This window comes from Myotis yumanensis, unplaced genomic scaffold (assembly GCF_028538775.1).
Source record: "Myotis yumanensis isolate MYYU_CA2020_CCGP unplaced genomic scaffold, mMyoYum1.0.hap1 SCAF_10, whole genome shotgun sequence".
NCBI lineage: Eukaryota > Metazoa > Chordata > Mammalia > Chiroptera > Vespertilionidae > Myotis > Myotis yumanensis.
Genome location: NW_027223761.1, coordinates 44747465 through 44884692, shown reverse-complemented (window position 1 = coordinate 44884692; position 137228 = coordinate 44747465). Strand labels below are relative to the sequence as shown.

At 44.4% G+C, this 137228-nt stretch overlaps 4 protein-coding genes, 1 non-coding gene and 1 pseudogene across 7 annotated transcripts; 2 read left to right on the top strand and 4 right to left on the bottom strand.

Annotated features, from left to right (window-relative positions):
* The first annotated feature begins 12613 nt into the window (after positions 1–12613).
* Positions 12614–13579, top strand: OR2AT4 (olfactory receptor family 2 subfamily AT member 4). The gene has a single exon (XM_070426860.1). The coding sequence runs from the start codon at positions 12614–12616 to the stop codon at positions 13577–13579; it is 966 nt and encodes a 321-aa protein (XP_070282961.1).
* A 26365-nt stretch (positions 13580–39944) lies between these two features.
* Positions 39945–56841, bottom strand: NEU3 (neuraminidase 3). 2 transcript variants are annotated; one of them, XM_070425626.1, is made up of 4 exons: positions 56779–56841; positions 56385–56464; positions 53220–53431; positions 39945–45018 (listed from the first exon to the last, which is right to left on the bottom strand). In XM_070425626.1, the coding sequence occupies exons 3-4, from the start codon at positions 53424–53426 to the stop codon at positions 43942–43944; spliced, it is 1284 nt and encodes a 427-aa protein (XP_070281727.1). In that variant the 5' UTR covers positions 53427–53431; positions 56385–56464; positions 56779–56841; the 3' UTR covers positions 39945–43941. The 2 variants fall into 2 exon arrangements, with proteins under 2 accessions (XP_070281727.1, XP_070281728.1); XM_070425627.1 differs by lacking the exon at positions 56779–56841 and having other exon boundaries at positions 56385–56509.
* Positions 52655–52761, bottom strand: LOC139019186 (U6 spliceosomal RNA). The gene has a single exon (XR_011473065.1). It is a non-coding gene; the product is annotated as a U6 spliceosomal RNA (small nuclear RNA).
* A 5131-nt stretch (positions 56842–61972) lies between the features above and the next one.
* On the bottom strand, positions 61973–75235 carry SPCS2 (signal peptidase complex subunit 2). The gene is made up of 5 exons (XM_070425625.1): positions 75111–75235; positions 67168–67251; positions 66470–66629; positions 64913–65048; positions 61973–62729 (listed from the first exon to the last, which is right to left on the bottom strand). Exons 1-5 carry the CDS (start codon positions 75219–75221, stop codon positions 62543–62545), a joined length of 678 nt encoding a protein of 225 aa, XP_070281726.1. The 5' UTR covers positions 75222–75235; the 3' UTR covers positions 61973–62542.
* A 229-nt stretch (positions 75236–75464) lies between these two features.
* XRRA1 (X-ray radiation resistance associated 1) lies at positions 75465–136836 on the top strand. 2 transcript variants are annotated; one of them, XM_070425622.1, is made up of 20 exons: positions 75465–75583; positions 76674–76772; positions 78957–79012; positions 80411–80508; positions 90529–90710; positions 93060–93131; positions 94105–94177; positions 96928–97025; positions 102239–102372; positions 108288–108416; positions 109341–109558; positions 111827–111867; positions 113239–113364; positions 127654–127747; positions 128487–128602; positions 131573–131914; positions 134194–134395; positions 135108–135223; positions 135431–135536; positions 135960–136836. In XM_070425622.1, the coding sequence occupies exons 4-20, from the start codon at positions 80415–80417 to the stop codon at positions 136199–136201; spliced, it is 2385 nt and encodes a 794-aa protein (XP_070281723.1). In that variant the 5' UTR covers positions 75465–75583; positions 76674–76772; positions 78957–79012; positions 80411–80414; the 3' UTR covers positions 136202–136836. The 2 variants fall into 2 exon arrangements, with proteins under 2 accessions (XP_070281723.1, XP_070281724.1); XM_070425623.1 differs by lacking the exon at positions 75465–75583 and adding an exon at positions 75724–75729.
* Positions 76650–77293, bottom strand: LOC139018434 (large ribosomal subunit protein eL32-like; annotated as a pseudogene).
* Positions 136837–137228: the final 392 nt, after the last annotated feature.

Sequence of the window (137228 nt, the reverse complement as noted above, 5' to 3'; positions counted from 1 at the left end):
CTTGCAAGGCAGGCAGCTGGCCTCCACTCTGGTGGGCCCTTCAGAGTTGTTTTCTGTCCTGAGCTCAGAAATGTTCCCGAAATACATGGGTTCCTCCTGGAGACATTTCTGGACCTCCCCATTCTCTGAGGAGGGTGAGACCTGGACTGTGAATGTGATGGACCTTCCACGGTCAGTCCCAGGAGAGAGAGACAGGGCTTGTGCAATTTCAGTGGGAAATGCTAATGACACCTGCTTGTGTCCTTCACTTTTTTCAACCTGCACCACACTAGCACAGAGCGTGCCCTCAGGAGATACTTACTCAACGAACAAACCCATTTTATAGAAGAGGAAACAGAGTCTTCGGAAGCTAAATGCCAGGCTTGGATCTACATCAGTCTGGCACTAAGATCTGAGTATGTATTTACCATACGGCCTCCCGTTAGGTGGAGAACAAGCTCTCCTACAATCTCAGCATCTTCACAAAACCCTCCCACCACTTCTGTCTTAAGTGAGACTTGTCCCTAACCTGGGCCACTAGACCTGTAAACTTGTCTTTACCTCCCCCCAGCCGACCCTTACCCCCATTTTTTACCTTCTTTTCTCCCACCGGACTCATGAGAAGTCTAGATCCTGGGCTCAGAAGCTTCTCTTCTTCTCTGTTAACCATCCCTTCCTCTCCCATTCCTTCCGCTGGTTAATTCCCATCAACAAATGGTGGGAAATCTGCTCAAATATCTCTGATTTAAAAATACAACAAAATCCTCCCTGAACCTTCATTGCCTACAACCGTTCACTTCTCCTCACAGCCAAACATCTTGAAAATGTTATCTACTCTATCTACTCACTCCCTCACCTTCCATACCCACCTTTCCATTGGACCTGTTCACCAGTGACCTCTTCCTTGCTGGATCCCCGGGACACTCATCACTTCCCACCCTTCTGGTCACATCAGCAGCTTTTACTGCCACTGGCCACATGTGCCCCTTGGAGATCCTCTGTGCTGCTGCGCATACGCTCCTGGCTTTGCTTCACGCTCTCCCACCATTTTTTTCTCAGCATCTCTTGCATACCCTTCTTGTCCTGCCCGTCTCATGCTGGTTTCCTCCAAGCATGAGGTTCTGTCCTTCTCACTCTACCCTCCCTCTAAGCTCCACCGAGCATAGGCCTCCCAAGTCTTTGTTTGCAACTCAGCTCTCACCAAAGCTCCAGACATAAACCCACACATATCTGCCAGGTATCCCCACTTGGCTGTCCCACAGCCTCCTCAAATGCAACATGTCCAAAAACAAACTCAATGTCTTCTTCCCATCTACACTGCCCACCACCCGCCACCATCTTCTCTCAGTCAGAATCGCCGCTGTCTCTCCTGTCATCCAATCCAGAACACTGAGCATCATCTTGGACACTTCCATAGGCAGTTATCAAATTCTGACTATTTTGCCTCAAACATTTCTCTAAGCCTTGATAGTTAAGAGGCATAGGCCTACCCTATCTGGTTTGGCTCAGTGGATAGAGCGTCAGCCTACAGACTCAGGGGTCTCAGGTTCGATTCCGGCCAAGGGCATGTGCCTTGGTTGAGGGCGCATCCCTGGTGGGGAGTGTGCAGGAGGCAGCTGATCGATGTTTCTCTCTCATTGGTGTTTCTGACTCTCTGTCCCTCTCCCTTCCTCTCTGTAAAAAATCAATAAAAAATATATTTAAAAAAAAAAGAGGCATAGGCCTTGGAAAGAGATAAGATTCTAACAGCAACTCACTGTTGTCCCAGAGGAGGGACCAAAGCGGGCTTAGTTACTTAACCTCTCTGAGCTTCCTCATCTGCAAAGCAAGAGTAATAAAAACCACTGCTCAGATAGACTGACAGGAAATATGTGACCACCTGGACACAGTCATTAGCATAAGCAAGCACTCAGTAATGGGCAGAGGCTTCTGTTATCGGAATCATGATGACTTCTCCCTGTTCCTCTCCTTGCTATCCAGCTCTCAGCTGGGTTTTCCTATTTCTAGAATCCTCTCCCACTCACATTTTTTCTCATTTGTCTGGTTAGTTGGCTCAGAGCTAGACTGAGAGTTAGCAAATCTGAGACCAGATCCTGCCTGTCCTTGGCTTGCTGTGACACGAGTAATTCCTTTCACATCGGAGCCTCGGTTTTCTCATCTGTCACATGGGGAGACCAATTGCTGCTCAACAGGTGGGAAAGGCTCCATAGACCACAGAGTTCTGTGCCCCAGGGAGGATTATTTATCTTGTTCTAATATCAGCAAAGCCCAGTGGTAGCTGCTAATCAGCCACTTGGGAATCCTCAGAAAAACATTACTCAGGGCCCCAGGAGAAGGGATGTCAATGGGCAGGGCCCCAGCAGGCTAAGGATGGGCAAGGCCTAGGGTTTTAATGGGACCTGGCTCAGTCGCAGTCCGGTCCTCCCCACTGAGGCTGCATTGGCTTGGGGAGAGGAGGGAGCAGCTGGAGTGGCCTGGGTTGCAGGTGAGCTGGGCCACCTTGCAGAGATCTTGGGTATGAAAGCTACTGAGAAAGTACCCAGAACTGGTCAGAGCCCAAGGAGGGACAGGTTCTGGGAAAGCAGGGTTTAGGGGGGCAGTTAAGGTCCCTCATACCACTATGATAGGAGCTCTAAGAGAAGGGAGATGGGCTGAAATATTTCTGCCCTAATGATAGTGTTCTGGCTGGCTGGCTCTGCTGCTATCTTGCTAACTGTTATGTTAGCCAGGTCATGGCCGCTCTCTGGGCCTCCCTCACCCTGTCAGCAACAGCAAGGAAGCGGGACCAAGAGCTCTCCATAAAGTCAAGTATTGTCTGACTGCAGGGATGCTAGAGAGGAAGGCCTGGAACCTCAGGACTGCCATGCTCCCGTCTCCGCCTGTGGAAACACTGAGAAGCAAGGCGCCCCACTGCAACTCCGGTTTTATAGGGGAGGAGTCAGAGCCAACCTCCAGCCCCAACGAACCCCCAGGCAGATGAGGGAAACACGCAGAATGATCTGTGCTGCCAGACTGGGTTGCTTCAGTGCCTCTCCCACGGTGGACCCTCAGGAGCCCTGGGCAGGAGCCAGGAGTCTGGCTTCTAGTGCAGCTCTGCCAACAACTCCCGGTGTAACCTTGAGCAAGTCACTCCCTTCTCCAAGCTCTTTTTATTTGAAAAATAGGGGAACTGGGGATTGGACGACATTGCCTGCATGTTAAGGACAATTCTGGCTCTGACACTCTGTGATTGCCCAGCAAAACCTGAACCACCAGCTTCGTGGGCCCAGTAAGCGGAGGGAACAACCTCTCAGGGAAAGGCAGTTTGTGTCAATTTAGATGCTAAAATAAAAGGAAATAAAAATGCCTTCTGACTAGTCCTCGCTGGGGAAAAGTTCAGTTTAACTCGGGTTAACCCATTCATTCCTTAATTGATTTACTTAAAAATATTTGCTGAGGGTCCATTGTGAGCTGGGTTTCCCGGGACAGCTGGTGTGCAACACTGCTGCTCGGGACGCGGGGCCTGGCGGCCATGACCATTTTCCACACAGAGGTGCCCAGTCCATCTCTTCTTTACGTCATTTGTTGAAAAGGACTTTTTTTTTTCCATAGAGAACCTCCATTTAGTAATCAGTCCATCTGAAATGGACTGATCAGTCCATTTGAAAATGCCCTCAGAACAAAAACAGAAATGTATAGCTGTCTCTGATATCAGCCTAAGAAATGGAGAGAAGAAAAGAAAACCTTTGGTCTAATTTGTGCCCAGGTGGAAAGCAGAGTTTCTGAGCCCTCCAGGTGGCCTGGCTCGGTGGGCAGAGTCCCAGGCCAGAGCCAGGAGGCCTGGTTTCCAGGACCAGCCGGGCACTGACCTGCTGCGCCCCACCCCCACCCTGAGTCTTCATTTGTGAAGAAAGGTTCAGGGCCCGAACAGTCTGCAGGGCCCTTTCCACTGTTATATATTCTGTGGCCTGAGAAGAGTTCTGTTAGAAAGGGGAGAAACTGGAGGTGGTTCTGGAAAACCAAGTAGAACTGCTCCAGGGTACATGGGGGCGGAGAGGCGGTGATCTGAATGTCAGCACAACCTGGCCCTGGATCTCTCCTTCAAGGTAAAGAATGAGTCACACTCCCCTCAGCAGTTCCGTGGGCTGGGAAGTCTCACTTCGGAGGTCTTGGGCTGCCACGGACGCGAGGGAACTTCTTCACTGCCGAGTGCTTGGTCCTCTCTCCTGACACTGGTTCTGGGACGTTTCCGCTCTCTGTGGTGCCCTCTGGGCTGGGGCCACTCCAGGGTGTGGGCACGAAATGGCTAAATAGTAGCACCTGCCGAGCTGCCGCAGTCGGGAGAAGAGAAGACATGGAGTGACGCGGGAGGGACCCTGGAGTCTGTTTTTTCCCAATAGGAGGAGAATCCACCTTCAATTTGGACTTCATTTGGAAAATGTCTCCTTCTGCCAAAGGCGTACACAATGCCGCTACCCTCCCAGGGTGACCAATATCCGGGTTTGCTGGGAACTGAGTGATTTCCTGGAACACAGGGCTTCCAGGGCTAAAACTAGGCAGTTCTGGGCAAATCAGGACGGTTAGTCCCTAAATATGACCAAGAGACAGAACACAGACACAGGTCACAGCACAGGTCACAGGGCACCCAGGTTAGACGGAGGCAGATAGAGAACCCAGCAGCAGCTTAACCCGTTCTGTGTTAAGCAGACAGCATCCTGGTGAACTCCATGGAGGAGGAGGCCCTGCTATCAGCACCACCACGTCATATCACGGAATGGGAACCCTCAAGTGAATGGGAATGTAGAGACAAAGAACGCTGATTCAAGAGACACAGCACCCAGCTCAGAGGAGTGGGATGAGAATGGCCTGGGGCATGGAAGAGGAACTAAATCCAGAGCTGCACAGGGTGGTTCTTGCAGCCATTCCTGAAGAAGTGTCCCACCAGCGCCTGAGAGCTCCCGAGCTGAAAGTCCTTATCAGAGGCCACTGACAATCACCTCGGCTCAGAGGTACGTAAGTAGGGTCAACGGATCCTTAAAGTACAAGGAGTTTTCTTTCACTCCTGGGTTTAGCTTCATCACTCTCAACCAGTCATCCTGGTGTCTTCACAGGGCCTCAAGTTAAAGAGCTCCATTTGGGAACTGCTGTGTAGATATATCTGGACGGACTGGACTTGTGCCAAAGGACAGCAGTCAAGATTCTGGTGCTGAGAGCGGACAAAGTCTGGTAAGTGGTTCATCAACATTACCACACACAGAGTGTTCCTCCACCTGTGGGAGCAGGAACTAGGCTACCACATGGGACATCCTTAAAGGAGACACATGAACTAATAAAGAAGCTAGTTGATTTTTTACATTCTTCTCAAGAATATTTCTCTCAGATAGAATAAATTTGTCCCCCCAAACCTACAATCTGATTGATGTGATTCATTTATGTTACTTAAAAAAAAAAAAAGAAAGAATCAATGGATCCAGGTTTATAAGGTTGCTTAAAGGTCTTTACTTTGGCTCTTATCCAAATATTGAACGTCCTATATAGCATTTCAGTCAAAAAGACCCCGGCCTTCCATATCTCTAGTTACATGGAATTCATTAATTTTGAAGCCACTCTTTTGCTTACTGGGATAGTTCTGATTATAAGAAACGTATCCATATCTGAGCTGCTAATCCTGGCTCTAGTTCTCTGTGAGTTGTTCCTGCCCTCTGACAGCCCCGCAGGGGTTCACCAGACAGGACCAGCTCTTTCAACCATTGCTCACTAGACACTTCGCTATCCTGGGCATCTTAGTTGTGCGATGAAACTCCAGGCACAAAGAAACTGTCAGGATTGAGATCCAGGCTTGGAAAGAAAAAGCATGCATGTTCTAGATAATGTTTCCTTGATTGATCTGACTTCCAGATGTGCTGATGTTCCAGTAGCTAATTTAGATTCCGTGGGATTTTTAAAAATTCTTCTTTTTTAAAAAATCCTCACCCGAAGACATACTTAGAGAGGAGAAGGGGGTTGGGGTGGGAGAAAGAGAGAAACATCAATGTGAGAAAGAAACATCCATTGGCTGCCTTCTGTACATGCCCTGACCGGGGATCTAGCCGCCAACCCAGGTATGTGTCCTGAATGGAACTGACAACCTTTCAGTGCACAAGACAATGCTCGACCAACTGGTCTACTCCATCTGGGCAGGATTTTTAACATATATGATCATGTCATTTATGAATAACGACTTTTATCTATTCCTTTCTGATACTTATACCTTTTATTTCTTTACTTACCTTTTTGCACTGGCTCAGACGTCCAGTACAATGTTGAATAAAAATGGTGAAAGAAGATAGGCTGTCTACCTCCTGATCTGAGAGTAAAAGGCATTCAGTTTTATACCATTAAATATGCTAGCTGTGGATTTTTCATATATGCCCTTTATTAAGGTGGGGATGTTCTTTTCTATTTCCCATTTTTTTCTGAGAGACTTTAATATGAACTCTACTTTGGAATTCTAATAGGATATCTTGGTGAGTATAAAATTCTAAGCTAGGAGGCTTTTTCTGTTAACATTGTAATGATGTTATCCCATAGTCTGTTGGCTTCCAGGGCTTCTATTGAAAAGACAGCTCTCAGTCCTATTGTTGCTACATTAAAAGAAAAGTTTCTTACTTTCTGTGGCTATTTTTTAGTTTTTCCCTTTAACATAGGTTTTTAGAAGTTTGACAATGATGCAACATGGTTCCTTTATGGTTTTTTGTTGGTTTATTTTTTGGCTTAGGATTTGCTGAGCTTCTTAAATCTGTAGGTTGATTTGTTACTAGTTTTGGAGATTTCTCAGACATTATTCTGTACAAATTGTTTCTGCATCATTCTTTTCTCTCCTACTTTAGGGACTTAAAATGCATGTATGTTAGATCTTTTGAACAGGTGCCACAATCATTTGTGCTCTTTTAAATTTCTAATTATTTTTTCCTCTGTGATTCACTTTGGTTATTTTCTATTCATCTGTGTTCCTTTTATTTAACCTTTCTTTTGTGTACCCATCCAAAAAAGTTAAGTTCACATATTACATATTTCAGTTCTGAAACGTTCGTTCATTCTTTTCTATAGATTCCAATTCTCTCTTGAAATTCCTCATTTCTTATATTTTGTCTATCTTTTCCTCTATATGGTGAAGGGGAAGACTATATTCATCACAGTTCATTCAGGGGCCCTGTCTTCTAATGGTGATACCTCAATCATCTGTGTCTTTGCTTCTACTCTTTTATTTCTCCTCATTTGGTCTGATATAACCTTTTTAAACTTGACTCATATTTTTTTATTGGATATTGGACATTGAAGATGAAAAAGTTTTAAAGCTCTAAATGATTTATCTTCCTCCAAGAAGGGTTGTATTCTACTAGCAAACTGATTACCAATGGATCATCCATGTTGTGGCTTGATTGTAGGCTATGTGATGCCTCATCTACTCTCATTTGGTTCTTATATTTAAGGTTTAGCCATTATTGCTAGAGCCTGGCATTTCCAGGGCCGCAACAGAAGTCCTGGGGAACTTACCAAGGTCCATCCACTTAGATAGGCTTTGGGTTCCAACCTCTGGCTCTCCAACGTCATGTGGCTGCTCAAATCTTTCTGCAGCTCTGTAGCCTCCAGCTGCTATAGTTTCCTAGTTTCTCCAGGTCTTTCCCTACCCATGCACCTTAGGAGTTGGTCAAGGACTTGAAGGGAATTTGCATACAGATTGTGATATTCTTTCTCTCTGTAAGTATCCTGCTCTCTAGGATTTTGCCCCTCATGCGTCAGGCACTTTGATTACCCAAATTCCAACTCCATATCTCCTCAGTCAAGGGAGACTTCCCTTTTCTAATTCAGCTCTATTCTCCAATCCTGCATATTGGGAAATGCCCTCAGGTACAAAGCTGGAGTCCTGTGGAACTCACCTCATGAGCCTTCCTTCTTTCAAGGACTGCAATTCTTCAAGACCTGCCCTTGGTTGTTCTCTGAAGCCTTCAAACAATTGTTTTATATCTTGTCCAGCTTTTCTAGTTGTTTTCACCAGGAAGGTTAGTTAAAATAAGCTATTCTGTCATAGCCAAGACTTTAAAGTCCTCTTTGAATTTTTGAGGTAACATGTGCTAGTAATAGGAGAATCACAGCACTCGACCTAGAATTTTAGAGCGAACCCGTACTTTTTTCTGTAGACAACTATTCTCCTTTTGAAAAATAGTTCCTGGTGCAGACTGAATGCCTGACCAGGGAACACTTAATGACTATGGGGCCCTAAGCTGTCCCTTATGTATTGGATATGAATTTGAACAAACAAAATATAAAATTGGATATGTACAGAAATATCCCATCATCAATTGCAAATAGTAAATGTTATATTAGGTCAAGCAGATCTCAAAGGCATAAGTAAATTGCATGAGCAGTTGTCTTAGACTCCCATGGCACACAATCTTGCTACATTGACACCTTTCCGTCAACTCTAACATACATCCTCATGGAAAATGTCCTATAACCAACTCCCTCAAGAAGAAAAAAATTCAGGCCTGATTTACAAACAGTTTTTCAAAATATGCTGAGTCCTCCCCAAAGTGGACTGCTGCTGCATAACGGCCCCATTCAGAAGGGCCTGAACGATCAACAAGAAGGTAAATCCTGTCAGTGAGCAGAATCTTGGGCAGTGCATCTGGATTTTTTCCTGGTAGGTTTAGAAAATGCAACGGAAAGAGGAAGGATCTATACAAATTTATGGGCAATGGCTAATGGTTTGGCTGGAACATGAAGGGATTTGGAAAGAACAAGATGAGAGGATTCATAAAGAGGGAATCTGGAGAAGAGTTAAGGTATTAGATCTCTCAGAAGGGGCACAAATTGTAAAGATACTTGAGTCCCATGTAACTATTTACCAAAGGGTATCCATGGTAGAAAAAGCTTTCCAACATCATCAAGAGTAGGCGAAGTCAGGTAGACAAGATGATTGTCCCATGGAGATCAGTCAGACTCATAATGAGAATGAAGGTTACACCATTGGAGTAAAGTGCTGGGCCGTTGAGGGCCGTTAAAGATGTTCTCCTAATTATCAGCAAAGCCTAGGGACATCCTTGCCCCCTCTTGTTAGGAGATGTGAGGAGTCCATCCCTGAGGAATGGTGGGTGCAGTGCCCCATAGGAGCTCCATCTTAAGGGAAGTACCCCAGGAGGCTTCCTTGAAAGGAGGGGCTGAGGGTTAAATGGGCTATGTCTCAGCCTTCAACAAGGCCTTGCACAGAGACACCACAGGAAACACCAGTATGGACCAGGCTTAACAGGTGAGAAGAGCTAGGGATGGAGTGTCCAGAGAGAAGCAGAGAAAACTGGGGTGGGGAGGCAGGGGCAGGGAGGCCAGAGCCTAGACACCAGGGATCAAGAAGACTTATTGGGTGGGCACAAAAGGCAGGCAACTAGGATCCAGGATGGCTGTGCATACATGGGCTGTGAGATCTTAGACCACATATTCTGGGAGGTCTGGGTAAGAGAGGGTGCTCACAGGTGGGATTCAAATCACCTTGGCCAACAGCTTGCCACAGGAAAGCAAGACTGATGAGAGTAGTAACCATTGGAAACACTAGCAAACTTTGCACTCTTACATGTTCCAGGTTCTGGTGTAAGCTTTGTCCAGAACTCCCTCTGTAAAGACTCACAACAACCCCAGGAGGTCACAATGAGGGAAGGGGGCTGAGAGGGAAATGGCTTGCCCAAGGTCACACAGCTGAAGGCAGGAACTGGGATTGCAGTTCAGTCCTTTCTGACTCACAAACCCACACACTTAAGCACTGAGGTCCACGTGACATAATGAATGTAAAGGTCCCACTGGCAGCAGATGCTCATTAGGGGAGCTTTTCCTCTAAGCTCCTCAGTGAACCAATGAGAACACGAAGGCTCAGGGCCCCCAAGTCACAGCAGTGAGCGGCAGAACTGGCTCAGGAGGCAGGACTCACAGCTGACAGGCGGGGCTCAGTCTCTTACAGCAGGTTCGGCTACAGAAAAACCTCTCACCGGCCATGGCCTTGGACAATTTCCTGTCCTTTTCTGATCCCCAGTTTCTCGTTTGTTGAAGGGGTATAACCACACCCTGGCAGGGCTGGATGAGAAGTGATGATGTACATAAAGTATGTAACGTGCACACTCGGGTGATGGGTTGTTCGGTCCTTCTCTGTCCCCACCAGGACTGTAACCGGCTCACAGACTATCCTGACGCGGAGAACCTGTGGGGGCAAGTTCTGTGCCCTGAGAAACAGCATCTTTAAGGCCCTAAGTACGGGCTGCATCACTCCGGTGCAGTATGTAATTACAAATAAAACAAGAACGGTGCTTTGAAATATCAAATGTGAAATTCAAATGTGAGTAGCATGTGCCACCTCTCCACCAGGGTCTCAGCCCCCCTAGCTCCATCTATGAAGCAGTGGGACAGAGGAGGCGGGAGAGGGGCAGAGCTGGACTAGATGGCCCCTTAGGACTCCTCTGGCTTTGGCCCTCTTTGTTTCTGCCCCTCAGATCCCCTACTCTGCCTCACCTGGACCCGTCAGCATGACTGCCTCTCTGAGAACAGAATTGCCCAGAGCAGGGCAGTTTGTACCCCTTCATGTGTGAGTAAAACCTGGTCATGAACTTGTTGGATGGGGTTTGGTTAACTAAGGGATAACCCTTTCAATTTGGGACAAAACAGCTTCACTCTTTTGCTAGGTCTGGAGGCGGGGGGCCGACTTCTGGATCATTATTTCAAACAAGGATTTGCATTGTCAGGTACCGATTCTCAACTTAGTACTTACCATAGGCAGACTCAGATAAAATTCTGAAATAGAGATTTGTCTCATGTTATCCATGGAAAAAAAACAGAAAGGGAAATAGAAAACCTTGGTCCTAATGTTTTCGCCCCTGTAAACTTGAACTTCTGGATTCTCCAGGGGGGAAAATGGCATAGAAGAAAGAGTCCTGTCCTAAGAATCAGAGACCTGAGTTCTGGTGGTGACTCTGCAACCAATGCAGGTGGCAACTGAGAAAGACCCTGCTCAGTCCCTGGCCTTCCAGAGAAATTGGTTGGCCTTGAAAATAAAAAATAAAAAAAGATTTTTCCAGTTTTTACATTGGTGGTTTTATGCATAAGAGGTGTTGTGAAAAGAGAACGAAATTAGAGGTGACTCCAGGAAAATCACAGGGACACTGCTCACGGAATCACCAGGATCAAAGAGGCAGCCATACCACTGTCAACATGAACTTGCCGGGGGTGGGCGTGGGGTAGTTGCTTAGTCTGAGGGACAAGTCTAAAGGGGAGGAGGGTGGATCATCACTTCCTTTAGCTCAGGTCCCTCAGGTCTGGGGGTTGAAAACACTCCCTTCTGATTCCTCTGGGAAGAGTTCTTTGGCTTTGAGCAGCTACTGCAAACAGATCTTCAGTTCCTATCAACCATACCTCCCAAGCCTTCCCAGGTCACATGACAACTTCTGACCAGGGACTTGGGAAGCCTGCTGGGCAGTGGGCACTCAATGGTTAAACAGGAGCACCTGCTGGGCTGCAGCAGCCAGTAGGGAGGTGAATTCAATGGAGCAACACAGACACTGTCTTGGATTCTCTGTTGCTACCCAACTGCGGGAGAACCCATTATGAGTTCAGACTCTAATCAGAAATGACTCTTCCCACCGAGAGCATGTTCATTGTCATTCCCCTCACTGTAACATGACAAAGGCCCCACACCCAGAGACAAGATACAGAGTACTCAACTTAGATGGAGACAAGCAGAACCATAGCACCAAGCAAACGAGAGAGAAAGGAGCCATTCCCTGGTTAATAACTATGGTGGAAAGACAACATGTTGCTGTAAACCTTGGAGAAATCAGCCCTCCCTAGCAACGTGGTGACAAAGATGTCACCTTTTTTTAAAACTTAAAGTAAATGCCAAAAGATAAAGAAGTGTAGAGGCCTGGTTTAAGAGACCTGATATCCCCAAATGATCAGATGGGATGTGGAAAGAGGACCAGTGGAAGTTCTTCCATAACACTTAACACAATTGCAGTTAAATAATTGTGTGGTTTATTGCTTAATGTTTCTTTCTCTGCCGCTAGAATTTCAGCTCCATGAGGTTGGAGACCTCTGTCTTATTCAATGTGTCTACTACAAAACCATGTGTTATATGTTCCAGCATATAACACATGGTTTTGTATATCATGGGTGCTTTTTCCATACTTGGTTCAAAAAGAAAACAGGGAATTCTGGGATAGGATGAAGAGAGGGCCCATCATGTTTCTTTTAAAGTCACTGTAAATAAATATGATTATATTAACTACACAGTGATCATTATTATTTTTTTAAATATATTTTATTGATTTTTACAGAGAGGAAGGGAGAGGGGTAGAGAGTTAGAAACATCGATGAGAGAGAAACAAAGATCAGCTGCCTCCTTGCATACTTCCTACTGGGGATGTGCCCGCAACCCAATTACATGCCCTTGACCGGAATCGAACCTGGGACTCTTGAGTCTGCAGGGCGATGCTCTATCCACTAAGCCAAACTGGTTAGGGCTCACAGTGATCATTATTTAATTCTCATTCCAGAATCACTGTTTATCCTGGTTTCCAGATAACGTGCCTGGTTCTCACGTTTTCACTACCCACCTTCTGGGCATCCAGCTTAACCCATCATGCAGACCACAGCCTGTAATGGATCAGAGGCTTCCTCGACCATCTTCTACCTAACAGGCATCCCCTCTCTGCCAAAATCTCTCTTCCTTTCTATCTTCTTTGTCTTTCTCCTCCTCTATCTGCTCATTGTTGCAGGTAACACCCTGATCCTAGTGGCTGTGGTGGCAGAGCCCAGCCTCCACAAGCCCATGTACTTTTTCCTGATCAATCTCTCTGCCTTGGACATCCTTTTCACCACAACCACCGTCCCCAAGATGCTGTCCCTGTTTCTGCTCAGGGACCACTTCCTCAGCTTCCCTGCCTGCTTCCTGCAGATGTACCTCTTCCACAGCTTCTCCTGCTCTGAAGCCTTCATCCTGGTGGTCATGGCCTATGACCGCTATGTGGCTATCTGCCGCCCACTGCACTACCCTGTCCTCATGACCCCACAGACCAATGTGGCACTAGCAGCCAGTGCCTGGCTCACGGCCCTCCTCCTGCCCATCCCAGCAGTGGTGCAGACATCCCACGTGGCTTTTAGTTCTGTGGCCCAGGTCTACCACTGCTTCTGTGACCACTTGGCTGTGGTCCAGGCTTCCTGCTCTGACACCATGGGCCAGACCCTCATGGGCTTCTGCATCGCCATGGGGGTGTCCTTCCTGCCCCTTCTGCTGGTGTTTCTCTCCTATGCCCATATTCTGGCCTCCATTCTTCGCATCAGCTCCCGAGGAGGACGTTCAAAAGCCTTCTCTACCTGCAGCTCCCACCTCCTGGTGGTTGGCACATACTACTCCTCTATTGCCATAGCCTATGTGGCCTATAGAGCTAACCTGCCCCTGGACTTCCACATTATGGGCAATGTGGTGTTTGCTATTCTCACACCTGTCCTCAACCCTCTCATCTACACACTGAGGAATAAGGATGTCAAAGCAGCCATTACCAAAATGGCATGTCCCAAGGGCCTAAAGAATGCTGAGAAACCCTGATTCGTAGGTATAACTTGACCTATTCACAAACACCAATAACAATAGAGGGAAAAGTTGTCAATTGAAGCAACCAGATAGTTAGAACAATAATTCTCAAAATATGGTCTTAAGTATTCCTCTGCTGTAATAAAATAATAATTTTCTTTCCTTAATTCACAGACAAAATGGATGGGAGTTTTCTGTTTAATTTTCAAGCTATGAATCCCAACTTCACAAGATTGTGAATACAATTGTGGTCACATTTCCATTCACTCAAAGTATTTTGATTCTCAGAGACTCCAAGTATTTGACCAGCAATAAATTCAGTCTTTTTCCTTGTAGCTCTTCTTCCGGTATTTCTAAACATCCCCAGGATTGTTGACATCTAAGCACGAATCTGTCTTGCCCTTATTGTTAGAACAGCACCTTAGAAACCCCCTTCAGGGATTAAAGTCTGAGTGCTACCATTTCAATCCCTGTTGACTAAAAATTCACGGCCACTACCAATATTTCAACACCAGTCACACAAGATATTTACCTCTAGACCCTCATGAAGCCACTCAAAAGCAGGCCCTTCCTCTAGCTTATGCTTAGGCAAGTGGTGCCCCTTACCAAACCTGTGTGGGCACCAAAGCATTACAGTTCTTTTGGTTCCCAGCCACACCATAGTTTTCCCATCCATGACGATGGGGAGCTTAGTAGAGAAGTTTGCTCTTATCAGTAGGATCCTGGGTCCAGGACCTCTACTCTTTTTCAAAACACTGTCCTTCGAATTCCTCTTTCTGGCTTAGTGGCCAGCCCCGTCTCCTGGTTCCCTTCCCCTATGCCTCATTTCCTCTTGAAGACCTGCTGAATTTAACCTAAGGGCTTGGAGAGAAATTGTTTCTCTCTCTACTCCACTACCACCCAATAAACAACTTCAAAATACCCTCACGTCGCCACTAAAGCCCTGCTTTGTGCAACTCTCTTCTGGTATCTATTTCCATTTCAGTTCAGGGCTTTGGTTTCCTGGATGAGCCTCATGACATCCTTTCATGTTCAGTTCCCGTTCTAGATGGAGCAATGAATTAACCACATGAAGAGTGGATCAGAGCAACAAGGATTCCCAGGCTAATTCCACCCCCACACACTATTGTGGCTCCTCGTCACATTTTCCACGAGTGGATATGAAATAACAATGACAACAATAATAATGTTTTTCACCTGGAGCTTTATCTGCTAATTGGCAAGTCCCTCTGTATTTCCAAATTTAAAAAACAGTTTTAACTTCATGCATCAAAGGATACCACCAAGAGAGTGTGAGAAGACAACACACAGAAAGGGAGAAAATACATGGAATATATTTTCTTGCAAATCACATATCTGATAAAGTATTAATATCCAGAATACATAAAGAACTCCTACAACTCAACAACAACAAAAAACAAACAACCTAACTCCAAAAATGGGCAAAAGACTTGAATAGATACTCCTACAAAACAGATGTACAAATGTCCAATAAGAACATGAGAAGATGCTCAACATCACCAGCCATCAGGTACCATAATGAGATACCCATTTTGAACCCAGTAGGATGGCTATTATAAAAGAAAATAGAAAATAATAAGCATTAGTGAGGATATGGAGAAATTGGAACCTTTGGGAGAAAAATAGTGCAGGCACTATGGAAAACAATACAGAGACTCCTCAAAAAAAAAAAACCCAACAAAATAAATACAGAAATACCAAATGATCCATCAATTCCTCTTCTGGGTATATATTCAAAAGAATTGAAAGCAGGGTCCTAAGAGATATCTGTAAACCTATGTTTATAGTGGCTTTATTCACAATAACAAACTATCCACCAACAGATGAACGAATAAACAAAATGTGGTATATACATACAATAGAATATAGTTCAGGCTTAAAAAATAATAAAATTCTGATACATGCCACAACATGGATAAAACCCGAAGACATTATGCTAAGTGAAATAAGCCAGACACAAAAGGACACATCACATGATTCCGCTTACATGAGGCATGAGGAATAATCAAATCATAAAGACTGAGAGGAAAACAATTGTTACAGGAGCTGGGGGTGGAGAGGGGAAGGGAGAGTCCCTGTTTGATGTCTACGGAGTTTCCATTTGGAATGATGAAACCCTTCTGGAAACAGGCAGTGGTGATGGCTGCACAACACTGTGCATCGATTTAATGTCACTGTAGATTACATTTAAAAATGGTAAATTTTATGTGACGTATATTTTGCCACAATCAAAATATATTTAAAACACTGTTTCACCAGGCCCTAGGTTCCAGGCCCCTGAGTAGCCAGGGGCCTGGCTGCCCCTGGTCAGATGCCCACCCCTGGGTCATAAGCTGTGGCCAACCACATGGTTTAACACGGACACAAACAGTCGTGGAGCAGCTTGCCTTAAAAAGTGGGGTGGGAGGAAAGGCATTTGACACCTGCCGCACTTAGGGGAGTCCTTTCCCCATCTGTACCAGGAGACTGTTGTCACCACCTTCTCTCTCCTCCCTGGTCCCTCCGCCGGTGGGCCCGCCGTCCATTCCGTAAGTGGGCAGAATGGGTTTTCTGACAGACAAATCTGGTTACCTTACCACCCTCCACATAACTGGAAGGCTCTCGCTAATGTGGCCTGAAACGACCTCTTTGACCTCAAATCTCACCATTGCCTCTCTCATGGCAATTCTGAACTTCCTTCAGTTTCTCAAACACACCAAGTCCTCATTCTCACCAATGACTCACTCTTTTCCCCAAAGCCCTCTTCCTCTTTGTCTATGTCAGCTGGAATCTTACTCTGGCTTCTCCTGAAACATCATCTTCTCAGGGGAGCCTGCCCTGGCACCTCACCTTGAAATGCGAGGTGGGTGCCACTCACATGTTCTCCCTCAGCAGTTTATAATCCCCACCCCCACCCCCATGGTGGCACTTTTTTATTTCTGGACCTTAGGAGACGAGAGCTCTGAGCACATTATACCCATTAGCCTGTGCAAGCTCCTTGCTTGTTTTATTCATCTTCCTCTTTCTCTCCATCCCCCCAATTTCCATCCCATTCTCCTTTCCCCACTTAGGCATCCATTCTGATGTGTTGGATGTACATCCATAAATATAAACATACCTTTGTAAAATATGTAATGTGCTATGTATGTACACTTTTAATTTGTATGTGATGTTACACATCTCAGTTTATTTCTTAGATTTGCATTCAGTTCCAAGTTTTAGATCTGCCTGTGTTGCTGTTTATACATCTAGTTTCATTGGTACCAATTGATGTATAATATTCCATAGTATGACTTGACCACATCTTACTTTCTTCTCCTAGTGGGGGACACTGAAACCACCTCCAACTCTTTGCTACTACAATGTCTTCATAAGTGTCCTTGTGTATGTCCTTTCGTGGACCCCTGGAGGATTTTCCCTGGAACATAGGACAAGGAGTCGGGTTAGTCATCGGTTATGCATAAACTTGAGCCAAACATAGTCTCTCCTCATTATTTGCAGATTCTGTATTTGCAAATTTGCTTACTCACTAAACCCAAAACCAATACCCATGGCAGTTTCAGGGTCACTACCGGACATGCCCAGAGCAGCAAAATATCTGAGCCACCCACATACATGCTCCCAGTTGAGGTCTAACAAGGCAACACTCTGCTTTCTTGTTTCAGCTTCCACTGCATACAAGTGTCCTTTTCATAGTCTATTTAGGACCATGGTTTTTTGTTTTTGTTTTGCATTTTTTGTGCTGGAAGGGGGCAGTAATTTTTCTATTTAAAATGGTACCCAAGCATAGTGCTGAGGTGCTGCCTAGTGTTCCTAAGCACAAACAGTATGTGATGTGCCTTATAGAGAGAATACACATGTTAGATAAGCTTCATTCAGGCATGAGTTACAGTGCTATTGGCCGAGTTCAATGTTAATGAATCAAGAATGTATTAACTAAGGTGCTTTTAAATAGAAACACACATGAAACAAGGGTATGTATTTGACCAGCTGATGAAGATGTTGTGACCAGAGGCTCACAAGAAAACAACCCTGTATTTTTCCTAGAAGAATGATTCAGTATTTGCTAATTCAGTGTTCACTGCTACTTTATAGAATGTAACTACCACAAATAATGAGAATTGACTTTACTTTAATATTGTTTCCTAGAATAGTTGTACCATTTACACTCCCAGCAACAATGGACTATGTAGTTCCCATCTTCCCACATACTCACTAACATTTGATATTATCCAACTTTCTAATTTTTTGCCATCCTTATCAGGCTAAAGTGCTACCTCATTCCATTTAATCTGCATCTCTCTAATTACTAATGCATCATCTCTGTAAATACTTGTTAGCAACTAGCATTTACCCTTATGTGAACTGCCTATTGAGAACATTTGCTCATTTTCTTTGGAATTCCTGTATTATTTTATTGCCTTCAGGACTTCTCTATGTTTGTTCCTTGGCAACTTTAAATATTGCAAATATATTTTCAAACTTGTGATCTGTCCTTCATGTAGCAGACATTCTTAATTTTGATATACTCAATTCCATCACATTTTTTACCTTTTGGTATGTGAGTTTTAGCTTTTTCTTACAACTATTTCACCAGGATATTTCCCAACATTTTTTTTTTCATTAGCTTCCTAGTTTTATCTTTCACATGTATACTTGAATCCATGGGGAATTCCTGTTGGTTTAACATGTAAGGTAGCAATTCTGTTTTATTTTTCTTCATGCTGAAAGCTATTTTTTTCCCAATCTATCTTTAAAAATCCATTCTTCCTCATTGTTGTATAGTGCCATCTTTATTAATTTCAAATTCCTATACACCTTGTCTACTTCTGAGCTATTTAGTTCTATTATCTATTTGCCTATGGCTAGACCAGTACCATATTATTTTATTATTATAGCTTTGCAGTATGTCTTTTTACCTACCTGATTCACCATATACATATTTAAATATATTTTAATTGATTTCAGAGAGAAAGGCAGAGGGAGGGAGAGATAGAAACATCAATGATGAGAAAGAATCATTGATCAGCTACCTCCTGCATGCGCCACACTGGGGATTGAGCCTGCAACCTGGGCATGTGTCCTGACCAGGAATCGAACCATGACCTCCTAGTTCATAGATCAGCACTCAACCACTGAGCCATTCCGGCCAGGATATATAAAAAACCTTCTTTTATGTCTTTCCTTTAAATTTCTAGATTTTTTTTCAACAAACATGGTAGTCATTTTTGACATTATAACTTTATTACTACTGTAAAAGGCATTAAAATTTTTGTTCTGGTCATTACGCTAGAAAAAGAACACAGTTTCTAGCTAGTATAAAAGCTTCCCAATCATAGCCCTCATCACAGTGAATTCTAATCCCTTTTTATTACTTGTATGTATGCTTCATTAGACGCCAAGCTACATGGAGATTGGCACTGGGCCTGCCTTTCCTATCTCTGCCTGCCCAGCACCTCTCACAGGCCTGGCACCCAGCAGCAGCTTCACAAATGGCTCAGCCCTTGGCACACGGTGTCATTCAGCAGTAGCTCCCTCCCACTCTCTAAACAATCATCTCATCAGATGCCACGCTGTGGAGATGGATGTCCTCACAGCCGGGGGGGGGGGGGGGTAATTTCCCAAGGACTTGGAGTAAATGAGAGAAAAAGCCACAGCCCAGTTTCCTCGCTGAGATCCATTTAGCTGATCCATGAAGTGCCCTTCTTCTTAACGCCGCGGGGAGAACAGACAGCAGGTTCTTTGAGTGCTGGGGTCCAATCCCAGCAGGTCCAGGGGTCCCCAAAGGTGTGGACGGAGTCGGCGAAGAAGGAATGACACGAAGACAGCCTTCAGTTGATCAGCAGCCTAGTCAGGACCTATAGCCAGGATCTCCAGCCAAAGTTCTGGTCGGAGTTCTGGTTAGGAACTGATGAGGATCTGACGTTTATTGTCTTATTACATCCGTATTTATACCAGCCGATTTTAATCCTGTCAATTTCTATTACAAGGGTTAAGGTGTTTCTTATCTCCATTCCAGGGAGTAAAGACCATGTAGCTTAACTACCCGCCTGGCACTTAATTAAGGGGTTGTATCCCCTCCCTAACCTCAGGGAAAGATCCCCACCTGGGGAAACAACCTTTCTCAGAGAGGTGACCTTGGTTAAAACACATGGCGCTAAAGGGAGCAAACATATTAAAAACAGTATGCTATATATGCCAGGTCCATTGAAACATATGCTGTGTAGATGTTTCTTTCCTGCAGCGACTGTGTCAAGCAGCAAGGATGGACCGGCTTCCAGCATTTGAGAGATGGAGCAAAGTTATCACTTGAATCCCTAGGTCAGCCTCACCAGAAGCCCAACTATGCCCTTGGACTTCCTGCTTAATGGCACAACAGACCCGCGTTTTACTCAAGCTGCTGTGTTGGACGTTTGTCATTATGTTGGACAGCAGGAGACCAGGGTCCCAATTACATTTGTCACAGCCTTGCTATGTGTCCCTCACTAAGTCCTTACCCATCTCTCCTCTCTCTGTAAAATGAGGGGATTGGACCAAGATGTCCTAAGGGCCCTTCTAAGTCAGACCCTCTCAGACGCTAAAAGTTGCTTATAGTTCAGGGGATCTCAATGCTTTAAAAAGGGCTGCCTACAGTGGACATTCTGAATTTACTACTTTCCTCACTGCCTTTTCCTTTGGATAAAATTGGTAACATGCAACAAACATCTATAAAGGAAAGACTATAGCTAGGCATTGGAAACAAAGATGAGCAAGAAAAAGTTCTGCCCTGACCAGTTTGGCTCAGTGGATAGAGTGTCGGCCTGTGGACTGAAGAGTCCCAGGTTTGATTCCGGTCAAGGGCATGTACCTTGGTTGTGGGCACATCCCCAGTGGGGAGTGTGCAGGAGGCAGCTGATTCATGTTTCTCTCTCATGGATGTTTCTAACTCTATCCCTCTCCCTTCCTCTCTGTAAAAAATCAATAAAATATATTTTTTTAAAAAGAAAAAGTTCTTATCCTTGTATAGCGCACATTTAAGTGAGAGCACAGACAAGAAGTAAATAAATAAACAAGATAATTACAGTTTATGTAATGCTATTAATAAAACAAACCATCAGACACATAGGTGGCAGGCCTAGCTAACAGTGTGTCTTCAGGTAAGTCACTTTCCCTTATGGGCCTCATTTCTTTTTCTGGAAGGGGTCAAGGGGAGGGCATGAGCACAGGGTGGTTTTCCTGCTGCACAGCTGTGAGAGTGAGGGAATCACAGTTGTTGGCAGGAACACACACATGCTGTGGTTAAGGAGAGCAGACTCATTCAGGACACAGAGGGAAGGGGGAAAGGGCGGGGAAAGAAGGAGAGAGAACCTATAACAAATGTCACTGAGCACTTGCCGGAGTTTTAGGTCGTTGTTAAGTCTCACAACAAACCAGCCCTGTCAGCAATGCTGTCCCCATTTTACAGAGGAAGACACTGAGGTTCTGAAAGATGATGTGATGTTACAAAGTAGCAGAAAGACCTGGCCGGTTTGGCTCAGTGGGTAGAGTGTCAGCCTTCGGACTGAAGGGTCCTGGGTTAGATTTCGGTCAAGGGCATGTACCTTGGTTGCGGGCACATGGGCACATCTCCAGTGGGGGCTGTGCAGGAGGCAGCTGATCGATGTTTCTCTCTCATCGATGTTTCTAACCCTCTGTCCCTCTCACTTCCTCTCTGTGAATAATCAATAAAATATATTTCAAAAAACGAAGTAGTAGAAAGAGGATTCAAGATCAGGTTTCTCTGAAGCCAAATCTGATGCTGATTCAGATATGACAACTGTGATGAGATGAAAAGAGGTACGATATCGCGACTTTACATTCTGTGGGAAGAGAAGAGATGTGTGAGGGCTGAAAGGTTAGGAAAGTCTTTCTGGAGTAAGTGGGTTGTTAGCTGGGCCTTTGAATGTGAGTGGGTTTGAGGAAAAGAAGAAGAAGTAGAGAGCATGGGGCATTGAACTGAGTCCTGGGTCAAGTTAGGGGCACAGAAAGGTGGTTCAGGAAAGATGAGGCTGGAAAGGTAGGCTGGCCCAGTAAAGAGCCTGGTGTGCCTTCCTGAGGAGTGTGGTCTTGGCTCTTGGGCATTCAGGAACTGTAGGAGGCATGCAAACAGGCAAAGGGAATGGCCCAGGAGAGTAGATTTGGTGTCAAAAGACCTAGAGTGGTCATGATTCTTCCACTCATTAGCTATGTGGCCTTAGACCGTTTACTTCATTTCTCTGAGCCTCAAATCCCTCATCCAAAACATGTCTGACTTAAAAAGTTGTATTCATCATTGTGTTCTCAAGCACCAGCATCCATCATTTAGAACAGCCTGTGGGTCGAGACCCCTTTGGCGGTCGAACGACCCTTTCACAGGGGTGGCCTAAGACCATCCTGCATATCAGATATTTACATTACGATTCATAACAGTAGCAACATTACAGTTATGAAGTAGCAACGAAAATAATTTTATGGTTGGGTCACAACATGAAGAACTGTATTTAAAGGGCCAGAAGGTTGAGAACCACTGATTTAGAAGGTGTTCCATAGATGTTTACTAAATGAAGTAAGATTAAAAACTGCCTCTCCCAAAAACCTAAACACAAGAGCTAAAAGTATAAAACTCTTAGAAGAAAACATTGAAGAAAAGCTTCATGACACTGGATTTGGCAATGATTTTTTTTGATATGACAACAAAAGCAATATATAGATAAACTGGGCTTCATTGAAAAATGAAAATCTTGTCTTCATCATAGGATGCTATCAAGGGAGTAAAAAGGCAACCCACAGAATAGGAAAAAATATCTGATAAGGCATTAATTCCAAAAATATATAAAGAACCCACCACCACCACCAAAACAAAACAACCCAATTTAAAAGTGGACAAATTAATACACAGTTCTCCAAAGAACATACACAAATGACCAAAAAGTACATAAAATGATGCTCAAAACCATTAAAATGCAAATCAAACCACAACAAAATACCACTTCACACCCATTAGGATGGCTAATATCAAAAAACAGAGAACAACAAGTGTTGGTGAGGATGTGGAAAAATGGGGACCCTGTGCATTGCTGGTGGATCAAGAATGCAAAGGACTAGCCCAGGGCTTGGACCCTAGTGAGTGCCCATTACAGGACAATACTATAGGGGAGAGTGATTTCTGTGATGAGGATAATGCACTTCATACAGTTCTTAGATGATGAAACAGTTCTGTGATTATCTTTGCACTTGCACGTTTCCTCTAAGTGGACAGGGTGCCCCCGAGGCCCAATCTCCCCCCAGAGGGACCCAGCCCAGCAGAGTAGAGATGGGTCTGCCTCAAACACATACACACATACCTCCCCACCACCCAAGTTTCCAGATATCCTAATTGGCCTCCAGAGAGGAAATAGATCTCATTGACAGGCCCTAATTAATTCCCAGGGATTTGGGTCCCCACATTCTCCTCTCATTCCACTCCAGCTCCCCAGTTATGTGCTCCAGACAAGAAAGGAAGGTTGCAGACTCCCCAAGGAAAGAGAAGCTTTGGGAGGGTCTCATGTGTGGTCTGTGCCGACTGTCATAACGAGGCCCCAGGAGAACCTGCCTAATCAAGGCAGACCCAGAACTTGGAAAGTGAATGCTCAGTACTCTTCCCTTCCCAGCACCTGTTCCAGCTGCACGCCCACACCCACCGTTGCCCCATGTTATAGACATGTGTATTCTCACCTGGCTTCCCCAAGGGCATCTAACTTGAGCATCTCTGTTCATATAACTCTTTCCACCCCATGGTTCTGGAGCCATGGTCTGTGTCACTGCCATGTCTTGTTCTTAGGGACTCTGATTGCCTCACAGATCCTGTGCAGAAATCTTACAGATGGGGAAACTGAGACCTGAAGATGGTCCTGTCCAAAGTCACACAGTGAGGTAGTAGTCAGACCCAGGTGTCCTGGCTCCCAGCCCCTGACCTTTTCCCCACAGTAGCACAAATAGCAGTAGGACCGTGCATGTCTCACAGAGCCTTGAATTTCAAGCCTGTGAATTTGGACCATTCTCATGAGCAATTGGGAGCCATGGCAGGCTCTTCATATTTGGCAGCGTTTCTTTCTTTCTTCTTCTTCTTCTTTTTTTTTTTTTTTTTTTGCCTTCCTCCAACAGAAGCTGGGTGTCACTACTAGAGATCTTGTTCTCACAAGAACTATTTCTGCTCATCCTTCAAGGCCCAGAGCAAACATTCCTCCATGAAGTGTTAGCCCGATTGCCAGACAGGCCACCTGGTCTTCCCTGGGGCACCCATTGTTTCTGGTTCCAGGTGGAGCTGATAGCACTGTGGGCCCTGGAGCAGAACTGGTCATTTGCATATCATTCATCCTGGCCAGGCCCCAGATCCACAAGTGTGGAGAAGCTGGATCGGAGGCAGAGGAGGCCTCAGTCTTGGTTCTACTCTACTATTGTCTTTACTCCAAAGTGGATGTCTGCACAGTGTCATGGCTGTTATTTAAAAACAGGTCCTGTCATCAAATAAAATCAGGAAACAAGGCATAAAGGTTTACTTCCTGCAGAACTCCTCAGAGCCTTGACTATGTGCATGTCCATTGTGACTCTCTAACAAGGCTCTGGGATGCAACAGTCCCTAAACATTTTTGACTACAGATCTTTTCGACTCCTGCACATCTTATAGGACCAGTGTTCTGTAGAAACACTCTGGAAAATTCTGACCTAGATTACAGTTCACATGTACACAGTCCAACTTGGGAAAATCATTTTAGAGTTTCACTTTATATCATATGCCCACGTAAACCCTAAGTGAGTTAAAGAACGAAATGTCAAAATGAAATGATGAAAACGAAGGGAAATGAAAGCATGGACTGTGGACCCCCCAAGCCTGGCACTCAGTCTCGCCCACGGTGCTCTCATTATTTGCAGAATGAGCACAGGGTTCTGATGTCACGGGCAGACATGCTATGTGGGTAACATTTGATTTTGCATCTTGATTAGGCTTCTTCAGCTGCTGGCCATATTCTTCCTATGAAATTACATCTAGGAAACTAATAACCTCACACTTGGAAAAGCTCCTAATGGTGTCACTTACTGCAGCCATCACACTGGGCCTGCATAAAATAGCCTTTCACGCAAAGCAGTGACTTCAGCCCTGAGACAATGGTTCCCTGGAAGGTGGAGAGGGGCCTGGGAAGAACCTGCCAGCCCTTCCCCACTTGGCCAGTTTGGGGAAAGCCCAGGCCTGGTGTCGGAGCTGGAGAGAGGTCAGGGAAGGGTGTAGGACAGTGGTTCTCAACCTTCCTAATGCCGCGACCCTTTAATACAGTTCCTCATGTTGTGGTGACCCCCAACCATAAAATTATTTTCGTTGCTACTTCATAACTGTAATTTTGCTACTGTTATGAATCGTAATGTAAATATCTGATATGCAGGATGTATTTAGGCGACCCCTGTGAAAAGGTCGTGCGACCCCCCCCAAAGGGTCACGACCCACAGGTTGAGAGCCGCTGGTGTAGGAGAACAGCCTGAGCAAAGGCATGGAAGAGGGATGCGGAGGCCAGCCTGAAAGGTGCAGACAGTGGGGGGGATAGAAAGACAAGACAGGGCCAGGACATGCGGGATCTTAAATACCAGTCTAAGGAGGTTGACAGGACAGTGATTCACTGAGGAAGGGTTTGGCACAGCGAAGGGGGCGGCTTTGACTAGAGTATGGACAGGGGTGGGTGGAGACCCTTTGCTATGAGACCAGCAAAGAGGCTGCTGGTCCGGGAGAAAAGAGGAGTGCCGAGGGAAGGCATGGCCATGATTGGAGGAAAGGGATGGACTAGGGGACACTTGGAGAGACCACAGAACTTAGTCACTGACTGGCTCTTAGGGACCCTGATTGCCTGGGATCCTGTGCAGAAATCTTACAGATGGGGAAACTGAGACCTGGAGATGGCCCTGTCCAAAATCAAGCAGTGAGGTAGTGGTAAGACTGGTCCAGACCCAGGCGTCCTGGCACCCAGCCCCCACAATAGCACAAACAGCAGTAGGACCGTGCGGGTCTCACAGAGCCTTGTATGCCAAGCCTATGAATTTGGACCATTCCCATGAGCAATTGGGAGCCATGGCAGGTTCTTCATATTTGGCAGCATTTATTTTCTTTCTTTTTTTTTTTCCTTCCCCCAACAGAAGCCTCCCAGTGTTGTTGCTAAAATGCACAATCTGGCTGCTTGTAGGCCAACCCAACTCCCTCAGTCTTTCTATAGAGGAAAGAGTCATCCTCTCCTCTTTACGAGGAGAAAGCACAAAGCCCAGAGAAGTAAAGGGATTCACCTAAAGTCACACAGCAAGTTAGTAGCCCAGATTCCCCAACCCCCAATAGAGCTCTCCCATAACCTGGTGTTAAAAAAGCAACACCTGGGAGCCTGAAATTATGGGCTCGGAGAAGGAAGGGTCTGATCGAGGTCATCCCAAGTGGGTGGCAGAAGCAGGACCTGGGTCTGGGTCAGAGGCCTGGGGCCAGTGCAGCCAGCCTAGCCTTCCCTTCTCTGGCCTCCCCTCCACAGCGGCCGTCCTGTGAGGCAGTGTGTCCTGACTCCCTCCTTCACAGTCACTGTGCCCATCTGTCTTGCTGGGTGCCAGTGCTGGGACATCTCCAGGCTGCCTTCAATTATGAGCCAATAAATATGAGATGTGCTCTGCCAGGAGCAGTCCCACCCCCACGCACCCCTGCCAGCCTCTGCACCAAGGAAGATTGGATTTGGGGTCGTTCATTTTTCATCTCTAGTCCATGTCAGACGGGAAGATGCAGGACGTGGGCAGTGGATAATTTTATCCTTCCCCCACCTCCCAGGCACAGCACTGAGATAAGGTGTGTCATGTCCTCAGGTCGGCTGCTGCCCTCATGTGGAGAGGTTCTCCACCCCAAGTCACCAACCCTGGGCTCCTGCTCTCTGCTGTGAGGAAGGAGTCCTGGGCAGGAAGACAAGGGACCTGGGTTCAAGCCTTGGTCCTGCTGCTCACCTACTGTGTGACCACGGGCAAGTGTCTGAAGACATTCTGTGAGGCCTTTCTCTGTGCCAAGCCCTGTGCAGCCAGGTGGGGGCCACAAAAAAGAATCCAACCTGCTCCCTGTCCTCAAGGAGCTGGCCACCAACTCCAAGTAAAGGGACACCCCATGGGGTGGGGGACAGGCATTGGCACAGGGCATGAAGGGTGAGAATTTTCCAGGTAGGGTGTGAGTAAATGGAGGGAAAGAAACATCTAGGCAGAGGCAGAGGGAGTTGAATAAAACATGGCAGAAGGCAGAGCAACCGTGTGTTTGGAGACCTGAGAGTATGGCTGGGGCATAGGGCAGACGGAATCGGGGAGAGAAGAGTTTTAGGCAGGTAAGTGTCATTATCATATTTGCATTAAAAAAAAACCCCATCTCTTCAAATACTCTCTGAAAAGGGGATTTGGGGATAGTGATGGAGAATGAAGGCAGAGGGTCCAGTGAGGAGGCTGATGTAATGGTCTAGAAGAGAGAAGATGATGTCCTAGATTAGAGCAATAACAGTGAATCCAGAAATAATAATAATTATCATCATCATTTTTATGATGAATACCACTATTAATGGTTACTATTGGACAGGCACAGTGCTAGGTATTTACATCGTTGTTTTTAATCCTCACAATAACTCTTCAAAGTGGTTAGCACCCCATTTTGTAGATAAGGAGATTAAGCCCTGGGTGAATTAAGAGAGTCACCAAACGTCATATAGGCAATAAGTGACAGAGGCAGGATTTCAAACCAGGTCTCTCCTACCCTAAAGCCCATTCTCTTCTATTGTGTTCTTCCTAGAAAGTTTCCAGAGAGTGTAAGGGAGTGTGAACTCCATCTGATTTCTGCTATTGGTTGGATGTGGAAAGCAAAGGACAGAGAGGATTCAAGGAAGCCATGAAGGCTTCTGACCAGGGAGGCTAGATGGAAAGAGGGAGCACAGGAGGAGGAGCAGGTTTGGGAGCAGCAGGGGGGTGTGGTCTTGGCCGGTTGAATTAGAAGGTAGTTGAATATCTGCATGTAGGGCCAAGACCTAGCCTGGGGAGAGACTTGGGAATCATTCACAAACAGGTTGTCACAGTTGTGAGAGTGGACTAGGTCATTAGAGGGAGTGTGTACAGTAAGTGGAAGATCGAGGCTGGAACTTCAGAGAATTCCCACCCGTAGAAGATGAGCAACAGGAAGATAGACAGGGAATTAGAGTGATGCTATGTGACGTCAGCCCAGGAGGAATGGAATTGCTTCAGGAAGGTCAAAAAGTAAGTGGTCCCTGGTGCTGCCCAGCAGTCAGTAACATGAAAGCTAAAAACTGGTTTAGGGACCAGCAGGCAGCAGGGCAGTGAGTGCTCCATGCAGCAGTCACTGGGGACCTTGGCAAAGTAGTTTTCAAGGGCACAGTGCAACCAAATGGTTGACAGGGCCTATACCTGCCCTTCCCATGGTCCTGAATCACCTCTCTGACTAGGCTTTGGGTAGCCAAGGGTTGTCTTTTGACCCTGGCACACTAGTGATTCTTATCCAACCTCTCACAGAAATCCAAGCCAGATGAGGATAATAGCAGTGTTAGGAAGAGAAACAAAGATGTGAAGGGAAGGAAACAATAAGATTATAGAAGGAAGAGAGAAAGGCTGAGAAATGCATAACAACTGTTAGGGAGGTGTGGTAGCCAAGAACCCACAAAGAAAAGAGGACTATTTTCAGTGCTATTTTCTAATAATTTTAGTTAACAAGAAAGAAGCCACGATCCACCATGGCTGGATGTTAAATAAGTGAAGAAGAGTAAGAACTGTGTGTACCCAGGGAAACAGATCAGTCCAAGTGTCAGTTCTGTTGCTTTTAAAGACACTTGGGCTGTTGCCTTTACACTTGAATGACACATTGGCTGGGTATAATATTAGAATGCATGTGAGCAGAAAAGCAAAACTTGAGCTAGAAGGAGATGACTTGGCTCCAGTGTCATCACCAATTGAGTTATGCCAAAGTACTCAGTGTTTGTCTTTGCAACTCTTTTCAATCTTGATGAAAATTTTGTCTAGCACTGTAACATGTTTTACACTTTACGTAGCTGATTTCATGCTTAATTGACAGTTCTTTTAGGCTGTTGATGGGCATACAATTTTTTTCCTACAATCTACATATGCTTAAGATGGAGTTTATGTGGAGTGGGAGGAGTGGAAGCCAGTGTGAAGAGGGGTGAGAAAGTGTAGAGAGCATGTAGAAAAACCCAAGAAAAAGATACTGTGCTGTGACAGTGAGAAAAGAGTAGCTGTAGAGTCACATGGGATGGAGGCCATTTTTGAGATGGGAAAGTCATAAAAATGTTGAATGCTAAGGAACTAGTGGAGAGAGAGAGCTTAAAGAGGCAAGGCAGTGATTGGTGGAACCAGTACCTGCAGGAAGTGGGCTCCAGGGCCCTAAACTGGAGTGGGGGCAGCTTTGAGGCCACTATCCTATATAGCATTGTGAGTAAGAGGTTGGGTGTGTAGCAGATGATCTGGCTTGAAACCTGTCTCCATCAGGATGGCGTGGCTTTAGTCAAGTTACTTACGCTCAGGCTGAGGTTAAATATTCCAAGACAGGGATACTGACAATACCGATCCCATATAGTTATTATAAAGATCAAAGGAGTTGATACATGTAAAGTGCTTAGGACAGTACATGGCACATAGTAAGTGCTTGATCAAAGTTAGCTGTTAGTGGTCAACAAAATTAGCTGTTAGCGAACTCATAAAGCTATAGAAAGGGGGAAGTATTAGCATGGCCTATGGAAACTCCACTTAGAAGGTAGGAATGATGACAAAGCTCACACCTTAGCTCTTGAGCCAAGTTTTGGAGATAGAGCTGGGTTCACCCCATTTTACCATGCCAAACCTCAGTTCCTTCATCTGTTCAGAGTCCATCTGCAGGGGATTGTGAGAGCCAGGCACTTATAGGTGTTCAATGAATGGTAGCTACTTGCAATTATCACCTACTTCCTTCCCAATGACATAGACCTTGGGAAGAGGAAGAGCAGAGCTGGGGTTTGGAGCTGTAAGTGCGAGAGAGTTGCTGGGAGGTGGGTGGTGAGTGCTGGACACTGCAGGGGGTCTGCACGGGATGCTCTCCAGGCTGCCAGGAGAGGAAGAGAGGCCAAGAAAAATATCAGAGGTGAGGGGATCCAAGGCTCAAGGCCTTCATGAAGGTGAAGGCAAGAGGAAGAGGCGGGAGAAAGGTCTATGGTGTGGGAGGAGGGTTACTGAGCTTCACTCAGTCAAACTTTTCTGAGCACTTGCAGTACAGCACTTTATGTGCATGAAGTCATCCAACCCCAAATCCACCCCCACCTCCATCCAGGGGACCAGGCTTGTCAGTAAGTCCAAGGGCCTGTCCCTCCCACAGACCTGGGAGGGCCTTCTGACCCCCTGATCAGGTGCAGATTCTACAAAAGATTCTACAGTGTCTGGCAAGGTTGGGCGGGACAAATGAACAGGGCCCATCAGATTCCCTGTCAGCAGATGAATTGGGAATGTGGGGCATCTGGTAGTAAGACATGAGGACTGCAAGGTGGCCCAGCGGGAGGAAGCATGGAGTTGAGCTGTAGCCATAAGGGGTCATGTGTAAACAAAAGCTGTGGGAGTACAGGGCCTCTGAGGAAGGAGAAGCTGAGAGGCAGAGAGGAGAGAAAAGGAACCAGCCCATGCGTCGTGGGAGGTAAGCAGAGAGCAACAGAGACCCACTGACAGAGAGGTGGGGAGAGGAGCCAGCTGCCAAGTGGCCTCGGTTCTTCTCAACGTTTAGGTACAGTTCCAGCCCCCAGAGCTGGCTCCTTCCCTAACCCCCCTTTGTCTAAAATTTAGACTCTAAATGGACTCAAGTGATTTTCTATTCTTTGCAACTAAAGAAATCCCCATTTTAATTTGCAAATAAAGTACTAGTATATCCCATTTTGTAGATGAGAAAACTACAGCTGAGATAGGAAATGAATTGCGAAGTCACACACAGCTAGCTGGCTCCTTGGCAGAGCTAGAATTAGAATCCACGAGACTTCTTTCTCCAGAGCACATGCCTACTCCTCCCTTAGCCCCGAGTAGGCCAGGCTCCTTCTCTTTATCTCCTCCTCCCCTCCCGCTCTTACCCTCAGACCCTGTTACTTCTGAAAGAGGGGGATAACAAACCCCTGTAAACCCAGCCAGAGTCCTGCTGAGAGAGTGATACTTGCCAGCAAGAGGCTTTCCTACCTGGGAGGTTCTCTAGATCTGCCTTCCCCTCAGGGCATCTCCTTGGGATCCCCCAACCCCTAGTCCCTTTTGGGTTACCCATCCCACTGGGGACATTTGCCGTTCATATAGGCCAGTGATGGCGAACCTTTTGAGCTCGGTGTGTCAGCATTTTGAAAAACCCTAACTTAACTCTGGTGCCGTGTCACATATTGAAATTTTTTGATATTTGCAACCATAGTAAAACAAAGACTTATATTTTTGATATTTATTTTATATATTTAAATGCCATTTAACAAAGAAAAATCAACCAAAAAATGAGTTCGCATGTGACCTCTGACACGCGTGTCATAGGTTCGCCATCACTGATATAGGAAGTGCCCACAGTGGCTGGGCATCACATTTTAGGGCTCTGGGGAGGGGGAAAGGGGTTTACAGGACCCAGGCAGGGGGGTCGGGGCCAGATCTGAGCAGTGGGAGTGAAAATTAATTTCCCCAGAGTAGATCCCAAGTCTACACAGGTAGATCCCAACAACCTCCTTCGATCCTCACAACTTCCATTTCATAGCTGGGGAAACTGAGGCTCAGAGATTTCCTCTCTGGACTCAATTCCCAGGCCCCCTCTGCTGCTGTCGCTGCCCATCTTTCCCAGGAACCAGCCGCACTCAGAGGAGAGCTCTCACCCAGCTCCGCTGTGGAAGGGCTTGGCTCTGGGCCAGTCGCCTCCCTCCCTGGGTTTCAGCGCGCGTGGGCCGGGGTCCATTGATTTCTGAGGTCTGCCCGCCTGTTCTCCGGATGGGTGACCGTCTCCACTGCCCACATCATCCAGGCACTCCCCCTCCTCCCCAACCAACTCCGGCAAACAGCCCCAGCTGCAGTGCTCTCATCATCCAATTACCGGAGTAGCTGGCACAATAAATCTTGGTCACACAAATGCAGGCAAATCTGCAGCTATTTTCATGGCCATTACTGTGCATAGGACATTGAGACTCAGGTCATTTGCCTTTTTGATGTGGAGTCTCGCCGGCCCCCTCCTCCAACCCCATCAATCCCCATCTTCCCTGCCTTCGTTCATTTCTCACTGGTAGCTGCCCCACTCCCGTCCTCCGCCCCCCACTCCATCCTCTCCCTAAGCACACACACTCCGCTCGTCCCTTCGTCCCCTCTCCTATCGTAGGCAGTGGGGCCAGGATCAGAAGACGGTGTGACCTCGGCCAAGTCAGCTCATCTCTCTGAGCTTCTATTTCTTCACCTGTAAAATGGAAATAACATTACTCATCTCGTAGGGTTTTACAAACATTAAATAACCCAAGTGTGGTGTACACCTCACTGGTGGTACATAGGATGTTTGTCGGTGTCTCTGCTATTTCTTAAATACCTACATATTTATTTTAATGTATATTAGGAAAAATATAACTAAGATATCAAGCCTGTGATCTCATGAGTACTATTACCTAAGAGACAATGACATTGGGTATATACATAAAATACATTAAAGAAAAATATGAAGAATAAGACATGGATTTAGCTAAAATGGTGGGAGAGGAATGAGACTAAGAAAAGCTTGGAAACCTTGAGATAATAGCTGTGCGATACTTACCTCAATAAATATTTGTTCTGCTCTCCGCCCACTTCCTGTGGAGGGGAACGTGGAGAACTACAGAGGGTGGGGAGCCCTTCTGCCCCCACTGAGGACCAAAGGCTCTAAGACCACAGGCTGTAAAGAGATATCAAGGAACACACACACACACACACACACACACACACACAGGGCATGTGGTGGGGGGGGCGAGGGGGGGGAGGCGGGGGGGAGAAGTCAGCCAGGAGCCTTGTGAGGAGTGCCCTGTTCACGCTGAGAAGTCACTGCCCTGATGGAGGGTGGGGAGTGCTCCCAAGCTCCTCATAGACCCTGGCATGCCAGCCAGGAGCACCGCCCTCACCCAGGCAGAAAGCTTGCTGAGCTGGGAGCCCAGGGCATGCCCTAGGGCTGCCACTGAGCAGCACAGGGCCTGGGCCGACAGGACTCCCACCGGGAGGTGGGGGTGGGGGTGGGGTCCATTCCTGCCAGGAGCGGAGAAAGGAGCATGATGAGGTGCTCCCAGTTTTTCCTGGATGCAGGCAGGCATGTGAGGTCACGGCCGTTCCCATGCTCAACACAAAGAGCACGCAGGAGAACAAACACAAAGGAAAACTCAGCTGCCATCTCTGAGCCAGGCTTTGGCAACGGAGGGGGCAGAGGGGAAAGAATTCTGTGCCAAGAAAACTTTGCCCATCATCCCTCCGCCAGCCTGTGGCCAGCAGGTCCACCCGTCTCAAATGGAACCGGACTGGAGCAGATGGTGCGCTCATGCTCACACACAGAACTCTGTCCTCTGGAAAGCCATGGCCCCTCTCTGGCATCAGTTTCTCCTCGGAGACAACAAAATGAATAAACGATGCCTCGGGCAGCATTGAAAGGCTGACACAGATTGCGGCTCTGTCGCCAACTCCAGGCACTTCTGTTGAAGCTTCCAGGTTGTCTGTGGCAGCAGGGCGTTGGGGGAGATTGCCACCTGGTGGTCAATGTTGGCAGTGCCACGGAGCTACAGGCGAAACTGGTACTGGAAACCCCAAGCCGGACTTCAATTGAATAAACTTGGGCACATCACTGCCCCTCTCCGAGCGTCACATTTCTCCTCTCAAACGTGAGACAAGTATGCCAACCTCGCAGGGCGACAGTGAGCCCTAAACTAGACAATCGCACTGATGTTCCTTGTCTGGGGCAGGCCCTCTGTGTTCCGGCAGGACTCGGAGCCAGGGGCAGCCCGGGAGACAGAGGGCGGGGGAGGCACTCACAGATCCCGCTCCTCGGGGTTCCCTCACTGGCCCCCCAGCATTGTCATTCTCTGTGTGGGGAACTGTTCTTAGCCCATACCCACACAGTCCTGGGGTTCCAGAAGTTCAGAAAATTGAAATTCGGCTCAGACGGTCTCTGGACCTCCTGGTTCCAGCTTCCGTCCACCACTAAGTTGTTGTGTGACCTTCAGCAAGGCACCTGGCCGGTCTAAGCCTCCACTTCCTCTCTGTACAAAGCAGGTAATCACTCCTGTCCTGGAGGAGCAGCGAGGGGGGATTAGGCAACCCTGACAAGACGTGGTGGGGCCCGCAGCCTTCCGTGCCAGGGCCCCCGCCGGGAGAGAGAAGAGGTGCTCGCCATCTCTGTCCCATTGCATCACATAAGCACACCCTGAATCCTCGTGTTATTGTGTCCGCTTTACAGAGAACAAAGGCAGCTCAGAGAGTTTAATAAATTGCCCAAAGTCCCACTCAGCTGGATTTTTTTTTCTTTTTCTTTCTTTTTTTTTCTTTTAGTTAGAAAGGAAGGAAGGAGAGAGGTAAGGGACGGCTAAAAATCAGAGTCAGCATCTAATTAGGACTAAGACCTTTAGCCTCTGCTCCAAGCTGCCTCTTAATGCCCAGTGTAACCCTAGTCTACTATCATTTTTGCTCTATTCAATGAATTTCATTTTCCTATATGTCACCCAAGTGTTACCCTCCCTACTTCTGAGTCTTCAAAGAAAAAATGTTTTACTTATCCCAACCCACAAGCCAGAGGTCCCACGGTCAAGTACAAAGGCCTCTTTGAGAGGGGTCCAGAGCACCCACCTTTAGGTACAAGGCAGGCAACTCCCTGGCCCAGGACAACCTCAAGCATGGCGAGGAGGAGAGCCAGCCCTTGGCCCCAGCTCCCCAGCCAGAGCTTAGCCCCACCCAGACACCCAAACCCCAGCTTTCCCGAGGTTTAATCTGTACTAATGAGAAGAAGATGCACTCTCTAGGCACCTGTATGCGTGGCTGGGGGAGCTCCATGTGGCTGGGTGTGGGGCCCAGTTGTCCCTTGCCAGGCATTTTGTATGTTACATCTGAGAGTAGTCGTCCCTACACACATCACCTACCTGAGCTCTGAGTCCGGAGCCCATCTGTCCCGGCCTGGCAGGATTGGCCTCAGCTCCCCAGCAAGTGTAACTGCATTTGTGGCTGTGGATCCTTGTCAGGCCTTGCTGGGCTCAAGGAGGTCTGAGGAGGATCTACCCACCTCCTGACTCTGGGCTGTGCCCTCCCTCTCGCAACTCTGAAACACTGGGATCCCCACCAGACTGGAAAGTAAATGTGAAGCCCCCCCCCACCCCCCCGTCCGAGAGTCACTTTTCTACAAGAGGGCATCTGCACTTGAGAGGTAGAAGGTGGATGGCACACCAGGCTCTGACCTCACTTCAAGATTCAGCTTCCCCTTTGGAGCTTCTCTCACGGATCCCTGCTGCCACCACCAGGATGGCCTTCGGGAACCTCGCTCTCCACTTCCAAGGCCCCGGTCAAGTGTGGCCACCCAACCACCCCTCAATGCCGACAGCGCTGTGCACACCAGGCTGCAGTGTGCGGGGCAGGCTGTAGGAAAGGCGTTTGAGGAACAACAGGATGTGGTGTGAACCGGGATTACTGAATGGCAAGCCTGGAATCCTCTTACTGGCACCCCCCTGAGTCCAGGGTTCACTTTAACTCGGGCTACCAGGGATCACTCTTTGGGTCACTTGGATGCTATGAAGTCTCAAACTAAAGAAGTGAGGTTGCTGCCCTAACCTGTTTGGCTCAGTGGATAGAGCGTTGGCCTGCAGACTGAAAGGTCCCAAGTTCGATTCCGGTCAAGGGCATGTACCTTGGTTTCGGGCACATCCCTAGTAGGAGGTGTCAGGAGGCAGCTGATCGATGTTTCTCTCTCATTGATGTTTCTAACTCTTGATCCCTCTCCCTTCCTCTCTGTAAAAAATCAATAAAATATATTTAAAAAAAGAAAAAAGAAGTGAGGTTGGGAAAAGCAGGAGTGGCCTATCTGCTTAAGCCACTTTCCCAAGTGATTGAAACTAGAGTGGTCATTGATTAATTCAAAAATACCGGGTGGGGCAAAAGTAGGTTTACAGTTGTTCATATGGAAACATATAATAATTAATAAATAATACAAGAATGAACTGCGTTTCACGTACTCACAACTGCAAACCTACTTTGCCCCACCCTGTATTATTAAGTACCTACTATGCTAGGGGATAAAATAATACCAACAACAAATGGGCCTGGCACCCTCCCCTCAAACTCTAAGGCCATAGTTATGGCCTTAACCCAAACTCCATGGCCTATAACCATCATTTCATTACAATTAAAACAAAACAAAATAACCCTGCCCTGGCTGGGTGGCTTGTGATGGGCTAATATGATTACTACAGGGAAAAATAACAATTATGGCAGTTGCCATTTTTTACTATCTATTATGTGCCAGATATTTTTAAATTTGTATCTAATTTTAATACATTATCTCATATAACCTTCACAACAACCCCATGAGATACTTTTCTTGTCCTAGTTTTTACAGATGAAAAAATTATAGTTAAGATACTTGCCCAAGTTATTTAACCTTCCCAAGGCTCCGTTCCCTTGTCTGTAGATTAGGGGCAATGGCGTCTCACGTCCCTGGCTGTTGTGGGGTTTGTGAACAGTGTGTGGAGGACCATCCGCATTGCACACAGGCAGAGGCAGAGTTGCTGTCTCCAACCTGAGGCTCGATCAGAGACCTGCCCAGGGCCTGCAGCCTCTGACCTTCTCACTTAGCATGAAGCAGCTTCACCTGCTACCAAGTTCTCTGTTTACCTCCCAAGGGAATCTGTGCTCTCGTTTCTGATTCTATTCCTAGTTGATGATAACAAAACCTATGTTTAGGATAACTCTGGGTCTTGGAAGGAAAATGCTCTGAAGGTCGGGGGTACTGGAAAGTAATCTCCAGCTAGATCTGGGCTTCCAAGGAAGAGAAACCGTTTCTCGTGGATGAAATAGAAGGGGAAGATCTTTGGTTTGAGAGGCCACCCAGTGCAGCTGTGAGCCATGTTACTATAGGACGATAGCCAGTCTCTCACCAGCTGCTGAACACCCCCCAAGGTGCAAGGACTTAGGCACTAACTTTGCCTCATCGATCTACAAGGTCTTACCCTCAGTCTGTCTCTTAGCTGCCATAGGACAAAATATAGGTTTGGAATCATATCGGGCTTCATCGCTTACAGGTGTGTGACATTGGGAACATGGCATGTAACCTTGTTGAGTCTCAACTTTCCTCTCTCTAAAATGAGCTGTTGAATTAAGTAACAGTACATATAACTCGCAAGTAGGTACTTCTAAATGTTACTCCCCTTGCCCAGCTGGAGTGGCTCAGTGGATTGAGCATCGTCCCATGGACCAAGAGGTCCCGGGTCCAATTCCTGGTCAGGACACATGCCCGAGTTGCAAGCTTGATCCCGTGTTGGGTGTGCAGGAGGCAGCCGATCGATGTGTGTCTCTCACCGATGTTTCCCTCTCTCTCCCTCTCCATTCCTCTCTGAAATCAGTAAAAATATATTTTAAAAAATAAATAGATAATAAAATGTTACTCCCCTTGCAGTCTTCTTTCCTATACTCTGCTATGTATGCGTGGCTGTATGGTGGGCACAGAGAACAGATGACTCAGACCAAGTCCCTTCATACTTGGGGCTAAAATTCCCTTCCTTTGTACCCAGGCTGGGTCGTTTCTTACAGTAAGGGAGTAAAAGGTATGGGGCAAAGTCAGAAGACTGCGCAAGATCATAAGGCCTGCAGTTTGCTAAGGACATGATGGAAGTGAGGCGAGGTGGCTTTCCAGATGTGGACTGCCCTCCTCAGGGGGCTCTGCCTTCCTGCTCTCCTTTCTACCCATCATCCTTATTTTCAGCATTCAACTGTCAAATGTTGCCAATGCTGATGGATAATGAATGGAGTTGAATGGGAGAAAGGTAATTTATCTGCTATCTACATTACACTGCACTGTTTCCTAAACCCTTTTGAGAACTCACTAGCTCATCAAATCCACACCACTCCCTGTTGAGGGGCAGGGCGAGGATCATGCTCCTGTGATAGCTGAATAATTGGGCTCCCAGAGAGGGCCAGTCACTGGCACAGTCGCCCATCATACCGGTGGCAAGCTCTAGGACAGTGATGACGAACCTTTTGAGCTCGGCGTGTCAGCATTTTGAAAAACCCTAACTTAACTCTGGTGCCGTGTCACATATAGAAATTTTTTGATATTTGCAACCATAGTAAAATAAAGACTTATATTTTTGATATTTATTTTATATATTTAAATGCCATATAACAAAGAAAAATCAACCAAAAAAATGAGTTCGAGTGTGACCTCTGACATGCGTGTCATAGGTTCGCCATCACTGCCCTAGGAAAAGGACCCTGGACTCCTGACTCCTCCTAGTCCAGTCCTTTCTCCATTTGATCCCAATGTCTCTCCTGTTAATGTATCCTTTAGATCAGCGGTTCTCAACCTGTGGGTCACAACCCCTTTGGGGGTCGAATGACCCTTTCACAGGGGTCGCCTAAGACCATCGGAAAACACATATATAATTACATATTGTTTTTGTGATTAATCACTATGCTTTAATTATGTTCAATTTGTAACAATGAAAATACATCCTGCATATCAGATATTTACATTACGATTCATAACAGTAGCAACATTACAGTTATGAAGTAGTAACGAAAATAATTTTATGGTTGGGGGTCACCACAACATGAGGAACTGTATTAAAGGGTTGCGGCATTAGGAAGGTTGAGAACCACTGCTTTAGATAATAGTTGATTAAACTTCAGTAGACTGAATTAAAAGTTAATCTCTCATGGTTGTTGTGCTGCTCCACATCATGACTAACAGATTGTAGTACTAATTAACCAAATCTTCTGTAAAAATGTGTATCTTCTTTCTATATATAGCCAACTCAAACTAGCTTAAGAAATAAACATTAAATAATGGTTGGGGTTTATCGTTTCCCATATGCGGAGGACCCCAGTGGATATCATAAGGGCTGTTTCTGCCTGGCTCCATTCTTTCAGGCTTCTGCTGCACACAGGCATCTCCGCCACCGAGAAGGACAAGGTGGCTGTCTTTGCTTCCAGGTCTCCAACCTCCCAGTTTAATGCGCCCTTGGAGAGAGCTTGTCTGAAATGGCGTTCTCTTTCCTTTGGATCTGCTATTACCAAACCCCTGGGAGAGTAGAGGGGGAAATCTGGTAAAGACATCAAAACTCTAAAGAGTTTAAAAGCTAAAAGTCCTGAAAGGCGTAAGGATAATAAGGAAGAGTTAACTCCATAGCATCAACTTTCAGCTCCATTTTTGATGTAAGCTTGTGTTTTATAAGCATTGGATGTATTTATGTTTTATCTACTATGTAGGGTGTTTGAATTGTTCAAAAGGATCAGCTATACTAAATTTGTAACTGGTATTTATGTTTAAGGCAGTTTAATCAAATGTTATTGTTTAAATACACAAGAGATTGTCAATGTTATACTGAATATGAGTTTAGTAAACGGAGCATTAAAATTTACGTAGCGGTGCATATTCCTCTCAAACGCAGAGGTCCCTCAGACATTAAGCAATCTAACAAAACACACAAAAAAGATCGTTGGATTTTAAAATATGATTCTAGAGTTATTGTAAAACTATTTTTAGAGGCAAATTCGCAGTTCTCTCAACTTCATTCTTTCATCATTATATGACTCTCAGTGGTACCACAAAATATATGTCTATTTGAAACTTTTTCAATAGTCAATTTGTGGGTTTTTTTTAAAGGCAGTTGACCTAGTGTCAGGACTGGAGTAGTTATGCTGAAACAAGCGGAATCAGTGGTGCCTTAAGCACCCCAATGTAACAAAGAGAAAGTCAAGCAAAAAGCTATCACCCCACTTCATTGAGGCAGATATTTGTGGCCTCTCCAACTGCACGTTGAGAGTAATCTCAAGGTATTTTTGAAAAAAAGAAATTAGACGTGGGCTGACAAAGCACTGAGGCTGGTGCCAGAGGGGGATTCTGCGCACCCAGGCGCCTCCACTTAACAGCTAATGTGTCATCAAACCAGTCATGGTCACCTCTGCCCTGCTGCCCTCAGTTGCTAACTGTGTTCAGGTAACAGTACGTAAAAGTGCAAAGGATTATTATGATAATGTTTTCTGAAAGTTAAAGTTCTTATGAAAAGCAAGAAAATGCCTCGAATCCAAAAAAAAAAAAAAGCTGGGTATAAACTAGATATAAGTATTAGAATGATTATGATCTCAGTTTCCTTAACAATAACAAAACCAGAAGTCGCCAGAATTATACTTTTTATTCATCTTCCTTGTTTCAAAGAGTCATGGTGGTTTTCATAGTACAGAGAGCATTTGTGGCTCCTAGTATCACAGAACCAAGACAGGCGTGGAACATGCTGAGCCCCAGCATCTCCCTCTGAGTCCTGGAGGAGTGGTAGCTATAGAAAATCCAATTAGGTGGGGGGAGGGGGTTACCAGTGAAATGAGAACCCCAAATCAAGGCTTCGCTTGGGGCTTGGGCTATGAACCTTGGGATATCCAGGCAGCCAGAGAAAAGCTCATTCCCAGGAAATCCTGTGACCGACGTGGAAGCAGGCCAGCACAGGGGAGACTCATGTAGGCTGAGGGTTCAGCACCTTTAGAGTGCTGTGAACCCAGAGGGATGCGACATGCTCCTCCCTGAGGGAACTCACCCTACCCTTCTCAGTTAGCTTCCAAGGCCAAGAGTCTTTAACTCCTTTATTAATTCAGCATAGCTTCTCTGTTGTCTATTCTGCACCAGGCCCTGTGTTGGGTGCAGAGCACAGAGAGGACTCAGAGTCCTCAACAGGGAAATCAAAATATGGTAGAAAAAGCATTTGTTCTAGCATATGATAGAACAAGGCATTGTGATTCAAAGTAAAGAGGATACAGTGAGGAGTCAGACTTGGCCCTCAAGGAGTTCACAGCCTAGCAGAGGCCTAGAGGGCACAGCAGACAGTAACACAGGGCAGCCTGTGGTAAGGACCGAAGGAGGCTCAGACTGTGCACTGTGGCAGCACAGGAGGACACGACACCTACTGAATAACGCAGTGTGGAAAACTCACGGCCTCCTCAGGGAGCCTGAGCAATTTCATCTGGCCCAAGTGGAAGTACTGAATCCCACTGTCCTGGGGCAGAGGCTGTGCAGCCTCAGGGTGGCCTCTGTGGGTCCCTCGGGCTACCCCACAGGCAGGCTGCAAGGTCTCTTCCCTATGGCTGTAGTTACACGATACCCTGTGGATATCTGCTACCTTGTGGATATCTGCGGGGAGACTGGTGACCAGGAAAAACTGATCCAGGTAACAAGGGCCAAATAACAAAGGCCTGAGGTAAATATTAGGAGCCTAGGAGTGAGGAACCAAGAGTTAGAGAGCATGAGCAGGACCAGCAGATTGAACGAGGGTACATACCAGCAGGAGGAGGCCACTCACTACCGGCGCTTTCCTGCACTTCCCGTGGGGGGGCCACCTTTGCTAGATGGATACTTACTACGGGTTCAAGGACAGGATGGGGCACCTGGGAGCAAAGGACCACAACCTATGCAGTCCTTTCTTCATGTCTCTATATCAGAGACCTTCAGTCTTTCCTCTTTTCTTCACAGCTGCCATCACCTGCCCTCTTTTCATTCTGCCAACCTGAAAGTGGCTGAAGTGGGCTTACTTAGGATACCAGCATCATGGTGTCGGTCCTAGGGCCCTGAAGACCTGGGTAACTGGCACAGAGTTGAGTGCCTATGGTGGTGTTTGTTGATCAAGTAGAGCCAGCTTAAAATTACGGGGCTGGGAGGAATTTTCCTGCCGCCTGTGCAGTCCTTTGTCTATTCCCACTCGTTTCAGGGAACAGCTCCAGCCAGTTATCATTTCTTCTTCACAGCACTACCACCTACACCATCTCTCCAGCTTAGGCCTCATGTCTGTCCTTTCTATCTCCAAGTGCCAGGACTTCGACCTGCTATTCTTTTTCTTTACAGCTGCCATCACCCATCTGTTCCTCTCGCTAATCCTCATTCTGGATTATGCCTGTCCCCAAACCTCTTTTCTTGCTACTCCCAAAATGTGCACATAGGCCCTTTGCCTATTAAGGAAATTCATTGCCTATTAAGGGAATTTCTCTCTAAGGAGAAGTAAACATGAGGCAAAGCGGAAGGAGAAAGGGCAGGGCAATTTAGAGCTGGCTAAGTCTTTAGGAGTACTCATACTGGACATCTGCGGTTCACACTGGCATGTGACTGACGTCCCTCCCTTCTTGGATAGTCCCAAAGAAGTCCTGATACTCTCATTCTCTCCACCCTTTAGCCCTGATGTAGAGCTTAGCCATCTTGCCTATTTCTATCCAGTTATCGAGTGCAGTGCCCTGGAAAGCTTTGCTGAACTAGAACTCAGGAGGGGGATGCCCTTTCAATCCTCCCCCTACACCACCACTCTGTCCACCTCACCCCACCTGCCTCCACGTGCCAACCTGACAATGGGCTTGACAGTGGCCTTCACATAAAGAAGTAGAGATAAGTAGTCATTATTTCATCCTACATGCCAGGCTAATTGTAGCCTTTAATAGGCAATGAGGAGCCACAAATTATTTTCAACCAGGAAATGGCAACAGAAAGCACCTTACATTATGCACACTCAAGAAATAGCTACATAAATGTATAAATGAGTGAATGATCATAGCTGACTACTGAGAAGATAATGATGAAGGTATGACAGGCCACCCTAAGACACTGGCTTAAGCTACATGCCGAAGTAGGTGAAGTTAATCCCTACTTTCCTCCCATAGGACTCCTCCCGCATCTGACGGGTGCATCCTAGGCTATGCTCTACCACCAAGACTTGCTCTCTGGGCCATTCCCTAGCGCCATACATACAGGGTAGGACAAAGTTCTGAGTACATGAAACACAGTTTATTCTTGTATTATTATTTATTAATTATTGTATTATTTTCCATATGAACAACTGTAAATCTACTTTTGTCCCACCCTGCAGTTAGCTGATATACTGATTTAAGAGGGACAAAAAAGAAATCTCTCATGATAGAATTTCCCTCAAAGTAACAGGCTACGGGGGAAACAACCTAAAATAAGAGCGACCAATCTGGTATCATCTGAGAGACCCAGTATTAGCAAAGCTCAGCCCCAAAACTATTAGACCAGGGCCATCTCACTTCGCAAACAGTGATTCCAGGAGGTCCAAGCCGGCCAGACTCAGCGGTTTGGAGGGTCCAAGACCTTCCTAAGGGGGAAGAGTTTCTCCACTGGCAAATAGAGTGGCTGGGCCGGGACAATAGTCTAAGAAAAACAAACTTAGGGGAAACCGAGCAGCCTGGACAAGCCCTGGGGCAGATGACTCCAGGAACAATAAAGATGCAACTAAGATGATGAGCTTCAGTTATGCAACTTAGAGCCCAACATCTACTAACTACCCCACCAACTGCATTTTTAAAAAATTTTTCTCCCTCTTCTAGCCTCATAAACTGTGAGCTCCTTGAGGGCAGAGACTGTGGGAAGTTTTGTCCAATGTTTTAAAGCCGTAAGTCATGTCTTTTTCTCATCAGGAACCATCCTAATAAATGCACTTCAGGTTATCTTTCATAGAAATAATGCCATCAGAAACAATACGGACTACTGGTATTGAGCCTCTCATTCTCTCCCTAGGAAATAATGCTTTCTGGATGCGTAAGGGCAGGTTGCGCAGAGGTGCAAAGCTAAAGAAGGTAGGTGACCTTGTTTCTGTTTTGCCCAACTCCTCCTGAATAGCCTATAGAGCTCGTCTATTACTGAACAAATCACCCAGATCCTCCTTCATGACATGACATCTGCTTGGAACCTCAGTCATTTGAAAAGATGAGTCCTATGACTTCCATTTTGATACCAGAGTACTATGTGCAGCCAGGACTTGCTGATCATGCAGCAAGCAGGCCCTCTGCCTTCCCTGGGGACAGGAAGAAGAGAAATCACAGACCAATCCTCTCATTTTACAGATGGAGACCTGAGGCCCAGAGAGTTCAAGGTCCCAGAGCCAGCATGGCAGACCCAAGATATCATGGTCTCCCAATTCACACAGTTCAGTGCTACTTCGGCTACAGTAGCTATGGCAAATTTTTCATTTTATCTTTGAGAGGTGAAAAGGGTAGGGAGCAGAATATTGCGTTTTGGGATCCCCTGTAGGCTTCCGTAAGCTCTGCTATCCTGGCCTCCATGATCCTGGCTATGGTTGCCTTCTAATAGTTTCCCTTCTATGGAAAGTTGGATCCTAAGCCAATTAGTTTTGAATTGGGTCAGAGTTCCTACCAGGGCTGGTGTAGTCACCTTCCACATGGCTCAGGATCTCTTGGTCTGTGAACAAGCGGAAGGCAATCTGCTCACACTCCCGTCTGATCCCACACTCAAACAAACACGCAAACAAGCCCTCCTCCACAGCAGCCAAATCGGAGTAGCCACAGGGCCCGCAGTGCAAGATCCAGGGGGAGGACCAGCAGGCAGCCTCCAAGGGGGTCCGGTTGAGGTAGATGCCTAGGTTAACCCTCCGTTTCTTACTGGTTGGGTGTGAGTACAAGAGCCATGATTCTGACAGTGCTCCAGCTTCCTGCTCTGGCCTCACAGAACTTCCCAGCAGAGGGCTCTGCTGAACGGTAGGAGCATCTTTGCCATTACAGTCCTGGCATTCATTTGGAATCTCCAGGGGCCGGAAACTCACCACACTGCCTTGGCAGCCGCGCGGGGGCTCACAGAGCTGTTGGCTCAGGGCTGGTCTCTGAAAACATTCACCATGGTCAGTGCTCAGAGCCTCTGCCCGGCATCTGTTTGGTGTCCGGGCACTGCAATACAGCACAGGGTGGCCGGCCCTCCCAGTCACCTCTGCCACTTCGCACTCCACTGTCACCATGGGCTTAATGAGCCTGCCATGGTGCCATGTGGTCCCTAGGTCATCACTGTAGATCATCAGGGAATGAGGCCTGGCTTTACATGGTAGCCGGAAGCAAAAGAACCAGTAAGGGATGTAGTAGGTGTATGCAGGGATGATGAGCCTCCCAGACTGCAGCTGGATGCCATGACCTGGGCCCACAGCAAATGTGGCCCAACGCTTCACTTCTGGGCCAATGACCTCCTCAGTCAGGTCCCTCACGTTGCTCCATGAATAGCCAGAATCCCGACTGCAGATGAAGCAGAGGCGAGCAGCATTCCTGCCTGTCATAATCTGTTGACGCTCGGTGACATGGCCCTGCACACAAATGAAGAACAGGTACACACAGCCAGTGTTTCGCTCCCATACAGGACAGGGGTTCATGGTCCGATGCCCAGGTAACACGGCTTCCATCAGTGGTGTTACTGGTCCCCACTAGACAAGAAGAAGGGAGAGAGAGCAGGAATGAGAGACTAATAAGAAGACATGAAGCTCATTAAAAGCATTGGAACTTTTCAGAGAAAATAAGTAAATGGTATTAAAATCTATAAAATTGTGAAGGCCCAACTATTCACTTAATTCTCATGCTATCCCCTCTGTCTGAAACATTCTTCCTCACTTTGTCTAGATGCTCAAATAAATGGTATCAAAACTCACCTCCTGTCTTATACCAAAGGCTTTTTCTTTGTATATACAAAAGACATATAGCAATTATTATATAACATTACATTTTTATGTGACTCACTCCCTCCCTAAACTATGAATCTTTTTAGAGTAGAAACCAATTAATCTAATGTTGTATCTCCAGAGCTCAGTACATGATAGAAGCTACATAAATACTTTTAAAAAGAAAGAAAGGACTCGCCTCCAAAAAAAAGAAAAAGAAGGAAGAAAAGAAACACAAAGCAAGACAGACAAACATGGAAATTTTAGGCATATAAAAGGAAATTTAAGACAAAGATTTTTTTCCTTCCTCTACTATCCTGGGGAGGCAATTCATAACATTGTCATTAAAAACTCAAGCATGGAGTCAGAGGCACCTGCTTTCATCACATATGCAACCTGGGGCAAGTTATTTAATCTTCCTTTGCTTCAGTTTCTTGATCAGTTAAATGGAGGATGTAATAACATGCTCAGAGAGTTGTTGTTGCAAGGATAAAATGAGATAATGCCTAATCAGACATATCACAAAGAGGTCTAACCATTTTAATATATTTTTAAAACAATATTAGAAATTGATAAGAAAGGTTCAAAAGAGAAATGGGCAAAGAGCAAGATCAGACAACTCAAAGAAAGAGAGAAAAAATGAAAATATGTTCAACCTCACATATAAAGAAGAGCAAATTAAAATTAAGATAGTATTTAAAAAATACTTTTATTGATTTCAGAGAGGGAGAGAGAGAGAGAGAGACATCAATGAGAGAAGAATCATCAACTGGCTGCCTTCCACACAACCCCACCAGGAATTGAGCTGGCAACACAGCATGTGCTTGACCAGGGATTAAACCTCAACCCCCTGGTTCATAGGCTGACACTCAACCACTAAGCCACTCTGGCCGGGTAAGATAGTATTTTTCATCTAATGAACTGGTAACATATAAACTTTAACAACACTTTTCTGTTGGTAAAAAAAAATGTGAAGAAACAGACACTCTCAAGTATGAATTGGAGTGTCACATGGTTTAACATTTATGTAGGATCTATCAAAATTACACATGCATTTAGCCTTTCTAAGCATGCCCAATTTGGGGACATTATCCTAAGATATATCTGCTCATCAAATTAAGTATGTATATTACTCATTGTGGGGGAGATCCAAGATGGTGGTGAAGTAAGTGGAATTAACACTAACCTCCTCTCAGGACCAAACCAGAATTACAAGTAAATTATAGAACAATCAACCTGAATAGCTAAAGTCTTATAACCAAATATTTATAGAAGCCACATCAAGACTGGTAGGTAGGGTAGAGACACAAAAAGGGCTGGCCCTGCAACCACATGTGGTGGTTGCAAATCAGGAGGAATATCTCAGCTGCAAAGGTACCCCCTGAGGAACAAGGGGTCTCAACTCCTGCTAGGCATTCTAGCCTGAAGCACCAGTGCCAGGAAGAGGAGCTTAACATCTGGCCCAGAGCACTATGTAACAATGAAAATGAACAACTCACAGCTGTACACCTAATTTGGATAAACCTCAAGAATATAATATTGAACTAAAGAAGCCAAACATCAAGGATACACAGAGTATATGATTGTCTAAACACTATGCTGTACACCTGAAACTAATACAAAATAATACTGCATGTAAACTGTAATTTAAAAAACTAAAAATTTAGAAATGATTAAAAACAAGTAAAACTAAAATTGTGAGCTATACATCAGGATAGTAATTACCTCTGGGAAGGAGAGAGGAGACATAAGAAGCTTCTAGGGCAGTGGTTCTCAACCTTGGCTGCACATTAGAATCAACTGGAAATCTTTTTTAAATCCTGATTTCTGGGCCTCATCCTCCAGAAATTCTGTTTCTTTGTTATGGGGTGGGGTCACAACATTAGTAACAAAGACACAGAATTTCCAGAGGATGAGGCCCAGAAATCAGGATTTTAAAAAGATTCCCAGGTGATTCTAATGTGCAGCCAAGTTTGAGAACCACTGTTCTAGGGTAACATCCTATTTTTTTCCTTGAATGGTAAATTCACGAGGTTTGGCTCTATCAATTCAGAGCTGACATTTATATTTTGTCTTATGTATTATGTTTTCTATATGTGTGTTATCACTTCACATTTAAATGTTTTAAAAGGCATAAGAAAAGTTATTGGGAAAAAAAGTTTGCTAGTCATTGGGAAGTCAGTATATTCTATATTAAAAGCCTAATATGCTAAGTGTCCAGTCGACCATTCAACAATCAAAGCATAATATGCTAATGATATGCTAAGGCAACTGCTCACTATGATTTGCACTGATCACCAGGGGGCAGACACTCTGACTGGTAGGTTAGCTTGCTGCTGGAGTCCGGCCGATCGGGACTGAGCAAGATGGACTGGACACACCCTGGAGTCCTCCCATGGTCCCTTCTCCAGCTGGTCAACCTTTTGTGTCCCTCCCCGGCCCCTATCGTGCACCGGTGGGTCCCTTGGCCTGGCCTGCACCCTCTCACAATCCGGTATCCCTCGGGGGATGTTGGAGAGCTGGTTTCGGCCTGACAGCGGAATGACCAGTCGCTATGATGCGCACGGACCACCAGGGGACAGATGCTCAATGCAGGGTCTGCCCCCTGGTGGTCAGTGTGCTCCCACAGGGGGAGTGCTGCTCAGCCAGAAGCCGGGCTCATGGCTGACGAGTGCAGTGGTGGTGGTGGAAGCCTCTCCCGCCTTGGTGGCAGCACTAAGGATGTCTGACTGCCAGCTTAGGCCCGCTGCCCCCAAGGGCTCCTGGACTGCGAGAGGGTGCAGGCCGGGATGAGGGACCCGCCTGAGTGCAAGAATTTTGTGCACCAGGCTTCTAGTTAAGGATATATACTTGTATTTCTTTGTTTCTGTATGAAGAAGCACTAGAAAGATACATAAGAAACAACAGTGATTGCCTATAGGAGGTAAAAGACTAGGAATGGGATGTATACCTTTTTATATTGTTTTTATTTTTCAGCCATATAAATGAATTAACTAGCCAAAACAAAAACTAAGTTTTAAAAATTTAATTCCCATGTGAATGGCAAAAAATATTAAGCAAAGCTCAGTTCACAGATTCTCAAAATTATAAGGACCTAGTGCTAACACCCGTCCTACAGAAGATTCTCTTCTAAGTTTTCTGGTTAAAGATCATTCAGTCCCTCCCTGAACTAGACTAAGTGCCGGAAGCCAGTCCACCCTTGATGCTTGACACAGTTGCTGCAGGGAAGAAACATCTGCACAGCTTATGTTTCAAGGGACCTGGCATACTGTTCTTAATACGTTTGCTCCCCTTCTTAGCACTATGTGTTTTAAACAGGACCACCTCCCCAAGAAAGGTTGCTTCCCCAGGTTAGGGGTTAACAGGACTAAGGAAGAGAATAAATCAGTAAATCCCCCTAGTGTTACAGAAATACCATGTACTACTTATGAAGAACTTGGACTAAGACTGTTGGCAATAAATTTGGGACTTGTTGGGCCCACATCCCCAGGGGTCTGCCCACCAGGGAAAGCACCAAAGCCTATACCCCTGGAGACCCACTGACACAGGGCAGTCCCAGGGAAGGCAAGCAGCGAGGCTGGGAGGACATAACCTTTACTGGGTAGGATAATCTCCTTCAGTCACTTCCTTGTAGCCTATCAGTAGAGCAGTGACCTTGGAATAGCCCTTGTAATGGAACACAGAGATTAACCTAGACAAGATTAAAATCAACAGAACTAGATAGAGACAGGATTTTTGGCAAAGGTCAGATAAGAAACAAGGAACTGTAGAACGTTACCCAAAACATACCATGATGTGATTTATAGAGGCATGCTTATAGGATCAAATGGTATAAATACAGATGTAACAGGACAATAAAGAGAGAACCCAACTATGCTGATCAACTGAACGCAGTCTCCGTGTCATTCCTTCTTTGCTGACTCCGTCCATACCTTTGGGAACCCCTGGACCTGCTGAGGCTGGACCCCAACAACTAAGGACAGGGAACTCACTATCCCTGTACTGGAGCAACCCATTCTACAGTAAGTGCCCTGTGCACTGTAAACACTTCAAACATATGTGCCAAAGTCAATGTTATTATTGGACACAAGCCCTCCTTCCTCTACAAAGCTCTCCCAGATTGCTAACTAATTGAAGCCTGCTTCCTAAATCCTCTCAAATGGCATGTTACTCTCTAGAAACTTTCTATGCATAAGTTCACATCAATATCTGACTGCATTGTAAACTCCTGGAGGCAGAACCTCAGTTCCCTGTGATTCTCAGGGAATCAAGGTCCAGGAGGCCACCAGTGGGAGGGTGCAGCCTTCCTGCCTTGAGGAGGGGAAAGGCACCCACAGAGCAGACTCTAGGATCACAGATACCATCAGAGAAAGGAGAAAAGGCACCATGGGTGTCAGAGAAGGAAAAGACCATATCTGCATGTGGAGGATCCAGGGAGAAATCTTTGATTCTGCTCACCTTTGACCCACTTCAAGAATCAGCTTTAATGCTGTGGCCACACAATAACTTCTCCAATCCTCAAATGCATTTGTACTCCTTCTTCTAAGGAAATACCCCACTCTGAGTGGACTTGCCTTGTGACACTTCATGGATTGTGTATGGGAGTTTTGGACAGTTACATCTGTGCACAGTTCTGCTTTCTCTATGCAATTCAACTGTGCAAATTCTTCACAATGAGAGGCCTGAATCTTTCAACTTTTGCCTCCCTCCGCACATCCCCCTTGACTTAATGCTTGGTATATAGTAGGTGCTCAATAAAGGAGGAAAGGACAGAGAAAGAGAAGAAGGGAGAGAGGAATGGAAGGGGGGAAGAAGGGAAGGAGTGGGGAGAATATAAGGGAGGAGTGAAGGGAAAGATTATAGAAATGCTCTTGGATAGAAACAATACTCTATATAAACAATGCCCAGAGACTCTTCTCCTTCCTAAGTGCCTAGAACAGGCCTGGGGAGCAGATTTAATTCCCTACTGTCACTCTGAAGATAGAGACCCTGTCTCTTCAGCACCGTGTGGACACGAACACTTTATGAATAGCACTGAACGTGTTTCCAATGAAAAATAACTCATCTGCTGCACAGTCATTTGAATAGTTAATATTGCTCAGATCAAGAACCTTGAGACAGATATAAGAAATTCATCAGCACTGCTACTCCCTTTAGGAATAGGAGGGTGGGGGAAATTACTGTACTGGGCAAGCTAGTCATTGGGAAGTCAGAAGCTTAGCCATCCTTAGTAGCTGAGAGGAGAAAATGATTTGGACCAGATATGTCTAAAATAAAGTTTATATGAAGCTAGAAGAAATAGTAAACTAAAGATGAAAGCACTAGAATCCAAATTATATCATCCAGCTGCAGCAATGGAATATAAACAAGCTGAGGCTTGACAGAAATGTAAAATGAGTCTTGGGTTTAAAAGTCTGGATAGAGAAACATGATTAAAGAACAACAAATGTAATAGCCAACAAGCATTATGAAAAAATACTAAATATTGTTAATAATTAGGAAAGTGCAAATAAAAACTACAATGAGAGATCACCTCATATCCATTAAGATGACTACTACCAAAAAATACACACAAAATAAGTGTTGGCAAGGATATAGAGAAACTGGAAGCCTTGTGCACTGTTGATGTGGAAAACAATATGGAGGAACTTCAATAAATTAAAAATAGAATTACCATATGACCCAGCAATTCTACTTGTAGGTATAGATCCTAAGAATTGAAAGCAATGTCTCAAATATATATTTGCACACCATGTTCATAGAGCGTTATTCACAATAGCCAAAAGGTGGGAGCAACCCAAGTGTCCATCAACAGAATGGATTAAACAAAATGGATAAACCAATGAATGGATAAACATACAATGAACTATTATTTAGTCTTTACAAAGAGGGAAATCCTGCCATATGCTACAAGTTGAACCTTGAGGATATTATTCTAAATCAGCGATTTTCAACCTTTTTCATCCCATGGCACACATAAACTAATTACTAAATTCTGCAGTACACAGAAAAATATATTTTTTGCTAATCTGACAGAAAACAGGCTTAATTTTGACTCATTCACATCAGACAACTAGTGTTGGGTTGGCTGTGGTCATTTTTTAAATTTGACAATGTACGGGAAAAGAGGTCAGTGCCCCTGACTAAATAGTCAAGTATTGCATACTTTAAAAATTCACTGCTTGAATTTTTGAAAATCACTGCTCTAAATGAAATAAGCCATCATAGGAAGACAAATACTGCATATGAGATACCTAAAATAATCAAACTCATAGAAACAAAGTAGTATAATGGTTATGAGAGACTGGGGGGCTAGGGGGGAATGGGTTGTTCAGTGTGTACAGAACTGCTGTCATGCACAATGACAAAGTTTTAAAAAGGTCTGTTGCACAATAATGTGCATACGGTTAATACCATAATGTACACTTAAAATGATTAAGATGGAAAATTTTGTTAGATGTATTTTACTAAAATTAAAAGTTCTGTGTGTTTTTTTTAAAACAAATGTGAAAAGGACTTGTAAGTTTTAGCTGACCATCTACTTAATATTTATTAGTCAACTGTGTTATGCAGGATCAAAAAATAAATGCTACTTTACCTTAGGATGCGTGAAAAGGATACAAGATGGGATAGCTATCTCATTGGTGGGGTGGCTCTATTCTTGGGATCCTAAGTTCAATTCTGAGTACCATTCTTTTAAAAAGGACTCTAATATCCCAGAGTAATCAGTTTTCAAGGGCCCAGAAACCAAATCCAGACTGTGACCTAAGAAGGCACTAAAGAACTCAAGTTGTGAGTCCCCAAAATAGAAAACTCAGCGGGCATGAACACCCACTTTCAGGTATATCAAAGAGCAGTCTCAGCAGAAGGGACTGCATCATGTATAGATTGACAACCCCAGAACCCCAGAAGGCCGAACAAGACCAACGGGTAATTATAGAGGAGTGTGGATCATCTCATCCTCCAAAAAAAAGTTAACAGCAGCCACAGGATGAATTCCTTACTTGAGGAGTAAGCAGAACCTTTATAGAAGATGACTAACGTTGAGTTCCTACTATGCAACTGCTATTATTAATCACATTTTGCAGATGATGAAACAGAAAAGAATCAAGTATTCTTGGTCACAGAGCCAATAAATAGTAGGTCTTGCCTGACTACAAAGCCATGCTCTTAACCACTAAGCTACTAGTAGCTACCAATGGAATACAGATTTCTATACTGGAAAAGGAGTTGGGCTTATGACTCTAATTTCAAGATTCTACAACTGAGTTAATCAGAGAATAAAAATGAATAAAGCATGAGGTAAGAAGAACAGTAGTAGTAGAGAATGATTGTTGTTATCATACACCCTCTAATTCATTATCTGCTACTTGTGGTCTTTTTTCTCTCTTTTTTTTCTCTCTAAAAAAATATGGAACGCTTCACGAATTTGCATGTTATCCTTGCGCAGAGGCCATGCTAATCTTCTCTGTATCGTTCCAATTTTAGTATATGTGCTGCCGAAGCGAGCACTAGTTGTGGTCTTAAACAAGCTACCTATCTCTCAGAGCACCAGGATCCCTCATCAGCAACCCTGGACTAACAATGTCTACTTTTTTCAGTGACTTAGAAAGATAAAAGAGAATGTGAGTGAAAAGTACATATGAACCCCGGAGGCCTCTAGAGTTAGAGATCAAGTCTGAAGCCTGCTTCTACTCCTTTATTGTAGCTGTGTGACCTTGAGCAATGTGGCAAGCTCTTGAGCCTGTTTCCTCATCCGTAAAATGTGACTGACAACAATTCCTACATCACGGAGTGGCCGAGAGGATCAATGTGCCCCTGGCACACAGTAAGTACTCCGTGAGAGGCACTACTTTTATGGTCTTTTCCTCTTCAACTCCTACACAGGGTTGTCCCTGCACTGGTAGGAAAAGGAACAGAGCAAATGTGGAGAGAAACTGAGGCCCAGGCCCAGATGGGGGAGGAGTCACCTGTACAAAGTGCCCCGTCCTCAGCCCTCGCCTCAGCACCAGGTGGAGAGCGTCCTCATCCCTGCTTGTAGAGCGCTTCTCTGCAAAGGCCAGGAAGGTGTGGGTGGGGGGTATGTAGAGCAGGGCTGGGATCCGGTAAGTGACCCCTCCCTTGTCTTCCTGCTGGAACAGAGGGTTGTTGAAGGAGCACGATGTCACTTCTTCCATGACCTCTGCAAGAATAGGAGGCAGCTCAATGTGTATCCATATCCAAATGCTGGCTTGTATACAAGTTCTGTTCTATCATTCCATTTCTGGAGATCACTGAGAGCCAGAGACGTTTATTTTTCTTAATATAAAAATAACATTATGGTCCCAACTGCACAAAGCAAACAATACGCAGTCTTGTTTAACACATCCATCACCCCGACTCTGTGGGAATTCTATATAGCCTGTGCCATATGGGTCTCTCCAGAGATTCTGCATATACTCTGCCAAGCATCCAGGGATATTACCAACCCAGATGGCTTCTAATACCAATTTCTTGGCTTGGAGTTTTTAGGCCATTTGGGTAACATATATGTAAACCCAAATCCATATCAAGAAATGCTTGTTTAAGAATTCTTTGGGACCAGAACTTGGCCAGAGCTTCCGCTGGAGTTCCAAACCAGAACTTCACTGGAGATCCTAACCAGAACTTCGCTGGAGATCCTGACCAGAACCTGGGACCAGAACTTGGCTGGAGAACCTGGAGAAGCTGGATGGAGAACCTAGCGAGAGAACATGGCTACAGAACCTGGCTGGAGACCCTGGCTAGAACCTGGCTACAGAACTTGGTTAGGATCTCCAACCAAGTTCTGGTTTGGAACTCCAGCGGGAGTTCTGGTTTTTATTGTCTTGTTACATCTGTATTTATACCAGTTGATTTTAATCCTGTCAATTTCTATTGCAAAGGTTAGGGTGTTTCTTATCCCCATTCCAGGGAGTAAAGATTATGTAGCTTAAGCGTGATTGTTTGTAGTTAAAGTGATTAACTACCTGCCTGGCACTTAGTTAAGGGATTGTATCCCCTCCCTAACCTCAGGGAAAAATCCCCACCTGGGGAAACAACCTTTTTCGGAGAGGCGACCTTGGTTAAAACACATGGCACTAAGGAGAGCAAACATATTAAGAACAATATGCTATATATGCCAGGTCCCTTGAAACATTTGCTGTGCAGATGTTTCTTTCCTGCAGCGACTGTGTCAAGCAGCAAGGATGGACCGGCTTCCAGCAGCTAATTGCTGCTGCGAAGGCTTTACGGCAGTGATGGCGAACCTTTTGAGCTTGGCGTGTCAGCATTTTGAAAAATCCTAACTTAACTCTGGTGCCATGTCACATATAGAAACTTTCTGATATTTGCAACCATAGTAAAACAAAGATTTATATTTTTGATATTTATTTTATATATTTAAATGCCATTTAACAAAGAAAAATCAACCAAAAAAAAAAAAGAATTCTTTGGGGCACCTTTTTCCCTCTCTTTGAAATTGGATAAAAGGCAATCTTCTTTGTCATCTCTGCATCAGCAGCGATTTTTTCCCTAGTCCATTCACCCAATCAGGTGTAGATTTTCAAGGGATGTGACTTCATGCAAGGATGTCAGTTTCAACCAAAGTCTAGACCAGTGGTTCTCAACCTTCTGGCCCTTTAAATACAGTTCCTCATGTTGTGACCCAACCATAAAATTATTTTCATTGCTACTTCATAACTGTAATGTTGCTACTGTTGTGAATCGTAATGTAAATATCTGATATGCAGGATGGTCTCTCTCATCTATGTTTCTAACTCTCTTTCCCTCTTCCTTCCTCTCTGTAAAAATAAAAATCAGTAAAATACATATATATATTAAAAATAATAATAATACCTACCAAGATGATCAATACGAAGAACCACTGCAAAGTGCTTTATAAACTTTAAAGCACCATAAAGACAAGTCTTTATTATAAATTTTGATGTTCTCACAATTTCACTTATGGCTTTGCTATCACTACAGCAAGTATCGCCACTATCATTCGTTTTTCTTGTGATTTAGGCTGATCCTGTTGATGACAGTGTTAACATAGATGGTGGCTCTGGCATTGACACCCAAACTATTTCACACAAACTGTAGGCTGGGAACTACAGGCAGAGAAGAATCTGATGCAGTTCTGCTTCAGAGATGTTCGTTTCAGCAGAGGGCGCATATTATTCATTGCAGCTCCATAGGAACACCTTTCAATGAAACCCTCTTACTGGGAGAGAGGGTAAGTGTAGCATGGACTTTGAGGCGACACTTGGCTTTGATTCTTAGTAGCAAATTGCTTTCCTTTTGGGCCTATTTCCTCACTTGCAATGGAGGTAAGACCACCTATTTCTCAGGCTGTAGGAACTATTTAATTCCATAGATGCCCAACTAATCCAATGCAGCCGTCAGCCTCCAGTAACGCCTAGGAGACCTCCCTATCTCATTCATTCCCTCTTAAAAAAACGAGTAGGTAAGGAGCACCCATCCTGTGTCAGGCTTCTGCAGATCCTGTACCAGCGGTTCTCAACCTGTGGGTCGTGACCCCTTTGGCCATCGAAGGACCCTTTCACAGGGGTTGCCTAAGACCATCCTGCATATCAGATATTTACATTACGATTCATAACAGTAGCAACATGACAGTTAGGAAGTAGCAACGAAAATAATTTTATGGTTGGGGGTCACAACATGAGGAACTGTATTCAAGGGTCGCGGCCTTAGGAAGGTTGAGAACCACTGCGTGTAGTCCAAACTCTGCTCATGGCACCGATGGAAGAGCTGAGGCCGCTCAGTGATCAGCAGCAAAACCTGCGCCCGGGCCCGGGTCTTCCTTCCCTGGCAAGTCCCGCTCGGGGCTCTCTGCGGCCGCAGATCCCTCTCTCCTGAGCAGGGTTTCCCCGCCCGGGTTCCTTTCCTCCCGAAAGCGCGCATTCTCGGGTTTCCGCGTGGCTTCCGCGGAAGGAAAACTAGAACCAGCCAGGAACAGCCCGGGCCAGTCTGAGATGCCAGCGACTGGGTGGCCGACTCACTCTCCTCCCAGGACTGGATTCGTAAGCCCAGATGGTGCTGCGAACTCGGCCCCACTTCCCGGGCCCCCCACCCCCATCCCCTCCCCCCCGCCCCCGCCTCCCAGGCCCGCTCACCTGCGTCGGCCCTCGGGTCTCGGGCACCAGAGCCTGGGAGGTGACTGAGGCTGGGGAGACGGAGGCAGGAGAAAGCGCGGCTGCGGACACGAAAACAAACGCCCAAAAGTGAAGAGAGAGGGGGACGGAGACATCGAGCGGCCGGGAGGCGGACGGGCCCGGGAAACAGACACTGCGGGGGTGGGGGGAGTGGGGGGGGCGCGAGGCCGCAGAGGCCACAGCCGTTGGGACCGCGGGTTAGTAGAGGCCCGGAGTCAGCCCCGCCCCCTCGGACCGGGGCCGCCGAGGCCCCGCCCCCTCGTTGGCCGGCCTCCGACGTCCCTCCTCCCTTCAGTCCCCAGCCCAGTCCCAGCCGGGGCGGGAAGAACCTGACCCTTCCTCTTCGACCACCTACCCGCAGGGCCAAGTTCAGTGCTGCCACGTCTCCCAAAGGCTGCGCAGCTCCGGGCTCCGCCCCACCCTTCCATTTCCTGCCCCCACCCCTCTTCAGTTTTCTATCCCCGCTCTGTTGGTTGGTAGGCATCACCGCCTAAAACTTCCCTGGGCAGCCTGAGAGGCAAGCAAAGGTTCCGGACCTCAGAGCTCAGAGGGGACTCCACAAAAAGGACCAGAGCGCTAGAGGATTGGGCCACCCCTACTCAAAAAATAAAATTATATGTTATATGTGTCTGTAAATTATATGTATATATACATATATATATGAATAGTATTAGATTATAATTCACTGAATAAAATAAAACTGAGTCCATTATATGAGTAATTGAAGCCCAGCCAGTGTGTCTTGGTGGTTTGGTGTCGACCCATGAACCAGGAGGTAAGGGTTCCATTCCCGTCAGGGCACATGCCTGGGTTGCAGGCTCAATCCCCACCCAATGCGGGGTGTGCAGGAGGCAGCCCATTGATGATTCTCTCTCATCATTGATGTTTCTCTCTCCCCCTCTCTGAAGTCAATAAAAAGATATATTTAAAAAACACCTTATTATGTCTGAAATATTTCATTTTTAAAGATGAGCCTATACAAAATGCTAGGGTTCTTCACCAGACTTCCCCAAGCTCACAACCAACTCTGTGGACCACCAAGCCAATTTTAGAAAAATACCTAAAACTAATGCCATATTTCTCACTTCTTCTTTAGCTGATGGTTCAGTCTTATGCTTGAGGCAATGAGGTTTAGTAGAAATCTCTAGATTTGGAAGTGAAGAGATCTTGGCTCCAATTCTGACTTCCCACTTCCTAGCTGAGTGACATTGGCAAGTTATTAAATTTCTGTGCCTCAGGTTCCTCATCTGTAAAATGGACACACATGACCTATTCACCATCTACTTCATGATGCAAATCAGACAGGTTTCACTTCCTGTATAAGGACCCCTCAGTCCCCCATGCTAAAATAGTTACTCCTATTCAAGCCTCCGCAGCACTTTGTATGGATGGCCCCTAATGAATTTTGAGTATGCCACACCATCACTCACTGATTAATCTGTCAAAAATGGGGACCAAATCCATTCTAATGGTCTCATACAGCATTTAGTTAAGGATACTGTCAACTGAACTCCAAGAAACAGGATGAAATCAATCTGCAGACTTGACCTCTATTATACCCAAGGATCTTGACCAAACCAGCTGGAAATACAAACAACAAAAAACACAAAGAAACAAAATATCCCCCCAAACCAATAACCATAAGCCATCAGTAAGTCATCAAGGTCTACCTTAGAAAGCCAGATGGTATTCTCTACTTTCTTTATTGGCCTTGTACCTAGGTATTAATTCTGGTACACAGGATACATCGGCTATTACAGATTACCTTGGCCCACAAGGAAGTTAAGAACAATTCTATCATCCATAACCATACTGGCTAGTGAGTTGAGGGTCAACTGAATGTATTCCAGGGCTAAAGTGGTATCACTGATGGCTTTAGCTAAAGTCAGGAACAAATTCCATAGCAACGTTTCTAGTAGAATGAGCCTTAAGATAGGGATAACCTCCTGCAGAGTGTGCATAAATGAGTCAGCACTCCTCCAGGAAGCTCCCCCTTTACCCAAGGATACCCTTGTTTTGGAGCAATCTCCACAATTATCTGATGACTACTTGGTCTATTCATGATGCTTCCCTAAACACCTGAAAGTTGCTTAAGACCCTCCCTATGGTGCAAGGCACCATGTTTTCAGGGAGAAAGGCAAGTTTGTGCCTGGCTTCCACACAGGGATATCCTGGGGGCATATATGATGCCCTGTTTACAACTGTTGGGGCCTCCCAAAGGGCACCTACATCTCTCAGGGAATACAGGTTGACGGTCCCTAATGTGGCCTTATGGCCACCTGGTAGGCCTCAGAGCTCTCAGTTCACTTAGAATAATTGAAACCAGTCCTTATTTTGGAAAGACTGCCTAATGGCAATTAGTCCAGTCTGTCCGACATGCCTACACAACCAGCCAGGTGGCATTTGTCCTCCCCATAGTATGACTAATAGCTACAAGGGAGGCAGGAGGTTTTGGACATATTTTGCATGGAAGTATAAGAGCTGAAAGTACTGATTTTTCTAATAGACTTCTCAGTAGATTAAAGGAAATGGCTATCAAATTGCGATTTGAGTCACCTAGTGAGGATGGCAAAACCAGCAATCAGTCAAGTTTAGGGAGCTTACAACAGTTTGGGGGAGTTTTACTATGCCATTTTCCTCTGAGAGGAAGGCTCCAAGAATGACTCTTTTTCCAAATGTTATATCTATGACCATGTCAAACCAACAAAAGAATCCAGGTGGCTAAACCAGAATTAAATGTGAATACTTAAGGCCTCCCTTTGGCTAAGGTGCCACCTGAAGGGTGTGGCAACCAGGTTGGCCCAGAGATGCTGTTAGGGCAAAGAAAACATACCCAGCACCAGTCAGGGCATCAGAATACTGAATTTTCAAAATAAATCTATACAACACTCCCCAACCTCTCATTCTGATCATTACTCAGTAAGCAACTATAATTTTTATGTCTTAACTTGACTGGAGCATGAGACCCCCAAATATTTGGTTAAGCATTATTCTGGATATGTCTGAGAGTGTTTCCGGATGAGATTACCATTTGAATCAGTGCTCTCAGTAAAGCAGACTGCCCGCTGAGATGTTGCTGGGCTTTCTTCCAATCTGTTGGAGGCCAGAATAGAACAAAAGTCAGGGTAAGGTAGAATTCACTATGCCTGTTTGCAAGCTAGGACATCAGTCTTCTGCTTCTGGACTAGAATTTACTCCTGGTTTGCAGGCCTTCTGACTCAGACTGGAATATCATTGGGTCTCCTGGTTCTCCAGCTTACAGAAGCAGATCATGGGACTTCTCCAACTCCATAATCATGAGCCCATTCCTTATAATACAGCTCTTTATATATGCACACACATATCCTATTTGTTCTGTTTCTTCAGAGAACTCTAACATAGCCGTCAAGAGGAAGTGATTGCTTTCAGTGGACAGCCATATTTAGTGACCAAACTGCCTTACTAAAATGTATTGACCAGGATGTGGTTAGAGAGGTAGGGTCAGAAATCTCCTGAGTACATTTTTTAAATAGGCTGTTCCAACAGTCAACAATACTAAATTCCTCTGGATGGAAGAGTTAAAGGTCCATCAAATACCTGGACTGTCAGCCCACCATTAAGTGGCTTTTGCAATAACAATTGCACCACCGTTCAACTGCATGTCGTCAAGATAACCAAAAACATGAGACAGATTAGTTTGAAGACCAAAATAGTGTGGTTGGAGTTTACTGAACTAGAAAAGCAACACTAACCTGAAAAACATGTCAACAGTGGTGAGGTACTACTGATAACCCCCAGAGGGAGCCAAAGGTCTGATATAGTAAAATAGCCAAGAGTGGGTGACGGCCATGCCCTGTGCTATGTGGTCTCACTCAAGGCTAGACAAACAGGACTTTTGAAAGGAGTCACAGTCTGGCATGCAGCAGTAGCCTCTGCATCAGAAACATAAGTGTTTTACTTTGTGCCTAGGCTACTATGGTGGGTGTAATACCACGTCTGGTATGATGGATCCAGGCAACAATGGTGGCAATCTGAGTAGTACAGGCTCCATCAGCAGCAGCTTGATCCCAATTGGTCTTATCAAATAACGGCCCCCCACTGAGGGCATCTACGTGAGTGACCCAGACAGTTGAATTAACAGCAATAATTCTAGTTTGTGGCCCCGAATTAAAGTGTCTTTGTTTTGACACTCTGAAGTCTTTCAAGTGGAATACTCGGGGCTCGTGACAGATTGCCCCTCCCAGCAGTTTCTCATTCTTCAGTGGGTCACCTTCAATAGCATTATAAACCAAACCCAGGCAGAGTATTATTCAATACTCATCAATGGTTCCTACAAGAGTCTGTCAAAGGGAACTCTCCCCAAAGGGTCAAGCTCCCTTACAGCAGCCAAGGCCCATTGCAAAAAAATTCTGAGATAGTTACTCATCTCTAAATGGATCTAATGTTGACATAATAGAATATAGGATGGGGTTGGCTATGAGACAAACCAATAGTTGCCATTCTTCCAAGCATCATGCATTGTCCCTGTAATTTTCTCATTTCCTTCAATAAAAAGTAAAAGTTAAAAAAAAAAAAGTGAAGATAACATGTTTATATATGTAAAGAAAAAGGTATACCCAAGTATGTAAGACTCCAAGAAATCATCTTGGAGAGGGTTATTCCCTATCTACAAACACAAGTCTTGGGACCCCCCCGTGTCTAACAGTAACTCTAACTCATTCATTGTGAAAATACAATTATCCAATTACACTCTTTCAAAAGCTGACAGAACAGCTTACAGAATAGAACTATCATCTAAAAAGGGTTGTGGGAGTAGAGGGCCCTAGAAGCTCAGAGAATTACATGACTTACCCAGCTTGACAGGAATAAAACTCCCACCTGTTGATGTTCCACACCCCTCAGTGTGACACTAGATAGGGGGCAACATTCCCAAGTCAAAGAGCAAAACGTGATAAGCATGATGTTTTATAAAGTGAATATGGTTTTAGGAACTAGGTTCAGCAAGAATTTACTTTTGTAAGGATAGAGGGACAATATCCTTATAGCTCACAGGATCTAGGCAAGTGCTGAGTTCTTCTCTACCACAGGAATATACTGGCAAAGAAGATGTTCACAATTTTGGAGCCAGACTACCCCGGTTTAAATCCCAGTTCTATCACTAACTTTTTGTGCCTCATTTCCCTCAGGCTATAAGATGGGGATAATAATAATAATAATAATAACTACTTCTTAGGATCATTGTGAGCGTTACCGAGTTAATACCTGTACACCCCCTGACACAAAGTAAGTACTGAATGTCATTGTTATCATTGGAAAGTTACCAGTTTCTCACTACAGGTTCTTAGGGGTCTCTGACCAATAAAACAGCCTAGAATGAAAGAAACCTACCGTAGAGTAAGACTGTTAACACTTGCTGCTCTGTTCTTCCATCCATCAAAACTAACCATCAAAAACTCCATTTTTTCAAATCTTCTTTTTATTGAAAAAAATTTTAGAAAATGGCAGTTAATAAAGGACACAAAAAAATCAGCAAATCAACAGTGATATACTAGTGAAAAGCATAGACAATATAAAACTAAAAATGTCATTGGCTTCTTTAATCGGTTAAGAGCACACAAAATGTAACAGGCAGAGGGTCTATTTTAAACAAATTAAAAAGCTGGGTTTTTTTCCCCAATTCACCTCGTCAGATATATACACACCACAAAAAAAAGGTGTGTGAAGATGTATACAAGTAATTGTATCCTGAGTTAAGGATACAATTAAAACAGCTATTGAAACAGGAATTAACACAATAAAGTCAGCAACAGATTGATAATTTTAAAAACTGAGTCTTAATACTCTGCATGGCACAAAGCTATACTATTCTGCTAGATATGAAGGAGAAAGTCTGTTCAGTTTTTAGCAAAAATGCTTCTCCAGAAAAGCAATTGAAAACAGTGTAATCAGCAGACCAAGGAAGCTACAGCTAGATATCAGAGCTATAATTTCTCATATCTCAGATAGAAAATCCTATTTATCCAGAATGGACTAAATTTCAGGACAAAACAGTAACATTTAACATTTTTTACATTGCTTCTTTCCTTTTCACCCCATAATTTTGCATGATCTTGCAAAAAGATGGCTGCTTTTAGAATTGGTTATTTTATTTTTCTTTCTGTGGCAAGACTGTCATGAAGTCTTGATATTTCAGGCTCATATGCATCCATGACCAGTGTCCCGCTGTGGTCAAAAAACTTAGCAATGGACCTGGTGAACTCAGCTTCCCGCTGCTGCTTTGTTCTTCCACTGATGAAGGTCAGCTTCAGAGTGTATTTGTCATCAAACCTAAGCAAAAACATTAAATCAAAAACCATAAAAAACCAAAGGAAGAGATTCACCCAGTAAAAGCAGAGCACCAAGTATTTTCAAAGAATAGAGGTGAGAAGCCTACACAAAGATTTCTCTCAAAAAACTGCCTTCAAGATACAAATGCTGTTTCATAGGTGTTGCTTTGTGTTCCTGATTTAATTACTGTGTACCTCCTTTATCTTGTCATAAACTGTTAAGCCATATGGAACATCTTCTCTCACCTCTGGACTTTATTACTTGTTGCCGGAGTCCATTCATTGTCTTCACTAGCTGAGTTTAGACAGAGACCCCCAAAAGCTAGTAACCTTTGAAGTCCTAGCAAAGGTCAGAACTGTGCACCACCCAGTTAATCTAGGAACCACCCAGTTAATTTAGGTAATAATAGTTGAAGCATCCCCACCTTAGTTCCCTTAATTCCTTAGATACTTATGTAGATCCTTGTTGATTATTGTTGATCAGATACTCTGCCTATTCCTGGAAATCTATCTATTGATGAGCTAATCAGATACTTTGTCTATTCCTGGAAATTGTCTGCTAATCCGTGTGTCATTGAAACCTCCTTACCCTAAGGGCTACTCCAGATCAATAAAAGATTGGAGCGGCCTGAGCATCGGTGGAAGTCCTTTGGGACTTGCCCGCCTGGTCCCCCAATATTGCAAAATTATCTTGTGTCTTTTTCTCTCATTTGTTGTGCGGCTCCACTTTCAGATACCGAACCCTACTCCACGCAGAACGTGGAGGGAGTGTTACTCGACACTTGTTGTGCTAGAAGCATCTTCCTAGTAGCCACTTCTCTCCAATCTCAACTGACTGGTTCCCATCCTATATAGTAAAAGTCTAATATGCAAATCAACTGAACAGCAGAACAACCAGTCGCTATGACACGCACTGACCACCAGGGGGGCAGACGCTCAATGCAGGAGCTGCCCCCTGGTGATCAGTGCGCTCCCACGGGGGGGTGGGGGGGAGCACCACTCAGCTAGAAGCTGGGCTCGCAGCTGGCAAGTACAGTGGCAGTGGTGGGAGCCTCTTCCACTTCCCAGGCAGTGCTAAGAACCCCTCAGGAGATGTCCACCTACTACATGCTAGAAACTGTACTATGTTTTTAGGATTATGACTAAGAGCATGAATTCTACCCTGGCTGATGTGGCTCAGTTGGTTGGACATTACTCTGTGCACTGAAAGGTTGCCAGTTTGATTCCTGATCAGGGCACATGCCTGGGTTGTGATTCTATCCCTGGTAGGGGGTGTACAGGAAGTAGTCAATCGATGTTCTGCTCTCACATTGATGTTTCTCCCCCCACCCCTCCTTCATCTCTAAAAAAACAATCAATTGAAAAAATCTTTTTAAAAAAAGAGCATGAATTCTTGACTCAGGTGTGTGCTGGAATATCTGGTGGAATTCGCTTTTGAGCTGTATGACCCTGAAAGAATTAATTGAACTCTTTGGGCCTGTGTTCTTATTTTAAAAAGGAGTTGTTCTAAGGTTTATATGAGATAATGCACTGAGCACAATAACCACTACATGCTCAATAGAAATTTGCTATTATTATAACTAGTAACTCATCTTCTGAACAACGCTACAAGTCATTTTTGACCCTCCTAAAGCTCAAATAGTTTACATGACATACCAGAAGTCACACAGCTGGAAATAGATGAGCTGAAATTTGAACCCTATTCTAGATACCTAGAAAGATCTCAGTTGTCAGCTGGACAAAGTTATACCTACTGCTGGTCAGAAACAGACTGAATTGTCCTTCTCTGAGTTGCCTGGTACATTGCTTCAGAGATTCCTGTTTGCAAAGAAGAAATGGAAGCTAATGGGATTCTTCAAAGATAACTGACTTTACACCTTTGGCCTTTGTAAGTCTGCACCCTAATTAACTCAGTTAATTAGCCACAGGAAAAAGAGAGTAATTCTTCATTCTCCACCGAAGTACTTTCTCCCGGAGTTAATCCTCAGAGCATATCTGTGATAATGCAAGATCAGAACTGCAATTCTAAGAAAAACTTTATAGATCATTCATAATCCTTTCTTCATTTTACATGACTAGTATGATCTGCATAGAGTAGGCATACAATAGTCTGCTGCTGAAAATGACTCAATACCCAGGGAAAAGCCAACACCAGGATTTAAGAATCTGTGAGGATAGTCATACCTTTTGAGACTGGAGGACAGTTGCCAAATATCATCAGGATCCATCCCTGTAGGATCTTTCCTATGGGCCACGAGAAAGATGCTCTTCTCCTTGTATGAGGTATAAATGGTCAGGATCCCCATCATCACAAAATAGGTTCGAATAAGGTTAAGGGGAAAACACACAAACATACTCACAAAAGAGAACTAACACATATTGACAAGCAAGGGCTACAAAAACCACTAAAGATTTCTGTCTTGCTGTAAAAACACTGAGTATTTAGCCATTTCATTTTCATCCTTATGTCTATGTACCAAGAGAAGCAAGGCTTTCAGGTTAGAATACTTCAAAGGGGAAGAAAGAAAACCAGCTCTTATCTTTTCTGTTCAAAGGGGAAATTCAAAAGGGAAGGGCATAAACCAGCTCTCATTTTTTCTGTTCAATGATAACATGTATAAGATCCTGTTACCTAGTTTGTCAAGACTTGGGCTTCTTTCTCTATAAAATACAAACCTAATAATCACAGTGAACTTAACCAAACTCAACCAATTTCATGAGTGATTAAAAGAGAAGATAAGTGACTTCAGATTAACTTACTATAAGAACAATTACTTCATACACATGGAACTTATTATATTCAGTTTTTGACAGTATTAACTACTATTTTGAGAACCTATTATGTGCCAGAAATTGGCATAAGAGCTTTGTATACACTGTATAATTTAAATTTTATGACAGTGAAAGGCAGGAAAGTATAGTGAAAAATTTCATAATGAGATGATTTGTAGATGCCACGTCTGGGGACTATGATTTGGGATCAATTTGGATAATAGCATTTTTGACCAGAACCTGATTTATTAAATGGCTTGCAAAATATCTTTGAAGAGAAATTCCCAAAGTGAAGACTTCAGAAATATTTCAGATTGTGGTAACACTGTTAAGAAAAGTAAGCTGCCTACGAAAATGATAATTCTGAGTGTATATTACCCATATTTATAAATGAGCAACATTCAAACAGTTCCAAAAAAGAGTTATTATTAGCTTAGCACAAGATCACAAAACCACCTGGATTTCGAACCCAGGTTTCTCTAGTTCCACAATAGGTTCTTATTTCCACTGTTACACAAGCCACACCTATATACCTCATGCTCAGTAACTCCCAGTCCAGCCTCCCCGCTTCAAGGAAACCTGACACAGATCTAACCTTCAACATCTGATCCTTTCCTAATATTCTGGTATGAGTGGCTTGAAGCAACCTGGTCTAATGGGAGAAGTTCTAGACTAGAAATAAGAAGAGCTAGGTCATCATTATTGTGTTTTGCTATCAGGTGCTCACACCTGGATTATGACCTCTATTAATAACTAAATAGAATTAAAGATAAAATAAACATATTAAATCTAAAATGTCAGTGATAATTACTAGATAAATTTACAGATTTCCATAGCTGATAATATTAAATTCTAACATTGGCAGACTCCCAGATCAAAGTTTGTTTTTTTGTAGGAAACAGGGAGGTAAACAGTAAAGATTTTAAAATAGTCACTAGAAAACAAACCTGAGTATAAATAAAGGATATGATATGACGCACAATGCCAAAACAGGCTTGGACTCTGGAAAAGGGTGCATATAATCCCAAATCAAAGCCACTATGGCAAAGAAACAGGAGATGGTACAGATGGTAAGGCGACCGTCAATTAGACCAAAATTCTCCACATACTTGTACTTTTCCAGAAGTACCTAGTGAGAAGAACAAGGAATCAGGCTAACAGGAATGCTTCCTTCCTAGAACCTACTTTTACTCTTAATTTCCATGATAAAAGCTATATTGGAATCATATAAATTACCAAGTAGTTGTTTCTAATCAGAATTTTATCATTCCAAGCAAAAGGACTGAAGCTGTTTATAACAGATCCCAGAGAAAAAGTTCATCAACTTCTCATACATTTTTTTAAAATCCTCAACTTATTCCCTTGGATGAAACTAAAATAATTAGAGAGATGACCAATCATGGATCAATGTGTTATATTCCCTCAACCTTCTTGGCTCTTAGCTAATTAACCTAAAAACAATAGATTAACAGCTTTCTGAAGTTGAAAAGTTAGAGAACGTTAGGTAGCTAACATTTATATTTTTACACACGCTCCCCCACATACACTATAAGGCTCAATTCCTAACACTGGAAAACTAAGGTCATTCCAAGTGGTAGAAGAAAAAGATCCTGCAGATGAACCATCAGCTGTACACACACTAATAGACGCCCACCTCAAGAAAGTACCTTTTTGGCAGAATCATCCAAAGAATTTTTCACAGCTGATCCATCCCATTTGTCAATTTTTACAGGCTTATCATCAATCTTCCACTGTAAAATAAAGAGTTGTTCATCAAGAAATATGGCATCTTACTGAAAGTAAAATGAACTACTTCCTTAAGGACATTCTTAAGTATAGTACCATTTACTCTTTCTCTTCTGATATTGGACATCTAAAAGACAGAACACTTAGAAATGAAGGTGAAGGAGTCTAGTGTCACTAGAATCAGGTGGTGCTCAGGATGTTGCCAGTCTCCATGCTGAGAAGTCAAAAATCTGTAAGCCCAAAACCACAACACTTACATGGGCTAGAGACTACAGTGTGAACTCACATATCCCATTCCTGTTCTGCCCAAATGTGAATATAGAAAAGATCTCCACTTGGTTATCCTTTCATTTGTGACCACAAAATTCGGGGAATATATATCTATGAACTTTCAGACACTAATAAAATGGGGAAGGTCTCCTTTAATATACTAGTATCTTCATCGGCAAACAACTTTTATGTTTTACCAGCATGTTTTAACTATAGGAAAACAGCAAATCCAGTGTAATCTGTTGGAAAGAACATTTTGAATTAAAAACCAAGTTATATCACCAGTGAGTTGTGACGTTTGGACAAACCCTGCTTCAATTTCCTTCATCTGCAGGGGCTGAAAAAGGTTACCAAATACTGCGCTACTCAGAGGCAAGTGGTTCTCTCACACATTGTTGGCAGAAATTCAAAATGGTACAACACCTATAGAAGACAACTTAGCACCTTGGATTCAAGTTCCCACTTCTGCACATTTTTCCATATCCACATCGACATGAAATAATATACAAGGCTATAAACATAGCAGTATTTATAGCAGTGATATTATTATATAGTTATCACATATAAAATAGAAATATATATTAGACCATTTAAGCGGAGATGGCAAGTAGGCAGTTGGATATATAAGTCTAGGGATCAGAGGAGAGGTCCAGGTTGGAAATAGAAATGTGGGAGTCATCAACTTACAGATTATATTTAAGCCACGACACTGGGTATCTCTTTGGAATGAGTGTAGATAGCGAAGAGGGCCAGAGACTTGCCAATATTTATAGGCCAGGAAGAAGACTAAATAAATAAATAAATAACAGAGAGACAAGTGAAGGAGGAAGAAAAGCAAGAGCAAGAAGTGTTCTTGAAGCCACATAAAGAAAATATTTCAAGAAGAAAGTGATCAATGAGTCAAATATTACTGAAAGGTTGAGTGAGTAATATGAAAAACTACTACTGAGATTTCACAAGAGGGAGGCCACAGCAGAGAAATGGTGCAGACAATAGCCAAAAAAGGGACCTGGGCAAATGGAAGTTACTAACTTCTGTGATATCACTGAGCTACAAAATGGCGAATATGAAGTTAATAATAATATCAATAATTTGAAGCTTCATACGTTACTCAATAAGCACTATAGAAATTTTAAGTTTAAATTAAAATTTAAAATTCACATACTGTAAAACTTGCCATTTTAAAATGTACAATTCAGTTGTTTTTTAAATTTAAATTATTCTCACAAAGTTGTGCGACTATCACCACTAGCTAATTTCAGATTCCATTCATCACCCAAAAAAGAAACCTCATACCCATAAGCCAGTGGTTCTCAACCTTCCTAATGCCGCGACCCTTTAATACAGTTCCTCATGTTGTGGTGATCCCCAATTTCATTGTTACAAATTGAACATAATTAAAGCATAGTGATTAATCACAAAAACAATATGTAATTATATATGTGTTTTCCGATGGTCTTAGACGACCCCTGTGAAAGGGTCGTTCGACCCCCAAAGGGGTCACGACCCACAGGTTGAGAACCACTGCCATAAGCAGTCACTCCCCTCCCAACCTCCCTTTAGCCCTGGCAACCACTAATATATACTAAATGGAATCATACAATATGCAGCCTTTTGAGACTGATTTCTCTCACTCAACATAATGTATTGAAGGTTCATCCAGGTTGTAATAATTATCAGTACTTTATTCCTTTATATAGCCAAATATTCTATTGCATGGATATACAATATTTTGTTTATACATACATCTATCAACAAATACTTGGGGAATACTTGGGTTGTAGCTACCTTTTGGTTATTGTGATGAATGCTATTATAATTTGCATACATGTTTTCATGCAAGACTTATATTTTCAATTCTTTTGGGTTTATACCTAGAAGTGGAATATGTCGAGTCATATGTTAACTCTATGTTTAAGTTTCTGAGGAACTGATATGCTGTTTTCCAAAGTAGCTGCATCACTTTACATTCCCACCAGCAATGTAAAAGGGTTCCAATTTCTCCACATCCTCCTCACCAACATTTTTTTTTTTTTATTATAGTCAGACCAGTGGGTGTGAAGTGGTATCTCATTGTGGTTTTGATTTGAATTTCTCTAATGACTAAAATGTTGAGCTTCTTTTCATGTGCTTATTGGCCATCTATATCATCTTCTGTGGAGCTATCACGTATTCTTTTATTCTTTTTAAAATTGGGATTTTTATTGAGTTATATAAGATTATATAGTCTAGACCAGTGTTCTCAACCTTCTGGTCCTTTAAATACAGTTCCTCATGTTGTGACCCAACCATAAAATTATTTTCGTTGCTACTTCATAACTGTCATGTTGCTACTGTTATGAATCGTAATGTAAATATCTGACATGCAGGATGGTCTTAGGCGACCCCTGTGAAAGGATCGTTCGACGGCCAAAGGGGTCACGACCCACAGGTTGAGAACCGCTGTTCTAGATTGACACTAACTCACTGTGTGGTCTTGGGCAAGTTGCTTCTTTTCCCCTCTCCAACTGTATCCATGTCTACAAAATGAGGAGGTTGGAACAGATGAGCTTCAAGATCTCTTCATTAAAGCATTTTAGAGAAAACACTATTGATTAAGCAGAATAGTTAATAAACAAATAAAAACAAAAACTTAAGATGTCAGAACCAGAAGAGATTTAAAAAGTCATCTAGGACAGTAGTTCTCAACTCAGAAGTAATTGTTAAAATGTAGAGGAAATAAATAGCTATGTGTGAAAACACGCAGATGTCCAGGCCCCACATCTAGAGAATCTGACTCAGGTCTGGAATGAGGTCCAGAAATCTGTATTTTTAACCAGGATTCCAAGGGGGTCTGATGTAGACAGTCTCCATATCATGTTATGAAAAATATTTTAAGAAAGCTAATATACCCAGAATAACTGCTAGTTAGCAGTAGCTACATGTATTTTGTTGAGTACTTATCAGACACCACCTTTTAAGGTAAATGCTATAATTATCCCCATGTTGAAGATGAAGAAACGGATATAAACAGATTTTCTAACTTGCCCAAGAACATACCTGGTAAGTGGCAGGCAGGATTCAAAGACAGATGGCCTGGCTCCAGAGCCTGTGTTCTCAATTACTAAGATACAAAAGCTGGACTTTAAGATTAAGCTTGATAGTCCAACCAGGAGACAGAAATCCACCTATGAGGTTAAAATGGTCTGGATATAGCTTCTAGAAAGCATGGTTTAATACCACAGTTTAACAGCCAAAACAAATCCCGTCAGGAGACAGAAAGGATTTAGTTTCTGGAAAGAATGATTTATTATAACATTAATTTTAATAGCCAAAACAAATTAAGCAAGCAATTTTTCTTTATAGCCTACTAGGTAGAACAAAATGCTTTGGTGTATTTTAGGCAAAATAACTTATTGCAATGATCTAAGTTATTCTGTGATGGAGTTTAGAAGATTATATTTGCATGCTTATTTTTAAGACCAGGAAACTAGAAGTGTTTTGTTCTTAAAGTCATGTTCCCTGGAACAGAAATTCACATCTGCTGAGGGAAAGCTATAAGTACATTTGCATCGCTTTATTACATTTGTTTATGGCAAGTGAAATTACAGCTGGAGGATATAAAATAAAAACCCTCCAAAAAAATCAAGACAAATCAAATTAAAAATACTGTAATCCTCTCATGCCCACAGAGCAAAAGTTTCTCTATTCATTCAGATCTTGTTCCATTGAGAATATTTTTTCCTATGTTCTCTTCCACAGTACCCTCAGTTTTCAGACAACTGGAGGCACCATCTTCTAAGACTGCTTCTGAAGACTGAAGTGGCAGATCGGAAGTTTTTTTCTCTGCCTAATTCAATACTGCAAGTACTTATTCCAGAACCCCTCATGGGAAAATGGACAAATACAAATTGGTATAACAATACAAGACAGTATGTCACATTAAGTGACAGCTTAATACCCATGTGCCATAAATGCTAGAGAATTCAGAAGGGGAACAATTCAATGTAAGGCAGCAATGAAGTTTTCCAAAGGAAGTACCTAAATAACTCCTGACTTAATTTTTTTCATTCCCATGTGCCATGAATGCTAGAGAATTCAGAAGGGGAATAACTCAATGTAGGGCAGAAAAGAAGTTTTCCAAAAGTGCCTAAACAGCTCCCGACTTATTTCTATATCACTTCTTGGTTAATTCTGCCAAGTGTTCCTTTGTCTATTTTCGTCTAATTCTGTTATTCAAGTTGGGAGTTCTCATCACCTTGTCATTCTATTTTTATAGCCCTTTACAAAGAACATTTACCAATATTATACAATTTAATATTTACAACAAGCCTATAATAATATGTATATACTAGAGGCCTGATGCAAGAAATTCATGCATGGGTGCGGTCCCTAGGCCTGGCCGGTGATCGAAGCAAGAGCATCTGGCGTGGAAGGGCAGGTCCCAGCTGACCTCTGGGCCCTGGGCAGCACCACCCGCCCTGCCCGAGTCCCCATGAGGAGATGCAGACGGGGTGTAGTGTGGGTCTCTGGGCCGCCCAGCGGTGCCGCACAGAAGCCAGGTGGGCAGCATGCTTTCTCCTGACCTTCTTCCCAGACTGGCTCCTATGCAAATCCACAGGAGCCAGTTCAGCCCCTGCGGTCCTGGTGGCTGCTGCCCGGCTCAAGCAGAAGAGGCCAGAGGCCACTCTGGTATGAGGCGGGATGGACTCCTCACAGGTGCCTGGCACCTGAGCGTGGGGCTACCCTGGCGTCCTGGGAGAGGGTAGCAGTGGGAGTGAGAGCGAGCTCAATGGAAACCCCCGCATTCTCACTGCACCTCTGTCCCCATCACCCCCACCCCCAGGTAGCCTGGGAGAGGTCACAGAGTGTCACCGACGCCTGCTGTGTTCCGTGCTGCTCCCTGGTGGTCAGTGCACATCACAGCAAGTGGTGGAACTCCCAGTCTCCTGGTCCAACTCCCGGTCAAACGATCGCCCAAGGGGACAATTTGCATATTAGGCTTTTATTATATAGGAGGATGAGCATCCACAATATTTACACTAGAACTTAAACTTGTCTTTCTTTTTACACTAATCCCTATAAACTACTATGGTATAAGGCAGCGGTTCTCAACCTGTGGGTCGAGACCCCTTTGCTGGTCGAACGACCCTTTCACAGGGGTCACCTAAGACCATCGGAAAACACATATATAATTACATATTGTTTTTGTGATTAATCACTATGCTTTAATTATGTTCAATTTGTAACAATGAAATGGGGGGTCATCACAACATGAGGCACTATATTAAAGGGTCTCGGCATTAGGAAGGTTGAGAACCATTGGTATAAGGCCTTACCAGAAGGCTTTTAATTTTTACCTCTCCAAACGATCTGAATAATTTTCCTAAACCCACTTTAATCTCAAAAACCTTCAACAGCTTCCTGCTACTTCAAGCAATCCATGCCCTCTTTTTATTTATTTATTTATTTATTTATCTTTGATTTCAGAGAGGAAGGGAGAGGGGAAAAGACTGAAACATCAATGATAAGAGAGTCACTGACTGGCTGCCTCCTGCACGCCCCCTACTGGAGATGGAGCTCACAACCCGGGCATGTGCCCTCGGCCGGAATCGAACCCAGGACCCTTCACTCTGCAGGCTGATACTCTATCCACTGAGCCAAACCAATTAGGGCCCAGGCCCTCTTCAATCCCGTCACTACAGGTTTCTTACAGAACAGTCCAATCAACTCACTACCTAAGAAACATCTGGCACCACCTGTGTAACTTCGCTCAAGGACATTAACTGGTATATGCCTTCCCTCGCTCTCCCCGCCAAAAAAGTCCACGTTCCACTTCAGACAAGAGGTCATCCCCTGGGGCCTTACTCCCTTATCAATCAGAACTCAGGGATCATTTTCTCTCTCTCATTTGCACGTCTGTAAAAAGTACACAACTAAATACACCAAAAACGTCTATGTTTAATATTCTGGGTATCCCATGTCCTATACTCAGCAATACTGAGTACTTTCTGACAACAGGATTCTTGATTTATTCCTAGGCCATCACACATGTGTATCAGACTCTACAGGTTATGGAGATCATTAATGCATATCATCTCATTTGATTCTCCCCCAAACCCTAACACTTCAGATGAAGAAAGGGAGGCATAGTGAGGTTAACAACGCATTGATAGTCTAAAGGTAGCTACTTCAAAGCCCACATGTTATGATTCCCAAATCCAAGTTCTTCCAATAACACCAGGATGCCATCCACTTTTCAGTGATCAGTACCTTAGCAGAAAGAATGCCCAGCGTAATGTTTGCTGGTGGTAATCCAAACAGAGGGAAAGGCAGTCAATAGGGTGAGCACAGGCTGTGAGGTGCTCACCCGGCAGGAAGGCAGGATTTGTGCATGAAAATGACCATCAAGTCCCAACATTTTCGCATGTTTGAGGGCAATGTGCTCTGAACCCAGCCCCCAGAACACATTCTGTCCCTTAAGAAGGGTTCAGAGTGTGAGAATTATGTCATTCAAAACCGATGACACCAAAAGAGAAGCAAAAAGACCAGGACCCCTCCATGGGATACGTACTCATTTCTCCAGCACCTACCATGTGTCAGGCACAGGGAAGTCCGAGAGCTGTTTTCAATAAAAGTAAAAAATACTGACTACCGACTATATCAAAAGACCCACACCTAACATTTCCCATCAAACTGGCCCAGGGCCCTACAATGAGAACTAAAAGGAACCTTAAGGCGAAACCCTCCTTCCAGATGAGCAAATACACAGGAAGAATAAGCATAATTCAAGGTCACACAGTAATTAATTGGAGGCAGAACCAGGACTGGGACGCAGATCTCTCTGCAACTGTTTCGTCCAAGATGCTATTTTCTGCAAAGGACAAGAAGGCACAACCCAAGAACGGAGTTTTCCTTTTCTTTTCTTTTCAACCCTTGTTGCCAGGACCGTAGTTTTTAAAAACGTGGCTGGGCGAGGGGGAAAGAGGCAAAGCAGGAACAAGCAGCGAACTCGCGAATTCGATCACCTAGACTAGAGCACTTGGAGGCAGAAAGGGAGGGAAATGGGGGGCGAGAGAAAAAAATAAATCTTAAAGGCTTCCTGAGGGTCCAGCAGGGGAAGTCAATTAAGCGCAGTATTCGGGGTGTCCGTGACAAAATGCCCAGACACGTGAACCCCTAGCGATACGCAAGGGTGGCAGTCGTGGTGGGGAGTCCAGGGACTCTCGCCTTCCAGCGGACGCTCTCATTCCTTCGGGCTTCCGCTTTCCCCGTCGGTGAAATGGGCACACTGAGCAGGAGCCCCCGCACCGCCGTGGAAGCGACGGCCGCGTGGAAACGTGGGAATAATGGGGTCATCTATCCTATGAAGCGGTGGTGACCAGCATTAAGGACCAGGAGCGCGTCCGAGAAGGAAAGAAGACTGACGAGGAAAGAGCCCGGGTCTGGCGTGGGGAGGGAGCGGGCTGTAAGCGCCCGTCGGGTTCCCATGGTGGGCCAGACCCGTACTCCCCGCGAGCAACCTCTGAAGAAGAGGGGGGCGGGATGGGAAGGTGGGCTCGCCGCCCCCCAGGCCTCCGCTGGCCTGGACCGTCCCCCAGAGCTGTCTCCTCACCTTGTCCAACAAGCCGCTGCGGCCACTGCCTGTCCCGCAGCTAGAGCCCCCGCCAGCCCCACTGCTGCCTCCGCCGCCACCAGATCTCCCGCCCTGTCCAGCCGCCGCCATCTTGTGTGCCTCGGCGTCTCCCTCCCACTCCTACTTGTCCGAAGCCGATTGGCTGGAGCCCACAGCGTGACGTGCCGCGCGGAGCTCATCGGGATCCGTAGTTCGCGGCTGGCTGACGCGAGGTTGCCCTCAGAAGTGGCCGCGGGGCTTGCTGGGATTTGTAGTAGTTAGACGCGCCGGCTGCCGGTTGCTGCCCAGAGGGCTGGCCGCCGCGTCGCGGTTACTAAGGAGAAGACTGGGTCGTGGCAGGAGCCACCGTGGAGCGGCTCCGAGATCCCCGTGAGACTCGCAGGCGCGCATCCCGCCTGACTGGGGGGTCGCCCCCTCGAACGCCTCGGAGGCGGAAGCGACGCCGGAGGCCGGTGCGGCTTGAAACTTAGCTTGCGGGAGGGGTTAGCCTCCCCTGTCCCGAAGGCAGTGTTTCCGAAGGGCCGGCGGGAGCTCGTGCTTCGTCCTTTCCGAGGCCTGTTAGCACCAGTTATTCTCCCTGGCGGCTGTCCTCTTAGCCGTTAGTATGTTTTCGTGTGTACTGTCGGAGACTTGTAGAGAGCTCACTCACTGACTACTGTCTGCCAGGCAGTGTCCTATGCGCATTGACTTGTTTTCCTATGTAAGGATAGTCGGAATATAATAGTATGTTAGTTTCTGGCGTATAATAGAGCGATTCGACATTTACATACCTGACAATATGATCCCCATACAGTCTAGGAATCATCTGTCACTGTGCAAAGTTGTCACAATATTATTGACTATATTCCCCTTCACCTTTTTCACCTATCCCCCAACCCCTCCCTTCTGGCAGCCATCAGTTTCATCTCTATGAATCTGTTTTTGTTTTTTGTTTTTTAGATTACACGTGTAAGTGAAGTCATACTGTATAGGTCTCGGACTTACTTAGCACGTAGGTCCGTTCATGACGCAAATGGCAAGATTTAATTCTTTATTTAATATATATATATCCTATATAATAAAACCCTAATATGCAACTTGACCAAATGGCAGAATGACTGGTCACTATGACACACTGACCACCAAGGAGCAGACACTCACTGCAGGAGTTAAAGAAGGCACACACGGGGGGAGCACCACTCAGCCAGAAGCTGAGCTCACAGCTGGCGAGCGCAGCAGCGGTGGCGGTGGGGTGGCGGGAGCCTCTCTTGCCCCTGCTGCAGGGGGGGAGTAAAGAGTGAGGGGTCCTCCACTGTGAGAGGGATGTCTCACTGTCAGCAGGCAACATCCCCCATCCCCTGAGGGGTCCCAGACTGTGAAAGAGCACAGGCCAGGCTGAAGAAATCTGCCGCCTCCCCCCCCCCCCCCACCATGCACCAATTTTGTGCAGCAGGCCAAAATAGTATAAATATTTTTTAAATGCCAGATGGAAGAATTTTATGGTTTTATTAAGCTCAAATACAATGTGACATAAGCTGTCTATTCATTTTCTTCTCTGTGCAGCCTGGCGTTGGGACTAGTGACCCTGGTGGCCAGCTGGGCCGCTCTTTTCACAATGGCTTTGCAGTTGTGAGAGGAAACGTTGGGATCAATCTCCGCAAAGTAAGATTTGCTGGACATCAGCAGCACTCCAAGCTCCTTGATACTGTGGGCCAGTAACGCTCAGTAGCCACTGGGCAGCGCGGGCTTTGTTTTCTTGTTGCTCCCATAAGCAGTGTTGGACATCAAGGTCTGGCCCTTAAATCTCCTGTGCACCCTACTGTGCATGCCTCTGGGTGTCTACCAGTTCCGCTTAATTTTGACATATCTGCCCGACGGGTGATAGATGAGCTTCTTGGTCCTCTTTCTGATGATTGATCGTGGGTTTCATGAGGGGTCTGAGGGCTGCCGTGAGGCAGAATAGGAAGTGGCTGCCACCTCTGTAGGCAGCTCTGAAGAAGACAGCTCATTCTTTTTTTATTGCTGAGTAATACTCCATTGTGTGTGTGTGCGCGCCTTCTTTATATCCATTTTGTCCCATAACAGCCCTGTCAGGTGAGGAAAATAAGGAACTTACCCAAGGCCACATAGCATGTATCAGAACCTGACTTAGAAGCCAGGTGCTGTTTAACATCGAAACGCATGGTATGTCCCCTCTGCTGCTCTGCTTATATAATTTTAGGATGTAATAGTATTCTAGATGTTTATTAATTGACATTTTTTTCCACAGAAGTTTTTGAGCAGCAACATTGCCCAGAACTATATACTAAGGGATACAGGGGGATCAAGACAAATCTGTTTCCTACTCTCGTAGAATTCCTATTCTCAAGACCCAGAGTTATCACATAACAGGATTGTACTATACTGTGCTCTGTTACATTGCATCGCTTGTGTGTTTTTTATTTCTATAAACCCCCAAGTGTCCAAATGACTGAACATATATTTATTGAGTGCTTACTATGTAGCAGTCACTGGGGATATTTTGTTGAATAGAACTGACAAAATACCTGTCTTGGCAAAGCTAACGTTCCTCTGGTAATTATCACTAAATAATATTAGATGAGATTTCCTCATCTCTTTGAAATGCCCCTGTAGCTTTTTGTTGTTTATCTTTTATAACTTCTCATTTCTCATGACCCAGCTCTAATGTCACCTGCTCTGTGACACCTTCCCGGATCCTTCCTTCTTCCTTCCTCCAGATAGAATGAAGTGCTCCGTAGCATTCTGTTCATGGTTCCGTTTATTTCCGTGAACATTCATTGAGCCTCTTCAATGGGCTGTATGAGGTGCTGGTGATAGAGAAATATGTAGGACCCAGGCTTGGCCTTAGAGCGGCTCACAGCCTGGGGTTGGCAGGGGTGGTTGTTTGGAGTGGGGACCAGGCAGGTAAGCAGACCATTACAATATACTTAATGGGGCAGTGTGCCTCCATTAAGAGGCAGGCCTTAGATGGTAGCACAGAGAAGGGTCAACCTGAGGAGAAGACATCTGCATGAGCCAGGCAAAGAGGGGCAACGTGTGATAGCCAGAGCAATAAGACAAGCAAATGTATGCAGATGAAAAGCGTGTGTGTGTGTGTGTGTGTGTGTGTGTGTGTGTAGCTGAGAGGCACTACAATTAGACTGATATTTGCTCCTTCAGATGAGACCAGAAGTACTAGTAGCTGAAGCTAACTAGGCAGGTAGCCTCTAAATCTGGAACTTGAACTTTATTTTTTCCATCATGCAGGTAAAGTTCCTGTTTCTCTTTGGGTTACTTTCTAGAATATGTGACCTGGGGTTTTATGTGCCCTTTCTAGGTCATTAGCTGTAAATCCACACCTTCTCACCTAGTGTTCCGCCTAGGGAATTGTAATGCCTATGATTAGTTGTATGCAGGTCTGTACGTCCCCCATGAGCATGAGTCTGATTCATTCTTTGTGTTGTGTACATAGCAAATATCTTTTCCCAGATTGTATCTTTCAACATTGTCTTTGCTACTGTTGCTGTGCATAAATTTATTTTGTGTAAATGATCCCATAAACTGATTCTTTCCTTACTGATTTGTGATTTGCACAGCTTATTTAAGCACTCTAGCCACATCCCATTGTCATACAATTATTCTTCTGTTCCACCTTCCCATCTGTGTCTCTGTCTCTATCTCTACAAATGTATCAACCGACTTCTGAGCTTTTTAGTCTATGGTATTTTTCTAGGCCCTAGGTGAGACACATTTTGGAGCAGAAGAGTAATAGAAGAATATAATTAAGGAGCAAGGTCAAGAGTTCTGAATGTCAGGCTAAAAAGGAGTGTAATGTCTATTTTACAGGCGAAGAAACACAAAAAAAGGGAAGTCAAGAGACTTTTCCAAAGATCAAAAATCAAGTAAGTACTATGCAGATCAGAAGCAAGGTTCCTATGTTCTATAATTTACTTGAGCCTTCTCCAACAGTCATCATCTCTAACATTTCCCAGCCAGCTATTCATTCATTCATTCATTCATCCATCCATCCATCTATCTGGCAGATAGGTGTAGTTGGTCACAAGAGAGATTTCCTAAAAGATAGATTGAGTGAATTACTGTTGATCTTTCCCCATCTATCCATTCATCTTCCCAACACATTTTTAGTGAGTTCTAGGCTCTGTGCTGGGCTTTGGGATTACATAAGTGATAAGGGATCACAGGCTCCATAGCAGGTGGGAAGTTAGTAAGAGCAGCAAACAATTATAATAAAGCAATAAGTACTACTCTAGAAGTATGGGTTGTCGTGGGGACACATAGGAAAGGCCTCCAGTCCTTTTGGGGGTGGTCAAGAATCAGGAAATTCAGAGTGCCTTCTGGTGGACCAAAGAAGATACAACATCACTCATTCATTCCACAAATAATCATGGAATTTGTTATGTGCCAGGTGCTGTGTTAGATGCTGGGGGTAAAGAGATGAATATCATAGATGCTGTCCTTCCTCTGGAGGAGCTTAGAGGAGGAGCTTAGGGAGTTCAGAAATATGTATAAAAACCCTTGGATCCTGAGCTCCTGGCCTGGCACTGAAGGCCCTTCAGGAGCAGACACCACCCTTCCTGTCTAGCCTTATTGTCCAAGACTTGCAAACACACATCCTCTTCCTGGGTCAGATTGTTTCTTTATTGCACCAGGAATGCCGACCACCATGTCCTCAGTCATGTGGTTTTTCTGTTTAGAATGTTTATCTTTCTATCAATAAACTCAATGCATCCCTCAAATCTTACTTATCCAGTTCAAATCCCAATATTTGTCTATCATCTTGCCGAAAAATGGGAGCCCCCCCCTCCCCTGAACTCTGTTAAAACAGAGAACATTTCTAGTGAGCACTTAACGTGTACCAGGCACTACCTTTCTAACTTGATCCTTTTCCCTTTCTATTAAGGTAGGTGTTATTACCCACATTTTGCAGGTGAGGAACAGGCTTAGAGGGATAGAGTAACTTTCTCACTCATGGAGCGAGGAAAATCACAGCCGGGATTCAAACCAGGTCTGCCTGAGTCCAAAGGTGATGCTCTTGCTGGGTTAGGATTGATCTGAACTAAAAAACAACAACAACACAAAAAACCCAAAAATCCCCAGGCTTTGTCTCCCTCTTCCTTTAACGCCCATTTCTGAAGCAGGGCAGTGGCCTCCAGGCCCTCGGAGAAGGGGTGTGATACTGTGTGGTGGCCCTGCTGGGCTCACAGGCTGCGCTGGGATGAGAAAGCAATGCTGCGCCTTCTCACTCTTCTACTTCCTCTTTTTCCTTGCTTTGCTCTCAGGGCGATGGCCTCCTCAGGAATCTACAAGCTGGATGATGGGAAGCCTTACCTGAACAACTGCTTTCCAGCCAAAAATCTGCTTCGGAAACCGGAGGAAGGTCAGGTGACTTCTCCAAGTGCTACCTTTGCCTCACAGCCAGCTCCCGCTTTAGAATGTCTCTCATGTCCATTTCTGTTTCTCCAGCCCCTTGACTTCTGTTCCCTACCCCACCTATTCCCATCCCTTCCAGTCCATCCTCCCCAGCAGCCCCCGGGAGCCTCCTAAAGTGCATGTCTTACCATTGTGTTCCCTTCTGTTCAGTGATTTCCCATTGCTGGCTCCTGCACCTGCTGTTTTGTCTTCAGAGTCTAACCTCCCATTATCCTTTGTCCAGCCCCATTCCTTTATTTATGCCCTATTCCATAGTGCTCTCATTTCACAGAGCTTTTTTTAAAAAATATATTTTATTGATTTTTTTACAGAGGGGAAGGGAGAGGGATAGAGAGTTAGAAACATCGATGAGAGAGAAACATCGATCAGCTGCCTCCTGTACACCTCCTACTGGGGATGTGCCTGCAACCAAGGTACATGCCCTTGACCAGAATCGAACCTGGGACCCTTCGGTCCGCAGACCGACGCTCTATCCACTGAGCCAAACCAGTTAGGGCCACATAGCTTTTTTTATTTGCCCAGGATGTTCCAGCCCTCATTCCAGTTATCCAAATTCTCCCCATCTACAAAGCCCAGCTCTTCTCCCACTTCTCCCACATGTAGCTCCCACAGTGCCCACCTTCTCTGGCGAGCAATCTTCCTCTCTCTGTTTCCTGTTTAATGATTAATTGTATTCTGCCAAGCTCCTAAGTAAAATGGCTTAAACTCGACTCTGCTAAGTAGTTTTTCAAACGTTTATCTAGTTAAAAACATCTCTGTGGCAGAGACTCCTCACAACATGAGCAGAGCCATGCAGGTGGAACACTGCGAAAGAAGTGTGGCTTCACTGGGTTGGATTTGTTGCTCTGAAAGAGTAGAGCAAGGAGGATACCCCTAATTTACTCCACGTGAAGTGACTTGCCGGTCACTCTGTGCATTGCATTTTGGAAGAACCATCCTCTCCTGTCTGTCCTCCCCACTTCTCTAGAGTGATTTCATTTTTCACATAGAGACCTTCTCTGGCTCCTACCTGTTTAAAACCCTGCCATGGAATTCTCAGTATGCAATCATGGTTTTATGCCCATACCCTCTCACAGAGAGAGAGAGAGAGAGATGGATAGATAGAGAAGTAAATATAGTCGGATGTATCTGCATGTGTTAGTATATGTGTGTATATTTCCTAGTCCACTGAGAGCAGTGATACCTCAGTCATGAAGTGCATACTGGCACCTACATTGTGGCTTCTAAATACTATTCTCCAATAAAAGAAGCCAGGGCTCCTCAGAGAACAAGTTGTTTCTAGGGCTGGGGCAGGGAAAATACAAATTGAGCCTAGAACAGCATGTGGTGCCAGAAAGTAAAGAAGTGGTCAGAAAAGTGATAGGTTCATGTCAAAAGGATATAAGAGCCAACTTAAAGGAGTTTCCAGTAGCCAAAGCTGGGACATTCTGAGCAACAAAATAAATAAAGGTAGATTTGGGTTATAAACCATTGAATAAATATCCATCAGCCCTATTTTATATATATACTAGAGGCCTGGTGCACAAAATTTGTGCACGGGGGCGGGGTGTTCCTCAGCCCGGCCTGCACCCTCTCGCAGTCCGGGAGCCCTTGGGGGATGTCCAAATGCTGTGGAGGCGGGAGAGGCTTCCGCCACTGCCGCTGAGCGGCGCTCCCCCTGTGGGAGCGAACTGACCCCCAGGGGGCATCTTCTGCATTGAGCATCTGCTCCCTGGTGGTCAGTGTGCATCATAGCGACCTGTCGTTCTGCTGTCGGGCTGAAACTGGCTTTGCGACATCCCCCAAGGAGTCCCAGATTGCAAGAGGGTGCAGGCCAGGCCAAGGGACCCTTACCAGTACACGATGGGGGCCGGGGAGGGACGTGGGAGGTTGGCCAGCCAGGGAGGGATCATGGGAGAGCATATCTGGCCCATCTTGCTCAGTCCCAATTGGCCAGACTCCAGCAGCAAGCTAACCTACTGGTCGGAGCATCTGCCTTCTGGTGGTCATTGCACATCATAGAGACTGGTGGACTGCCTGTTCCCTGGTGGTCAGTGCATGGCATAGCAAGTGGTTGAGCGGCCTTAGCATATCATTAGCATATTATGCTTTGATTGGTTGAATGGCTGACCGGACACTTAGCATATTAGGCTTTTATTATATAGGATGTACATACTAGTATACACATATATATATATGTATGTATACATACATACACATATTATACATATATATATATTCTTATATAATAAAAGCTTAATATGCTAAGTGTTCGACTGTTTGACCAGTTGCTATGACGCATACTGACCACCAGGGAGGCAGACGCTCCAACCAGTAGGTTAGCTTGCTGCTGGGGTCCAGTCGATCGGGACTGAGTGAGATAAGCTGGACACGCCCTGGAGCCTTCCCGTGGTCCTTCCCTGGCCCCAATTGTGAACTGGTGGGGTCCCTCGGCCTGGCCTGCACTGAGCCTCTGGGGATCAGTGCGCATCATAGCGATGTTCATTATAGGCATACACACATATATACACATTACATATTTAAAGGAATAGACTTATAAAATGATGGACTGGCAAGTCTGAAATCTATAGGGCAGGCAGGCTGAAAATTTCAGGAAGAGCTGATGCTGCAGTCTTAAGGCAAAATTCTTTTTCCTCTGGGAAACCTCAGCTTTTGCTTTTAAGTTCTTTCAGCTGATTGGTTGAGGCCCATGCACATTATCAAGGCTGGTCTCCTTTACTTAAAGTCAACTGATTGTAGATGGTAGCCACATCTACAAAATACCTTCACAGCAATACCTAGATTAGTGTTTGATTGAATAACTTCTTACTATACCCTAGCCAAGTTGAAACATAAAATTAACCATCACAGATGCTAGAATTAGGGGGTCAAAAAATTTGTTTTGTTTTGTTTTTTTACATCCAGGATAGGGGAGGAATTCAAAGTTAATAGCAAAACCCCATTGTTTATTACTGGTAGTTGTTAACATTTGCTTAAATTAACTGTAGAGCAGTGGCTTCCAGACTATTGCTTGACATATGTGGTTTTAGGAGGTGCATACAGTTCTATGAGGTGCTCCATGAAAGAAAAAGTATTCTGTAATCTGCTGGGAACTTCAGGATTCACATTAGCATACTAAAGGGCCTGAGAGTCTTGCTGTAAAGGGAAATACTTAACTTTAACCTCGTGTTTCCTCAATTTATTTAAACCAAGAAGCCTGGTTTCTTCTTTTTTTTTTTCTTTTTTTTTTTATTGCTTAAAGCATTACAAAGGGTATTACATATGTGTCCATTTTTTTTTCCCCGCCCTTGACAATACCCCGGCTTCCCCTACCCCCCAGTGTCTTATATCCATTGGTTATGCTCATATGCATGCATACAAGTCCTTCGGTTGATCTCTTACCTCCCTCCCTCCTGCCCCCCAACCCTCCCCGGCCTTCCCACTGCAGTTTGACAATCTGTGTGAGGCAGCTCTGCCTCTGTATCTATTATTGTTCAAAAGTTTATAATGGTCTCTATTATCCATGAATGAGTGAGATCATGTGGTATTTTTCCTTCATTGACTGGCTTATTTCACTTAGCATAATGCTCTCCAGCTCCATCCATGCCGTTGCAAATTGTAAGAGTTCCTTCTTTTCTATAGCAGCATAGTATTCCATCGTGTAGATGTACCACAGTTTTCTAATCCATTCATCTACTGATGGGCACTTAGGCTGTTTCCAGATCTTAGCTATGGTGAATTGTGCTGCTATGAACATATGGGTGCATATATCCTTTCTGATTGGTGTTTCTGGTTTCTTGGGATATATTCCTAGAAGTGGGATCACAGGGTCAAATGGGAGTTCCATTTCCAGTTTTTTGAGGAAACTCCATACTGTCTTCCATAGTGGCTGCACCAGTCTGCATTCCCACCAGCAGTGCACAAGTGTTCCTTTTTCTCCACATCCTCTCCAGCACTTGTCGTTTGTTGATTTGTTGATGATAGCCAGTCTGACAGGTGTGAGATGGTACCTCATTGTTGTTTTGATTTGCATCTCTCGGATGATTAGTGACTTTGCGCATGTTTTCATATGTCTCTTGGCTTTCTGAATGTCCTCTTTTGAAAGGTGTCTATTTAGATCCTTTGCCCATTTTTTGATTGTTTATCTTCTTTTTGTTAAGTTGTATGAGTTCACTATAAATTTTGGAGATTAGGCCCTAATCAGATATGACGTTGGCAAATATGTTTTCCCACGCAGTGGGTTTTCTTGTTGTTTTGTTGATGGTTTCTTTTGTTGTGCAGAAGCTTTTTATTTTGATGTAGTCCCATTTGTTCATTTTCTCTTTAGTTTCAACTGCCCTAGGAGCTGTATCAGTGAAGAAATTGCTTCGGCATATGTCTGAGATTTTGTTGCCTTTGTATTCTTCTAGAATTTTTATGGTTTCCTGTCGTACATTTAAGTCCTTTATCCATTTTGAGTTTATTTTTGTGTATGGTGTAAGTTGGTGGTCTAGTTTCATTTTCTTGCATATATCTGTCCAATTTTCCCAACACCATTTATTGAAGAGACTATCTTGGCTCCATTGTATGTTCTTGCCTCCTTTGTCAAATATTAATTGAGCATATTGGTTCGGGCCGATTTCTGGGGTCTCTATTCTATTCCATTGATCTATATGTCTGTTCTTGTGCCACTACCAGGCAGTTTTGAGAACAGTGGCTTTGTAATACAGCTTGATATCTGGTATTGAGATCCCACCTACTTTGTTCTTTCTCAGGATTGCTGCAGCTATTCGGGGTCTTTTTTTATTCCAGATGAATTTTTGGAGAGTTCGTTCTAGATCTGTGAAGTATGCCATTGGTATTTTAATGGGAAGTACGTTGAATTTATAGATTGCTTTGGGTAGTATGGACATTTTAATGATGTTGATTCTACCAATCCATGAACACGGTATGTTCTTCCATCTGTTTATGTCTTCCTCTATCTCTTTTTTCAACGTCCTGTAGTTTTCTGAGTAGAGGTCTTTTACCTCTTTAGTTAAGCTTATTCCTAGGTAGCTTAATTTTTTTGGTTCGATGGTAAATGGGATTGTTTTTATAATCTCTCTTTCTGAAAGTTCACTATTGGTGTATAGAAATACCTCAGATTTCTTGGCATTAATTTTGTATCCTGCTACTTTGCCAAATTCATGTATTAAGTCTAGTAGTTTTTTGACGGAGTCTCTAGGGTTTTGTATGTATAATATCATGTCATCTGCAAATAAGGACAGTTTTACTTCCTCTTTTCCAATTTGGATGCCTTTTATTTCTTCTTCTTGTCTAATTACAATGGCTAATACTTCCAGGACTATGTTGAACAGGAGTGGTAAGAGTGGGCATCCTTGTCTTGTTCCTGTTCTTAGGGGAAATGGTGTGAGTTTTTGTCCATTGAGTATGATGTTGGCTGTGGACCTGTCATATATGGCTTTTATTATGTTGAGGTATGATCCTTCTACTCCCACCATGCTGAGAGTTTTTATCAAAAATGGGTGTTGGATTTTGTCAAATGCTTTTTCTGCATCAATTGATATGACCACGTGGTTTTTTTCTTTCAATTTGTTTATGTGATGTATCACGTTTATTGATTTGCGTATATTGTACCATCCTTGCATCCCTGGGATAAATCCTACTTGGTCATGGTGTATGATCTTTCTGATGTACTGCTGGATCCGATTTGCTAAGATTTTGTTGAGGATTTTGGCATCTATGTTCATGAGGGATATTGGCCTGTAATTCTCTTTCATTGTGTTGTCTTTACCTGGTTTTGGTATTAGGGTGTTGCTGGCTTCATAGAATGAGCTTGGAAGTGTTCCTTCCTCTTGAATTTTTTGTAGTAGTCTGAGGAGGGTAGGTTTTAGTTCTTCCTTGAATGTTTGGTAAAACTCCCCTTTGAAGCCGTCTGGTCCTGGGCTTTTGTTTGCTGGAAGCTTTTTGATGACTGCTTCAATTTCTTCCATAGTTATTGGCCTGTTGAGATTTTTAGATTCTTCCTGATTGAGTACTGGAATGTTGTATTTTTCTAGGAATTTGTCCAATTCCTCCAGGTTGTCTAGTTTGTTGGAGTAGAGCTGTCCATAGTATTTTTTAACAATCATTTGTATTTCTGTGGGGTCTGTTGTTATTTCGCCTCTATCGTTTCTGATTTTGTTTATTTGGGTCCTCTCTCTTTGCTTCTTGGTGAGCCTGGCTAGAGGTTTGTCAATCTTGTTTATCCTTTCAAAGAACCAGCTCTTGGTTTCATTGATTTTCTGTATTGTTTTTTTGGTCTCTATGTCATTTATTTCTGCTCTAATCTTTATTATCTCCTTCCTTCTGCTCACTCTGGGGTTTTCTTGTTGCTCTCTTTCTAATTCTTTGAGTTGTAGAGTTAGATGATTTACTACCATTTTTTCTTGTTTTTTGAGATAGGCCTGTAGAGCTATAAACTTCCCTCTCAGGACTGCTTTCATTGTGTCCCATAGGTTTTGGATTGTTGTGTTTTCATTGTCATTAGTTTCCAGAATGCTTTTAATTTCTTCTTTGATCTCATTGGTAACCCAATCAATATTTAATAACATGCTATTCAGCTTCCAAGTGTTTGAGTATTTTGGGTTGTTTTTTTTGTAGTTCATTTCTAATATTATGCCATTGTGATCTGAGAAGATGCTTGGTATGATTTCAATCTTCTTGAATTTGGGGAGACTTTGTTTGTGACCCAATATGTGGTCTATTTTTGAATATGTCTTATGAGCCCTTGAGTTGAATGTATATTCCGTGGCTTTGGGGTGAAGTGTTCTGAAGATGTCAATTAAGTCCATCTGATCAAGTGAGTCATTTAGGGTTGCTGTTTCTTTGCTGATTGTTTGTCTAGAGGATTTATCCAGAGATGTCAGTGGTGTATTTAAAGTAGGGGGGTCAAAAAATTTGATGAGAAACATATTTGCATAGTCTCAAGCTGTCTTTATTAATTGCAAAGAGAAAAATAGTAACTTTTCAGTAGAGAAACTATGCTGACACCACCTTTTCCAAGTGATCAATCTTAACATCACCAGTCATAAGACATATTAACATCATGTACCCCCTCTTCTGATGTGCTGACAAGGGCACAGCATCACTTCGGTGGTAGTTTTGTCAAAGTGCAAAAGCCTTAGTCTAATTGTGGGAACGCATCAAACAAATTCAAATTGAGGGACATGTCACAAAGTAATTGACTGGTATTCTTCAGAAGGGTCAAAATCACTCAAGGAAAAAGAAAGACGGAAGAACTGTCACAAAATTGGGGAAAACTAAGGAGACATAACAACTAAATGAAATATGAGATTCTAGATTGAATCCTGGAACAGAAAGAGGACCTCAGTGAGAAAACTGGCGAAATTCAAAGAAGGGTTATTAAGATTAGTTACTAATATTATACCAGTGTTAATTTCTTGGTTTCAATCATTGTATTATGACTAAATATGACGTTATCGAAACTGGATGAAAGCTGTATAGGAACTCTGTACTATTTTTACAACTTTCTGGGAGTCTAAAATTATCTCAAAATGAAAAATGATGAGGGGGGAAAAAAACCTTCCCATAGATACTATTTGTGCCCTAAGCTTACCCCGTTATAACCCAAGCTCTTGTTCTAGTTCTTAAGACCCTTTCTGATCTGACTCTGCTCACCTCCCAGCCTCATCTTTCTTCCCTCGTGTTTATCTCCTGACACACTCTGGGCCTTCCTTCCTAGCTGTGTTGGGTGTTTTGGCATCAACTCAGACTGGAGTCTCCAGGAGTCAGAGCTATTGGGATAAAGGACAAAAGTCCATGCCTCAATGGGGACAGCTTTGGGAAATGGAGTGCTTGAACTTTCAGGCCCAGAATGGGAATGGGAACTGGCTCACACCAGCCATGGGCCAGGAGCTGCATCCAAGAGGCAGGATTGGCAGCATTGAGCTAGGGCAGTGGTCGGCAAACTGCGGCCTGCGAGCCACATGCGGCTCTTTGGCCCCTTGAGTGTGGCTCTTCTACAAAATACCACGTGCGGGCGTGCATGAACAGTGCGATTGAAACTTCGTGGCCCATGCGCAGAAGTCGGTATTTTGTGGAAGAGCCACACTCAAGGGGCCAAAGAGCTGCACGTGGCTCGCGAGCCGCAGTTTGCCGACCACTGAGCTAGGGCAACCCCCTGGGTAGGGAGCCGGTGGTCAAAGGCATCAAGCTGGTTCCCGTAGCTCCATGCTGTTCTTCTGTGTGGTCCCAATCATTTTTTAAAAAAAGATTTTTATTGATTTCAGAGAGGAAAGAAGAGGGAGAGAGAGATAGAAACATCAATGATGAGAGAGAATCATCGATTGGTTGCCTCCTGCAAGCCCCCCACTGGGGATCAAGCCCACAACCTGGGCATGTGCCCTTGACTGGAATGGAACCTGGGACCTTTCAGTTCGCAGGCCGACGCTCTACCCACTGAGCCAAACCGACTAGGTCTGGTCCCAATTTTTTGTACCTCTGGGTACTTGTGCTCTTCCCTTTGCCCAGACTGCTTGGTTTTTTCATCTCCACCCAGTCAACTTTCAACTTACTAGATGTAGCTCATACCTTGGGCTGGTAGCTCCCATCTTTGGGCTTCCGTAACTATAGATAGATAGATAGATAGATAGATAGATAGATAGATAGATATTAGTTACTTTGAGTCAAGGCCTCTATCTTATTCATCTCCATAGCCCCAGCTCCCAGCACAAAGTAGATGATCAGGAAAAGTCTGAATAGATGATTATGGGTGGGGGCTGTGGCTCATGATTCATTTAGCAACACTCACTGTGTGGTAAGCTTGTTGCAGGCCTTGGGAATATTGACATGAATGAGTAAAGTCTATACTCTGTGGAACTACCTCTCTAGAGAGCAAGAAAGACAATAAATAAGTGAACAAATAAAATAATTACAGATTGCCATGAATGTCTTGCAGTAAAAAAATTGCTGATGGAGAGAATAGATTCTAGAATGTTGTCATGATTTTTTTTTAATCCTCACCCAAGGATATTTTTTTCATTGATCTTTAGGAAGGAAGGCATGGTAGGTGGGGGAAAGAGAGAGAGAGAAAAACATCAATGTGAGAGAGACATGTCGATTGGTTGCCTCCTGCATGTGCCCCAGCCACACCCTTGATTGGGAATTGAACCCACCACCCTTTGGTCCATGGGCCGACACTCCAACCACTGAGTAAATGGGCCGGGGCATGATTTTTAAGTGAATTTACTAGTAAACCTCACCTCCTTCTCCTCCTCTTTCTCCTCCTCCTCCTCCTCCTCCTCCTCCTCCTCCTCCTCCTCCTCCTTCTCCTTTTCCTCCTCCTCCTCATTTATTCAGTTTACGTTCTTCTTTTTTTTTACATCCATTTTCTAGTTTTTTCTGCGGTAACTTGTGTTATTGGTGTGTGTGTGTGTGTATGTGTGTGTATGTTTTAATGACAGCTGTTCTATCATTTTCTTATCCTGAGCCTCTGAAGCATTTTCCCCTATAATGATGGGGTCCTGGGTAACATCTGGGAAGATGGAGCCCGTTAAACGATGCCACACATTGAGCTTTACCCAAGAGACGACAAATGGGCCAGTAACTAGCCGGCATAGGAAAGAATGATCAGCTCTGCTGAGGGGAGCCCGTAAAGGTTTTACAGAACAGGAAATACTTGATCTTGGGTCTTGAAGAACAATTAGAATTTAAAGGCAAAAATGTGGAGGAAGGAATTAGGCAAATCATTTCATCTCTTTGAGTCTTCGCCTTTTCATCTGTGAAATGGGGCAGTACCATATCTTCACTGGGCTTGGGGGCCAATTAATTGAAATAATTATGTAGACATCTTCTCCCTAACCCCCATCGCCAGTAGCAGCACAGTATCTGGTGCATATTAGGTAATGAGGAGCCTTTTTGGTTTTAGTATTTTAGATAAACAATCTGTAAGTACACTAGCTGTGGCTTTGAAAGAGTTTGCTCCTGACTGTTCTGATCTTCTCAACAGGCCGAGGACATTGGTTAGTGGCTCGAAAAAACCTCAAGAAGAAGCCCAAGGGAAGTGCGGTTGAGGCACCACCTGAAGGTCAGAAAAGCCAGAAGGTTTCTTTTGAGACCAAAGGGAAGAAAAAGTCTCAAAGGAAAAACCAAGCAGACATTCCTGAACACGTGCTGGACCAGGATTTTCTGGTGAGAGTCAATGCATCCTGGAATGACTGGCAATATCAGCTGGTGGCTGTCCTGCTGCTCCGCTCTACAGCTACCCCAGCCCACCCCAGACTTTGAGGGGCAGATTCAGTACAGCCGGATGGTGAAGGAACCCGGAGCTTTATGTGTAAAGCTTTCTTTACACCTTGTGAGATTTATCCGTTTTTTTTTGTTTTTTTTTAAAATATATTTTATTGATTTTTTACAGAGAGGAAGGGAGAGAGATAGAGAATTGGAAACATCGATGAGAGAGAAACATCGATCAGCTGCCTCCTGCACATCTCCCACTGGGGATGTGCTCGCAACCTAGGTACATGCCCTTGACCAGAATCAAACCTGGGACCCTTCAGTCCGCAGGCCGATGCTCTATCCACTGAGCCAAACCGGTTTCGGCTTATCCCTGTTTTGTTGTTGCCATTGTGCAGTTGGGGAATCCGAGGCCCTGAGGGCTAATTTGCCTTGGCCAAGGTAAAGTATGGCTAGTAATTAGAACTCGGGTCTGCTCAGGATCAGAACTATTCAGGATTAGAACTCTGGTTCATGACTCTGAAACCTATGCCTGTACATTCTATCAGGTAAAAATTCTTCATTGAGTTGGGGAGGCAAATGAGTAAATCAAGGTGAACAGTAAATTGAAAATCCCATTCCAGTACCTAGTAGGGTGTAGCGATTCCTGCTCTGCTCTGGGGAGATCTCTCTAGGAGCAGGGGGGCTTGGGGAGCTCTATCTACACTCCTCAACCTCTGTCCTATGGGTATAGTGTCTGGCTGACAACCAGGAGAGACGACCAGATATCACCCAGTGCCTGGGGCAGGCTTTCCAAAGAGGGCTGGGTCGCTGTGTTACAGACCAGCAGGTAATGTCACGTCTGCTCTGTGCAATGCCTCAGTGCTTTGAGAGGGAACTATGAGAACTGGACTGTGTTCAATATTAAAGCACAGTCCAGTTCTCATAGTTCCCTATGAAGAACTCTCTGGCAGCCTGCTTTGTTCTAGGCTCTCTTGTGGATCTCAAGAGATGGGTTTCTGCACAGATCAGATGTTGAAAGAGAGCTTTGAGGGGATAGGTAGTTGAATCTCACCTCAAGTGGTGAGGTGTAAGCTTTCCACAGAGTCCTATGGAATTTCTTTCATGATTTTGTTCACTTCTCTTTGAGGGTGGGAAGGACTGAAACAGCAGTACTGAGGAAGGGCAGAAACACTTCTCATTGTGGTCTTTCCCCCTTTGTTTCCAGCAACATATAAGGTCCACATTAATCGAGATGGCTTCTTATCCATGTTGCCACTTTGGATAGCATCTAGTGACTGCCTCCCTAGCCTTCTCTTGTTTTTCTTCCTCTCAAACGCACCTTGCTTTTTCCTGTCTTGATAGGTTTCACAGCCCCTGCCACCCACTTTCATGAGACCAACTCCTACTTAACTCTTAGGTCTCAGTTGAACGGTTACTTCCTTCAGTAACTATGGCCTCACTTCTGCCTCCTATAATTGTTTCCCTTAGCATCTTGAATTTCTCATTTAAAATATTTATCACATAAAAACTTTCTTGCTATTTGGCTTCCATGCACTTGAAAGTTGCATGAAGACATGGAATATTTCTGTTTTTCCTTTATTATCTTCCCAGTGCCTGGTTCCATGTCTAAACATAAAAGACATCATAAATAAATGATTAACAGAAAAAAGGAATGATGCTCAGTTAAACAGAAATAGAAGCTCCAAAGTTGAACTTTTCTTCCAACCTTTTAGTGTTGAGGGGCAACATATGGTAGTCAAAAAAGCACAAAGTTTAGTGATGACAGATTTGGGTTTAAATCATAGATTTCTCACTAGCTCTTAGTCTTATTTTTCTCATTTTAAAGGGGTATAATAATAGTTAAGATTAGAAGAAAATTTGATGATATATTTAGCATAATGCATGGTCCAACATAGTGATTAATAAATATTCAGTGAATGAATGGATGGAGGGATGAATGGATGAATGAATGAATGAACAAATGAATAAATTATGACAAATGTATCATATTGGTAAAGCCCCAGAAATATAGATTTTTTTAGAACCAGGTAGAGAAAACAAGGCCAAAAAGACAGAGAAGGAACAGAGAGGAGGGAATCCTCCTAAGAACCCCATAAAGTCAATGTTACTATCCCCATCTTACAGATGGGGAACTGGGAGGTGGAAAAGCTGAGATGGCAGCTTTGTTCTGAACAACTTCAAAGCCCATGCTCTTCCCACTGTACCAGGCTGCCTTCCTCAGCAGGAAGTCATTTGTTGCCCTGGCCAATTAGATAAACTTTGTTGGGACCTTAAGAGTTGACTCTCTGCACTGTGTTCCAGCTGAAGCACCACTGTGTGATGAGCCCATCAGAACTGTGCACCGTTAACGTGAGCGGCCTGAAGTTCTCTAAGGTGAGGCCAGCCAGCAGGGATGTAATTGGGGTGAGCCACACCTGAGGTGGCTCCTGGCTATTTGTCCATTGGACCTCCTGAGTCCCTGGGGCATGGGGATCTGGTCACAAGGGAAGGGGAGGGTCAGACAAGGACTCGTGGGTGGAAACAACATTAAGACACAATCTTCTGTTCTAAATTTGGTCTTATCATGTCCCATGTGAGGTGAATGAAAGGAAATAGCCTTGTAGAAGTGTGTTTGAATTGGCCATAGAATTTTGTTGGGGCATGATTCATTGTGTGACAGCATTCCCATCAAAAGAGCCTACAGGAGAAGTTTCTGTCAGGTTTCAGTGCCAGAAGTGGTAATGTTTCTCTCAAGATGCTGGTTTGTTCTTAACTTATAGATACTGTGACTCACGTAACGAATCCTGTTTCTTTCTTTGCATTGGCTAATAGGTATCTCAGAGCCAAATGTGTGGCCTACCATTAACCAATGTATATACAGGATATTATGGCATGCATTTTTGTTTGTAGGTCTTCCATGGCATACAAAGAGAGATTGCTTATATAATACTATACAGCAATTAAAGTGAATGAACTAGAACTACATGTAGCAACACAAGTAAATCTCAAAAACATAGTATTGAGCAAGAAAGGCAGGTTGCAGAATATCTACAGTAAGATTGCATTCAATATAGTTTTAAAAACATGTAAATAATACTATATATAGTTTATGGATACATATGTAATTTGTAATACAAGTATGGGGATGGTAGAGATGGGCTCAGACACATTTGTGGGGGGGGGGAGAAGAATGTGATTAGGAGGGATATGAAGGGAGGGGCAACTCTGAAATGTTTTTCTTTAAAGAAATTTGAAGCAAAGACAGCAAAATATTCAGACTTATTAAAGCTGGATAGTGGTTACATGGGTCTTCAGAGTATCATTCACTGTACTTTTCTGAACATTCTTTTGAAATGCCTTTCTGCAGGCTAAGGAAAAGGACTTCAAGAATTTCAATTCCGTGATTTATATCAATGCCTCAGAAAACTTGCTACCTCTAGGTGAGCTTTTTCTGCCTGAAAACTGTCTTCTGCCTCTTGGCCGGCACAGCCAGTCACTCAAGTTAGAACCTGCCTGTCAGTCCATCTGTGACTGGCCACTCATCTATTTTTTGTAGTACAGTAGGCTGTGTGCTAGAGAATGCACAGATCTGGATTGTAACCCAGAGTAGGCACTACTATTGAGAACATTTTTCTGTGAGCTGTTGCTTCTCTATGTGTAAATGGAGATAATTGGCTTCCTTTTTCCTCTCTGAGACAAGATGCCTGGTAGGCTCAGATGAGATGGGTATATAAAGATGTTTTTGAGCCAGTAAGAGCTCCTATTGGAGCATAAAGCCTTCTTATTTATTTAGCAAATCCACAGCGACCCCTGCTGGATGTCAGGACTGTGTGAATGCTTGGCTTTTAGAAATGAATGCAGCCAAGTTCTATTTTGCTGAGTCTTAGTTTAGTGGTAGAGATGGGCTCAGACACAGTTATAGCAGAGTACAGTAAATGCAGTGATAGAGGGAATCACAAAAGGCTATGCGAGAATATAAGCAAGACATCAAAGGCCAGAGTGTCTGGAGATACTTCTGAGAAGAGGAGCACCTAACTGAGAGCTAAAAAACTGAATAGAAGAGACTCAGGAATTAGAAGGTAAGGTTGACTGAGCAGATGTGGATGGCAATACCTCATCAGGGTCCCTGAGGAAGCTTTGTATGTCTGCAAGGGATGCAGGTAGTAGAGAATAGAAACTAGAAAGCTTGGTAGGGAGGAGATTATCAAGGGCCCTGAGTGCCTTGAACTTGATCCTGCAGGCAGGGAGAGCCTTGAACAGCTTTTAAATAGAGAGGCTCAGTGGTGGTTCTGAGGAGGGTGGATTATAAGAGAAGAAGAAGGTGGAGGTTGGGAAACCTGGGAGGTGGTTTTATTTTTCCAAGGGAGGGGAGGTGAGACCTGAATCAGGGCCATGGCATTAAGGATAATAGGGGTTAAGATAAAAAGATTCAGGAGGAGGCAGAGATAACAGGACTTGGTAACTAGTGGGCATCTGGAGAGAAGGAGGATCAAGAGGATTCACTGAGACAGAGAGCACTAGAGGAAAGGTAGGTTCGGGAAGAAATAGGATGAGTTCCATCTGAATGCGTTGTTTGAGCAGTGTTTTTGAAGAAGCATGTGATGAAGTCCCTGCCCTTGAGGAAACAGGGTAGTCTGTCAGGAACATGGCCTTGAATACAAAGGCCAACAGGCATATGAAAGGATGCTCAACCTCATTAATAATTAAAACAGCATCAAAATGCTATTTTCTACTTATCAAATGCTGGCAAAAAAATGAGGACTGATGGCAGTTGGACCACATTGGTAGGGAAATGGATACCGTACTCTCGAATTCAACAGGCAGAAGTGTAATAAATTGGTGCAACATCTTCGGAAGGCAATTTGACAATTTCTCTTAAAACAGTCATTGCCTTTCATCTAGTTGCTCCACTTCCAGGAATTTATTCTACAGAAACACACTTGTACAGGATGTTCGTTGGAAATATCCTGAAATATCTACTTTTTAAAATTGAGGCTTTACTGAACATTCTGACTTATAAGACCACCATAGGCCACACTTGACACGGGGTTCACTTAGAAGGATCTAAGTAATTCCACACAGCCACACACATCACCAGTTCCTCTTCAGTGAAGGCCTCATAGCATTTCGTGTAGCAGTTCATATAACCATCTGTGAGTCATCTGTGGCCACCAGGTCAGGTCCAAGACAATGAAACTCTCATTGGGTGGATGTAGGAGCCATTCTGGCTTTAAAACGTCATTTCCCACCGGAACAAATAGCCACTGTAATACTCCGTGGACATAGCTCCTAGAGTTTCTGCAAAGGACGTCCAATTATAGGAGTCACCACACACAGGGAAGCCCAAAGTTTGGTGTCGCCACCAGGTATTTATTGTCCGTTTATAGTTTCTCTTAGTCCAGATGTGATTTTTATCACAGCGATATTGCTCAGTAACATGGTTATCATACCATTTGTTCCAGGTTACAGGGGCACAGACTAGAAAGTTAACCCAAGGTCCAGTTGTCATGCAGAAGGGAAAGTGTTTTTACCTTCTATCCAGGTAGCCTAAAAGCTGTCAATAGGGGAATGGTTAAATAAACCAGGGCATGTCTATATTGTAGAACATAATTTAGACATTATGCAGATCTATAGTTTTGACATGGAGTAATCCTTAAGTCATATTGTTAAGGGGGAAAACAGCAAGTCATAGTACAGTGTGAATGGTATAATTCCATTTCTATAAAAAAGAAGTGTGTGTGTGTTTCAGTAGACACATGAGAAAAAGTCTGGAATATATACATGAAACTTTCAATAATTATCTCAGTATTGAGATTAAAGGAAACTGTTATTTTCTGTGTTTTTTACTTTTTTGGTGGACATGTTTTACTTGTATGATCAGAAATTATTATTATTTTTATTTTATTTTGTTATAATGTTTAAAATGGGCTTTGGAGTTAGGCAGTCTTAGAGTCAACTTTTGGCCCTTCACTTACCAGAAATTCTATTTTAGCAAATCACTTAGCCTAGCTGAGCCTCTCATTCTTCAGCTCGTTTTCAGGATTGTTAGAGACTTAGAGGTCATGCATGTAAAGCACCGTACCCAGCGCCTGGCCCAACCCCTGGGGAGCCCAGTAAACGACCACTGTTAATATCGTTATCTTAAGTCCTTCACCAGCTGAAGATTCCCTTTCTCCTCCACCCCTTATAGAGGCATTTCAGACGTTTCCAGCCTTAAGGGAACTGGAGCTTGCGTTTAACGGAGTCAAAAAAATCCACGTGAAACATGGAGACTTTAAGTTCTTGGAAGTAAGTTGGAGGTAGGGAGTTTTTGGTGCCCACCTGTCTTCCTGTAAGGAATGGGTGTAGCGGTCTCTCTTGCCTGCTTACAACTGTTGGGAAGGGGCTTCCTGGGCCTTGAAAGCCAGACCCCTGCTTCAGGGCAGTCCTCTGGGGAGGGTAGTGGGGTTGATGGTAGTGATGGGGGTAATGGGATTGGTGGTGGTGGTGGTGGCAGCAGTAGCAAATAGATGAGAATATATTATTCCTATGGCCATGGTGTAGGGCCCTGGAAAATAATTGCCAAAGGTCAGATCCAAAGGGGTCTGCAGAAAAGTGAGTTTAAACAGAGTATTAAAGGAAGGAGAGCTTGAGGGGCGTCCTGGATCCAGTGGGGGTTAAGTGCTAGGCACAGCAGATTGGACCAGCTGAACTAGAGGCATGTGGACGATTCCACAGACCACCCTGAGTGAGCCAGATTGGTTCCATCGGGCTTAGATAAGGCTGGCTATAGGCCTAGTCCACATGAAGTAAAATAGGACTTTTATCAGTTCTATAGCAGGCTCTTTACACTTGAACATCCACAGCTGTTCTCTAAACTCCAGATTCAAAAAAATACAGAAAAATTAGCTTGCATTCTTGGCTCTCTCCTAAATTAAATTTCCTGTAGTCATGCATTTTCTATGCGTGTTCTTGTACTTCAAGTTGATCATCTCTTCAACTTCATGAAAACTTTAGTGCCACTTTTCACAAAGAAACAGAGCTTTTGTCACTGCCTGAGACTCAGTGTATACTTGGAGAGCTGGAGCGAGGTGCGGGGCTGGGCATCTGGCCAGGCTCCCTTGCTGAATAATGGACTCTTCCCCACACACTGCCCTTGTAGCAGAAGTGTTTCCGATTCACACCTCAGCAAAATGTCTGTATGTCATGAGCCTTGGGGTTGACCCCAAATACTTGGTAACTTAAATTATTTAATCTGCAAACATCAGTGGTCAGCCTTTCTTCACAAAAGCCCCCACTTAATCTGGGGAAGGGGTGGGGTGGCAGCAAGAAAAGACCTTCCACAGAGTGAATAGTTTAGGAAGTTGATGTCCTTTATATGTCAAAGTTTTGACTGTTTGGGATGGCAGTCCTCCTAAAATGGATTATATACAGTTATATCCTTGCATTCTTAAAGCATGCCATACTGAATGTACTGGTACCTCCTCTCTGCGTTTTCAAGTTATACTAAGGATAACAGGGATTTCTCTGATTGAGAACAGGAGTGGTCCTCAGACTTGTCCTAAAAGTCCAATAAAACAGAGAGAGTAAGTTTACAACAACTGATGCAATTGTGTGTGCTATGTGAAAAACATCTTACACTAGATTTTAGTATAGATAGTGGGAAACAGGTTCCAGGTGCTCTAGAGATATAGGGAACCATTACCCCGATCTACAGGCCCGTGAGCTTCTTACGAACTTCCATTTATTCATTATTTTACTTTTAAAAAGGTAGTTACTGAGCTCCTTCAAGTCATGCATGGTGCCAGGCATCTTCGTTTCCTTACACCTACTATTTTAAACCCTTATTTCAAGTGCCAATGGGCCATGGGGAGGGGACATGGCTATGGGCTCTGACCCCACAGCTGACTAGCTTGGCTCTACGGGTTGATCATGACTGACTTCTCGGAGGCTCTACTTTACAGTTTGACTAGAGGTCCGATGCACAAAAATTCGTGCAAGAGTAAGCTTTTCTTCCCCCATCTGCCGGCACTGGCTGCCCTCCGGCGCTCGGGACCCGGGCTTTCCTCCTTTGGCCGCCGGCAGGCAGCTGGGACCCGGGCTGGCTTCCTCCAGGCCCCGGCTTCTTCAGGAAGGAAGTCCGGAAAGACGTCTGGAAGACATCTGGTCTAATTAGCATATTACCCTTTTATTATTATAGATAGCTTCTGATGGATTGTGTTTATCCAGCAGACCCAACCTTACCCAAGGGAATTTATTTACATAATAGAGTAGACCAAAGTCATGATGCAGAGTATAAATGAAAAGACCAAATCTCTTGGCCAGTCATTCAATTTCATCTCTCTTGGAATTGCAAGGGCTCTCTAAGAAAAAGAATAAACCTGTCAAATGTCCTGAGTTTACAGCTCACAGTAATGAATATTTTGATGTGTGATAAAACGTGATATGACTCAGAAGATATAGTAGCCAGGTTAGGAATCTTGTTTGCCAGAAAGGCTGCCATCCAGAGTAAAATTCTTCAGGTCAATTTAGAAAAACTTAATTTTGTCATAATTTGATTCTCTGCAACCGGATCTGAAAAAGGGTCAGCTGGAGCCCTGCCCTGAGAGTCAGGAGAACTTGTTTCTAGTCTCGGTCCTGCTACTTCTTTGGCATACCTCCTTGGCCAAATAATCTGGGACTTATGTTTCCTCCTCTGTAAATTCTGGGCCAGCTGTGAAATTCTGACCTGCGATTCTAAGACTATTCATGTCTTCGAGCCGCCCTTAATTCTGTGGAAAGCAAATTCAGACCCAACATTAAATGGCTAAAGCAGCTAGGAAAAGGGTCAGCAAACTTTTTCTGTAAGAAGCCAGACAGTAAATATTTTAGGCTTTGTGGTCCATATGGTCATACTTAGTCAACTCTGCTGTTGTAGAAGGAAGAAACCATAGACAACACAAAAACAAATGAGAAGGGCTGTGTTCCACTACAACTTTATGAGGCTGAAATTTGAATTTTACATAATTTTCACACAATGTTGTTGTTATTTTGATTTTTTTCCAACCATTTAAAAATATAGTGACAGGAGAAGATTTGACTTTGGGTGATGGGCACATGGTGCAATATATAATATACAATGTTACAATATCTTGTAACATAGAAACCCACGCCTGAAACCTATATGATCATGTTGACCAATGTCACCCCAATAAATTTAATTGAAAAATATAAAATAAAAATATAAAAATCATTTTTACCTCACAGGCCAAGCAAAACAGTCAGCAGGTTGGATTTGGATCACAGGTCTTAGTGTGCCAACTCCTGAGCTGGAACACTGGTGAAACAGCTCAGGATGGTTGGAATGGAGAGTGAGAAATGGTAGAGTATGGATAGATGAGCCTGGAGAGGTAACAGGAGAGAAACTGTGGAGAACCTTGGAAGTCTTGCTAAGGAGTTTGGACCTTCTCCTCTGGATACCAGGGATCCACTGAGGGGTTTGGGACAGGAGTAATTGGATCAGAACTGCATTGTAGAAAAACACTATGGCTACTGTATGAAAAATGGGTCGGAAGGAATAAGTTTGAGAGATATTAAGGAGGTAGAATCCATGGTCTGTTGACTACCCACTTATGGATATGAGGGAAGAATTTTCCCCACCTTTACCTGTGCTTATCCGAGCTAGCTTTCCAGGTCTTCCTCCTCGAAGGCTTGCTTCTCTGCCAAGTGGGATCGCCCCTTTGTGTGAATTCTCACAACTTGGAATTTGCTGCTGAAGGCATAAGCTTGGCTCTCGTTAGGTGCTTGGCACCTGTCATGGCCTGCCTAGTCTTATCAGGCTCTCTCTTAATAACACGGACTCTTATTATAGCCAGACAGTTTATAGCTATTGGAACAAGCAAGGCTGTCTCCTGCCTGCTGGCTCCTATACGTGCCACTTGCTGCACTGCATGTTTTTTTTTTTTTGTTTGTTTGTTTTGCTTTTAACAATTTGGTGAATACTGACTAGGCTCTGAGGACAGCTTAGGTGTCACCTGCTCTGTGAAGCTTATCTGGACTCCTGGTAGAGCTGACCATTCCTTCCTTTATGCTTCAGACATCTATCCCAGCAGCATTGCTACTTGATACACATATATGTATCTAGCTGCCTGCTAGGTGGTGAACTTGCAGAGGGCAGGAACTGGTCCAAAGTAAACCGTCAGTATAGGGGCTTTGAATGAAGGGACGGTGATGATGATGATGATGACAGTCAACGTCAACTAAGCATTTCCTGTGTACTAGACTCCATGGTAAAGGCTTTACCTATATAATTCCGCATAAGAGCCCATTAGTATTTCCACTTCGTAGGGAAGGAAACTCAGATTAGGTAATTTGCCCAAGATCACACAGTTAGCCAGGATTTAAACCCAGGTCTACCGAGTCCATCAATTAGTTACTAAATGGAGTCAGACCAAACCCAGTCCTCCTCTGGAAGTGAGCTTCAGTCAGTTGTACGTGCCTGACTGACTATGTAATCCTTAAGCCACCAACCAGAGACCTTGCTCCTGCACCAACTGGATAAGATACTGAAACTGGCCTTATTCGACAAGCTCCAATGGGTATGTGAAGGTGGAGCGGAAGGGAAGGGAGAAAGCAGACTCATACATAAGAGCTAAAGTGAGTGTTTAGAGAGGCTCAGAAAAGAGAAAACAAAAACTGAACTGACATCATTTATACCAACTGCCTTTGTCTTGTTGAGAGAAACTCAGTTTCCTGACTGGCCTCCTGACCCTAGTCAAGTATCTCATTAATCTGGCCAATTAAAAGGTGGTTGATGATGGGGCGACAAGTGGGGTCATTATCCTTATAAGCCAACTGGATAAGCCAGTTCATTTCAGCTGATTTTTTATGTGCACCTGCTTAGTGCCAGGTCCTGAGCTAGGTTACAAGGATACAGAGATACTGTGGCATGACCCTTGACCTCAGAGAGTTTATGGTCTAGTCCACTACTGTGTGCCAGGACTCTGCTAGGCACTTCCATGTACCAACATCCTTATTCCTCAGACATATATCCAGCTATGGAAGATAACAGCCTACTGTGAGAAAGACCCCCAGAGCAGTCTAGATAAAGCACTCACAGTCAGAGGAGAGCAAGAGAGATTCCATCTAGCCAGAGAGTTAGGAAAGGTTTTGTAGGAGGCAGCTCTGACCTGGTCTTTGGGGCTTAGATTGAGATACATGGAGAAAGGGCGTTCTTGGTTGAGTGATAAAGCTAAAGCGAAGACCTTAGGTAAAGTGAGGCAAGGAATGGTAGGGGGTCACTTTGGCCAGCACCAAAGAATAAATAAAGGTTTGCAGTGGGAGCTTAGGCTGACAAATAGGTTGGGAACTGACTCTGATAGACCTTAAATATTAATCCAGAGACTCAGGGTTGTTTTAGCCCGTGGGTGATACCCCTCCCCCAGAAGTTAAAAAAAAAAAGTAGCTAGCTGCCACCTCATGTATGAAAATTAATTGTCCTGCATAGAACTTAGGTTCTCCCTTCTTTTTTCTTTGCACTGTAGTTCCTGGACCTTTCCTTCAACAGCCTGAATCCGGAGGCCATCTGTGATCTCGGGATTCTGCCCCGCCTCCGTGTCCTGCTCCTCACAGGCAATGGGCTCACCTCCCTGCCAATGAATTTGGGTGTCACAGAGCAGTAAGTTCTACAGCCGAGACTCCATCTTTGTGTTTCTTCGTGAACCTTCATCTGGGTACAAGTAACCCAGGAAATAGTCCAAAGCAGTTCAGAAGTCTTATAACGACAGGCTCCCAGTAAAGGCAACCATGGGAGCAGGACCCCAAAGGATAGGGAGGCCTCGATGGGCGTTCCCACTCCTCTGTGTTATTAGGAGAGACACAGGTGTCTGGCAAGTTGCTCTACTTGCTTCTGATTGGTCACTGGTAAATTGTGGATATTGCTCTTGCCAGACTATTCTTCATGAACCCTCTAAATAAGCTTTGCATGTTCCCATCCCGAACATTTGCTGAGGCCATGCCTTTTGGCCAGAATGTACTGGTTCTCCCTCTTAATAATAATAATAATAATAATAACAACAACACACATGTAGTACTTAACACATATTAACTCATTTAATCCTCACACCTATGAGTAGGTGTCCTATTGTCACCCCCATTTAATAGACAAGGAAATTGAAGCATAGCTAGGGATAAATAACTCAGCTAGAGTTACAAAGCCAATAAGTGGCAGAGCCAGGTCCATCTGACTCCAGAGACCACACTTAAGACCATTGTATCCTCTTCTTACGTAGATTTTGTATATATTCCAAGGGTTAGTTTCAGACCCTCCTCCTTTCCCTATCAGAAGCCTTCCCATCTTAACCATTTTTAAGTGTACACTTCCATGGCATTAAGTACATCCAAATTGTTGTGCAACCATCACCACCATCCCTCTACAGAACTCCTTTCATCTTCCGAAAATTCCAATAACTGACTACTGAATCAGACACTTCTAAGAAGAATGCCAGATAACTCCCTGGATTCCAATCATATTCCTTTTTGCCCTCAAGGTAGACCAACAATCATATCTACTTTTGATAATTAGTACCAACCACCCAGCCAATATAATAAGCCCCTCTTTTCCTGCCAATTGGTTCAATGGAACAGAGAAGCCAAGTGGCCAGTAGCAAACTCAATCTCTGGTTAAGTGGAACTATGCTTGTGTCCCCTGTAAAAGTATTCCTCCTGAGGAAACTAAGACCTCTAACTCAGAAGAGCTCAGAGGTGCAGGATGAGAAGCAAAGATGCTGCATATGGAGTGTTAGGTACACTGCTAAGAGGAGCAGCTCTCATTTTCATTCATTAATTCCTAGATCCTCTATTCTGGTTGTGAGGCTTTCTCAGCCTCTCTGCTACTTCTGGAGTCAGCACACCCTAGTGGAAAAGTGGCCCTGAATATTGCATGAACCTCTTTGCATCTCTTCTTCCAAATATTAACCTCCCCAATTTTGGGTGGTTAATTCCAAGAATCCTTAAAGAAGATTTTTTTTAACACATATATGTATTTGGGTCTTTATTTTCTAATTTATACTCATTATTTAGTTTGCAATACCGTGAACTTTTCCATTTATTTTGGCCAAGTTCCTAGGGGCACTCAAATATGGAACCATTTTAAACGACATTAAACCAGCTGGATATTTTCTGAATCACTCTGATGATACAAATTTGGGCTACAGTTTTGTGAGAGTACCAGTCTGCCCTCTGCATTGCCCTTTCCTGTTCACTCCAAGGCAGCCTTCCCCTGGCCATGGATGAGGGGAAGGGAGGTAGTCCTGGTGCACTCTCTCCGAAGGGTATATCCCTTTAGGATCGCAGATTCATATAGGGGGTCTGCAAGTACAGGCCCCTCCTCCTGTTTCAATAAGACCAGCAAATGTCCTCAAGGCAAAAGTGGCTTCTTGTGCTCAGTTCCTATCTCTGGATTTTTAGATTTTGGCATAATATTTCCTTACATGTTTTTAAATGATAGGTCTTTTTTTGTTTTTATATTTTATTCATTATTCCAATTTCAATGAAAAGTCTTGTTACGTAAAGTAAAGCAAGTCTTCACTACTCTACACTTCTATTTCCTTACATATAAGCTCAGGAGAATAAATGCACCCCTACTTACATCAGAGTAACAATTGAAATAATTGTGCTTTAAAGCCTGTGAGGCTCCGGACAAATATTATTGTCATTTTCTTCCCACTCATCTGTCCACTCCCAGTATGCTCTGTGGATCAACCTCTTAAATGTTGGTGATCCCCAGTTGTCCTCTCTTAACCTGCTATTTTTCTTAATCTTTATGCTCTTTCTTAATGGTCTCATCTTGTTCAGTCTGTTATTTCTCTGCCTCACTCTAGCTTCTGAGCTGTAATCCTATAGATCCTGTTTATCATACCAAACTCATAGACATGCCATGCCAAGTGGGGCTCAGTGGTGGGCACTGCTCTCCATGCTAGAAACCTAGACATATACCTGAATTCTTCCCTCCCTCACTCATCTATCCAGTCATCAGATGCTTTGAATTGTACTTCCTAACTTTTTCTCAAACCTGCCCGTTTCTGTTTGTCTCAGTTTCCAGTTTCTTACCTCCTAACCCATCCTCCTTACCATCAGCCAAAGTGATGTTTCTAAAATGCACATCTGATTCTACCACCTCCCTGCTTACAGTCCTTCAGCAGCTCCTCACTGTGCTAGATAAACTCCATTAACATTGAGTGTAAGGCTTCATGAATGGACTCTACCTACTTCTCCATCCTCTTTTCTCTTCACCTTTCTCCATTTCAGCATATACCTCCTCTATTGTGAATTATTTGCATCTCCATTTCTGGATAGATCACATTATTATATCTGGGTGCATGAAGGGAATCATATTTGACCTACTCCATCTTTTGACAGCTCTCATACTTGTTTTGACCGACAGCTGATACTTGAGCTCTCCCATTAGGCCTATTCCCTTTCCCCACTGGACCATACGAGTCAGCTCTCGCAGGCTTGACCAGCACAGATCAGAGGGGCTTGTTACCTCCCTCTTTCTAATCACTGTGCTCCCAGCACCACCTAAGAGAGCACTAGCTTTGTAGCAGCCACATCACAAGTCCTCTTCTACTCAAGTTAACTGTTAATCCATGCCTCCCTCATCCTGTGTTTGGCCTGGTGGGTTTTCTGTATCTTATCACAGGCACTGATCTGACATTTGAACATACCTTAGAGCTTGCTAAATTTCATCTTGTTTGCCACAGCCAGTCAGTTGAACGGTAATTTTAGCCAAAGTCTTGCAATGTAAAATAAAAGAAACCCCCTTTCACCATACAGATAAAGGAATTGACCAGAGATGCTTGACACCACCGAGAACTGACAGCAAGCAAAGCAGCAGCAGCCCGAGAATCAGAGCTCAGGGGTCCTGATCCCCATCCCCATGCTGCGTCTAAAGGGACACACAAAAATTAAGTTAAACCTGTCAGATTTTAAATGCCATTAATTCCTTTGGCCAAGAGAAGGTATAATAAAAATAGCACCACTCTGAACAGCTGGAAACCTCGGCCTCTCCACTACTAACAGACTCCTACCACTTCTAAGAGCTCTTCTCCCAGGATTGCCCTGGGAAGGGCTTAGTGGGGGAGCCTGAGGCTTTCTTCCGAAGTCATGCATCTTGTCCTCCTCACCCACCTACTGACTGTCCCCCTATTTTAAGACAAACTTTTCTATGTTATAATTAGGGTGACACTTTTAAAAGGCAAAGCACTGTAACTTGTCACAAGAGACAGGACAGAGCCAGCTTCTTCTCCATTATGGGGTCTAAGAGGAATTTCTTTGAAAGCTTATTTCTTAGCTGTTTAGTATTTTACTGGAGTAAAATAAAGGTTGGCCAATTAATTATAAATCAACAGAGTTGCTGTGCACCCTCCTGTAATTCTCTCAGGTGCCGGTAGAAATTTAAAATTAAATGTATAAAAGTTGGTCCTTTCAGAAAGGAAAAAAGTCATCTGTGACCTTGAAATTCATGAACAAAGGCTTCTTTCCTTCTCTGTTGTCTCTGGTCTTTGGATGTCAAGCCTGTTTCCCTTCACGCTGCCAGGGCTCTTTCTGAAACCATATCTGACTGCTTCCCTTTCTAGTCAGAACTGTCATGGTTATAACTAGAACACTGGGGAATCTCACAGCCATGCCTTAGGACCACACTAAATGTAGGTCCTAGGCATTATGGGGGAGCCAGGCAGGTCTGTCAGCTTTCACACCTGCTCCTCTCTGACTTGCCTCATTTTTCTGTGCAGGTGAGCTGCCTGTGTCTGTGTAGGCCCCGTAGTGGGAAACATGACTGCCCAGAGCTTCTAAATACATTACAGTTCAGCCACCAAGAGATCCTTTCCCTCCCTGTTCCTTCCCCTCTATCACTGAGGTTAAGAGCACAGCAAATTCCCTCTCCATATTTCACGGTGTAACTTAAATGTTGCCTTCCTGGGGCCTTCCTCACTGAGTGGGTAACTCCCACCTGCTTTGCACCTCTGTTATAGCCTTTGTCCCACTGCGAGCAGTGTGTCCGCCTCCTCCACGAGACTGTAAGCCTCTTGAGGGAGAGAATGCATTTGTTCTTTTTCTCGTTGTATTCTCAGTGCCCAGCTCCGTAAATGTTTGTAAAAGAAATTCGTGAGTGTGAATGGATGAGCGAATGACCATTATACCCTCTCTAAATTCACCTTTGAAATATTCCTGACTCTAGTGTCCTGTTATAGTCCTTTTGGACTTTTGAACTCACTACCTATCTTCATCAAGCTCTCTCTGGCACAGGCAACAACTACCCTTCCACCTCCCCACCCTTTACTAGTAATCCACACGGGACTTGAAGATGTGATGTGAGAGGTGAGGGCTGCAGGACAGGGCCTGGGGTTTCGAGTCAAGTTTGAGCTCTGCCACGTTCTAGCTTTGAGACTATAGGCAAGTCACTCTGAGTTTGAGTTTCCTCATCTGAAAAGGAGATAACACTTGTCTTCCATAGTGCCGCTCTGAGAGGACATATCTAAAACACCTAACACAGCCCTAGCCGATTTTTCTCAGTGGTTAGAGCGTCAGCTCTCGGACTGAAGGGTCTCAGGTTCCATTCCAGTCAAGGGCACATACCTTCACCTTCATTGCAGGTTCAATCTCAGACCCATTTGGGGTACAATTAACAACAAAAAACACCCAACACAATGCCAGGAATGCAGTAAGCTCTGAAGAAATGTTACTCTACCTTCTTACTATTTGTGGCTTATATGCATCTATATGTATTTATGACTGAATGTCAGTGTGTGTGTTTATGAGTGTATGGAGGAGATGGAATGAGAACATGACTTAAGTCACCTGCCTTTGTGTACTTAAAAGGAGTTACCTAGACCTCATCCACCTGGGGACAAAATTGAGGTCACATTAATGGTAGTACCTAAAAGGCCACTACTTCCTGCCCCATCTGTGTGACTCAGGACCTCAGCCTGTTAAATCCCACTTTTGGGTGTTTCTGGGACTCCTCCAAGGGTTTAAGTTTAAAAAGAGACTTCTCGGTTTTTCACTGATGTGTGCATTTTATGAAGGCACGTTAGCCTTACCGCAACCAGCCTACCTTACCCCACCTACTCAGTGGCAAGGCTGTGGTCCATGTCAAGGGCATTGTCTCCTGGTGCTCTCCTGGTGAGCATCCTTGGGGTGATACAGCATACCCGGGTGTCTGTCCCGACCCCCAAATCTGCAGTGTTCTTCCTGCAGAACACTTTCCCCAACTCAGTTATGCCTCAGTCACTCTGGTATTTTCCATGAGAACTACAAGTGGCCCTTTCCCCCAATCTTGCCACAACCGAGTCTCACAGAGCCTATCAGTGAATGGATGGAACCTTTCTCCATACAGAAGACGATGTATGAGTGAGGTTGGGGGAGGGAACGACATGTTCTGGTCCTTCTCTGAGGGACCTCTCTGGGCCACTAGAGAAGTTTCCAAGTTGGTTAGACCTCTTGATTGATTCCTTATCCTCCATTTCTTCCTGGGGATGGTGGAGTTTGTCCCCTGCCCTTGCTCATTAACCAAGATCTTTTCACTCACAGGGAGACATCTGTATCATCGCTGACAAGCAAGAGGTACATCCTGAGGTTCCCAGCACTGGAGACACTGATGCTGGATGACAACAAACTCTCCAACCCCAATTGCTTTGCCAGCCTGGCCGGGCTTAGGAGGTAAGGCCACAAGCCTCTCTCTGCAGGGCCCTCTATACCCCCAGCCTAGCTCACACCCTGAATGCCACTCTGGAAGCCAAAAGGCCTGGGTTTCAATTCCAACTCCACCACTTATCTCTGCTGTGTGGCCGTGGGTAAGTCATTTCTCCCCCTCTGAGCTTTAACCCAGCCATAAAAGTAAAGCATCAGTAAAGACACTTCTGATCATGTGACTGGATTAGAAGCCACAAAGAGAAAGGTGGGAAAGGGGAGAGATTACCAGAGACAGAATCCTGACCCTGAGAGAGGAGACAGGAAAAAAGAAAAAAAGAGTCAGAATCAGAAAGATAAATTTAACGCTTTTTTTGATTGAAGTAAAGAAAATGCTGGCACTTAAATGGTTAAGTTTTATTTTTTTAAAAAATATATTTTATTGATTTTTTACAGAGAGGAAGGGAGAGGGATAGAGAGTTAGAAACATCAATGAGAGAGAAACATCGATCAGCCGCTTCCTGCATACCCCCTACTGGGGATGTGCCCGAAACCAAAGTACATTCCCTTGACTGGAATTGAACCTGGGACCCTTCAGTCTGCAGGCTGACGCTCTATCCACTGAGCCAAACCGGTTAGGGCTAAATGGTTAAGCTTTAGATCCCTGGAAATTTTACTTTGGATTCAGCTACCATTTACTGAACACGACTTTGTTCAGTAAACCATTTATGTTACCTCATTTAATCTTCACAAGAACCTTGAAAGGTTAATAAATATTATTCCCATTTTAGAGATAGGGATATTGAGGCCCAGAGAGGCTAAGTCACTGGCTCAGGGTCACACAAGAAGAGTAAGTGTCCAAGACTGAGTCCATATTCTTCCCTAAAGTTGCTTGGTATGTGTCCCTGAGGTATAATATTGCCGAGATTCTGTATTCACTTTCCTTAATTGAAGACTGAAGAAGTTAAGCCTGGACCAAAACAAGATTTTCCGGATCCCGTACCTACAGCAGGTTCAGCTCCGCAACGGGTCGGGGGAATGGGTTGGAGACAGTGGGAGTCCTCGGAGAGGGCCCCCATCCATTCTGCAGCCCAAATCCTGGATATTTGAGGCCTCAGATGAACATCCGAATTATACCATACTGCCCATGAAAAAGGATGATGACCGGACAGGTGAGTGATGCCCCTCGTTCCAGAGACTCTAGCCCCATGGTGAGTGGAAGCTTCTGAGAGTTTATTCTGAAAGTCTGGCTCCCTGGGGAGCTGCTGCACTTCAGCTATTGGGCCTGGGGAGGTGGAGGTCTCACATGAATTATTTCAGTGACTTTCTAACTAGTTCTCAGTTAAGATGCTTCTAAAATCTACTTAAAAGTTGATTTTTAAAAAAACCTGAACAAGAAACTCAGAGGTAAGGCTTTCTGGAGATGGTTAATTCTGGGGTGCACTGATGTTCTCAAAGGACTCAGGTTCTTTCTAGCCTCTTTTCTGCCGTCCTTGGCCAGCTTGCTTGTCTCTGTAGGTTGATCCCTGGTGAGTCTCAAGATGGCCCCCAAGTGCCAACAAAGCCAGATGGCAACAAAGACGGTTTCCTTTCATGTGTTGCTTTTCATTTTGCTGTTTAAATTATTCTTTCAAAGAGGGTTTACATGTAGTAGACTTTTCTGAGTTTCTAAATATTCAAAATCACCTTTACATTGGAATGCTAGTTTGGCTGAATAGCTTTAAAATAGTTTTCCCTTAAAACTTTGATGATATTACTCCATTGCCCTCTAGATCCGTTGTTGCCAATGATGCCAATCCGATTCTCATCTCTGTAGGAAATCTACTTTTGCTTTCCGGAATTTAATATATTCCTCTTATCCTTTGGGATTTTTACTAAGGTGCATCTTCATGTACAACTCTTTTTATTTATCCTGTGAGGTACTTTAAAGGTTCTTTCAATCAGAGACATGTGGTTTTCTTCACCTTGGAGAAATTTCCTTTCTTTTCCCCTTTCCATTCTCTTTGTCATCTCCATCTGAAATTCCATAATTTGCTTAAAGCTGGATCTACCTTCTAGTCCTCTTTCCTGTTATTCTTTACATTTCTTTGCCTTTTTGCACTGCATCCGGAGAGTCAGCTTAATCTTTCATTTTATGAATTAGCTCTTCAATTGGGTCTGCTCATTTATGCAGCACATTTATTAAGCCTTTTGTTTGATTACCCTATTTTAAATTCACAGAATAGTTAATAGCTTCTCTTCCCTGCTTTTGTTTTAGGAATGAAATAGCCTTTCAAATTTCTCAGAGGATACAATTATTCTATTTTAAAGTTTTATTTTTGTTCACTAAATTCTCTTGTGGTGTTTCTTTCAGATGCTAGTTCTTCTATTTTTCATATTTAATGACTTTGTTTCATAGTGTTAATTTTCCTAAGATACAAGGAGATTCTTAATTGTCCATCTTTTTGTTGAACAATTCCCAATCAGAACCTGAGGATGCAGGTTGTGATGTCTGGGCTGCTTCCTGAGTGTGGAGAAGGGCAGGATGTGCATTCAGGCTATGCTGCAGCTCATTTTCTAGATGTGGGGGGGGGCTCTCTGCCTCCCCAGAGGATTGCTCCTCAGCACCCACACCTGTGACCACAGCCCTTCCTCCTGCCACTTCCTACTTTGTTCCTTGCACAAACCTTTCCCAGACTCCTGTCCAGCCCGAGTCACAGAAGTTGTTTATGCCGTGTGGTATTCCACCCCATCATGGTTTGTGATATTTCATGGAACCTTTTACAGTATGTCATTAACACGTGGAAAGGATCTCGTTAGCTGGAGCAAAGGTGAGTGGTGCTTGCACAGGATGTAGTCCCGGTCAGTGCTCTGATTTATTAGGTTGAACACAACTGTTTATTGGCTCATCTCTTTCTGCTGGTCCCAAAATGACATCACTCTGCAGCCTCCCACAGTGCTCCTGGTTATTCTTCGCCTTTCTCCTGAATTCACTGTCTTAACACATTCCATTTCTACTAATATAACAAATAGTATTTTTAAATCCTCTGACATAATATCCTTTATCCACATTTCTCTCTTCTAAGATACATTGGTTTGTCTTCTGATCAATACTAACTGCCCAGTAGTTCTGAGGCTAGAAAGAGCTTGTATGTTGCAAAGTCAAAAAGAAGGTCGGTTTAGTAAGTGAGGGGTGCAGGGTAGCATGAGATAAGATTGGAAAAGTAGGCAGGGGCAGGTCAGGCAGGACCTCAAAGGCCTTGCCAAGGAGTTTGGATTTTATTTTAAGTGCAAAGGGCTCATTACCTGACAGATGTCACCGCCAGCTCCATTGAGTATTGGGTGAGGACCCCTCTCGGAGGAACTCTGCTGTACACAGTGGGTGGCTGGCCCAGACTCTGGCCTCTCTGGAGTCACTCCATGCTCTCACCAACCTTTGTTCTATTTCTCTTTTGTTTCAGAGGTTGTGTTCTCACCTTACCCTGGATTCTCAACCGCAGAGGTAAGCACTATTTCTTTTATATTTGCATCCTTGAGTTAGAACATTAATTTTAATAAGCAAAGGTGAGTTATTGGAGCCATTTGGAGAGACATTTATACATATCACATTTGGAGTTATGGAGAGACATTTATACACACGACATTGAAGAAACTGATTCGTTGAACAAATATTTCCCCTGTACTTATCACATGCTGGGCGCTGTGCTGGCCTGTGGAGATGCAGTGATTGGTAGACTAGACAGGCAGGTCCTGGGCCTCACACAGCACATGGGCCGCATTCACTGTGCTCAGATGCTACTCAGTAAGTGGAGGTTGCTGCCTCCAGTGATGAAGCTGGCATTGAAGTAAAGCTGCCACCAGATGGATTTCATTTAGCTCCTAATGAGAGTCCCCCAAAGCGAGTGGTCCTTGCCAGTTATTCCAATCCAGGGTCACGCCACTAGCTTAGACACTTTATTTTTGTTAGCCCAGAATACTGGTTTTCCTCTCAAGGTAAACACTTACTACCCAAGCTCACGAAGATTGATGCACCAACTAAGTGTTGATTTATTTTACAATATGAAGTACAACTCCACATTAGCTAATGGAGCCTGGAAGAGAATCTTGTTCATTTGACCCCAGTCAGTAGCCCAACATCTACCTTGTAGTTTCCTCGGGTTCCATCCAACTCAGGAACCAGTGAGTGAACTGAGTTAGGCACGCTTAACGCAGCTATTTCAATTTTCTGTTTGATCAAACATGTTGACCCTCGGCAAGTTGGGTTGTGCTGAGAGGCCAAGACCCTGCAAGTTACCCAGATGCACAATGGGCCACGTTCAGGCCCCACAGCCTGCCTGAAGTGATTCAGGACTTAGCTGTTGTTCCATCCTGCCATGAAGAGCCTCCACTGTAGGACGTGAGCTAACCCATCAGCCAGGTGGTCAAGGTTCAGGTCACTCTTCTCCGTCTCCCCACTGGGAAAAGCCCCCTTAACAATGCAAGCAACTCCCCTTTGTCCTCTGGAGAAATTTTAGCCCAGTTATGTAGAAGGAGGGTCCAGTTCAGGATAAGGGCTGTAGGACAGTGTGGGAGGAGGGGACAAAGAACCTCTGATGTCTACACCAGTGCTGCTACCCTTTGGCCTCAGAGAACTTGACATGGGAACTTTGGGTGCTGGGGAATTAGCTCACATGTGAGCTCAGAGAACTTGGAACCAGAACTCTGGGCCCTTGGAGACATCTTCCTTTATGACCCCAGGTGTAGCTTCTGTCCAAGCTTCTCTACAATGGCTATTCCTTTCACCACACCCATAGGAAGGTCATGCTGGCCCTCGTGGCTTTCAACTTCTTTATCATCAAGGCACTTTGACTTGGACTTTTTTTTTCCTTCTAAGACAAACAAGGTATGTGCACTTCCTCCCATATTTGAGATTCTTCCCGTGAAGTTACTGAAGGCCAGGAACCAGACGCTGGCCCCACCCTTCCCAGAGCTGAGGTGCCTTAGCCTGGCCTACAACAAGGTGACTTTTTGCTTCTCGACCTATTTCCTCAGGGGCACAGATGGGAGGGTAGAATGCCAGCTGCTCTGGCCTAAAGGCCAGCCCTCTAATTCCCTGCATTATAGGTCTGGGGCTCAGGAATTCTCAGGGTAGAGGAAGTGGAGGGAGTTTAGGCCAAGGCAGGGGTCCATCCATTCAGTCACAGATATTTATTTAGCAATTGTCATGTATCAGGCTCTGTTTTAGGCTTGGGTATACAGATGTGTAAAGAAAGATTGGGTCCTGCTCTTACGGGGTTTGTCACTATAGAGAAGACTAATACCGGACAAATAATCACAATATAAGCATGTTTAGTGTTATACAGAAACTGATAGTGCTATGAAGTATATGATGGGGATGAGGAAGGGTGTCTAACCTAATATTTGGGATTAGGGAAGATTCTGGAGAGAGTGGTATTTAAGTTGAGATCTGAATCAATGAATTTAATTAGGTGAAAAGTAAGGGTAGAGTATAGAGAAATGTTCTAGCCCTAAGGAACAGCAGATATAAAGTCCATGGGACAGATTTAACATGTGTTTCCTTAACATGTTTTACGTTAATATATTTTGCCAATATCCATGTCCTGTTTTAATTCCTGTAAACCCCACTAACAGAGCCCTTCTCAAGTCTGAAATACAGACAACTTTTAAGGTACTCTGCTTACATTCATTCTAAGGCAATCAGCTAAACCCCCGAGGTGTTTTCTTCCAAGGGTTTTATCATTTTAGCTTTGGCATTTAGGTCTTTGATCTATTTTGAGTTCATCTTTGTATGTGGTGTGAAATAGAGGTTTTCTCAACATCATGTATTGAAAAGACTATTCTTTCCCCATTGAGTGATCTTCTCACCCTGTACAAAGTGGACCATAGGTGTGTTATGGATTCCTCTTTCATTTTTGAAATTGGTAATTTGTGTCTTAGTTTATTGATCCAAGATAGTTAGAAGTTATCCCTTTTATTGAATGTTTTATTATTAAACTACCTGCTGGTTTCACTGTATTTCTCTATTATTTGTCTGTTTTCCATTTTATTAATTTCTGCTCAAAATTTTATTTTGTACTACTCAATGAATTTAATTTGCTCTTATTTTTCTAATTTCCCAAGTAGTATAATTTTAGGCCGTTGATTTAGACCATTCTTCTTCTTTTTTAAAAAATATGTTTTTATTGATGTTTAGAGAGAGAGAGGAAGGGAAAGGAATATAGAGATAGAAACATTGATAGGAGAGAAGCATCATCGAATGGCTGCCTCCTGCACATCATCTACTGGGGATCAAGCCCACAACAGGAGCATGTGCCCTGACCAGGAATCGAACCAGTGACCTCTTGGTTCAGAGATTTATGCTTAACCATGGAGCCACACCAGCCAAACAGACCTTTCTTCTTTTTAATATAAGCATTGATTTAGCTGCATCCTACAAATTGTGATTTGTGTTTTTTTCTTTTCTTTTCTTTCCTTTCCTTTTAAATATATTTGTATTGATTTCAGAGAGGAAGGGAGAGGGAGAGAGAGATAGAAACATCAATGATGAGAGAGAATCATTGATCAGACCTCCTGCACGCCCCCTACTGGGAATCAAGCCCGCAATCCAGGCATGTGCCGGGATCCTTCAGTCCACGGGCCAAACTGGCTAGGGCATGTTTTTATTTTCATTCAATTAAAATATTTTAAAATTTTGTTGTGAGTTCTTCTTTGACTCATGGGTTGTGTAGAAGTGAGTCAATTTCCAAATTTATGGAGCTCTTTTATATGTCTTATATTTGTTTGTTTCTAATTTAATTCTGTTGTGGTCAGATAGCATAAGCTGTATGATTTTATTCTCCTGAAATCTGTTTAAGCTTGTTTTATGGTCCACCCAATATTCTATCTTCATGGACATTCCATATTAATTTAGGAAAAAAATGTGTATTCTGCAGTTTTGAGTGTAGTGTTCTCTCTCTCTCTCTCTCTCTCTCTCTCTCTCTCTCCATATATATATAAAGTTAAGGTGGTTGGTAGTGTGAGCAGAGCTTTTCTGTACCATTTTTTGTCTAGTTGCTCTATTGGTTATGGAGAGCTGTGTGTTAAAATCTCTAGTCATGATTGTGTATTTGGTTTTTATTCTCCCTCTAGTTTTGTCAGCTCTGCTGCATGTGTTTTGAAGCTCTACTCTCAGGTATATATACATTTAGAATGATTATATATACCTGTATATGTTGATCCTTTCATTATTGTGACTGTCACTCTTTGGATCTAATAACATCCTTGTCTTGGTGTACATTTTGTCTGATTTTAATAGAGATACGCAGCATACTCTTACTATTGGCATAGTATATCTCTTTCTATCTTTTTACTATCAACCAAACTATAGTTTTATATTTAAAGCACTTCTCTTTGAGACAGCATATAGCTGGTTTTTGCTGGGGTGCCAGAGCATTTTTCTGTGTTCCCACTCTGGCCTCAGGTTGCAGCCTTCCCTGGGTTCCTACACCTGAGGGGTTTATATCCACACATTTGTTCCTTCCCCATCAATAGACTGGTTTTCCTTGTTACTTAGTGCTGGCTGGTCTGGTGGTAGCAGGGGTAAAGTGGCCAAAGGAAGGGTCCAACCCCAGTCTTAAGTACGCCCTGGGTCCCTGTCTCAAGAATGGGCCTTTCCCGTAGTCCTACCCCTCTCTCAGCTGTAGCAGACCTCTAATTCCTGCCTTTCCTGCAGTGGCAGCTGCTCAACTCCTCCAGGCCTACACCCTGAGGAAGGCGTTCTCCAGCCTCCCTTCCTGTGTCCAGTCTTTCACACACAAATGGGTGTGAACCCCCCTTGTGTCTGCAGCCTGTTCTCTTACTCTAGCCCACACTTGGCCTTTAGCAAGTCATTAAAAATTTTAGCTGATTTCTTTTTTTTTTTTTGCTTTGTTTTTTTTTTATTATTTATTTATTCATTTTCTTTATTGATTAAGGTATTACATATGTGTCCTTATCCCCCCCATTACCTCCCCCCACCCCCTACTCATGCCCTCAACCCCCTGGTGTCTGTGTCCATTGATTAGGCTTATATGCATGCATACAAGTCCTTTGGTTGATCTCTCCCTCTTACCCCCACCCTCCCTTACCTGCCCTTTGAGTTTTGAGCACCTGATCGATGCTTCTCTGTCTCTGGATCTGTTTTTGTTCATTAGTTTATGTTGTTCATTATATTCCACAAATGAGTGAGATCATGTGATATTTATCTTTCTCTGACTGGCTTATTTCGCTTAGCATTGCAGTTCTATCCATGCTGTTGCAAATGGTAAGAATTCCTTCTTTTTTACCGCAGCGAAGTATTCCATTGTGTAGATGTACCACAGTTTTCTAATCTACTCATCTGCTGATGGGCACTTAGGCTGTTTCCAAATCTTAGCTATGGTAAATTGTGCTGCTATGAACATAGGGGTGTATATATCCTTTCTGATTGGTGTTTCTAGTTTCTTGGGATATACTACTATTCCTAGAAGTGGTATCACTGGGTCAAATGGGAGTTCCATTTTTAGTTTTTTGAGGAAACTCCATACTATTCTCCACAGTGGCTGTACCAGTCTGCATTCCCACCAGCAGTGCACGAGGGTTCCTTTTTCTCCGCATCCTCGCCAGCACTTGTCATTTGTTGATTTGTTGATGATAGCCATTCTGACAGGTGTGCGATGGTACCACATTGTCGTTTTGATTTGCATCTCTCAGATGATTAATGACTTTGAGCATGTTTTCATATGTCTCTTGGCCTTCCTTATGTCCTCTTTTGAAAAGTATCTATTTAGGTATGTGGCCCATATTTTTGATTGGGTTGTTTATCTTCCTTTTGTTAAGTTGTATGAGTTCCCTGTTAATGTTGGAGATTAAACTTTTATCAGAGATATCATTGGCAAATATGTTCTCCCATACCGTGGGTTTAATTGTTGTTTTGTTGATGGTTTCTTTTGCTATATAGAAGCTTTTTATTTTGATGTAGTCCCATTTGTTTATTTTCTCTTTAGTTTCCATTGCCCTAGGACTATATCGGTGAAGATATTGCTTTGGCATATGTTTGCGATTTCGTTGCCTGTGGATTCCTCTAATATTTTTATGGTTTCCCATCTTAGGTTTAAGCCCTTTATCCATTTTGAGTTTATTTTTGTGTATGGTGTAAGTTAGTGGTCTAGTTTCATTTTTTTGCATGTATCTGTCCAATTTTCCCAGCACCATTTATTGAAGAGGCTGTTATGACTCCATTGTATGTTCTTGCCTCCTTTGTCAAATATTAATTGAGCATAGAGGTTTGGGTCAATTTCTGGGCTCTGTATTCTATTCCATTGGTCTATAAGTCTGTTCTTGTGCCAGTACCAGGCAGTTTTGAGAACAGTGGCTTTGTAATACAGCTTGATATCTGGTATTGAGAGCTCACCTACTTTGTTCTTCTTTCTCAGGATTGCTGCAGCTATTTGGGGTCTTTTTTTATTCCAGATGAATTTTTGGAGAGTTTGTTCTAGGCTGTGAAATATGCCATTGGTATTTTAATGGGGAGTGCATTGAATCTATAGATTGCTTTGGGTAGTATGGACATTTTAATGATGTTGATTCTACCAATCCATGAACACGGTATGTTCTTCCATCTATTTATGTCTACTTCTATCTCTTTTTTCAGTGTCCTGTAGTTTTCTGAGTACAGGTCTTTTACCTCCTTAGTTAAGTTTATTCCTAGGTATCTTAATTTTTTTGGTGTGATGGTATATGGGATTGTTTTTAAATCTCTCTTTCTGTAAGTTCACTGTTGGTGTATAAAAATGCCATAGATTTCTTGGCATTAATTTTGTATCCTGCTACATTGCCGAGTTCATTTATTAAGTATAATAATTTTTTGATGGAGTCTTTAGGGTTTTCTATGTACAGTATCATGTCATCTGGGAATAATAGTGTTATGTCTTCTTTTCCAATGTGGATGCCTTTTATTTCTTCTTCTTGTCTAATTGCTATTGCTAGCACTTCCCAGTACTTTGTCGAACAGGAGTGGTGAAAGTGGGCATCCTTGTCTTGTCCTGTTCTTAGGTGAAATGGTTTTAGTTTTTGCCCATTGAATATGATGTTGGCTGTAAGTTTGTCATATAAGGCTTTTATTATGTTGAGGTATGATCCCTCTACTCCCATTTTGCTGAGGGTTTTTATCAAGAAAGGGTGTTGGATTTTGTCAAATGCTTTTTTTTGCATCAGTTGATATGATTATGTGATTTTTATCTCTCAATTTGTTTATGTGATATATCACATTTGTTGATTTGCGGATATTGTACCATCCTTGCATCCCCGGGATAAATCCTACTTCGTCATGTTGCATGATCTTTCTGATATAATGCTGGATCCGATTTGCTAGAATTTTATTGAGGATTTTGGCATGTATGTTCATGAGGGATATTGGCCTGTAATTCTCTTTCATTGTGTCATCTTTGTCTGGTTTTGGTATTAGGGTAATGCTGGCTTCCTAGAATGAGCTTGGAAGTGTTCCTTCCTCTTGAATTTTTTGAATAGTCTGAGGAGGATAGGTTTTAGTTCTTCTTTGACTGTTTGGTAAAACTCCCCTGTGAAGCCATCTGGCCCCAGGCTTTTGTTTGTTGGAAGCTTTTTGATGATTGCTTCAATTTCCTCCATAGTTATCAACCTATTGAGATTTTTAGATTCCTCCTAATTGAGTTTTGGAAGGTTGTATTTTTCTAGGAATATATCCATTTCCTCTAGGTTGTCCAGTTTGTTGGAATAGAGTTGTTCATATTATTTTTCAACAATCCTTTGTATTTCTGTGGGATTGATTGTTACTTCACCTGTTTCATTTCTGACTTAGTTTATTTGGGTCCTTTCTCTTTGCTTCATGGTGAGCCTGGCTAGAGGTTCATCAATCTTGTTTTCCTTTCAAAGAACCAGCTCTTGGTTTCATTGATCTTTTGTATTGTTTTTTTTTTTTTTTTTTTTTGGTCTCTATGTTATTTATTTCTGCTCTGATCTTTAATACCTCCTTCCTTCTGCTCACTCTGGGCTTTTCTCATTGCTCTCTTTCTAATTCTTTAAGTTGTAGAGTTAGATGATTTATTACCATTTTTTCTTGTTTGTTTGGTTTTTTGTTTGTTTGTTTTTGAGGTAGGCCTGTATAGCTATAAATTTCCCTCTCAGGACTGCTTTCACGGTTTCCCATAGATTTTGGATTGTTGTGTTTTCATTGTCATTCATTTCCAGGATGTTTTTAATTTCTTCTTTGATCTCTTTGGTAACCCAATCATTGTTTAATAGCATGCTATTCAGCTTCCAAGTGTTTGAATTTTTTTGATTGTTTTTATAGTAGTTTATTTCTAATATTATGCCATTGTGGTCTGAGAAGATAATTGATATGATTTCAATCTTGAATTTGGAGAAACTTTGCTTGTGACCCAATATGTGGTCTATCTTTGAAAATGTCCCATGTGCAGTTGAGAAGAATGTATATTCCTTGGCTTTGGGGTGAAATGTTCTGAAGATGTCAATTAAGTCCATCTGATCTAGTAAGTCATTTAGGATTGCTGTTTCTTTGCTGATTTTTTAAAAAATATATTTTATTGATTTTTTACAGAGAGGAAGGGAGAGAAAGAGAGAGAGAGAGAGAGAGTTAGAAACATCGATGAGAGAGGAACACCGACCAGCTGCCTCCTGCACATCTCCCACCGGGGATATGCCCGCAACCCAGGTACATGCCCTTGACCGGAATCGAACCTGGGACCTTTCAGTCCGCAGGCCGACGCTCTATCCACTGAGCCAAACCGGCTTTGGCCTTTGCTGATTTTTTGTTGAGGATTTATCCAGTGATGTCAGTGGGCTATTAAAGTCCCCTACTATGATTGTTTTGTTGTTGATCTCTCCCTTGATATCTTCCAGTAATTTTTTTATGTATTTGGGTGTTCCTGCATTGGGTGCATATGTTTATCAGGGTTATATCCTCTTGTTGTATCGATCCCTTTAGTATTATGAAGTGACCTTCTTTATCTCTTGTTATGGCCTTCACTTTGAGGTCTATTTTTTTCAGATATAAGTGTTGCTACCCCAGCTTTTTTTTTTTTTCATTTCCATTTGCCTGACAGATATTTTTCCATCCCTTCACTTTCAGTCTTTGTGAGTCCCTTGTTCTGATTTGGATCTCTTGTAGACAGTATATATATGGGTCATGTTTTTTTATTCATTCAGCCACTCAATGTCTTTTGATTGGAGAATTTAGTCCATTTACGTTTAAAGTTATTACTGATAGGTACTTGTTTGTAGCCATTTTTATTTTTTTGTGCCTGTTCCTTCTTCCCTTTTTATTTCTTCTTTTTACACCAGTTTCTTTAGCATTTCTTGCATTGCAGGCTAGGTAGTGATAAACTCCCTTAGCCTTTCTTTTGTCTATGAAGCTCCTTATTTTCCCTTCCATTTTGAATGGTAGCCTTGCTGGATAGAGTATTCTTGGATTCAGTCCCTTGCTTTGCATCACTTTGTAAATTTCCTTCCATTCTTTTCTGGCCTGATGTGTTTCTGTTGAGAAATCATTTGATAATCTAATGGGAGATTCTTGTATGTAACTTTCTGTCTCTCACTTGCAGCCTTTAAGATTCTCTCTTTGTCCTGAACATTTGTCATCATAATTACGATATGTCTTGGTGTGGGTCTTTTTGGGTTCATCTTGTTTGGGACCCTCTGTGCTTGTGTGACTTTTTTCTTCCCCATATCAGGGAAGTTTTCTGACATTATTTTTGGTTTGTTTTGGTTTGTTTTGGTTTTATTATTATTTTTAATTAAATCTTTATTGTTCAGATTATTACATTGGTTCCTCTTTTTTCCCACCATAACTCCCCTCCACCCAGTTCCCGCCCCACCCTCTGCCCTCACTCCCCACCCACTGTCCTCATCCATAGGTGCATGATTATTGTCCAATCTCTTCCCGCACCCCCTACACCCCTTCCCCCCACAAGAATAATCAGTCCATTCCCTTTCTATGTCCGTGATTCTATTATAATCACCAGTTCATACTGTTCATCAGATTATTTATTCACTTGATTTTTAGATTCACTTGTTGATAGATGTGTATTTGTTGTTCATAATTTGTATCTTTACCTTTTTCTTCTTCTTCCTCTTCTTAAAGGATGCCTTTCAGCATTTCATATAATACTGGTTTGGTGGAGATGAACTCTTTTAGCTTTTTCTTATCTGTGAAGCTCTTTATCTGACCTTCACTTCTGAATGATAGCTTTGCTGGATAAAGTAATCTTGGTTGTAGGTTCTTGGTATTCATCACTTTGAATATTTCTTGCCACTCCCTTCTGGCCTGCAAAGTTTCTGTTGAGAAATCAAATGACAGTCATATGGGTACTCCCTTGTAGGTAACTGACTGTCTTTCTCTTGCTACTTTTAAGATTCTCTCTTTGTCTTTTGCTCTTGGCATTTTAATTATGATGTGTCTTGGTGTGGTCCTCTTTGGATTCCTTTTGTTTGGGGTTCTCTGCGCTTCCTGGACTTGTAAGTCTATTTCTTTCACCAGGTAGGGGAAGTTTTCTGTCATTATTTCTTCAAATAGGTTTTCAATATCTTGCTCTATCTCTTCTTCTGGCACCCCTATAATTCGGATGTTGGTATGCTTGAAGTTGTCCCATAGGTTCCTTATGCTATCTTCGTATTTCTGGATTCTTTTTTAATTTGGTTTTCTGGTTGGGTGTTTTTTGCTTCTTCGTATTTCAAATCTTTGACTTGATTCTTGCGATTCTCTGGTCTGCTGTTGGGAGTCTGTATAATATTCTTTATTTCAGTCAGTGTATGCTTAATTTCTAGTTGGTCCTTTATCACAACATCGAGGGTCTCACTAGATTTCTTGAGGATCTCACTATATTGATCGGCGGTTTCTAGAAAGTTTTTGAAAAACCTAAAAAGTGTGGTTTTGAACTCTATATCCAGTAGTTTGCTTTCCTCCATTTCTGTCATTTGTGTCTTGTTTCTTTGTCTCGGCATTTTTTATGCTTCGCTGTGTCTATAGAGTGGATTTCTGTGCTAAATGTCCCAATTACCTGAGGTAGTCACTCTTGGTGCACCCCTTCTGGGCTTTGTGCACAGTCTTGTTGTAGTTAAGCCTTGATTGTTGTAGATAAAACTGGGAGGATTTGACCTCCAGGCCAATTGGCTGTGAGAATCAGCTGTGTCTACGGTGGGAGAACTTCTGTGCTGAAGACACCCTTATGGGGCAAGACTTGCTTCAGTGGGGCTTTGGTGCTCACTGAGTCTGCCCGCTGAGTGTGTCCTTTATAGATCTGAGGAGTTGCAATTGGATGGTCCCACTCTGACCACTGGGTACACTGGCTCTTGGATCTAAGGAGGTGCTAATCTAACCTTTTCCTGAGGCTACCCAGCAGAAGCCAGCTGTAAAGCAATGCAAGTTGCCCTGGGGCCTTGGGGCAGCTGCAGTTTGTTAAGTTATTTTCAGATTACAAAGGGCCGGGCCTTTCATATGCAAAAGGCTCTGTGCACGGCTTGGGCAGGCAGGGTCCCAGGGGATCAACAGGGCGGGCCGAGTGAGCCAGCAGTATGGCTGCTCTCAGTCCTGCCTTCAGAGGTCCTGACAATCGCCGAGAGTGCCTCTGAGAGAAAGATGCCCTCGAGTTCCAACCGATGCCAGACAGTTTCATTTCTCCCGTATGAGTCTGGGTCCCCAGAGACTCCCTCCTGATTGAAAAAAGACAATCGTGTCCTCAGCCGCCAGCCCTCTCCGCATGCACCTCCACACCTTTGTATTTATTTCAGCACCACACCTCCTCTGAGTCTCGGTATGCTTTTCTCTTTCCTTCTAGTTGTAGAAATTCCACTCAGCCAGCCTTCCTGTGGTTCTGGATGATGTCCGTTATGTCTTTTAGTTGTATTTTTGAAGTGGTTGTGCGAGGCAGCAATCTCCAGTGTTTACCTATGCCGCCATCTTGGTTTCTCTCCTGACATTATTTTTTCCAAAAGATTTTCTAACCTTTGTTCCTCTTCCTGTCGTTCTGGCACCCCTATTATCCATATGTTGCTTCATTTCATGTTGTCCCAAAGCTCTCTTAGGCTCTCCTCCTGTCTTTTAATTACTTTTCTCCAATTGCAATTCAGTTTGGTTGTGTTTTGCTTCCTTGTCTTCTAGTTCACTAATTTGGTCCTCTGTTTCTCCTAGTCTACTGTTGAAACTTTCCATGGTCTTTTTTATTGCAGCTATATCACTCTTTATTTCTTTTTGATTCTTACATAAGTTGTTGATTTTTTTTATCCATCCAGTTTATGAACTGTATTACCCTTATTCTGAATTCTTTTTCTGACATATTGTATGCCTCTGTTTCACTTAGCTGCTTTTCTGGCGAGTCCTCCTTTTCTTTCCTTTGGGGGTTTCTTTGTCTCCCCATTTTTTGCTCTCACTGGAGGATCTAGGTGTTGAGTCATGCAGGGGCTGCTCCTTGGGCAGCGGCTGCTCCTCAGGTGGTCATAGCTGTGGCTGCTCCTCAGTTGGTGGCAGCTCCTCTGGTGGGCGCTGCTCACAGTAATGGTGACTCCTCTGGCTGGCGGGGGCAGGCTGCTTACACAGCTGCTGCTCCCCGAATGGGGGCGGGCTGCTCACAAGGCTGCTGCTTCTTGGATGGGGGCGAACTACATGTGGCTGCTGCTTTTTGCATGGGGGTGGGCTGCTCGCTCAGCTACTCCTCCTCATACAGGGGCAGGCTGCTTGTGTGACTGCTGCTCCTCAGACGGGATCGGGCTGCTCGCACAGCTGCTGCTCCTCGGACAAGGGCAGACTCCGCGCGGCTGCTGCTCCTTGGACAGGGGCTGGTTGCTTGCAGGGCTGCTATTCCCCAGATGGGGGTGGGCTGCTCACGTGGCTTCTGCTCCTCGGATGGGTGTGGGCTGCGTGCAGCTCTAGCTGATTTCTTCTTAAATGCTTGTATGGCTCTCGTATTCTGCTGCAAGTAAGCCATTGTCTATGTCCCATCTCTCCTTCAAGTTGCCCATCTAACTTTAGATTTCAGGCCACTTGATCACCCTGAGACCTTAGCTCTCTGTTGGACTCAAGAAAAGTTATGATGTAAGTTATTCAGGTGTGTTTTTCTCACTTGAGATTTTAAGTGATATTTTCCTTTATGCAGTAACAACCTAACATACACATATTTTTGTCTACTACCAGTTGTCTACTGCCAGAATGTAGGGCAGGGTGGTTTTGTTTTGTTTTTTGTTTTTGTTTTTTTTTAAGATCTAAAACTTTGTTTTACTTACAACTATATCCCCATCATCTAGAATAGCACCTGATACATGATAGATACTCAGTAAGTTTGTTAGATGAATTAATGTTGTTTTGATCATACCAAAGAATACTGAGCTACCTGTGTTGAAATTAACATTCAACATGCTGAAGATACAAATTTTAAAACCAATTTTGCCTTCAAATGGAAACTTACACTCATAACATTCACTCAGAAATCTAGTAATTTTTGTGTCAAAAATAAAATAATCACTTTCAACTTTTTTACTTTAAATAATTACAGTTTGACATACAATATTATATTAGTTTCAACTAAAAGTGATTCTTACATTTTTAAATGATTGTGAAAAATCAAAAGAAGGATAATACTTCATGACATTAAAATTATATGAAGTTCAAATTTTAGAGTATACCAGTACAGTTTTGTTGGAAGAGTCACGCACTTATTTGTTTATTAATTGTCAATGGCTGCTTTTGTGCTACAACAGCAAAGATGAATAGTTATGACCTGCAAAGCTGAAAACATTGATTGCTTGGCTCTTGACTGAAAAGGTTTGCCACCCATGGTCTAGATGAACAGTTCTCAACCTGTGGGTTGTGACCCCTTTGGCGGTCGAACGACCCTTTCACAAGGGTTGCCTAAAACCATCCTGCATATCAGATATTTACATTACAATTCATAACAGTAGCAACATTACAGTTATGAAGTAGCAACGAAAATAATTTTATGGTTGGGTCACAACATGAGGAACTGTATTTAAAGGGCCAGAAGGTTGAGAACCACTGGTCTAGATGATCAAAGCCCACCCCTAGTTCCTTTTCTTCTCTCCCTCCGTACTCTCTTCCTAGGGGTGGCTTCACATACCCATTGGCCCATTGACTCACAAATTTATAACCCCCATATGGACCATTCCTCCGTACTCCAAACCAGGGTATCCACTGCCTACATGAATATCTACTTGGAGGTCTCAAAGGTACCTCCAAAGTACATGTATCCAAATGCATTGATGATCTTTCCCTTCAAATCTGATGTTCTTTCGTTATTCCATATCTTAAGGAATAGCTCCACCATCCTCCCCATTACTCAAGCCAAAACCTGGTTGTCATCCTTATATTTCTCTCTCCTTTACATCGCTCCTCCCTACCATATCTCCTCCATTACCACGTCTTGTCAAATTTAGGTCCTCATACTTCTAAAAATTCATTTAATGGGTTCCCCAAGGCCCAAACTCCTTAAATAGCTTCAGTCTGGCTCATACTTGCATCATTGGCCTCATTTTGCAGAAGCACCCTTTTTCTCTGCTTTAGTCACACTACTTTCTTTAAATCCCCCCAAAGGCATTTCTCCTTCTTGCTATTAGGCCTTTTACACATTGTTCTCTTTGCATGGAACACTTTCTTTCTGCATTAATCAGAGTAAGTAATACCAGCTGCTGAAACAAACTTTTAAAAATCTCAATGACTGAACACAATAAAAGTTTCTTTCTTGCTTTTACAAACTCCACTGTGGACATTCCTGGTTGGCTGGTGATCATTCAGAGACCAGATCCCTCGGCTCTGGCTCTGGCACCCCGTGGGCCATAAGAGTACTTTCTTGGATCCTAGGCATCTGGTGGATAGGTGATTGAGAGGTATAGAGGACAAGCAGGAGGTTTTAAACAGTCCATACCTGGAAATGGCATTTATCACTTCCACCGAGAGTGCATTGGCTAGAACTCAGTCATATGACCACATCTGGCTGCCTGGGAGGCAAGAAGATGCACAGTCTAGCTGTGTGCCCAGAAAGTAGAGGAAATGATTTTTGTTAACACAGAGGTTTCTCTGCCACATACTTTATCCCCCACTACGTTCACTAATTACCTTCTACCCACCCTTCAGACCTCAGGACCACCGTATCTCCCTCACTAGTCACTAGGTCACATCACCCTAGTACTTCATATGCTTCTCTTTTATGCCACTAATCAGAATTATAAGTCTACTCTCTTTTATGTTACTGGTTCTTCCATGCTTGCTTCCCACTAGGCAGTCCCCTGTGATGACAGGAGTTATTTCTCTTTTACTCATTCCCAACCCAATGCTTGGCACATGTATGTATTCAGTAAATATTTGACTGAGTGAACAAAAATGAAAGACAATGACTGGTTTAGTTGCCCATTGGGTATGTAGTGCTACCCAATGAAGCTACAGAGGAAGCCAAACTGAAGTGCCCTCCTCCTTACAGCCCTTAGACCTTAGCACCTTCTGTGGGTCCCAAATCTGACCTAACAGCTTTTGGTGTATCCAGGCATCTGAAAGGTCATGACCCCACTCCTGGGCCCTGTGATACTGATGGCTCTGATATTGTTCTATTGCTAATAGATGCCTCCCTACAGTTATCCCCAGATGTTCCAGACACTCTGCTCAACAAGAATTGTGTATTTTTTGCCCTTTAGAGGCTGGCCTCATAGCAATGGAGCAGCCTCTGGGTTCAGACAGCCAGGAGGTCTCCCTTACCATGGGCTCTGCTTATCCCTTAGATGGGTGGGTTCCCTAACCTCCCTCCACAAATTAGTACCCAGAACAGGCCTCAGTGAAAAATGCCATCAGGATTGCTGTTAAGAGGGTGTGTAGAGGTAGCTTTGAGGAAGATGAAGTGTCAGACAAATTTTATACTGAAGTCAAAGTCAATGCCCTGCCTACCTTCCAGATTCCTTGCAAGACAAGTGCTATATGTGTTTGTTATTATTTTGTCACCAACATCCTCAATATTTGGTCTAGGCTACATAACCAGGTTGGAGAAGGGAGAAAAATTCTTAACTTTCAAACATAAAACAGTGATGATGAGTTTTAGACAGAAGGGACAAGGTGTTCTGGGTGTGAGCAGGAGAAATTACAGGGATCAGAGGCTGTTCAGCATGAGTTCCATCTACAGCAGCATCACCCCATCCGCACCCCAGTCCTAGCAAGCATGGAACCCTGCAGTGTGGGCCTGGAGGCACTTGGCAGAGGTGAGGGATGGTGTTGATCTGATGCTCTCTCCTGCATGCCTCACAGATTGCAAAGGAAGATGCCATCCTGCCAGTAGCTCTCTTCCCATCTCTCTGTGAGCTCGTCTTTCATAACAACCCTCTGGTGGCCCGCAGACGAGGTATGGTGGGTGCAGAGCTTCCCTCCAACCCGGTGCCCAGGAAGCATAGTGGGCACCCTCATTCCCACCTCATTGATGCCAAGCCCCGGGCTCTGCTCGCCATCATTGGTGGACAGGGGGATGGAGAAAACATCAGACACTGCTGAGTACCTGTCATCCTGACAGCAACCCTGTGAGGAAGGCATTACTGTCCCTGTGCATAGTGGAGGAAACTGAGAATCAGAGAGGTTCATGACCTACCCAAGGTCACACAGCATGAAAGAGGCATAGTTGGGAATGGATTACAGAATTATCTAGATCTGGCATGAGCTATTTAAGCAACACCCTGCTTTGTGGAACAGGTCTGTTGTGACTTCATCTACCAGTTGGGGAGGGTGCAGGTGCTGGGCTGTCTGCTCCCAGAGCACACTGAATGCAGTGGATGCTGTGTCAGCAGTGGAATGCACTGTCCACGCTGAGGCAGCTGAAGGCATTTTGGAATCCTGGGCCCTGGAGTGACAACAGTGGAGTACTAATCCTTGCTCCACCCTATCTTTGTTGCCTTCGGCAAATTCCTTAACCTCTCTGTGCCTCAGTTTCCTCGCCTATCGAATGGAAATAATATGGGTACCTGCCTCCTATGGTTGGTGTGAGAATTAAATAAGTTAATATATGTCCTGCTATTTGAACAGTGCCTGGCACATAGCAAGCCCCAGTAAAGGTTAGCTAACTGTGGCCTTATTTTCCCATCATGGCCCAGGGCTCCCTCCTCTGCTAAAAAGCTTCCTCCAGGAGCGGCTGGGAATCCACTTAATTCGAAGGAAGACAACAAAGGCTAAACATCATATTTTTATGCCTCGGAAGGCCTCAAGGAAGGTAAGGCTTCCAAGGTGGGACCCCCTAACCCAGAGGGAGAGGAGCCTATGTCAGTGTATGTGGACTAACCTGGCAATAGAGCTGCACTCTCCCACAATGCCCGGAATCCCTCCAGCAGGTGTGTAGTAGCAGCAGTGTCTTCTCCTTTCCTTACTCTATTAATACAGATAAACCCAGGAGGAATGAGAGTCAGAGAGACCCAAAGGCAGAGTCAGGAGGAGCCTTGCAGGTCATTGAATCTGGCCCCCTAATTTCACAGAGAAACTGAGGCCCAGAGAAGGAGCTGTGAAGATGTGGGGAGACTCAGAAGACCCAGGTATGAGCCTGGCCCCATCACTTCCCATAGCTGTCTGAACTTGGGCAAGAGTTTCACTCTCTGAGCTTCAGCTTCTCAACTCTAAAACCTCTCAGAGCTGCTGAGGGGACTGGATGAAGCAACAGATACGAAAATACACGATAAACTCCCAACCCCATACCAATGCAAGTTACAGACACCTGCGGCAATCATGAAGGCTGTGCCAGGCCTAGAACACACACCTCCTGCCTGCATGTTAAGAAGCATTTCCTTATGCTGAGAGCAGTCGGCTCCCTCTGTACTTTCCCCAGCCAGTGGTCATAGACTTGCCTTCTGGGATGCCATAAAGTAAACTAAATCCCTCTTTCATCTGACGGATTTCAGAAATTTCTGTGAAATGCTCCTCCGTCCTTGAACTTGCATCTTCCTATAGTCAAAAGCTGGACTAGGGGTTGCTGGTACCAAAAGTTAAGTACAGTTTTACCATTGCCACCACGCTACAGCCTGCCTCTGTTCAGGCAAGCTCTTTCTTGTCTGGAGCCCTCATCGGACCAGAGTAGCATTTAAAACTAGAAAAAGGAATTCAAAGGGTTTCCACCACCTTACCCTTGTCCGTTGCCTCCTCAAAGGATTGTACTGCCTCCTTCCCCATCAGCAGGTGGGGACAGGCAGAATCAGAGTGAGCCCAGTGCTAACTACACAGTCCTCTCTCCCATGTACAGAGCACCCACGCCCAGAACTCTGCTGAGCACTTCCCCGTTTGCTGTCCCATAATCCTCCCAGCACGCAGGGAAGCAGCCTCGGAGAGGTGAAATAATATACTTGTTAAGTGAGTGTTCAGGTCCAGAGGAACCTCTAAGGTTTCGACTGATAGAGAATAAACACAAATCCAGTGGCCAAATGAGAAGCAAATCAGTGCTTTGTAAAACTATGCAAGCACCATCTAACTTCCAGTGCAGACAAGCCTGGAGAGTGTGGCTAGGCCTTTAGCTGGATTGGAGATGCCTATATGCCCTAATGTGCTCACAGAGATGGGCTGATGTACACAGCAGACTCTAGGCCTTTTACTCAATCAGTTCCATGGACAAAGACTGCTGGCGCTCCCTCAGGGCTAGGCATGGACAGAACTGAGGGAAATGAGCAGGCCCAGACCCACCCAACATGTATCCAAGACGCTATATGAGCTCTTGGCATGTGAGACACAAATGGAAGACAAAACAGCCTGCCCCTGGCCAATCCAGCTCACCGGGGACATAGGGCCCAGTGACTGTCAACCTCTGACCAATTACATTATCCAGTCTTTCCTCTAGAAGGAGCCGGGAAAGTGGTGGCTGCCTCGACAAAGAGCGTCTCTCCCCCTTCCCCACCCCAGCACCCAGCACAGACCTGAGAGACGGGAATACCTGCTGCCCCTTTCCTGCCAGCAGCACATGATGACCCTGGGTGTGGTGGTCGCTGCAGCAGGGGTTCTGAAAAAAGACCCTGGGTCCTTAGGCTTCCAGTCTAAACACTAAAGTTTTACATGTTTTCAAAAAGAAAATACTGTTTTTAAAACACTGTCTTCACACTTTGTAGTTTGTTGGTACGCTTGCATACGTCATCTCATTTGGGCTAACTCTGCAGCACAGGCAGGGCGGGGCCTGTTCTTCCATTTCACGAGGAGGAGCTGGAAGCTCAAAGGCTAGGACTGCATCCAACCCATGTTGTTCTAAAAACAGTGCTTAGGATCTTTCCATTCCCCTACATTGTCTGTCAAATTACAGATCTAAGTGGACCAAATGCCTTTGGCTAAAAATAAAATCAACCCTTCATATAACTTGGGAGGGGAGGAAGAACTCAGCCCCGCTGAGGGAAACGAAGCACATGGCTCCCTCCTGGCAGCTGAGGTGAAGGAGGAGGGAGGTAGGATGACGGGCTTTTGCTAATGAAGGAAGCTGAGCAGTTCAACAGAAAAGACGTTATTTCCTTGGTCCTGAACCCTAGCGAGATTTGCCTTATGGATCTTTTTTTATTTATAAATATATTTTTTATTGATTTCAGAGAGGAAGGGAGAGGGAGAGAGAAATAGAAACATCAATGATGAGAGAGAATCATTGATCGGCATGTGCCCTGACTGGGAATTGAACCGTGACCTCCAGCTTCATAGGTAAACCGCTGAGCCACGCCAGCTGGGCTACCTTATGGATCTTTATATAAGGTGCAGGGAGCAGCATCCTGAACAGGCCTGGTGCTGCTGACTTCCAGAAAAGCAGGACCATCTCCCCATTGCCCTCCTAAGAGTCCCTGAGGAAAGTCAGGGGAACTATGTTAAACCTTGGACAGAGGCTAAGGCTCCTGAAGGCCATAGTAGTGTGGTCAGGGGTTTATAATGAAGCCTGGCGCCCAGAACAAGCTCTGCCCCTGAATAACTCTGTGATGCTGGACAAGTAGTTTTACCTCTCTGAGCCCATTTCCTCATCTATAAAATGAGGATAAATATTCGCTGGGTAATTGCGAGGTATGTCAGGCATAGGGCACATCGTAGGTGCCCAGTAAGTGTGATTTTGCTTCTGCCCTCCCCCTATGAGCCCTCACCCAGTGCTCCGATCATGGTACCAACTGGTCTTAGGCTGGTGAGGTCCATGAGAGAGATTCCAATTAGGAAGCAAACCAATATAGCCCTTCTCCCATGACAGGTGCAAACCCAGGTTCCAAAGGTGCCAAAGCAGCCTCTGGTGCTCCATCAGCCACCTGATACTACAATGGAGTCTCCCTCGGAGGATACGTTGGAGTTACAGCTGCTCGAAGGGCTGCCAATTGCCAAAGACTCTCCTGTGAAGCCAGCGATGGCCATTGAGGGCATAGAGGGCCTTTCCCTGCACCGCCGGCCCTTCGTGCCACTTCCTCCCATCTGCTCTGACTCCACCGTGCACACTGAAGAGACCACGTCTCGCCCGAGTGACACTGCTGGCCACATCAGCCCCGAGCACCCGTCAGATGAGGATACCAAGAGCACAGAGTCCATCTTCCTGACGCAGGTGCCTGGATCCACCTGCCCCTCCCACTCGTTCCCAGTTCCCACAGGTTCCTGTGCAGCCCTTAGATGGCTGGACCGCTATAGGCAGCTGGAAGCAAGCACATGGTGGGTCTGGAAACCAGAAGGCAACACCTAGCAGGGCCTGCCAGTGACTAATCCATGGCTACTGGTAGGGACACCTGTGGGACAAGTCACAGTACTGTGGTAGCGACAGCACCTGGGGTCTGGTTAGGATGCGGTTCTGAACAGTTTTCAGGAAGGGTTGCTGCTGCCTCTGCCCTATCTGCTTAAGGTCACCTCACTTCTGCTGCCTCTGAATCCTGAGAATACTAATAATTGAGACATGGTCCTGCCCTTGAGATGCCCTTAGTCTAATGGGGGAGATGGACAGGAACAATACACACAGTCAATGCTGAGAGTGAGAAACCCAGGAGCTGGAAGCCTAGAGGAAGAGGGGATGCCTCTGTCCCAGACCAGGGGGGCAGGCTTCCCAGTAGAGGTTCAGATGAGATGAGCTTTGCAAGCTGAGTAGGAGTTAACATAGTGAGGACGTGGGCAGCAAGGGCAGCACGAAGCCGGATACAGAGGAAGGAAATTAAAATGGTATGTACAGGAGCCATGAATGGTTCAGTGGCAGTGCAACAGAAGGGTTCCCTGTAGGAAAGGGGAAATATGTGGCTGGAAGAGTTGGCAGGGCCCCCTTAAACTTTATTATTGTACCATTGCCCTCCCCACTTCTCGTCTTGCCCCTCCAACCTGCCAGATCTTTCCAGGATGAACACCTGTCCGCACGGTTATGTCTAATTCTCTATCCGTCCATTTCTTACTCCACAGAGGACTTGTAGCAGCAAACATATTCATACAGAATAAAAGTATCTTTTTAAAAATATTTTTTATTGATTTTCAGAGAGAGAGGAAGGGAGAAGCATAGAGAGATAGACACATCGATAAGAGAGAGACATCGTCAATCTGCTGCCTCCTGCCTGCTCCCTACTGGGGATTGAGCCCGCAACCAACCCGGTCATGTGCCCTGACGGAGAATTAAACTGTGACTCTTGGTTCCTGGGTCAGTGCTCAACCACTGAGCCACATTGGTTGGGCTAGTATAAAAGTATCTGTATGAACTATAATTACATTTTTGGAGTAAAGTATAAACAAATAAGCATTAAAAAAATAGAGGGAGCTTAGATGGCAGCATAGGTAAATGCCTGTATCCACTGACTCCCACGACCACATCAAAATTACAACTAAAATACAGAACAACCATCATTCAGAACCGCCTGAAAGCTGGCTGAATGGAAGTCCTACAACTAGAGAAGAAGAGACTGGTAGGAGGGGCGGAGACACAGAACGGGCTGGTCCGACACCCAGGTGTGCTGTTTTGTTTTGTTTTTTAATCAGGAGGGAGATCATCTCTGCGGAGGCCGCCTGTGAGGAGCAAGGGGTGTTTTCTGCTACCTTATCCATTCTTCTTTAAGTACTTGGTAGAATTCACTGGTGAAGCCATTTGGTCTTCAGTTTTTCTTTGTGGGAAATTTTAAAATTACTAATGTAATCTCTTTGCTTATTATAGGTCTATTCAGATTTTCTGTAAGTCATAAGTTTAATAATGGGTATAACTACATCCTTAGATGAAATACAGGTTTCATAAAGTTGTTTCTTATAAAACCAATTGGGGTAGGCTAAAATGTGAATTCAGTTTCACTCAGCCCCTTCAAACACATTGCCATTCATCACAGTGAGGATAATAAAAACCGCAAAGACAAAACAAACACCCTCAGCTTGGCATTTAAAGTCCTTCTTGATTATTGCCCCAGCTGCCTGTCTCTTCATGGTGCACTCCAACTATACCAATGTTAAGTTTCTCCTAATGCACCTTGCTGTCCTACCTGTGCACCTTGCTATAATTATATCATGCTATGCCTTGCTTGCAACAGTCCTTCTTTCTCATCTCTTGCAGCCCATACCTCTCTCCAACCCTGCCAGGGAATGGCTCTCCTGGTTCTTTAAGACTTAGTTCAGGCTAAGGCATCTCTTCTTCCAGGGAGCTGTTCGTCACCCCAGGCTGGGTTAGGGCTTCCTGTGGGCTCACCTGGAGCCCTTGTGCTCCCTTCTGTTACAGCATTTACCAGGGTACATGATCACTCTCTATTTTCATGTCTGTGTTCTCTCACCCACGTCTTGGTTCTTGCCCTTAACAGGGCCCCGCGTGGGGACACACACAGCGCTGATGATAAATGTTAGTGGAATGAATGAATGTGTTTTTCTTTTTGGACACAGGTGAGTGGGATGTCTTACTCCCTCCTCCACAAGGATGATTCAGAGGTGGATAAAGACCAAAGACCATCACCATCATCCCCAGCTCCCAAAGAGGTGAAAAAGACTCAGAGGAGGCTTCCACCTGCCACACACTCTGGCAAGTACCGTGGCTATGAGGAGCTGCTGACAGCCAAGCCGGACCCGGACTTCATTGAGCCAAAGGGTATGTGAGGAGAATGCCTCCAAGGCAGGGGCCCTCTCCATAGCCCCAGTCAAGTCAGGGCAAAGCCAAGGCTGGTGCCAAGACTCTTTACCAGACCAGGGTGCTGTCTTCTGTCTTATGTCTGTCAAGGGGCCCCTGAGGGTATCCTGGTTTGGAGCCCCACATGTCAGGACCCCTGGCCTGGGCCTTACTAGGCTTTGGGGAGCCACAGCTGTTCAGAGCTTCCAGCCAGTCTGGGCCCAGCTCTGGTTGGAAAAGTCTCTCCAGGAAGGATTTGATGAACAAACACTCAGACTGGCCAGATTCCCAGTTAACCCCCAAATTGAACATCCAAAATCCTCCCTATTTGGTTTGAGGCAAGGGAGCCCCTTATTTCAGACTGACGGGTGGATAGTCTGGGCACTGTCACAGGAAGTGCACTCGGCTGGGCTCTCTTGGGTGTCAGTCCCTGCAGTGTAAGCCCTCTGCGGTTACGGTGGTTACACGGGGGCCAGCCCCTTTCCCCAGCCCAGTGCATTGGGATCTTTGCTCATAGGGGACTGGCAGTCACTGAGTGAATGATGGACCTCTGGCACTGCAGCAGACCAGGGAGAAATGTGGGGCTTCACATCCTTTTACCCAGGGCCGCTGTTCTATGGGGAATGAAAACATTGGGGGAGGCATGTAGGAGGAGGGGGAAGTGCCTGGACTCCACCTTGCCTTCCTGCCCTAGGAATCCAGAAGAATGCACAGGCTCTGCAGCACATGCTGAAGCACCCACTCCTGTACGCCTCCTCGAGGCCCAAGCTGGGGACTCCTCAGAAACACTACGTTCCCAAGGAGAAACGGGTAAACCTGCCCTGCCCTGAGCACACAAATCGCCCCCAGGCTCCCACAGGCACAGAGTGGCTGTCACCTCAGGGCCCTCTAAGGGCCATGCTTCCCCAGAGCCCCCAGTTGCTCCCCTGCCTGTGGCTGTGATATTGTGAGGAGGTGAGGCCAGGAGAGTCTGAGCATAAGACTGGGATAACACTCACCTCCCTCACCTTTTGTCAGACCCAGAGGATCCCTGTTCCACTCCCACGGAAGACTCGAGCCCAGATGCTGGATGACATCCTCACTCGCATACGGGACTCCCGGAACATCACAGAGGCTCCACTCGGTATGACTCTGGCCCCCAGGCCTCGGCTGCTATAACCCGAGATCTAGAGGTTTCCTCATCTGCTGGTCTCAGGCAAAGGGCTTGTGTCGGGCAGGAAGAGCCCTTAGGAGCATCTGCCCCAGTCCTTCCCAGGTGCAGATGGAAAACAAGCCTGAGTGAGGCAGGGAGTTGCCTAAAGTCACACAGCATGATACAGACTAGAATTACGGCTTGAGATAGAATCAGGAGGGGACACTGCTGGCTTCCTAATGCCCCAAGCTGGAGAGGCTGTTTTCAGTTAGTCCCCTGAACACCCTTCTCTTTCCCCCTCCCACTTTCTGGGAACTCTGGCTCCAGTCCCCTTCCACCTCACCCCCCACCCCCACCTTGGACTGGGTGAGACCCAGAGTGAGCCTGCTGCCCCTCCTGGCTTCCCTCCTTCAGGAGCTGTCCTGCGCCAACGGACAGAGCGGCGGCTGGTGAACCAGAAGCAGTACCTGGAGGCCAAGCGGCTGCTGAAGGAGTTTCAGGCGCGCTACAGGGAGATGGTGCGCTGCTCACTGAAGTCGGTGTTCAGGGCACCGGCCCTGGCCCACCCGGCCCTGAGTGGCCCTAAGTTAAGCCGATTCCTCCAGTTCGTGGATGAGTTCTACCCGGAGCCCACAGCCAGTGACTCAAAAGGCTAGAGCTGCCTACAGGGCCATGTGTGCCACCCGGCCTGTGCCCCTCACCCTGCGCCTCTTGCCCTCCCTGAGGGCTCCGTTCCCTTGATGGAGCTGGAACCTTGGGGCTGGCCCGGCTGGGCACAGGCCTCAGAGCTAAGCCCAGCCTTGCTGGCTGGTTGGCTGCAGAGGGCGGCACTCCCCTTCCCAGGCCCGGCAGGATCCGGCGCCTGGCCCAGCAGCAATAAAGACTGGGTGCGCAGAGCAAGGTAGGCCACGTGCTTTCTTGGAGCCTGTGCCTGGCTGTCACACGGGGAAAGATCCTGTCACACGTGTCCAACAGAGCTGCATGGACCGCTAGGATAGAAAATGGAGTTGATGGAACAGAGAAGTAGCACAGAATCGAATGCTCTGAGAAATTAAATCACCCACAGCCAATAAAGTGTGTTGCGGGGCATGGCAGTGGGGAAAAAATTAAGGCCATCAAGCTCCAGAAATGGTACTTTTTCTGTTGGGCAGCTTTTTCTACTGCGAGGGTAAATGTGGGGAAGGGAGGAAGGAGGATTGGGAATTTCCCTTATCGGATTGGGACAAGCCAGGCCATAAAATTGGGACAAGCTTAGGAGAGGCCCTACATGGAGTTTCCCAAGGTACTCTAATCTAGGACACAGACTGAAGTCCCATATGTAAGCATAATGAGCTACGGCTCTAAAATGGACCCTAGGGCTGTGCAAGGCCAACCTGGGCTCATGTAAGTAAACTAGTTCTGGCCAACGCAGCTGGTGGGATTGTCCTATTCTTGTGAGTGCTAGTAGTCAGCACCTGCTACAGAGGAGGATCTGGAGAAGGCCACTGGGGCTGCATTCCTGAGATGTGCATTTGAGGTAGATGCTGGGTGTCACCTGGCAACCATTGCTCCTAAGGCTATGCCCCTGGAAGTGCCTGTAATTCAGACCTGAAGAGCAGGCTGCAGTTCCCGGGGTCCAGGAAGCAGTGGCACAAGAATTAAGGATCCTCAGTGAGATACAAACTTCCACAACCTAAGTTGTAA

What these genes read in the sequence shown, in the direction of transcription:
- OR2AT4 (XM_070426860.1), top strand. Translation starts at nt 12,614, where the DNA reads ATGCAGACCACAGCCTGTAATGGATCAGAGGCTTCCTCGACCATCTTC.
- NEU3 (XM_070425626.1), bottom strand. Translation starts at nt 53,426, where the DNA reads ATGGAAGAAGTGACATCGTGCTCCTTCAACAACCCTCTGTTCCAGCAG. An exon ending in GGACGGGGCACTTTGTACAG is followed by an intron (nt 45,019 to 53,219) that starts GTGACTCCTCCC and finishes CTTCTTGTCTAG; the next exon opens with TGGGGACCAGTAACACCACT.
- SPCS2 (XM_070425625.1), bottom strand. Translation starts at nt 75,221, where the DNA reads ATGGCGGCGGCTGGACAGGGCGGGAGATCTGGTGGCGGCGGAGGCAGC. An exon ending in TGGATGATTCTGCCAAAAAG is followed by an intron (nt 66,630 to 67,167) that starts GTACTTTCTTGA and finishes TCTTCTCACTAG; the next exon opens with GTACTTCTGGAAAAGTACAA. An exon ending in CTGTCCTCCAGTCTCAAAAG is followed by an intron (nt 62,730 to 64,912) that starts GTATGACTATCC and finishes GTTTTTGCTTAG; the next exon opens with GTTTGATGACAAATACACTC.
- XRRA1 (XM_070425622.1), top strand. Translation starts at nt 80,415, where the DNA reads ATGGCCTCCTCAGGAATCTACAAGCTGGATGATGGGAAGCCTTACCTG. An exon ending in GAGACTTTAAGTTCTTGGAA is followed by an intron (nt 97,026 to 102,238) that starts GTAAGTTGGAGG and finishes TTTGCACTGTAG; the next exon opens with TTCCTGGACCTTTCCTTCAA. An exon ending in TCTGGTGGCCCGCAGACGAG is followed by an intron (nt 127,748 to 128,486) that starts GTATGGTGGGTG and finishes ATCATGGCCCAG; the next exon opens with GGCTCCCTCCTCTGCTAAAA.